This window comes from Natator depressus, chromosome 6, assembly GCF_965152275.1.
Source record: "Natator depressus isolate rNatDep1 chromosome 6, rNatDep2.hap1, whole genome shotgun sequence".
Classification (NCBI taxonomy): Eukaryota; Metazoa; Chordata; order Testudines; family Cheloniidae; genus Natator; species Natator depressus.
In genome coordinates, this window is record NC_134239.1 from 11,738,967 (window position 1) to 11,881,817 (window position 142,851).

At 50.6% G+C, this 142,851-nt stretch overlaps 1 protein-coding gene and 1 long non-coding RNA gene across 2 annotated transcripts; both read right to left on the bottom strand.

Annotated features, from left to right (window-relative positions):
* Positions 1-48,648: 48,648 nt before the first annotated feature.
* On the bottom strand, positions 48,649-54,350 carry LOC141988633 (uncharacterized). Its single transcript, XR_012639802.1, has 3 exons — positions 54,251-54,350; positions 52,103-52,155; positions 48,649-49,363 (listed from the first exon to the last, which is right to left on the bottom strand). It is a non-coding gene; the product is annotated as an uncharacterized LOC141988633 (long non-coding RNA).
* A 5,875-nt stretch (positions 54,351-60,225) lies between these two features.
* On the bottom strand, positions 60,226-117,962 carry LOC141989694 (uncharacterized). Its single transcript, XM_074956629.1, has 11 exons — positions 117,939-117,962; positions 117,303-117,429; positions 115,673-115,789; positions 110,184-111,015; positions 97,617-97,680; positions 96,723-96,849; positions 96,158-96,232; positions 94,534-94,650; positions 91,605-91,721; positions 87,924-88,862; positions 60,226-61,325 (listed from the first exon to the last, which is right to left on the bottom strand). The coding sequence occupies exons 1-11, from the start codon at positions 117,960-117,962 to the stop codon at positions 60,226-60,228; spliced, it is 3,639 nt and encodes a 1,212-aa protein (XP_074812730.1).
* Between the last annotated feature and the right edge of the window lie 24,889 nt (positions 117,963-142,851).

Consider the following 142,851-nt stretch of genomic DNA (forward strand, 5'->3'; position numbering starts at 1 on the left):
ATTTGAGGAGATCCCCCCCAGGCTGGGTCTGGGGTGTGGGTCTGAGTGGTACAGGAAGGCTGTGTGATGTGAGTGGTTTACAGATCACAACGTGACTGTGGAGTGTGTGTGTGTCACAGTAAGACAAGGGTCTGGCTGTGTGATGTTGGTGTGTGTGTTACTTCCAGGGGATCACACCCATGTCCCTTCCCAGCGCCCCGGGGAGGGCAGGTGCCCCATCAGATGCCATGTTCTGGCCTCGGTGCTGGCACTGAAGCAGCTGCCCCTGCCCCCCGTTCATTGTGCCGGGCCCTGCGCACCTCAGGTGCCCCCCCAGCCCGTCACAACAAATGGTCCAAGGTGAAGCACATCAAGGGCCTGCGGGACACCGAGTGCAGCCAGCTCTTCCAGAAGCTCGCCATGCTGCAGCGCTTTACCCGCAATGCTATCGTGGGGGGGAGGAAGGGAAGGATCTTGTGCGTGACACAGCCCCAGCCAGAGGGAGTGCTACGGAGCCCTGCCAGCTTCCCCGTGCCCCACAGGCCCCGCTGCAGCCAGAGGGGGCATTACAGAGACTTCCCAGCCTCCCAGGACTTGACAGGGCCCAGCCAGAGGCTGTGGCTACAGAGCCCTGCCAGCCCAGCCTTGACCACTAGCACTGACCCTGTTGCCCCTAACCACAGCACCCCCTAACCTCTGTTAACCCAAGGCCAGCATCCTTCTTGGCTGCTGGAGGAGAGGATGCTGGTCTGAGGGGTAGAGTCTCCCCTTCTCATCCTTTCTCCACTGGACCTTTCTTTTGTTTCACAGCACCTCCCCTACGGTGGCTGAGTCTCTCCCCATCTCTCGCAGATGTTTCGCATAAGAGGGGGCAGCCCAGTCTCTGTGGTTCAGGCGGCCTAAGATAACAGCTAACGGTGGCTGAAGAGGGGAAGGGCCCTGGAACAGGTAATTTGGGGCAGGGAGGGTCACCAGGAGCCCCAGGATGCCTGGGTCTCATCGCTACCTCTGCAATTGGATAGTGGGTTACAGCAGGGGGGTCACCTTGTTTCTATTCCTGGCTCTGGGAGGGTAGTGGATCGTGGTGGGTTAAAGCAGTGAGGGCTGGGAGTCAGGACTGCCCTCAAGTGGGGTCCCAGCTGTGCCTCCCTTGTGACGCTCCATCTCTGTCCTTTGCAGCAGGGGGACCCAACCCTGATATCAACACCAACCTGGCCAACCTCACTGAGCAGTGCCGGAGCATGGTCTTGACCAAAGCATCCACTGAGGTGGCCATCAAGGGAAGGGTACGTAGCTGCGTCCTGCCAGCTGGGCTCATGGGCTGCAGCCTTTTTGAATTCTCTGGGTCAGACCAGACCATGCCGAGGTGTTACAGGGAAAAATGAAAACCATTGTAAACCTATATGTTCCCCCTTCACAGGACGCAGGATCTTGTACCTGGTATCAGCGTCTATCGCTGTGGAAGCAGCTGGTGATGTTGGTCTCATCCTCCTTCCAGTGTAGTGCAAGGAAAGAGGACAGAGACAGATAGGTGTTCCAAAATAATATAATAACATTTAACATTCCTGTGATGGGAAGAACACGTCAACAGCCCAACACTATAGCATTTAATTTCAGAAAGGGGAACTATACAAAAATGAGGGGGTTAGTTAATTAGAAATTAAAAGGTACAGTGAATAGAGTGAAATCCCCGCAAGCTGCATGGACACTTTTCAAAGACACCATAATAGAGGCCCAACTTAAATGTATACCCCAAATTAAAAAACACAGTAAAAGAACTAAAAAAGAGCCTTAAGAAACAGTGAGAGATAAAAAGGCATCTTTTAAAAAGCGGACGTCAAATCCTTTTGTGGTAAATAGAAGGGAGCATAAATACTGCCAAATTAAGTGTAAAAATGTAATAAGAAAAGCCAAAAAGGAGTTTGAAGAAAAGCTAGCCAAAAACTCAATAGGTAATAACAAAATGTTTTGTAAGTCCATCAGAAGCAGGAAGCCTGCTAAACAACCAGTGGGGCCCCTTGGACGATCGAGATACAAAAGGAGCACTTAAAGACGATAAAGTCATTGAGGAGAAACTAAATGAATTCTTTGCTTCAGTCTTCACGGCTGAGGACGTTAGGGAGATTCCCAAACCTGAGCTGTCTTTTGTAGGTGACAAATCTGAGGAAATTGTCACAGATTGAAGTGTCACTAGAGGAGGTTTTGGAATTAATTGATAAACTGAACAGTAACAAGTCACCGGGACCAAATGGCATTCACCCAAGAGTTCTGAAAGAACTCAAATGTGAAATTGCGGAACTATTAACTATGGTTTGTAACCTGTCCTTTAAATGAGCTTCTGTACCCAATGACTGGAAGATAGCTAATGTAACACCAATATTTAAAAAGGGCTCTAGAGGTGATCCCGGCAATTACAGACCGGTAAGTCTAACGTCAGTACTGGGCAAATTAGTTGAAACAATAATAAAAAGAAAATTGTCAGACATGTAGAAGAACATAAATTGTTGGGCAAAAGTCAACATGGTTTCTGTAAAGGGAAATCAGGTCTTACTAATCTATTAGAGTTCTTGGAAGGGGTCAACAAACATGTGGACAAGGGCGATCCAGTGGACATAGTGACCTTAGATTTCCAGAAAACCTTTGACAAGGTCCCTCACCAAAGGCTCTTATGTAAATTAAGTTGCCATGGGATAAGAGGTGAAGATTCTTTCATAGACTGAGAACTGGTTAAAAGACAGGGAACAAAGGATAGGAATTAATGGTAAATTTTCAGAATGGAGAGGGGTAACTAGTGGTGTTCCCCAAGGATCAGTCCTAGGACCAATCCTATTCAACTTATTCATAAATGATCTGGAGAAAGGGGTAAACAGTGAGGGGGCAACAAAATGGCAAATGGAATTTCATGTGGATAAATGTAAAGTAACGCACACTGGAATAAATAACCCCAACTATACATATGATACAATGGGGGCTAATTTCTTTACAACTAAGCAGGAAAAAGATCTTGGAGTCATCGTGGATAGTTCTCTGAAGACGTCCATGTAGTGTGTAGCGACAGTCAAAAAAGCACACAGGATGTTAGGAATCATTACAAAAGGGATAGAGAATAAGACGGAGAATATCTTATTGCCCTTATATAAATCCATGGTACGCCCACATCTTCAATACTGCGTACAGATGTGGTCTCCTCATCTCAAAAAAGATATACTGGCATTAGAAAAGTTCAGAGAAGGTCAACTAAGACTGAGACTAAGGGGGTATATGCTCGAGGTATATAAAATTATGAATGGTGTAGAGAAAGTGAGTAAGAAAAAGCTATTTACTTCTTCCCATAATATAAAAACTAGGGGCAACCAAGTGAAATTAATGGGCAGCAAGTTTAAAACAAAGAAAAGTAAGTTTTTCACACAGCGCGCAGTCAACCTGTGGAACTCCTTGCCTGAGGAGATTATGAAGGCTAGGACTATAACAGGGTTTAAAAGAGAACTGGATACGTTCATGGAAATTAAGTCCATTAATGGCTATTAGCCAGGATGGATAAGGAATGGTCTCCCTAGCCTCTGTTTTTCAGAGGGTGGAGATGGATGGCCGGAGAGAGATCACTTGATCACCTGTTAGGTTCACTCCCTCTGGGGCACCTGGCATTGGCCACTGTCGGTAGACGGGATACTGGGCTGGATGGACCTTTGGTCTGACCCAGTATGGCCATTCTTATGTTAAAAAAAGGTAAGTGTATGAAGGTTGGTTTACAATAACTGGGGAAAAGGGGAAAAGGAAACACAACTGTCATAAAACCTAAGCAAACTGGGATCGCAATACAAGGAGCTTGAAGCAAACAAAAATGATAAAATCCCCTAAAGTCCTGCTGCTGTCAGATGCTTTCTCCGGACAGGCTGGGTGTTGGAGTGCGTCGGACCCAGGACCTACTACCCCCAGACCTGGTGATGGCCCGAAGGGAGGAACGCTGGATCGTGCTGTAGCTGGACTTGGAGCCAATGACAGGGGTACGGCCAGGAATCCTGGATGCGACAGGTACGCGGATGGGATGGATGAGGATGAGTTGTCTCTCAGGATTCGCTGATCCGTGATCTGGGGACCACGCGAACGCCACTGTGCTTGGCTGCCTCTGTGATGGACAGCATTGTGGTGACGTCACGCAGTTCCTTTTAACGGTTCTGTGACAGGAAAACCTGAGGTAGACTGAGGTAGTCAGTTACAGAACCAGTTCATTGTGGCCTGTTTGGTGCCGTTTCCCACCAAAGTTCAAAACGGCGCAAAACCACCACCCCCCAGCTGAAACAAGATGGAGTCTTGTTGTTTGTGGCAAAGAGACACCATATTAAGTGTCCGACTCCATATTGGATAATCACCATTTTAGTGATTATGAGGGAATAACATCATAAAACCTCATTAAGAACGCTATAAAATCACAAGATACAAATATATTAAAACGGGGCGTTTGGAGCCTTGAATGAGGGAGCGAGGCTGGGCTTGTAATTATGGTGCTGGGCTGGACTACAGGACTCATGGTTTCTATTCCTAGTTCTGCCACTTGGTCCCTCTCTGACCTTGGGCAAATCACTCAGTCAGTGGTTCTCAACCAGGGGTAGAGATACCCCTGGGGGTATGCTGAGGGGGTACACCAGGCAGTACACCATCTCATCTAGAGAGTGGCCTAGTTTTACAACAGGATACAAAAAAAGCACTCGCAAAGTCAGTACAAACTAAACTTTCATACTGACAATGACTTGTTTATACCACTCTATATTACTATACACTGAAATATAAGTACAATATTTATATTGCAATTGATTTATTTTATAATTATATGGAAAAAAGGAGGAAGTTAGCATTTTGTCAGTACTAGTGTGCTGGGCGACTGGTATTTTTATGTCTTATTTTGTAAGCAAGTAGTTTTTAAGTAAGGAGAAACTTTGGCGTACGCAAAAAATATCAGAGTGCTGAAAGGGGTACAGTAGTCCGGAAAGGCTGAGAGCCACTGACTTAAATCATCGGGAATAGCCAGACTGGATCAGAGGGGAGGCCTAGTTTGTTTTCACAATAATCTAATTAATATAGTTCAATTAGGCACTAGACAGCGTTTTATTTTTATTATTCTTGTAACCATTTCTCACTGTTATGCCTCATTGCTTGTACTCACTTAAAATCTCTTTGTCATTAATAAACTTGATTTGTGGTTTAAGTGTGTTTAAACCCAGTGTGTTTAAGTAACATGTCGGAGTAACTTTGTTTATGGAAATGAACTGGTGTATGTTATTCCCTTTAAAGGAATAACGAATTTAGCATTTCTCGACTGCCTGGGAGAGGGTTGGACATGACAGAACATACATTTCTGAGGGAAAATCTGGGATTGGGAGTGTGTTGGGTTCACACTGCGATAATCCAGGCTGGTGAGAACAGTGTTGGTGTGCTTGGCTGACTGCAGAAGGACGCTCGGGCAAATGTGGAGGTGGGGGGTAGACAGCAAGGCTCGGGGAGCCCGCGGGAAGCTGGACACTCCAGGGGCAATGTGGGGATGGCTGGGGAGCCTGGGGGAGGCATCGGGGCCAGAGTGGATGGCTGGGGCGACCGGAGGAAGCAGCAGGGAACCAGGATGATGGGGATGTGCATGGGGAAGACAGAAGGGGTAAGAGGGGATTGCCAGGGCCTGGGGGTGGGGAGTGGGGCCAAGGCAATGGGGAGGTGGGTGAGGAGGCAGCGGGGGCCAGGGCAATGGGAAGATGAGGGGAATACAAGTGCAGTTCCCCTGAAACTGACAACATTTTATTTCATTTTTTCTTAAGACCCTCATCCAGCAGAGTACATGAATGAACTTAAATCCAAGCACTTGAGCAGTTCCATTGATTTCAGTGGGACTACTCACATGCTTATAGTTGACCATATGCTTAAGAGCTTGCTGGATTAGGCCTTAATGCTAGAATATATTATAAGAATATATTATTAAGAACTGGAAAGTCACACAGTTCAACTTTGTAACGTTAATAGCATAAGTGGGTCAGTTGTGAAGCTTTGATCCAAATTCAAGCTCCTAATCTTCAGATCCAAACGCAAGTCACTTCACAATAGTGTTGGGATTTGAGTTCTGAAATGGGCCACCATAAAAAGAAACCTGAGCTGTGAAGTTGAAATCTGCACCTAGATCTGACTTTCCTCATGTTTCTGAGTGGTCTGGATTCTGTGTCCTAGTTTGGGGCCCATCTCTAGTTAAAAGTGAACTGTAAAGAGAAAATGGAATTGTAGGCAGGCTCAGATAGGTGACTGGAACGTCTCTGCTCACTGGGCTGGGCACAGGAGATTGAGCACAGAAATCTGTTTTAATTTACGTTCCAAAAATTCTTTCAAACCACTCCCCTCCTGCCACAATACCTGTTTTTCCAGCTTTGCTATTGATGCCCCATGTTCAGAATTCTGTGATACTCTTTACAGTGTGTATGGTAACACCCATTCATGTTCTCTATGTATATAAATCTCCCCACTGTATTTTCCACTGAATGCATCCGATGAAGTGAGCTGTAGCTCACGAAAGCTTATGCTTAAATAAATTTGTTAGTCTCTAAGGTGCCACAAGTCCTCCTTTTCTTTTTGTGATGCTATAGATACCAGAAGAGAGACATCATAGTCCTCAGGAGGGTTAGCATGAGATTTCTGATACTTATGATGCCCAAGAGTACCAAGCTTTCCTTGTAAATCCAGCAGAGAGAGCGGATTCAAATGCAGAGGGGAAATAATTGTATATGGTTAAATTAGAACTGATTCCTGACATAATGATTGGGTGCTGATATTATCACAAGAGCCCCAAAACACCATATTAAAGGTTTAGTTTGCAAATATCTCTGTTCTTCAAATCGATACAGTACATCAGTGCAACCCAGAGCTGCTTCATGTGTAGCTCTCCTTTAGAACAGTCTCCGTTCTGCTATTGCATAGCTTCGTAAAACATGACATGGGGAAGGCCAACACTCACATCCAGGTAGATCATCAACCTACTCCTCTGTGCCAGGAGCAGGAAGGCCTCTGGTTCTTGCTCTCTTGGTAGCTGGAGCTGCTAAGTTGGGGGTGCAGTGGGCCCTTGGGCCACCCGTGGTCAGGGCAGTCAGTGCAGAGCAGTGTTTAACCAGTTACCAATCCATGATGTACCCGTATGGCACAATAATTCTTCAATGAATCAGTTGATTCCAATGCTTATTCTCTGGGGTTCAGACCCTCTGTTCTCCCCCTGAGTTGAGAGAACCCTACCCTGATTGTCACATCTGTCTTTCAGGCTCTGTCCCAGTCTCTCACACAGATATATCCCTCAGCCAGCCCAGCTCAGGGAGCCGTGGGAACAGGTCATCTCATCCTGTCAAACCAAGCAACATGGGTCCCATTGAGGCTCAGATGGAAGATCCCATGCACCTCCTGGAGGTAAGAACCGTTCACTTGTCCTGCCACTTGGGGCCCTTGCAACAAACGGAGCTCCTGCTACATAACCTGGTTGGGAGCTTTCCCTGTCCCTGGATCCTGGCCCTGGTACAGAGACCTATTTCTTATCATGATATCCTCATTTGATTCTCAGAGGATGTGTCCAGGATCCTGGAGACTGTTTCCTGCTGCTGGAGGTTTGAGCAGGGAGAGATCACTCACTGTCACGACCCAGGGGCCTTCAACCCGGGTCTGCAGGGTTCATGGGAGCAGCCACACTCCAACCCTCCACCCAGAAGCCTGCTGAAAATTGCTTACCTAGGACCCATGAAGTTCAGCCCCAGTTTGAGGCTCCACTCCTGAGGTCCTATTGGGGAGTCCCAGAAAAACTAATTGGCCCCCTGGCCCTGCTTAAGACAGCAGCGGGAACAGGAAGCTGACTGAACACCAGGGCTGCTCCCTGTTCTGGACCGTGTGGTGCCTGTTTCTGCTGCCGCTCCCCTGGCTTGAGAAGAGGGGAGCCCCGGGCCCTTTAAATAGCCCCCAGAGCCCCGGGCTGCTGCTGCTACCCCGGTGGAGGGGGCACTTACCTTACAGGGTGGGCTGGGGCTGGCTCTGACCCCCTCAACCCCGCTCCTTCTGCCCTAGGCCCTGCCCCTTCTGGGGGACAGAGCTGGACCCAAAGTACCGGTAAGTCACTCAATTTACTTTCACCCCTGCTGCAAGGTCACACACAGCGTCACTGACAGAGGCAGGAAGGAGGCGTGGTACTGATACCAGTCCAGCTCCAACCACTAGACTCCTCCACCCACTTCCAAAGTCAGAGAACCCAGGAGCCCTGACTCTGACAGCTAGGCCTTAAATGACAAGACCAACCTCCCTCCCACTCAGCAAGCCGTAGAAGGGACCATCTGCTGAGCTCCCCTTTGCAATGCCACTGTGAGAGACCATTGCTAGTGGGTGCCAAGTGACTGAGCAGGGAACTCCTTGAGAGCCTCCTAGAGACTCGCAGAGGTTTCATTGGGACCCTCTGGGAGCCGTGGAAAGAGTGCTGCATTGAAGAGACTCTCCTGCTCTAACGAAGGATTTCTGTTCTCCTAGACAGTCAGCCAGTGAGGCCAGTTTGCAGAATGTGGAAGAGCCCTTTGGCGATGGGTTGGGGGATTCACCATGGAGGTGTCAGCAGCTGCAGTGCCTGGGGTCCCCATGGGCCAAGCCTCCACTCCTGACACTCCAGGCTAATCTCCCACTGCTCTCAGTGGGGCTTGGCTTTAGCTGCTGGGCCTGCGTGCCTAGACAGAGGACTCAGGTTTTTCCATCAGGCTGCTCAATGGCACTCACTCTCCTCCTGGTAATAGCTCACCTTAAGTGATCACTTTCCTTACAGTGTGTACGGTAACACCCATTGTTTCATGTTCTCTGTGTATATAAATCTCCCCACTGTATTTTCCACTGAATGTATCCGATGAAGTGAGCTGTAGCTCACGAAAGCTTATACTCAAATACATTTGTTAGTCTCTAAGGTGCCACAAGTCCTCCTTTTCTTTTCTGGACTAGCCACCAGAAAAAGGACACGGTACATGTGGCCAAGGAAATAGAGAGGCAGTGTTGCCTGTTAATATGGCTCTTGTGGGGGAGCACGGCAGGTTACTTTGGACTAGGTAGGAGCCACATGTCTCCAAACCTGCACATCTCGAGGCTCCAGAGACCTCTCTCCAGATCCCAGAGCTTCCTCAGAGTCCTAAAGAGCCAGGTGGAATCTGGCCTCTCTCCCCCCACCTTAGCAGTCCAGAAAAAATTATTTGTAGACATATTATGTGTCCTCTCCTGCCACACTCACCTGTTGGTGACTAATGCAGTCACAGAGTCCAGGATCATAGAATCATAGAATATCAGGGTTGGAAGGGACCTCAGGAGGTCATCTAGTCCAACCCCCTGCTCAAAGCAGGACCAGTCCCCAATCAAATCATCCCAGCCAAGGCTTTGTCAAGCCTGACCTTAAAAACTTCCAAGGAAGGAGATTCTACCACCTCCCTAGGTAACGCATTCCAGTGTTTCACCACCCTCCTAGTGAAAAAGTTTTTCCTAATATCCAACCTAAACCTCCCCCACTGCAACTTGAGACCATTACTCCTTGTCCTGTCCTCTTCTACCACTGAGAATAGTCTAGAACCATCCTCTCTGGAACCACCTCTCAGGTAGTTGAAAGCAGCTATCAAATCACCCCTCATTCTTCTCTTCCGCAGACTAAACAATCCCAGTTCCTTCAGCCTCTCCTCATAAGTCATGTGTTCCAGACCCCTAATCATTTTTGTTGCCCTTCGCTGGACTCTCTCCAATTTATCCACGTCCTTCTTGTAGTGTGGGGCCCAAAACTGGACACAGTACTCCAGATGAGGCCTCACCAATGTCGAATAGAGGGGAACGATCACGTCCCTCGATCTGCTGGAAATGCCCCTACTTATACATCCCAAAATGCCATTGGCCTTCTTGGCAACAAGGGCACACTGCTGACTCATATCCAGCTTCTCGTCCACTGTAACCCCTAGGTCCTTTTCCGCAGAACTGCTGCCTAGCCATTCGGTCCCTAGTCTGTAGCTGTGCATTGGGTTCTTCCGTCCTAAGTGCAGGACCCTGCACTTATCCTTATTGAACCGCATCAGGTTTCTTTTGGCCCAATCCTCCAATTTGTCTAGGTCCCTCTGTATCCTATCCCTGCCCTCCAGCGTATCTACCACTCCTCCCAGTTTAGTATCATCTGCAAATTTGCTGAGAGTGCAATCCACACCATCCTCCAGATCATTTATGAAGATATTGAACAAAACCGGCCCCAGGACCGACCCCTGGGGCACTCCACTTGACACCGGCTGCCAACTAGACATGGAGCCATTGATCACTACCCGTTGAGCCCGACAATCTAGCCAACTTTCTACCCACCTTATAGTGCATTCATCCAGCCCATACTTCTTTAACTTGCTGACAAGAATACTGTGGGAGACCGTGTCAAAAGCTTTGCTAAAGTCAAGAAACAATACATCCACTGCTTTCCCTTCATCCACAGAATCAGTAATCTCATCATAGAAGGCTATTAGATTAGTCAGGCATGACCTACCCTTGGTGAATCCATGCTGACTGTTCCTGATCACTTTCCTCTCGTGTAAGTGCTTCAAGATTGATTCCTTGAGGATCTGCTCCATGTCATGAATCGATGTCATGCATTTCTCTGGGCTGTGACAAGCCGGAGGACATGAGCTGCAATGGATCCTCCTGTGCGTGGGCTGAGTGGGCAACCTCTCTACTGCCATATCTGGTTTCCAGCCCACACGCACTAAGGAGGAGGTGATGGACTTACCCCAAAGGTGGGGATGGGAAGAAGCAGAGTGAAGAGGTGATCAGAGAGCCATCCCCTAGCATTCCTCCTGGAGTCACTCCAACAACCACCTGGCTCCTTCCTGCCGTAGGCCGCAGCCCCTAGATTCCACAGGGAATTTCTGAATTAATGCTCTAGAAAGCTGCCTCTGGCTTTCTACAAGCTCTCACGCAGCCCTGTCACGAGAGGTAAGGAATAAGGTCTTGCCTCCCCCAACTGCTCAGGGGGAATCCTCTCAGAGAATCAGTGCAGGGCTTTATGCATCTCTACAAACAGATCACTTTGCGTGGTGGCAGCGGAATTTGGGCAGTAAGGGAGAGGAGTTGGAAATTCTCCATGGGGAGGGGAAATGGGGAAACCCGGTGGGACGACGCCTCTGACTGGAATGTTCGTGTCGCTGGTTACAACCCATTGAGGTAGGGGAGAGAGGGTAAAAAAAGTGGTGGGCAGGGTGGCACTTTCCATTAGACCAGCTGTTCTCCAACTGTGGGTCAGGACCGCAAAGTGGGTTGCAACCCCATTTTAATGGGGTCACCAGGGCTGGCTTAGACTTGCTGGGGCCTAGGGCCAAAGCTGAAGCCCAGGCCCCATTGCCTGAGGCCGAAGCCAAAGCCTGAGGGCCTCAGCCCTGGGCAGTCAGGCTCAGGTTGCAGGCCCCTTGTCTGGGGCTGAAGCCCTTGGGCTTCGATTTTGGCCTCCCAGCGCAGGATGGGGGGGACTCAGGCTTTGGCTTTCCCCCAGACCCGGAGCAGTGGGGCTCGGGAGGGCTCAGGCTTCTGTTCCCCGTCCTGGGGTCATGTAGTAAGTGTTGTGAGAAGGGGGTGGGAGTGCAGTGAAGTTTGAGAACCCCTGCATTAGACACATCATTACCTGTTTTCCGTTCTTGGTTCTTGAGAACCCCAGGACCTCGAATGGATAGGGATCAATCTGCTAACTAACACAGCCCAGCAGATGAACCGTTGCGGGGCTGGCACAGTTCACTGAATCCAAACCAGAGAGCAGGAAATGTTTCTCCTTTTGCAAATGTCTGTGACTTGTGGGAAGAAATTAGGTTAGCACGGGGGACTTCCTACTGGGAGACAGACGGTGGAGGTCTCAAGTAGCCAGGAGTAAATCATCCTTGGAGATTTTGAAAAATTATAGATACTTTTCTAATACAAAGTTTTGTACCCAACTAAGGGTGACTCTTGTGGGCCTGCTTGTGGAGGATAAAGAGGAACTGATCACTGGACTGGATGTCCATGGTTGTTCTGGGGCCAGTGATCATGACTTGACTATTCAGTAAGGACCAGTAAGAAGGTTTTGAAACAAATCGTTAAATTAAACAGCAATAAGTCACCAGAATCAGATGGTATTCACCCAAGAGATCTGAAGAAACTCAAATGTGAAATTGCAGTACTAATAAATAACTGTGGTATGTAACCTGTTGTCAGGGTTCCCTCCCCACTCTGAACTCTAGGATACAGATGTGGCAACCCGCATGAAAGCCCCCCTAAGCTTATTTCTACCAGCTTAGGTTAAAAACTTCCCCAAGGCACAAATCCTTTGTCCTTGGACAGTAAGCTGCCACCACCAAGTGATTTAGACAAAGAATCAGGGAAAGGACTACTTGGAGTTCCTATTGCCCCAAAATATCCCCCCAAGCCCTTACACCCCCTTTCCTGGGGAGGCTTGAGAATAATATCCTAACCAATTGGTTACAAAGTGAGCACAGATCAACCCCCCTGGGTCTTAGAACACTAAAAATCAATTAGGTTCTTAAAAGAAAAATTTTATTTAAAAAAAAAAAAAGGTAAAAAAATCACCTGTGCAAAATCAGGATGGAAGATAACTTTACAGGGTAACAAAAGATTCAGAAACACAGCAGAACTCCCTCTAGGCTTTGTTTCAAAGTTACAAAATCCAGGAATAAACCTCCTTCTAGCAAAGGGAAAATTCACAAGCTAAAACAAAAGATAATCTAACACGCCTTGCCTTATTTACTTACTCTTTTTGCAATATTGAGACTCATTTTAGGATGGTTTATAGGAGAAGGAGTTTTCTGACTTGATGCTTCTCTGCTTCCCAAGAAAACACTCAAACAAAGCCTCCCCCTCCCACCCCCCCACGATTTGAAAGTATCTTCTTTCCCATTGGTCCTTTTGGTCAGGTGCCAACCAGGTTATCATAGAATCATAGAATATCAGGGTTGGAAGGGACCTCAGGAGGTCATCTAGTCCAACCCCCTGCTCAAAGCAGGACCAATCCCCAATCAAATCATCCCAGCCAAGGCTTTGTAAAGCCTGACCTTAAAAACTTCCAAGGACGAGATTCTACCACCTCCCTAGGTAACGCATTCCAGTGTTTCACCACCCTCCTAGTGAAAAAGTTTTTCCTAATATCCAACCTAAACCTCCCCCACTGCAACTTGAGACCATTACTGCTTGTCCTGTCCTCTTCTACCACTGAGAATAGTCTAGAACCATCCTCTCTGGAACCACCTCTCAGGTAGTTGAAAGCAGCTATCAAATCCCCCCTCATTCTTCTCTTCTGCAGACTAAACAATCCCAGTTTCCTCAGCCTCTCCTCATAAGTCATGTGTTCCAGACCCCTAATCATTTTTGTTGCCCTTCGCTGGACTCTCTCCAATTTATCCACGTCCTTCTTGTAGTGTGGGGCCCAAAACTGGACACAGTACTCCAGATGAGGCCTCACTAATGTCGAATAGGTTATTTGAGCTTCTTAACCGCTTACAGGTAAGGAGGAATTCTAGGCTACCCTTAGCTGTATGGTTAGGACACTTGTCCTTTAAATCAGCTTCTGTACCAGCTGCCTGGAGGATAGCTAATATGATACCAATGTAGAAAAAGGGCTCCAGAGACGCTCCCGGCAATTACAGGCCACTAAGGCTAATTTCAGTACCAGGCAAATTGGGTAAAATTATAGTAAAGAGCACAATTATTAGACACAAAGATAAACACAATTTGTTGTGGAAGAGTGAACATGGTTTTTGTAAAGGGAAATCATGCCTCACGAATCTACTAGAATTCTTTGAGGGAGTCAACAAGCATGTGGATAAAGGTCATCCTGTGGATATAGTGTACTTAGATTTTCAGAAAACCTTTGACAAGGTCCCTCCCCAAAGGCTCTGAAGCAAAATGGGATAAGAGGGAAGGTCCTCTCTGGGATAGGGAACTGGTTCAAAGGCAAGAAAGAAAGGGTCTGACTAAGTGCTCAGTTTTCAGAATGGAGAGAGGTAAATAGTGGTGTCCCCCTGGAGTCTGTATTGCGGGGACCAGTACTGTTCAACATACTCCTAAGTGATCTGGAAAAAGGGGTAAACAGTGAGGTGGCAACATCTGCAGATGATACAAACCAACTCAAGTTAGTTAAGTCCAAAAGAGAGTGCAAAGTGAGAGTGTAAAGGGATCTCACCAAACGGAGTGACTGGGCAACAAAAAGGCAGATGAAATTCATTGTTGATAAATGCAAAGTAATGCACATTGAAAAACATGATCCCAACTCTACATCTAAAATGATGGGGTTTAAGTGAGCTCTTACAACTTAAGAAAGGGATCTTGGTGTCATTGTGGATAGTTGTCTGAAAACGTCCACTCAATGTGCATCGGCAGTCAAAAAAGTGAACAAAATGTTGGGAAGTGATTAGGAAAGGGATAGATAGCAAGACAGAAATGTAATATTGCCTTTCTATAAATCCATGGCATGCCCACATCTTGAATACTGGAGCTGGTCCCCGCATCTCAAAAAGATATATTGGAATTGGAAAAGGTACAGAAAAGGGCATCCAAAATGATTAGGGGTATAGAACAGCTGCCGTATGAGGTGAAATTAATAAGACTGGGGGGAGTTTTCAGCTTGGAAAAGAAATGACTAAGGGGGATAGGATAGAGGTCTATAAAATGATGATGGGTATGGAGAAAGTAAATCAGTAAGTGTTATTTACTCCTTCTCATAACACAGGAACTAGGGGTCACCAAATGAAATGAATAGGCAGCAGTCTTAAAACAAACAAAAGGAAGTATTTCTTCACACAACGCACAGTCAACCTGGGGAAACTCTTTGCCAGAGGATGTTGTGAGGGCCAAGACTATAACAGAGTTCAACAAAGAACTAGATAAGTTCATGGAGAATAGGTCCATCATTGGCTATTAGCCAGGATGGGCAGGGATAAAAAACCATGCTCTTAAAGTGTCCCTAGCCTCTGTTTGCCGGAAGCTGGTAATGGGCGACAGGGGATGGATCGCTTGATTTTTACCTGTTCTGATGATTCCCTCTGGGGCACCTGGCATTGGCCACTGTGGGAGGATAGGATTCTGGGCTGGCTGGACCATTGGTCTGATCCAGTATGGCTGTTCTTATGACCAATAGAGGGCAGTTCCAACCAGCAATATTTATATTGGGTGCACTGAAAGGGCTAACTTTCCAAAGCTGACCAAAATGATTAGTGAAAGTGGAGAAAAAAATTAAACAGAACAATGTGAATTAAAATTGGGAGCTATTCTTTAAGGAGCTTGTTAGATTGGGCATAAGCCACATTGTATAATTAGCTGAGCTTGCAATGGCCTTCCACTCAACTCGCTGACGTTTCTCCGCCTGCAAATGTGGTAACCATTTTAAAATCTAGATCCAATCAATTACAAAACGTCAGGGAAGATTCTAGGCATCAATGGTCTGATCATTGTGTTGATGGCAGTAAACAAGAGATTCCCATAGGGCTCCCTCCCTCCCTCTTCCCAAGAGCCACCCTCATCCTCTCTCCCCTTTCTGCTCCCGCATCCTCTGCGAACTTTCAAAAATGGATGCCTCATCATGGCCTTCACTCATAGGGATGTTGCCTAGTGGTCAGGGTTTCGGCCCTTCAGGGGGGAAGGGCGCGGCAGATGGTGGGGGAGCCTAGGGCCTCCCACTGGGCTCTGACCTAGGCCACTCTGAGGGCAACACAAGGGGGTGACACTTCCTAACACCCCGCTATTGTCCAAGTTCACAGTTTATCACAGGAAGCTCTGAAGGGTGTCAACTCACTGCTTGGCACCTCTTCACGGCCAGGCGTGGCATGGCAGCTCTCTCCTTCTTGGGGTGACAGTTGCCTCTGTTACGCTGACAGACCCCGGTCGTCGGTGGGCGGGATCGAACCGGGGACCTCTGGAGCTTAGTGCATGGGCCTCTACAGCATGAACTAAAAGCCCCCTGGCTGTTAGCGAAGGCTGTAGAGAAGACTCGTTTTATCTCTCCCTCTAAGTGGTCTTGGTGCCACTAGCTGGGACACACCACCGCACCCAGAAGGAAGGTGTGTGGGTTACATACTTCCCCTAGCTGAGGAAGCGCGTCCTGACCTTCAGAGACTTCCCAGTTGTAATCCCGGACGACCCCTGTAACGATGCGGCCTCTGGCGGGACACTACTGAGAGTCTCAATTCAGGACAAATTGCTTGGAGCAGGGCAGGCACAGCCCAAGGCTGGGGTTTTTCTACCTCTAAGGCAAACCAAACCGGCCAAACAGAGAAGACTTCAGTTTTACCCCACTAGCCCACCACAAGTCACACAAGCAATTTCCCTTAGGCACTGCAGTTTCCCAGTATCACTGCCAGTGCCACTCGTTTTGGGGATGAATGGCTATGAAAACCAATACCCCAATAAAAGACAAAGGGTTCTCTCAAAGGACCAAGCCCCAGACCCAGGTCAATATACTGTGACGGGGCAAGGCCAGATGGCTATAGAAAAGTAGTGGGAGATAGATATATTAGCTCCAGGCTAAACAAATCCCTGGTACCAGGTTAAGTGAAATGGCAGCTACTCCAGGTCAATTAAGACACCGGGGGCCAATTAAGAACTTTCCAGAAGGCAGGGAGAATGCTAGGTTGATTGGGACACCTGAAGCCAATGTTAAAAGCCTCCCAGTTAGTCAGGTGGGTGTGCATGTCAGAAGCTGTGGGAGGAAGTTGTGCTGTTGGAGAGACTGAGTAGTACACACCATATCAGCCACAAGGAAGGAGGCCCTGAGGTGAGGGTGAAGTGGAGCTTGAGGAAGTGAGGGCTGCTGTGGGGGAAGTAGCCCAGGGAATTGTACACGTCATGTTTCTAAAAGGTCAGCTACCATAGCTGATACTATTAGGGTCCCTGGGCTGGAGCCTGGAGTAGAGGGTGGGCCCGGGCTCCCCCCCACCTTTTCCCCCTGATTAATCACTGAGACTGGGAGACAACAGAGACTGTGCAAGGAAGGATAACTTCTCCTCACCTCCCTTGCTGGCTTATGATGAAAATGGCTCAGTAGACAGTGACCCTTGTCTCTAGAGAAAGAAGGGTTATGTGGAGGGTCACAGTGGGCCTCTGAGGCTAGCGAAATCCGCCAGGAAACACAGGACCCACGGAGGCAAGGACAGAGCTTTGTCACAATACAAATCAGATCTTACCCACAAATCACGCTGTTGCCAATCCTTTAGAATCTAAAATCTAAAGGTTTAGTCATGAAGGGAAAAAGATATAGATGAGAGCTAGAACTGGTTAAATGAAATCAATTACATACAGTAATGGCAAAGTTCTTGGTTCAGGCTTGTAGCAGTGATAGAATAAACTGCAGGTTCAAATCAAGTCTCTGGAGAACATCCACAGCTAGGATGGGTCATTCAGTCCTTTTTATAGAGCTTCAGTTTGTAGTAAAGTCCCTCCAGAGGTATGAAGCAGGATTGAAGACAAGATGGAGGCGAGGCATCAGCCTTTTCTAGTCTCTTGCCATGTGGTCTTTGCTTTCTTTGTCCCAAGGACACTCTATCCAGCACGTGGCATAGAAAAATCTTAGAGTTCTGTCCAGAGGCAGATCCCTGCATACCTTGCTGAGTCACAAGGTGTATCTGCCTTCTCTCAATGGGTCGATTGTATAGCTGAGGGTCCTTAATGGGCCATCAAGCAGGCTAGGCAGACCTGACACCAAATTGTCTGGGGTGTTCCCCGGAAGCAGAGCACAAGTTTGAAATACAGACAGTATAGAGCCAATAGTCATAACTTCAACTACAAAAATGATACATATACACAGATAGCATAATGAGAATCAGCCCATCATAATCGCTCCATAGACCCCTTACACGACAACCTTTATACAATATTGCCTGCAAATGTATAACAGTGGTCGCAACAGTGATCTATAGAGTTACAGATTATGTCAATAACATCACAGGAGGTGACACGGCATCAGTGGACTGTCAACAGCGAGGATGATTCACCACAGGAACAAGCTACCAAGGAAAGTGGTGGATTCTCCATCTCTTGATGTCATTTAATGAAGACTAGATCCTTTCTGGAATGTGTTTGCCCCAAAAGTAGCTGTTGTGTCATACAGGAGGCCAGTGATACGCAGGGGGTCAGATTAGATGCTCTAATGGTCTCTTCTGGCCACAAAGTCTACCAATTTCTGAAAAACTGAGTGGAGCATTGGGAGCAGCGTCTGATGTTTTACGGTCTAGCCGGCTTGCTTCCGAGAATGAACACTCCTTGAGTGGGGTGATCCACAGGGAGTAGCTCAAACCTCCAAAGTGCCTGGCCAGCGGCAGGACATTAGCACAGCAAGAGAGGGGTGTGGCAGTGACATCACAAAGGCCTTTTGCAGGACCTCAGACAATTGGTCCAAGGTGATGGGGAGGTGGTGACCTCACAGAGAGATGCTGACATCAGCCAGGCAGGACAGGGGCGAGGGGCCAGGGAAACCTCGCAGACCCCTGTGGCTTTGCTTCAGCAAGTCTCCTTCTCCAGGTCTCTCTTTGAGAGAGTATTAGGGTTCACGTACATGAGCGCGAGGAGGAACCTCTTTCGAGTTTTCTCCTTTCCTTTTACTGATTTGAGTAGAAAACAGTCGTCCCCTGTTAAGAAGGTAAGAGCCTCCTCGAGGTTTGAAACTTGTTCAGTCTGATCCATCTGGTGACAGCTGAATTCTAGGTGTGGAAAACACGAGCTTAAGGAGGCAGAATTTTATTCCACACCTAGAATGTTGTCCCTTAGAATCACTGGGGACATTAGGGTTTGTCCTTTTTGTTTCACCTTTTCCTCCATCCCTCCCTCCTTTCTCTTCTTCTCTTGCTCCTTTTGTCCTTTTTCCTGTTCCCCTCCCAACACCAGGAGGGGTGTGTGTGAGTGAGTGAGTGAGTGTCTGTGTCACGGGGGAGAGCTCTGCAGCTCCCACTGTGAGAGGTCCCCCCAAAAATGTGGGGCTGAAATTGCGCTCGGGCAGTGATCCCCACCAGGCCATCCTTTGGGCTCTCTGGTGAGAATCCTCAGCCTCCTGTCCTCAGTCTCTACCCTGATTGCCTGAGCAGGGGGTTATTGACAGGGAGGAGACTCAGGTCCTTGTTGTTCTCTTTTAAGACCAAGTAAATAAGTCATAACCAGTCAGATGTTTGATGAATTTTGCTGCTTCTCTGCATTAATTGTCTCTGAGCAGTTCATGATTCTCTCTAACATTCCAGTTCTCCTAAAATACTTCCTGAATAATTCCTGTCTAGTGTTTCTGGTCTGGAGCTCATTTGAGAACACTTTATTCAGGTCATTCAATGTATGAAATTCAAGATCCGATGGTAAGTTTGAAAATCAGGGCTCTTGGGTCCTATTCCCAACTCTGCCGCTGACTGGCTGTGTGACCTAAGACAAGTCAATTCTCCTTTCTCAGCCTTAGCTTCTCCCTCTTTCAAGTAGGGATAATAATGATCCGCTCCTACCTACCTCTCGGTGGGTGGAGGATGGGGATCCATTGGAGAGTGTCACTAGGAGTAGTGCATAATAGGAGGTGTCCTATCACGTGTACTCAGATCAGATTATGACATCACAGAATAGCTGAAATATTCTATTTTATTGGTATGTTTTTATTTTGAAATTGTTAAGAGCAGCAACTACTTAGCTCAGACTGAAGCAGCTTATCTAATTTTCGAGATCTAAAGTGTTTCCTCTTTGCATGCGACGAGACAATTTAACACACTGTGACAAACAGGAGATGCTTTTGTTTTGCAACAAAATATTTGTGCAAAGAACTTTCATCCCACTTGTTATGATTTCAAGAAACAAACTGGTGTAGTCTGAATGGGATTTTCTGACAGAAACGGGGGTTTCAATGAAATTTCCCCACCATCTCAATTCCTGGGCTCTATCCCTGCCCCGGGGTGGGTTGTGGTCTGTTAGAACGGGAGTCAGGACTGGTGGCTTCTCTTTCTGGCTCTGCCACCGCCTTGCTGTGTAGGCCCTTGGGTAGGTCACTTCCCTTCTCTGTACCTCAGGCTGCTCCCCATCTGTCCAATGGGAACAGGGACAATTCTCGAACTCTGGGCAGTCGTGAGCCTGAGTGAGAGAAGGGGCGCTAAAGCCCTCTGTGAAGGAGACAGGGGAATTTCCCGGTGTTTAGCACCAAGGAATTTTAAAGTTTGCTAAAACGTCTAGTCTGCGGAAACAAGAAATGGTCGGGGCCAAATTTTGTAACCACTGCCTTTTTTAAAGCCCATTCAGGGATGTGAGTCCCTGTCTTTTAGGTACCTGGGGTTCTTTACCAGCAGGAGAGAAGAGGTTCCTGCCTCCATTTTTGTGGCCTTAACAAACCAGGTGCTGTGCCCCAGTTCTCGTCTGAGATCCCTGAAAAAGAACATCTTCCCATCCATTCCCAAGACAGGACCTATCTTTAAAAGGGGAACAAAGAGAACCCTGAGACTTACAGACTAGCTAGCCTCACTTCCATAGCTGGAAAGATATTGGAATATATTCTTAAACAATCAGTTTGTCAGTACCTACAGGATAATTTGGTTTTTAGGACTAGTGAGCATGGATTCGTCAAGAACAAATCATTCCAAACCAATCCTATTTCCTTCTTTGGCAGCGTTACGCAGGGCCAGTGCAAGGATGTTTTGTGCCCTAGGCGAAACTTCCACCTTGACCCCCCCATTTCCCCCCTTCTTTCCCCTCCCCTCGTATTGCTTCACTACGGTACAAAGTGGCAATGACAACATCAATATGACAAATGTCAAAAACCTACACACGCATAGTCGCACATAAACATACACACTCAAATACTGAACATACCCACACAATTGACACGAAGCATTCGCGAAATGATACAGCAGCACTTGCCAGAGTCTGAGATCTGAAACAACTCCACAAAAATAGTTAGCCTCAGTTGACAACCTCTGAAAACTAGTCAACTTAGCACGATAAACAGCCTGTCTGAACGGGGTGACGGCCGCGTGCAATGGGGAAAATGATGTCTCTCTCTCTCACACAGACACACACACACACAAAATCTGGGTACCCAGAGGGGGAGGTTTCCATGGTTGCTAACTATAATGCCTCATGGTGCCCGCTTGTCTCTGCATTGACCAGCTGTGGCTCCAGGTGAGCACTTCCCATAGAAATCCTGAGATGGTTAAACTGCCCCAAGAAATTTAAAAATGTCCTGGGCCAAATGTAGAATGAGGGGGGCAGGCAGGGGTCTCTGAGGCTGCTCGCTATGGGGAGCTGGGGCACCAGCGGGAAGGCTGCGGGGGGCACATGGGGAGGCAGCGGCAGGTACCCAGGTACCCTCAGGCTTTGGGCAAGGAGTCCCGCTCCATCCCGCTAGCGCCCGCCTGCAGCTCCCATCTGGTCTCGTTGAGGCCCTGCTCAGCGAAGGGTCCCGCCTTAGGGGGACAAGCCTGGCACACCTTGTGGGCCCACAGGGGCTGTGCTCTGCCCCAGAGCAGGCCAGGCCCTGTGCTCCCTGCCCCAGAGGGGGCTGACCTGGCTCCCCACAGGGCCAGATTAACTTTTTGTGGGCCTGGCACCAAACATATTTGTGGGCCCCCCTGCGGAATGAAGAGGCCAGGGGTAAGAGCACAGCAGGCAGGGTGGATTTGATTTAAATCATTACTTAAATCACTAGTTAGGAAGTCTTGATTTAATCATGGGTTTCTACATAAAAGTGCATTCATTCTTGTTGGTTGTTATAACCTTAATACATATTCTTCACAACTCAGAGATAGACATAGGTTTCATTTTTACAAGGTACACGCTATACATTTTTAAACCATGATTTATTTTGAAAACTTTTCGGATGAGTTTTACAGCTATATCAGAAAATGAATGATTGTTTGGTTATTTCCTTTATCAAAGATAATTGAAGCAGATATTTATGAAGTCATTGGGAGGTGAACTATCTCCAATTCAAGAGGTTAATCATTAATATTTGGAGGATTTTCTTGCCAGGCTGTATTAGGAGGAGAACACCACCTGACAGACATTTAAATTGTTTTACTTAACTAAAACAACAACGGTAAGTATTCTGGATTTTTTTCTTCAACAGCAAACATTATATTTTAACAAAAAAGCATATGTCCCTCACTTCTCACATTTATCTCCAGGCTTCTTCTCCTTGTCCAGATCTATTCGGCCCCCAACAATCTTCTATTCATTGAACTTTTTGAAACTTTTCTCTTTTAAAGAGAGGTAAGGGGTTGACCCTGTGTACACAAATTTGCAGAGGGACAATAGGGTTGAGGTCTGTTATTTCTCACCTCTATACAGTATTTATTTAAAAACATTTTTGCTGTTAACAAGCATGTGACTTCTGGAGACACAAATCCACAGTTTGAGAACTGCAAAATTAAGCATCTTGATGGGGGCATTCTAGACTGAGCACTGAATCCCATTGGGTAGATAGAAAAATTAACCTAAATAATCTATACAGAAGCCCCTGGAACCCCATAAGATTGGGTCCCTAATGCATGAACTATTGGAACTCATTTACAAAACTTTTCTTAAACATTACATGAATATGTTGTCTCATACTATAGAATTAGAATTTATAATCCCTATTCCGTGATATAATGTATCTTAATTAATTAATCTTTAAATAGTTTTTTCCCTCAAAAATCCGATTTAAATTCAATTTTTTGATTTTTTTTTGAGTCATTGATTTTTATCCACCCTGACAGCTGGGTATGGTCGGGGGGAAGGATTGGTCCTCACCTGGAACAAGGCAGGAGCCGGGGCAAGATGAACACAGTGGGTCATGGGGGGAGGATTAGTCCCTGCTGACTGGAGCAAGGCAGAGGCTGGGGACAAAAGTACAGCAGGGCAGGAGCTAGGGTTGGTCCTTGGAGCAAGGGAGCGGCCGGGAGTAAACTGCAAGCGCAGCAGGGCTGGGGAGGGGGTAAACAGGATCCCCCCCTCACCCCTGTCCACATAGAGCAGGTACCTACCTTCTCCCTGGTTCTAACCCATTCCCTTCGTCTCTCTCTGCACCGAGCTGAGGGTGGGGGTGCAGGGTCTGGGAGGGAGTTAGGGTGCAGAAGCAGGCTGGGGGTTGTGGGTGCAGGGTCTGGCCAGGAGCTAGAATGAGGGAGGGGGCTCAGGGTTGGGGCAGGGGGGTTAGATGTGGAGCGCTTATCTGGGGAAGCTCCCATTTGGTGCGAGGGGTGCAGGTGAGTATGTGTATGGGGGGGTGCAGGAGCTCCCGTTTAGTGCTCAGTGTGGGGGTGGGGATGTGCAGGAGTCAGGGCATGAGGTGGAGGGGCTGGGTACATGTGGGGGTGCAGGAGTCAGGGCAGGGTTCTGGGGGGGTGTGAGGGGGTGCAGGAGTCAGGGCTGGGATCAAGGCGGTGTGTGTGGGGGTGCAGAAGTCAGGGCTAGGAGGTGTGGGGGGTGTAGGAGTCAGGGCAGCAGGCTGGGTGTGTGTGAGGGGGGTGCAGGAGTCAGGGCAGGGGGCTGGGTGTGTGTGAGGGGGGTGCAGGAGTTAGGGCTGAGGGCTGGGGATGTGTGAGGGGGTGCAGGAGTCAGGGCTGGGGTCATGGTGTGTGGGGGGGTGTAGGAGTCAGGGCAAGGAGGTGTGGGGGGTGCAGGAGTCAGGGCAGGGGGCTGGGTGTGTGTGAGGGGGGTGCAGGAGTTAGGCCTGGGGATGTGTGAGGGGGTGCAGAAGTCAGGGCTGGGGTCATGGCGGTGTGTGTCGGGGTGCAGGAGTCAGGGCAGAGGGCTGGGGGCATGTGAGGGGGTGCAGGAGTCAGGGCTGGGGTCATGGTGTATGTGGGGGTGCAGGAGTCAGGGCTAGGAGGTCTGGGGGGGTGCAGGAGTCAGGGCAGAAGGCTGGGTGTGTGTGAAGGGGTGCAGGAGTCAGGGCAGAGGGCTGGGGGTGTGTGAGAGGGTGCAGGATTCAGGAATGGGGTCATGTGGAGGTGTTGGGGGGTGCAGGAGTCAGGGCAGGGGGCTGGGTGTGTGTGAGGGGGGTGCAGGAGTTAGGGCTGAGGGCTGGGGATGAGTGAGGGGGTGCAGGAGTCAGGGCTGGGGTCATGGCGGTGTGTGTGGGGGTGCAGGAGTCAGGGCAGAGGGCTGGGGGCATGTGAGGGGGTGCAGGAATCAGGGCTGGGGTCATGGTGTGTGAGGGGGTACAGGAGTCAGGGCTAGGAGGTGTGGGGGGTGTAGGAGTCAGGGCAGAGGGCTGGGTGTGTGTGAGGGGGGTGCAGGGGTCAGGGCAGAGGGCTGGGGGGGTGGGCTGGGGTCGTGCGGATGCTCCCAACCCCTGCCCCGAGCAGCTCACGTCAGGGGGCTGGAAGGGATATGCCCCGATTCCACCCCTTTCCCCAAGGCCCCGTTCCTGCCTCTTCTCTGCTTCCTCCCTCTCCCTCTCCTCTCCCTGGCAGCAGTTGGTCAGTGGCAGGGAGGGAGAGGGGGAGGCGGGAACCGCCTGCTGGGGGAAGAGGCGGAGGAGTGGGGAGCTTGGCGGCCGGCACAGCCTGCCCTGTTGAAGCAGGACAGAGCCCCAGGAGCCGCAGCACCAAGCTTCTGTCCCCTCAGGGGAGAGCGGGGGAGGGAGAAGAGCGGCCGCCGGGGCCCCTTCAGGGTGTGGGCCCGGTGCCATAGCTGACGCCATGGTGCATCAGCTACTGCCCGCAGTGCTGCCCCGCCCGCCGCGGTGACAGCTGGGCCCGGCCCGGGCCCCGCCCCGCCGTTCCGTCCCCCAGCTCCGTGCGCGGCGGGGCGGCCAGCCAGCGCCCCTGCTCGTCGAAGATAAGACAAGTTAAAACATAAAAAAAACGGGGATCACCGTTTTTTGGCACCTCCACATCTTGGCGCCCGAGGCAGTGGGCAGAGTCCTCGCTGTGTGCCTGTCCCGACACAATTGCAGTGGGTGGTGTAGAAGACAGAAAGAGAGAGAGAGAGACTCATCCTCCAGCCGGGGTCAGTCTGAGAGAAATTGGCTGGGGTCCCAGTCTCACTCCTCTCGGGTGCCATTTCCCAGCTGGGTTCCTTACCCCTCTGGTGAAGCAGCAGCTGGTAGAGCCGGTAAACCGCCTCCCTGGCCTGCCGGGTGATGTCCTTGGCTGGGTCACCGATGAACAGAGCCGGCTGTGCCACGTGGTGACCCATCCTGGGGAATTCGGCTGAGTTCTAATGGAAGGGAGAGGGAGAGGGGATTCCATCAGCATTTTCCTGTCAGCTCCCAGTCCCCGGCTGGGCCAGGACTCTCCTTCTTCTCAGCCCCTCTGCAGGAGATGCTAGAGGATAGGAGCTAGAGCAAGATCCTTAATTGTCTCTGCCCGCAAGGGAGCCTGGAGCACAGGGATGTGGGCAAGGCTCTCCATGAGAATTTGCTGTCCCAGCTGCTCCAGGATGACAGGAAGGCATGAATCTGGAGCATGGTCCCCTTAAAAGCGAGAGTTGCCAGGTAACCAGGACATGAAGAACTTGACTCAAGCTGGGCACATTCTCTGCTTCCACTCTGCCTCTCCAAGAGGAGCACTCCTAACCCACAGCCCCTGCAGCAGCAGATCCTACAGCCCGTTGGAGCCAGCCCACCTACGCCTGGAGTCAGGAAGCTGGGGTCAGAAGCCACTTATGTCAAAGTCAGGGAGGGTGATGGTGGATCTGAGCAGGACCGTGCTGCTCCTAATGGCCCAGGCTCTCTCTCGCGACACCCTGGACACGATCCAGTAGTTAATGTGCTGTGGGGAAAGGAGGCAGCTCAGGATCAATGGGCAGGTGCATGTGTTGTGCTAATGAGCCCCTCCCCATCCCCAGGGGGCTGAGACATTGTATGCGGGGTGGAATACCTGATTCATTGATCGCAGAGCTTTAAAAGGGGATTGTTGCCCCCAGGACGATGCTTGTAGGTCACAACTTGTCATTGTCTCCCTACACTGGGACAATGCTCAGTGTCGGGGTTGGTCCCATCCTCCCTGAACTCCTGATTCCTGAACAGCTCACCAGGAAGGAGACAGACCCCTCACCCCTCCCTTCCTCAAGTCCTTGGTTGGGTGAACGGACTGAGTATGAGCACAATCCCCCCAGGAATCTCGGGCCCATCAGACACAAGGGCTGATTCTCTGGGTCCTCCTGTTTCTCAAGGAACAAGCGTGTGACTCTTCTCTGAGGAACACCTTCTGGATCTCCCAAAAGCGGTTCAGACTCTCACTCCCCAAGCCAGCCAGGGACCCCATGGTTAGTGCTCAACAGAACCGGGCAGAACTCTGGCTTGAAGTCCCAGCTCCTTCCTCTGTCCTTCAAGGAGGAAGGGCATGACACTGCATTGTACTGACTGCCCCGACCCAAGGACGGCCCACTGGGGGCCCAGCTAGGAGGACAGACTGGAAAAGGGATCTAAGAGTTAAGGGAAAATTGCCCCCACCCCTCTCATGGGGCTCACCTCCAAGATGTAGTGGAGCCTGTTGGTGTCTGGGGACTTTGTCAGCAGGTTCCCCAGCATGGCATCCAGGAGGTCTGGCAAGACCCTATGCAGATCCTGCAAAGCAAGGGAGAGTCATGGGTCAGAGTTAGGGAAACTGGGGCTACACCTGCCACAGGATGGGAAGAGGGGGTCTCTGGGAAGCACTGGTGAGACCCCCAAACACATATCCTGGCCTCTCTCATTCACATCCCACTGCAGGCAATTCGCAAGGATTCGTGGCAGGATGACAGCTGGCTCTTCAATCTGGGATTTAGCACGATCTACCTGGACTTGAGCGATGTCCTTCTCTGTGCCCAGAGTGAAGACTGCATGCAGGGCAGCTCGAAGGAGGTGGGTCTCCAGCTCTGGCTCAAGGGCAGGTGTCATGGTGCTGGCAAGAGAGAGGAGCCGGTATTAGACTGTGCAGTGCAGGGGTGGGACTGGCACCAACACGGACGTGAAACTGCAGGGAAAGAGGCAGAGGCGGGCGAGAAGGGAAACTGAGGCACCAAGCCAGGGACTGATAAGGCCAAGGTCTCCCACACAGACAGTGGCAGGGCAGGAATGGTGCCTGTTCCCTGGACCCTGCTGCCCCTCCTGTATCTGATCCTGGGAGTCAGCCTCTCCCCAAACCCATTGCAATGTTACTGGAGGGAAAAAAACAGAGCATCCAGGAGAGAGAGTGAACCTTCCCGCCACCTCTGCCAGAGGAGACACCCTTGGGACGTGACCTGGGAGTGGGAGGGGCAGTGACTCCCAGCCATGGGCCTGAGCAGCACCAGGGTAAGGGGAACCGGGCAAGAGGGTCTTGGTACCTGAGGTTGCCCACAGCAATCAGGGAGTTGGCCAGGACGGCGCCGGGGGGAGAATCATCAGGAAGCTCCTCAATGAGCTCCTGTGAGACGCAAAGGAGCGTGTGAGCTTTGGGCCTCACTGACACTTCCCAATGAGGAGATTACACAGCCAGCACCCCACGCAGCCAGCAGGATCCCCCCACCTGCGTCCCGCTCCTCCGATTCCTGCCCACTATTTCTCCCGTCTCTTCTCCCCAATCTTCAGCCCCAGCAATCCCTGCCCTCAGCTGCCCCTCCAGCACCAGCCATCCCCCGATCATCAGCCCGGGGAGACCCCTGTCCCTCCCATGTCTCAGTCCACCCTCTAGCTGCCAGGCGCTCTGTCTCGCTCACCAGAATCCTCTCCACCACAGCCGCCTTGCAGCAGTGCGGCTCCAGTGTGTCCTGCCCTCTCTGCTGTGCAGCGAGACACGCGGGGTTGATGGTGTGCAGGAACATGAGCTGCTGGGCCTCATCCTGCACCCACCAGGAGTGGGGTTAGGGGAGATAGAGCCAGTTAGTCAGGGACCTCCCTGCCCCAGCCACACCAGCTCCAGGACTTAGGCGTGAATGGGGGATAGTGGGGACCCGCCCATTGTCCAAATCCCCCACGACTCCTACACAAGCAGGGTCAGGAACTGGGACAGTGCTTGTGGGAGAGGGGACCCCGGGTGGTGTGGGACAAACACCCCTATCTTGGGGGTCCCAGATCATGGAGAAGAAAGGTCCCCATTAGGGGTGGTGGCGCATGAGGGCCAAGACCCTCTGCAGGGGGTTGGGATGCTGGGAAGGAGCAGGACAATCTCGGTTCCAGCACTGCTGGGGAACATTTGTACCTTCTCTTGGACCTGGAGCTGCTCTAGGATGTTTTTGGGAGCAGCCTCCTCTGTGAGCACGTCCACCCTTTCCTCCTCCTCATCGTCCTCTAAGTCCCTGGTGGTCCCTGCACCAGGGAGAGAAGGGGACAGGGTGACTCCTGCTGCCACTCAGGGGAAGGACAGGGGCATGGTGGAGCAATGTGCCCCCTTCCCACCTCCGGGACCTAGGGCAGATCGGGCCCCACCCTTCCCCTCTCAGTGATGCCTTCAGCCCTCAACTCCTTCAGGAGCCCATAGCAAAGAGACACCCCCACACACACACTCTCCTGGACTCCCTGGGAGGTGCCTCTCCACCTGCCCTCCTGCCTCCCTGCCCAATGGAGCACCAAGGACCAAAGTGACAGCACCTAGTGTCAGTGGGGTTCACGTGGCTCAGGCCAGACACCTGGGCTGGGGACCCACCCCCATAGCACTGGTCGAGGGCCTGGGCCCAGGGGGTTCACAGCCCCCTCCTCATCCCTCCCTGAGCCCAGCCTGGCTCCTCACCTGGAACAAAGCAGAAGCGTCCGTCGGCCTCGCTGCTGCCCGAGTCCCACTCACTGCTGCTGTCCCATGGGGCGAGAGCCGAGCTTGCTGGTGCTGGGACAGGGATCCTCCACCTCCTGCCCTGGGAAGGCTGGAAGGTCCTCAGGGACCAGGCAGGGCGATGCCTCCTGCTGGAAATGAGGGCTGGGCTCCTGGGGCCACTGCTGCCCCAGTGCCACCCTGCCCGGTTCCGCTCCTGGGCTGGGTCCTGCCTGCCCAGCCGCATCCTGGCCCAGCTCCATTTTGGCCTGGCCACTGCCTCTCCCACCTCGGCGCCTGCGCCAGGAACGGGTTTCCTCTGCCAGAAGGCTGGGCACTTCCACCTCCTGGCCCGGCTAGGGGCTCCTTCCCCACCAGCGGGGACGGAGGGAACGCTCTGCTCCTGGGGAAGATGGCAGCTGCTTTCCTCAGGCTCGGGGGCCACCTGCAGAGCCTTCTTCCTGAACCTCCTCAGGAGCCTGGCCATCCTGGAACCGAGCGGGCAGTAGGCGTGAGTCTGGGGTCAAGGCAGCCTCTCACTAACCAGCCTTATTCGTCCCTCCCCATCCCTGCCCCAGCCAGAGCAGCTCCTACGTCCCCCCACAGGGGTGCAGGGAGTGCAAGCAGGAGTTCATTGCATGATCTGCTCCCAATGTTCCCCCTCGTCATCCCTGGTGCTGCAATAACCGGGGAGTCTCGTCCTTTTCGAGCACTGGGGTCAGTCACAAAGACCATCGGTCACTTTGGACAAGCAGCTCCCTCCTGCCATCCCAGGCCACACTTCCCCCTGCCCAGGTTAGAGAAGGAACAGAACCCAGGAGTCCGGACTTCTCCTGGGAAACCATTCCCCACTTCAAAGTCCCTAGGCTTAGCAAGGCCAGGGCCCCCTCGTTTCCCATTGATTTCCATGCTCAGCAGCTCACAGCGTCTGGCCCAGCTCAGAGACTCTCAGCCTGGGGAACTGTCTCCCACAAGGGAAGGGCTGGGAGCCCCATTGCTGGGACCTTTCCAAACACACAGGAGATGGCTCTGGAGAAGCCCCTCCCCGGTCTGAGAGTGAGGGGCTCCTGGGGCCTGTTTCTCATCAGTAGGGTTGGAGTCGCAGTCCCTACAACCCAGGGGGCTGGGAGGATCCAGGGAGGTGTGTAAAGTGCTGGGATGTCAGGATCCTGGAGGCGCTGTCACCCCCGCACTACAGCAGTGATCTGTACCCCCTGCTGCTGACCGAGTTTCTCTGTCCCTTGCCAATAAGACAGACTCTTGTTTTCACAGCCAGTCGATCGCTCAGTGTCGTCACCCTGCCTGCTGGCTGGGCTGGGTAACTCCTCAGGTCACCACCCTCTCCAGCCTGCCTTGGCTTGGAGAGTGAAGAGAAGGGCGAGGGACGACACTGAACATCCTCCATCCATCGCTCCATCACCTAGAGCAAGTGAGTGGCATTAGAGTTCCTCTGTGGCATTCCCTGCCTGTCTGGGGAGAGGCAGAAAGAGGGGGAGAGAATCTCTCCCAAAGGAGATTGGATTTACAAACAGCCCCCAGGAGCCCCTCACTCTCAGACCGGGGAGGGGCTTCTCCAGAGCCATCTCCTGTGTGTTTGGAAAGGTCCCAGCAATGGGGCTCCCAGCCCTTCCCTTGTGGGAGACAGTTCCCCAGGCTGAGAGTCTCTGAGCTGGGCCAGACGCCGTGAGCTGCTGAGCATGGAAATCAATGGGAAACGAGGGGGCCCTGGCCTTGCTAAGCCTAGGGACTTTGAAGTGGGGAATGGTTTCCCAGGAGAAGTCCGGACTCCTGGGTTCTGTTCCTTCTCTAACCTGGGCAGGGGGAAGTGTGGCCTGGGATGGCAGGAGGGAGCTGCTTGTCCAAAGTGACCGATGGTCTTTGTGACTGACCCCAGTGCTCGAAAAGGACGAGACTCCCCGGTTATTGCAGCACCAGGGATGACGAGGGGGAACATTGGGAGCAGATCATGCAATGAACTCCTGCTTGCACTCCCTGCACCCCTGTGGGGGGACGTAGGAGCTGCTCTGGCTGGGGCAGGGATGGGGAGGGACGAATAAGGCTGGTTAGTGAGAGGCTGCCTTGACCCCAGACTCACGCCTACTGCCCGCTCGGTTCCAGGATGGCCAGGCTCCTGAGGAGGTTCAGGAAGAAGGCTCTGCAGGTGGCCCCCGAGCCTGAGGAAAGCAGCTGCCATCTTCCCCAGGAGCAGAGCGTTCCCTCCGTCCCCGCTGGTGGGGAAGGAGCCCCTAGCCGGGCCAGGAGGTGGAAGTGCCCAGCCTTCTGGCAGAGGAAACCCGCTCCTGGCGCAGGCGCCGAGGTGGGAGAGGCAGTGGCCAGGCCAAAATGGAGCTGGGCCAGGATGCGGCTGGGCAGGCAGGACCCAGCCCAGGAGCGGAACCGGGCAGGGTGGCACTGGGGCAGCAGCGGCCCCAGGAGCCCAGCCCTCATTTCCAGCAGGAGGCATCGCCCTGCCTGGTCCCTGAGGACCTTCCAGCCTTCCCAGGGCAGGAGGTGGAGGATCCCTGTCCCAGCACCAGCAAGCTCGGCTCTCGCCCCATGGGACAGCAGCAGTGAGTGGGACTCGGGCAGCAGCGAGGCCGACGGACGCTTCTGCTTTGTTCCAGGTGAGGAGCCAGGCTGGGCTCAGGGAGGGATGAGGAGGGGGCTGTGAACCCCCTGGGCCCAGGCCCTCGACCAGTGCTATGGGTGTGGGTCCCCAGCCCAGGTGTCTGGCCTGAGCCACGTGAACCCCACTGACACTAGGTGCTGTCACTTTGGTCCTTGGTGCTCCATTGGGCAGGGAGGCAGGAGGGCAGGTGGAGAGGCACCTCCCAGGGAGTCCAGGAGAGTGTGTGTGTGGGGGTGTCTCTTTGCTATGGGCTCCTGAAGGAGTTGAGGGCTGAAGGCATCACTGAGAGGGGGAAGGATGGGGCCCGATCTGCCCTAGGTCCCGGAGGTGGGAAGGGGGCACATTGCTCCACCATGCCCCTGTCCTTCCCCTGAGTGGCAGCAGGAGTCACCCTGTCCCCTTCTCTCCCTGGTGCAGGGACCGCCAAGGACTCAGAGGATGAGGAGGAGGAGGAAAGGGTGGACGTGGTCACAGAGGAGGCTGCTCTCAAAAACATCCTAGAGCAGCTCCAGGGCCAAGAAAAGGTACAAATGTTCCCCAGCTGTGCTGGAACCGAGATTGTCCTGCTCCTTCCCAGCATCCCAACCCCCTGCAGAGGGTCTTGGCCCTCATGCGCCACCACCCCTAATGGGGACCTTTCTCCTCCATGATCTAGGACCCCCAAGATAGGGGTGTTTGTCCCACACCACCCGGGGTCTCCTCCCCCACAGGCACTGTCCCAGTTCCTGACCCTGCTTGTGTAGGAGTCGTGGGGGATTTGGACAATGGGCGGGTCCGCACTATCCCCCATTCATGCCTAAGTCCTGGAGCTGGTGTGGCTGGGGCAGGGAGGTCTCTGGCTAACTGGCTCCATCTCCCCTAACCCCACTCCTGGTGGGTACAGGATGAGGCCCAGCAGCTCATGTTTCTGCACACCATCCACCCCGCGTGTCTCGCTGCACAGCAGAGAGGGCAGGACACACTGGAGCCGCACTGCTGCAAGGCGGCTGTGGTGGAGAGTATTCTGGTGAGCGAGACAGAGCGCCCGGCAGCTAGAGGGTGGACAGAGCCATGGGAGGGGCAGGGGTCTCCTCGGGCCTATGGTCGGGGGATGTCTGGTGCTGGAGGGGCAGCTGAGGGCAGGGATTGCTGGGGCTGAAGATTGGGGAGAAGAGACGGGAGAAATAGTGGGCAGGAATCGGAGGAGCGGGAGGCAGGTGGGGGGATCCTGCTGGCTGCGTGGCGTGCTGGCTGTGTAATCTCCTCATTGGGAAGTGTCAGTGAGGCCCAAAGCTCACACGCTCCTTTGCGTCTCACAGGAGCTCATTGAGGAGCTTCCTGATGATTCTCCCCCCGGCGCCGTCCTGGCCAACTCCCTGATTGCTGTGGGCAACCTCAGGTACCAAGACCCTCTTGCCCGGTTCCCCTTACCCTGGTGCTGCTCAGGCCCATGGCTGGGAGTCACTGCCCCTCCCACTCCCAGGTCACGTCCCAAGGGTGTCTCCTCTGGCAGAGGTGGCGGGAAGGTTCACTCTCTCTCCTGGATGCTCTGTTTTTTTCCCTCCAGTAACATTGCAATGGGTTTGGGGAGAGGCTGACTCCCAGGATCAGATACAGGAGGGGCAGCAGGGTCCAGGGAACAGGCACCATTCCTGCCCTGCCACTGTCTGTGTGGGAGACCTTGGCCTTATCAGTCCCTGGCTTGGTGCCTCAGTTTCCCTTCTCGCCCACCTCTGCCTCTTTCCCTGCAGTTTCACATCCGTGTTGGTGCCAGTCCCACCCCTGCACTGCACAGTCTAATACCGGCTCCTCTCTCTTGCCAGCACCATGACACCTGCCCTTGAGCCAGAGCTGGAGACCCACCTCCTTCGAGCTGCCCTGCATGCAGTCTTCACTCTGGGCACAGAGAAGGACACCGCCCAAGTCCAGGTAGATCGTGCTAAATCCCATATTGAAGAGCCAGCTGTCATCCTGCCACGAATCCTTGCGAATTGCCTGCAGTGGGATGTGAATGAAAGAGGCCAGGATATGTGTTTGGGGGTCTCACCAGTGCTTCCCAGAGACCCCCTCTTCCCATCCTGTGGCAGGTGTAGCCCCAGTTTCCCTAACTCTGACCCATGACTCTCCCTTGCTTTGCAGGATCTGCATAGGGTCTTGCCAGACCTCCTGGATGCCATGCTGGGGAACCCGCTGACAGAGTCCCCAGACACCAACAGGCTCCACTACATCTTGGAGGTGAGCCCCATGAGAGGGGTGGGGGCAATTCTCCCTTAACTCTTAGATCCCTTTTCCAGTCTGTCCTCCTAGCTGGGCCCTCAGTGCGCCGTCCTTGGTCAGGGCAGTCAGTGCAATGCAGTGTCATGCCCTTCCTCCTTGAAAGACAGAGGAAGGAGCTGGGACTTCAAGCCAGAGTTCTGCCTGGTTCTGTTAAGCACTAACCATGGGGCCCCTGGCTGGCTTGGGGAGTGAGAGTCTGAACCCCTCCTGGGAGATCCAGAAGATGGTCCTCAGAGAAGAGTCACACGCTTGTTCCTCGAGAAATAGGAGGACTCCAGAGAATGAGCCCTTGTCTCTGACGGGCCCGAGATTCCTGGGGGAATTGTGCTCATACTCAGTCCGTTCACCCAACCAAGGACTTGAGGAAGGGAGGGGTGAGGGGTCTGTCTCCTTCCTGGTGAGCTGTTCAGGAATCAGGAGTTCAGGGAGGATGGGACCAGCCCCGACACCGAGCATTTTCCCAATGTAGGGAGACAATGACAAGTTGTGACCTACAAGCATCGTCCTGGGGGCAACAATCCCCTTTTAAAGCTCTGCGATCAATGAATTATCAGGTATTCCACCCCGCATACAATGTCTCAGCCCCCTGGGGATGGGGAGGGGCTCATTAGCACAACACATGCACCTGCCCATTGACCCTGAGCTGCCTCCTTTCCCCACAGCACATTAACTACTGGATCATTTCCAGGGTGTCGCGAGAGAGTGCCGGGGCCATTAGGAGCAGCACGGTCCTGCTCAGATCCACCATCACCTTCCCTGACTTTGACATAAGTGGCCTCTGACCCCAGCTTCCTGACTCCAGGCGTAGGTGGGCCAGCTCCAACGGGCTGTAGGATCTGCTGCTGCAGGGGCTTTGGGTTAGGAGTGCTCCTCCTGGGGAGGCAGAGTCGAAGCAGAGAATGAGCCTGGCTTGAGTCAAGTTCTTCGTGTCCTGGTTACCTGGCGACTCTCGCTTTTAAGGGGACCATGCTCCAGATTCATGCCTTCCTGTCATCCTGGAGCAGCTGGGGAAGCAAATCCTCATGTAGAGCCCTGCCTGCATCCTTGTGCTCCAGGCTTCCTTGCGGGCAGAGACAATTAAGGATCTCGCTCTAGCTCCTATCCTCTAGCATCTCCTGCAGAGGAGCTGAGGGGAAGGAGAGTCCTGGCCCAGGTGGGGACTGGGAGCTGACAGGAAAATGCTGATGAAGTTCCCGCTCCCTCTCCTTTCGATTAGAACTCAGTCAAATTCCCCAGGATGGGTCACTATGTGGCACAGCTGGCTCTGTTCATCGGTGACCCAGCCAAGGACATCACCTGGCAGGCCAAGGAGGCGGTTTAGCGGCTCTACCAACTGCTGCTGCAGCAGAGGGGTAAGGAACCCAGCTGGGAAATGGAAAAGGAGGACTTGTGGCACCCTAGATACTAACCAATTTATCTGAGCATAAGCTTTCGTGAGCTACAGCTCACTTCATCGGATCCATACTGTGGAAAGTGTAGAAGATCTTTTTATACACACAAAGCATGAAAAAATGGGTGTTTACCACTACAAAAGGTTTTCTCTCCCTCCACCCCACTCTCCTGCTGGTAATAGCTTATCTAAAGTGATCGCTCTCCTTACAATGTGTATGATAATCAAGTTGGGCCATTTGTAGCACAAATCCAGGTTTTCTCTCTCCCCCCCCCACACAAACCCACTCTCCTGTTGGTAATAGCTTATCTAAAGTGATCACTCTCCTTACAATGTGTATGATAATCAAGGTGGGCCATTTCCAGCACAAATCCAGGGTTTAACAAGAACGTCTGGGGGGGGGGTGTAGGAAAAAACAAGGGGAAATAGGTTACCTTGCATAATGACTTAGCTACTCCCAGTCTCTATTCAAGCCTAAGTTAATTGTATCCAATTTGCAAATGAATTCCAATTCAACAGTCTCTCGCTGGAGTCTGGTTTTGAAGTTTTTTTGTTGTAATATCGCAACTTTCATGTCTGTAATCGCGTGACCAGAGAGATTGAAGTGTTCTCCGACTGGTTTATGAATGTTATAATTCTTGACATCTGATTTGTGTCCATTTATTCTTTTACGTAGAGACTGTCCAGTTTGACCAATGCACATGGCAGAGGGGCATTGTTGTCGCATGATGGCATATATCACATTGGTGGATGTGCAGGTGAACGAGCCTCTGATAGTGTGGCTGATGTTATTAGGCCCTGTGATGGTGTCCCCTGAATGGATATGTGGGCACAATTGGCAACGGGCTTTGTTGCAAGGATAGGTTCCAGGGTTAGTGGTTCTGTTATGTGGTATGTGGTTGCTGGTGTGTATTTGCTTCAGGTTGGGGGCCTGTCTGTAGGCAAGGATTGGCCTGTCTCCCAAGATTTGTGAGAGTGTTGGGTCATCCTTCAGGATAGGTTGTAGATCCTTAATAATGCGTTGGAGGGGTTTTAGTTGGGGGCTGAAGGTGACGGCTAGTGGTGTTCTGTTATTTTCTTTGTGTAAGCAGTGTCAGGATGAGCTCCACCCTGACATCTGGTGGTGAGGTGTGGCAAGTTGTGGAAAAGAACTTCAGGGGCTGATCTCATTTGCATAGGCACACCCACGCCGCCTAGAATGAGGCCATAGCTGCTCAAATGGTCACTTTGGCTGCTGTGGGATCCCCAGTGTCTCTGTTATTGGGGCAGGAAGAATAAATTGTTATTACCCTGATTATGGGAACTGTGCTTGGAACTGTACTTGGCCTTTTGTTATGATGGAGGAATTCACCATCAACTAAGTAGCACTCGCTAGGCAAGGGTCATGGGTTCCAAAACTCTGTGAATTGAGAGAGGCTGGGGACAAGTATTAATGCCTGGTGGCATGTGCCCCTGGGTGAGGGCCTTATATGCTAATTGTACTTCCTCCTCTCTCCACTGTGGAATATTAGAGCTTATTTTGATTCCCTTAGGAGTCTAGTTACAGGCTGCTGAGCTCACTTTGGGCTAATGGTGCACCAGCCCTGAGACTCCCCTACTACAAGCTGAATTCACCTAAGAGCTGAAATCACTGAGCGTTGTGTTAAGTAGTGGGGGGAGCCTGAAGATATATTGTGGAGCAGTTTGCGGGACGGCTGGAGTGCCTTGTGGACAGGCTGGTGGAGCAGTTTGTGGGACGGCGGGAGCTGCCTGTGGGACGTGGAGTGGAGCAGTTCGTGGACCGGCTGGTGGAGCAGTTTGTGGGATGGCAGGAGCTGCTTGTGGGCAGTGGAGCGGAGCGAAGCCAGTTGAAGCAGTTCGTGGTGCGGCTGGCGGAGCGGAGTGAAGGCCTATGGAGCTGTGGGGTGGTCAGCTTCAGATCTTGTAAGGTGCCCCTTACCTCTCTTCCCCACCCCCCGCATCTCCACCCAGGTTGGGAGGTAAAGCTCTGCAGATAAACTTTCGAACTCTGGGGCTGCCCTGACCAGGGAAAGAGACTTTGGGTGATTTGGGGTTGTTGGACTCAAGAACCAAAGGGAAAGAGCATGCCCCAATTTGTTTGGGGTGGGTTTTTGCTCATGGGTTGTGTTACAAATCCCGTTGGTGGTGTTTCCCCAACATAATGCCACATTGTTTCTCTCTGTTATTAAAAGGCTTTTGCTACACTCAGACTCTGTGCTTGCGAGAGGGGAAGTATTGCCTCTTGGAGGCACCCAGTGGAAGTGGTATATATTTGTCCCAGGTCACTGGGTGGGGGCTCGAGCCGGTTTGCCTTGTGTTATTGGAATGAATCCCCTAGATATTGAACCCGGCCCTTGTTGCTGCCAACTCTGATGGGCAGAAGGGTTACATTTGTTAGGCCTGTCCTGTAGTAGGTGACTTCTATCAATCTGTTTCTTCACTTCCGCAGGTGGATATTGTAGTTGTAAGAATGCTTGATAGAGATCTTGTAGGTGTTTGTCTCTGTCTGAGGGGTTGGAGCAAATGCGGTTGTATCGCAGAGCTCGGCTGTAGACAATGGATCGTGGTCAGGGTGAAAGCTGGAGGCATGTAGGTAGGAAAAGCGGTCAGTAGGTTTCCGGTATAGGGTGGTGTTTATGTGACCATCGTTTATTAGCACTGTAGTGTCCAGGAAGTGGATCTCTTGTGTGGACTGGACCAGGCTGAGGTTGATGGTGGGATGGAAATTGTTGAAATCATGGTGGAATTCCTCAAGGGCTTCTTTTCCATGGGTCCAGATGATGAAGATGTCATCAATATAGCGCAAGTAGAGTAGGGGCGTTAGGGGACGAGAGCTGAGGAAGCGTTGTTCTAAGTCAGCCATAAAAATGTTGGCATACTGTGGGGCCATGCGGGTACCCATAGCAGGGCCGCTGATTTGAAGGTATACATTGTCCCCAAATGTAAAATAGTTATGGGTAAGGACAAAGTCACAAAGTTCAGCCACCTGGTTAGCCGTGACATTATCGGGGACAGCTGGGAAATGGCACCTGAGAGAAGAGTGTGACTGGGACCCCAGTCAATTTCTCTCAGACTGACCCCGGCTGGAGGATGAGTCTCTCTCTCTCTCTTTCTGTCTTCTACACCACCCCCTGCAATTGGGTTGGACCAGGCACACAGTGAGGACTCTGACCACTCTGCAGCCACCAATGGGATTGGAAGGACACAAGCACTGCAGCCAGAATGACAAATGTCATTCTCTCTTTCCCAGGCCTGACCGTCCATGAGGCCAAAGACCTAACCCTGCCAAAGAAGGAAATAGGATTGGTTTGGAATGATTTGTTCTTGACAAATCCATGCTCACTAGTCTTAAGAAGCAAATTATCCTGCAGGTGCTGACAAACTGATTGTTTAAGAATATATTCCAGTATCTTTCCAGCTATGGAAGTGAGGCTAGCTCGTCTGTAAGTCCCAGGGTTCTCTTTGTTCCCCTTTTAAAGATAGGTCCTGTCTTGGGAACGGATGGGAAGATGTTCTTTTTCAGGGATCTCAGACGAGAACTGGGGCACAGCACCTGGTTTGTTAAGGCCACAAAAATGGAGGCAGGAACCTCTTCTCTCCTGCTGGTAAAGAACCCCAGGTACCTAAAAGACAGGGACTCACATCCCTGAATGGGCTTTAAAAAAGGCAGTGGTTACAAAATTTGGCCCCGACCATTTCTTGTTTCCGCAGACTAGACGTTTTAGCAAACTTTAAAATTCCTTGGTGCTAAACACCGGGAAATTCCCCTGTCTCCTTCACAGAGGGCTTTAGCGCCCCTTCTCTCACTCAGGCTCACGACTGCCCAGAGTTCGAGAATTGTCCCTGTTCCCATTGGACAGATGGGGAGGAGCCTGAGGTACAGAGAAGGGAAGTGACCTACCCAAGGGCCTACACAGCAAGGTGGTGGCAGAGCCAGAAAGAGAAGCCACCAGTCCTGACTCCCGTTCTAACAGACCACAACCCCCACCCCGCCATGGCACAACTCCCCCGCTGAGGCAGGGATAGAGCCCAGGAATCGAGATGGTGGGGAAATTTCATTGAAACCCCTGTTTCTGTCAGAAAATCCCATTCAGACTACACCAGTTTGTTTCTTGAAATCATAACAAGTGGGATGAAAGTTCTTTGCACAAATATTTTGTTGCAAAACAAAAGCATCTCCTGTTTGTCACAGTGTGTTAAATTGTCTCGTCGCACACAAAGAGGAGACACTTAGATCTCGAAAATTAGATGAGATGCTTCAGTCTGAGCTAAGTAGTTGCTGCTCTTAACAATTTCAAAATAAAAAAATACCAATAAAATAGAATATTTCAGCTATTCTATGATGTCATAATCTGATCTGAGTACACGTGATAGGACACCTCCTATTATGCACTACTCCTAGTGACACTCTCCAATGGATCCCCATCCTCCACCCACCGAGAGGTAGGTAGGAGCGGATCATTATTATCCCTGCTTGAAAGAGGGAGAAGCTAAGGCTGAGAAAGGAGAATTGACTTGTCTTAGGTCACACAGCCAGTCAGCGGCAGAGTTGGGAATAGGACCCAAGAGCCCTGATTTTCAAACTTACCATCGGATCTTGAATTTCATACATTGAATGACCTGAATAAAGTGCTCTCAAATGAGCTCCAGACCAACAACAGTGCACAGGAATTATTCAGCAAGTATTTTAGGAGAACTGGAATGTTAGAGAGAATCATGAACTGCTCAGAGACAATTAATGCAGAGAAGCAGCAAAATTCATCAAACATATGACTGGTTATGACTTATTTACTTGATCTCAAAGGAGAACAACAAGGACCTGAGTCTCCTCCCTGTCAATAACCCCCTGCTCAGGCAATCAGGGTAGAGACTGAGGATGGGAGGCTGAGGGTTCTCACCAGAGAGCCCAAAGGATGTCCCAGGTCACTGGTGGGGATCACTGCCCGAGCACTATTTCAGCCCCACATTTTTGGGTGGACCTCCCACAATGGGAGCTGCAGAGCTCTCCCCTGTGACACACACACAGAAACACCTCTTGGTGTTGGGAGGGGAACAAGAGAAAGGACAAAAGAAGCAAGAGAAGAAGAGAAAGGAGGGAGGGATGGAAGAGAAGGTGAAACAAAAAGGACAAACCCTAATGTCCCCAGTGATTCAAAGGGACAAAATTCTAGGTGGAGAATAAAATTCTGCCTCCTTAAACTTGTGTCCTCCACGCCTAGAATTCAGCTGTCACCAGATGGATCAGACTGAGCAGGTTTCAAACCTCGAGGAGGCTCTTACCTTCTAAACAGGAACGTCTGTTTTCTAGTCAAATCAGTAAAAGGAAAAGAGAAAACTCGAAAGAGGTTCCTCCTGGCGCTCACGTATGTGAACCCTAATACGCTCTCAGTCCTCAAAGAGAGACCTGGAGAAGGAGACTTGCTGAAGCAAAGACACATGGGTCTGTGAGGTTTCCCTGGCCCCTCACCCCTGTCCTGCCTGGCTGATGTCAGCATCTCTCTGTGAGGTCACCACCTCCCCATCACCTTGGACCAATAGTCTGAGGTCCTGCAAAAGGCCTTTGTGATGTCACTGCCACACCCCTCCCTTGCTGTGCTAATGTCCTGCCGCTGGCCAGGCACTTTGGAGGTTTGAGCTACTCCCTGTGGATCACCCCACTCAAGGAGTGTTCGTTCTCAGAAGCAAGCCGGCTAGACCGTAAAACATCAGACGCTGCTCCCAATGCTCCACTCAGTTTTTCAGAAATTGGTAGACTTTGTGGCCAGGAGAGACCATTAGAGCATCTAATCTGACCCCCTGCATATCACAGGCCCCCTGTATGACACAACAGCTACTTTTGGGGCAAACACATTCCAGAAAGGATCTAGTCTTCATTAAATGACATCAAGAGATGGAGAATCCACCACTTTCCTTGGTAGCTTGTTCCTGTGGTGAATCATCCTCGCTGTTGAATATTTGTGCCTTATTTGTAATATGAATTTGTCTTTTTTCACTGTCCAGCCATTGGGTCTTGTTATGCCTTTCTCTGCTAGATTAAAGAGCCCTTTCATACCCAATAGCTTCTCTCCACTGAGACACTTCAACACTTCAGTGAAGTCCCCTTTCAATCTCCTTTTGATAAGCTGACCAGGTCGAGCTCTTTCAGTCGCTCCCGAGAAGGCGTTTTTCTCCAGCCCGCAGAACATTTGGTGGCTCTTTGCTGCCCCAGCTCCAATTTCACAACAGCTTTTTCAAATGAGGACACCAAAGCTGGAGGCCGTATTCCAATATCAGTCCACTGATGCCGTGTCACCTCCCGTGACATTATTGACATAATCTGTAACTCTATAGATCACTGTTGCGACCACTGTTATATATTTGCAGGCAATATTGTATAAAGGTTGTCGTGTAAGGGGTCTAGGGAGCGGTTATGATGGGCTGATTATAATTATGCTATCTGTGTATATGTATCATTTTTGTAGTTGAAGTTATGACTATTGGCTCTATACTGTCTGTATTTCAAACTTGTGCTCTGCTTCCGGGGAACACCCCAGACAATTTGGTGTCAGCTCTGCCTAGCCTGCTTGATGGCCCATTAAGGACCATCAGCTATACAATCGACCCATTGAGAGAAGGCAGATACACCTTGTGACTCAGCAAGGTATGCAGGGATCTGCCTCTGGACAGAACTCTAAGGTTTTTCTATGCCACATGCTGGATAGAGTGTCCTTGGGACAAAGAAAGCAAAAACCACATGGCAAAAGACTAGAAAAGGCTGATGCCTCGCCTCCGTCTTTTCTTCAGTCCTGCTTCAGACCTCTGGAGGGACTTTGCTAGAAACTGAAGCTCTATACAAAGGACTGAATGACCCATCCCAGCTGTGGATGTTCTCCAGAGACTTGATTTGAACCTGCAGTTTATTCTATCACTGCTACAAGCCTGAACCAAGAACTTTGCCTTTACTGTCTGTAATTGATTCCATTTAACCAATTCTAGCTCTCATCTATATCTTTTTCCCTTCATGAATAAACCTTTAGATTTTAGATTCTAAAGGATTGGCAACAGCGTGATTTGTGGGTAAGATCTGATTTGTCTATTTACCTGGGTCTGGGACTTGGTCTTTTGGGGTCCTTTGAGAGAACCTTTTTCCTTTTACGGGGGTATTGGTTTTCATAACCATTCATCCCCATAGCGAGTGGCACTGGTAGTGATACTGGGAAACGGGAGTGTCTAAGGGAATTGTTTGTGTGACTTGTGGTTAGTCAGTGGGTAAAATCAAAGTCCTCTCTGTTTGGCTGGTTTGGTTTGCCTTAGAGGTGGAAAAACCCCAGTCTTGGGCTCTAACTGCCCTCCTTGAAGCAATTTGTCCTGAATTGGCACTCTGAGTTGAGTCCTGCCAGAACCAGCATCGTTACAGTGATAGAATAAACTGCAGGTTCAAATCAAGTCTCTGGAGTGCATCCACAGCTAGGATGGGTCATTCAGTCCTTTGTGTAGAGCTTCCATTTGTAGCAAAGTCCCTCCAGAGGTAAGAAGCAGGACTGAAGACAAAATGGAGACGAGGCATCAGCGGGATCCGGAGCTCTGCCTCCCCTACCTCGATCTGGTGGATTAAGTCTGGTGTGGAACCTGAATAGTCTGTTTGGGGGGAATGAATCAGTTTTATTACTAAAGTTTTGGGGGTAGGGACTCATTTATATGTTGGTGCAGCCCAGCACAACAGGGCCCTGATCTCAGTCAGGGTGTGTCTGCGCAGCACTGGGCGCGATGAGGCCCCAGTCTCAGACACTGCTTCAGAGGAAAGCGCAAGAGATTCCCAAGCAGGAGAATAAAGAAATAAACCTTCCTTAGAGGAGATTTCTTCCCTTCTCCCACCAGGCAAGTTCAGTTCACACTCTGAAGCAGCAACGTCTGTGACCCTTCTCAATTTGGTTTGGGGGCTGAGTCACGGCACGTGTTACTGTTACACAGACCTATCAGTTCTTTTGCTTAGGATGCAGCATTGTTCAACTGTGCGCTTGTTCAATTTATGATGTTAATTCTTTCTGGGGAGCTGAGGAGGTGTTACAAGCAGAAGAGTTTTCTCTCTGCCTTATTTGCTCATGTGCTGTTTACAACCACCCCTGTGCCAGGACTGAGATATATAATCCAAGTAAACAAGTTACACTAAGATTCGCCTCAGGCTCTGTAGCCCTGACTTCTCCTTCAACAGGAAGCCAACCTGAAAGGGGCTGACATTTACCACCACTGGGCTGCTGGGTGACACATGGCAGCTGAGGCGTTGAGGGACCACATACATTTCACAGGTGTGAGTAAAAGATGGGAAGTTGGTATTTACCCAGGGAAACGAAGGCCCGGTAATTCTTCAGCATCTGGTCCCGGTACAGCTGCTTCTCTGGCTGGGATAAGAGCTCTCACTCCTCCCAGGTGAAATACAGAGCGACATCCTCAAACGCCACCTGGAGCTGCTAGCCCAGCAGCTATGACCCAGGGGGACTCCCACTCCCAGCGCTCCCAGGGACCTTGGGGCCCTACTGGCAGGGAACAGGAGTCGCCTTTGGCTTTGGGGTCGGGCTCTGGGAAGGTCCTGAATCCCAGCGCAGGGAACAGGCTCCTTCCCCACCGCCTCCCCAGCCGGAGTCCCCACCTCTGCCCCAGGCCTCTGCTCAGCACAGCTCTCGCCCCTGGCTCAGGCGCCTCGGGGGTAAAGGGGTCGCACCTGGCTCCGCATGTCCGCCTCGGCCAGGGCCTTCCCCTCCCTAGCCCCAGGGATGCTCCCGGCTTTCTGGGCGGGTCCCAGGGCCCCAAAGCTGCTCCCCGGCCCCAGCGCTCCGGCAGCTGCAGCCTCTGAGCCCCCAGGCTGCGCTGGTGCAAAGCGGGACCTGGGCCCTGCCTGGCCATGCTGCGCTGAGCTGCTCCCAGCCCCGGGGTCATTGGCGCGGGAGCGACCTGGGTCCCGGCCCCCTTGGCCCCCAGCCGGGAGCAGCCAGTGCCTGGCCAGGGAGTCCCCGCCCTGCGTCCTACCTGCGCCGGCCCCGCTGCAGCCATTGCCAGGCACGGCTCCGGCCCAGGCAGCAACTTCTCGCCCTGCGGCTGGTGCCTCCCCGGGGCCGCCTCTCGCCTGCTCCCCACCCTGGGGCTGCAGCCAGGGCCTGCCCTGCGCATTGTCCAGGCTGGCCCGGGAAGGCTCCTCCCTTGGCCCAGCTCGCTAGGTGCTCCAGCCCTGCTGCTTCCCGCCTGCCCCGGCTCAAGGGTCCCGCGCGTGCGCTGCCAGCTCCAGCAGCCAGGGAAGGCCCCAGCGCAGGGACCTTCCGGCCGAGCCCCTCCGGACGCCTGGGTCCCGAGTCTGACCGCTAGGGCGCTCGCTGCACGTGATGCCTGGGCTGCAGGAGCCCGTTACAGGCCAGCCCCCTGGGCTGGGAGTGGGGCCCCGCTGTGCCTTGGGGAGCTGGCTAAGGCTGGGGGTTGGGAGCCCAGACTCCTGGGTCCGCCCCCGGCTCTGGGATGGGAGGGGGACTAGTGGGTACCAGAGGGCCCAGGCCAGGCTGTGCAGCGTGTGTGTCACAGTAAGGGATGGGTCAGGTTGTGTTTGTTGCTCGGTTGTGTGATGTTGGTGTGTGTGTTACAGGAGATCACACCCCAGGCTGTGTATGGTGTGTAGGTATGAGTGTTGCAGGAAGGCTGTGTGATGTTGTCAAGGTTTCTTCCCCACTCTGAACTCTAGGGTACAGTTGTGGGGACTTGTATGAAAGACCCCCCTAAGCTTATTCTTACCAGCTTAGGTTAAAAACTTCCCCAAGATATAAACTTTGCCTTGTCCTCGAACCGTATGCTGCCACCACCAAGCGTTTTAAACAAAGAACAGGGAAAGAGCCCATTTGGAGACGTCTTCCCCCAAAATATCCCCCCAACCCCTACACCCCCTTTCCTGGGGAAGGCTTGATAAGAATCCTCACCAATTTGTACAGGTGAACACAGACCCAAACCCTTGGATCTTAAGAACAATGAAAAAGCAATCAGGTTCTTAAAAGAAGAATTTTAATTAAAGAAAAGGTAAAAGAATCACCTCTGTAAAATCAGGATGGTAAATACCTTACAGGGTAATCAGATTCAAAACCTAGAGAATCCCTCTAGGCAAAACCTTAAGTTACAAAAAGACACAAAAACAGGAATATACATTCCATCCAGCACAGCTTATTTTACCAGCCATTAAACAAAAGGAAATCTTACGCATTTCTAGCTAGATTACTTACTAACTTTACAGGAGTTAGGTTTCAGAGTAGCAGCCATGTTAGTCTGAATCCGCAAAAAGAAAAGGAGTATGTGTGGCACCTTAGAGACTAACAAATTTATTTGAGCATAAGCTTTCGTGAGCTACAGCAACATCCGATGAAGTGAGCTGTAGCTCACGAAAGCTTATGCTCAAATAAATTTGTTAGTCTCTAAGGTGCCACACGTCCTCCTTTTCTTTTTACAGGAGTTGTAAGTCTGCATTCCTGATCTGTTGCCAGCAAAAGCATCACACAGACAGAACAACCCTTTGTTCCCCCCTCCAGATTTGAAAGTATCTTGTCCTCTCATTGGTCATTTTGGGTCAGGTGCCACCTAGGTTACCATAGCTTCTTAATCCTTTACAGGTGAAAGGGTTTCGCCTCTGGCCAGGAGGGATTTTATAGCACTGTATACAGAAAGGTGGTTACCCTTCCCTTTATATTTATGACAGAGGTGTTTTACAGATCACACTCTGGCTGTAAGTATCAGGGGATCGCCGTGTTCTTCTTGTTTTTGTGGATACAGACTGAGTCCAGTGGCACCTTAAAGACTAACAGATTTATTTGAGCATAAGCTTTCATGGGTAAAACCCCCACTTCTTCAGATGCAAGAGCCTTCTCTGGCTGTAGTGTGCATTTGTTACAGGACCCTGTTGCCCCTAACTCCAGCACCCCCTAACCTTTGTTAACCCAAGGCCAGCACCGTCCCTCGCTGATGAAGAGGATGCTGGTCTATGGGGTAGTGTCTCCCCTTCTCATCCTTCCTCTGCGGGACCTTTCCTCTGTCCCACAGCACCTCCCCTAAGGTGGCTGGGTCTCTGATCCCCCTCCCCCATCTAGCAGCTGCTTCGCATAAGAGGGGAGCAGTCCAGTCCCTGTGATTCAGGCAGCCGGAGGTAACAGCTAACGGTGGCTGAAGAGGGGAAGGGCCTTGGGACAGGTGGTGTGGGGCAGGGAGGGTCACCAGGAGCCTCAGAACACCTGGGTCCCATCCCCAGCTCTGTAAGCGGGATAGTGGGTTAGAGCAGGGGGGTCTCAGAGTCAGGACACCTGGGTTCTATCCCTGGCTCTGGGAGAGGAGTGGAGGCTGGTGGGTTAAAGTAGTGGGGGCTGGAAGCCAGGACTACCCTGAAATGGGATCTCAGCCATGTCTTCTTGTGATGCCTCCTGCAGAGATGGGACCCACCCAACCCTGATCTCAACACCAACCTGGCCGACAACATCAAGCACTGCTGGAGCAATAGCATGCCCAAAGCACCCATTGATATGGCCATCGAGGGAGGAGTACGTAGCCGCATCCGGGCAGCCCAGCTCACAAGGCAGAGGGGCTCATGAGCAGCAGCCTCGCTGCACTGTCTGGGCCATGCCGAGGGGCAGGGCCATCCTTACCCATACGCAAAGTACGCAGCTGCGTAGGGCAAATTTCCTGGTGTCCTGCACAGCTGCATGTTGCTCCAGCCCCTGCCCTGCCTCTTCCCCATGACCCCCCCTTCCCGCCCCTGCTCTGACCCAGCCCTGCCCCCACTCCACCCCTTCGCCAAAGCCCCTGCCCTGCTCCGCCCCACCCTGCCCCTTCCCCACCCCTGCTCTGCCCCCACTGCCCTGAGGACGGCAGCAGGGTAGGGCCTGCACTCACTGGCAGCGGGAAGTGCAGCGGCCTGGCCCCAGCCACACCGCCGGTGAGTGCTGGGGGGTGGGTCCTCCCTGCCCTGCCCCAGCTAGGCTTGGGGCCAGCCCTGCCCCCTCCCACAGAGGCCTGCCCCCCCCGGGGGGGCGGCATAGGGCCCCAGAATAGCTAGGGACAGCTCTGCCAAGGGGCATTGGGAGCCTTGAATGAGGGAGCGAGGCTGGGCTTGTGGCTACAGGGCTGGGCTACAGAACTCCCGGTGTCTACTCCCAGCTCTGCCACTTGCTGCCTCTGTGACCTTTGGTCACAGGGAATTGCCAGATGGGATCAGAGCAGAGGTGTGTCCACTCCAGTGTCCTGTTTCCAGCACCAGAGGCTGCAGAGGTTGGTGTAAGAATCCTGCAGTAGCGGATGTGGGGGGATAATCATCCTGTGCTCGTGTCACTCAGTGGGTCACACCGGGAAATACCAGATTCAGGACAAACTGCTGAGAAATAGGGCAGACACATGCCAAAATTGCTGGTTATTTTTCCAGAAGATATACCAAACCAGCAACAAAAGTAAACTCCTGTCTCACCACAGTGGCTAATAGTCAGAAATGCAGCCACCTTTGTGGCGGTTCAATGATGAGACAGAACACAGGTTTATCCAAGCAAGCAAGCTGGTTAGCTGAAAAGGGCTGCTGCCTGTCAGCTTTCCACCTTCCCTTTTATTATATTTCTCCCCCCTGCGCATTACCTACTTCCACCGCAAAAAGACACAACAAAGGAATACATGACTTTGATTAATATTCTTATTTTCCAGCCTCTATCTACTACAATCCTAATTCTCAGGCCTTGAGGCCAGGCCAAGGAAGCTTCCCACGATTACTGTCCTTTAATTAACTTCCCAGGGTTCATATCTGGTCCTCGTCCTTGGATGGAGCAATGTGTTGCTCCTACACAACGGTCAGGGTGTGCCCTGACTGTTTCCAGGTGGATGGACTAAACATGAACCCTTCATTCCCCCGATTTTTGTTTAATTATACTCGGCCATCTCATGGTAGCCGTCAATTTGCTTTTGCAAGCAATTTAACTCCCAGACTGACAAGGACATAACTCGGGGAGCTTGCCAGGGCGAATCTCTACAAAGCCTTAGCAAAGAGGGAATACATTGTACACAGCAGCAGCAAAAAATAAGCCCAATGATCACAAACACAGCATAACCGAAAAGTTGTCGCAGCCATCCTAGAGATGGCAGCCAACCTGTAAGCCAATTCCAAAAGCCCTCAAACCCCACATCTTGACGTATGTGTGCCGTAAGATTGGCCAATTCGGCCAGTCTAGATTCTATGGAACGACTATTATCAGTTAAATTAAAACAACACATATGCCGAAACGTGGAACAGCCTAGGTGATGTTTTAAGAGCAGAAAATCAATGGCTGCTCTGTTATCCAAGATTGCATCCCTTAATTCATGTTGCTCTGCATTAAGTAGGGCAATTGCCTTGGATGTTGTATTAATTGCCTTCGCTGCAAAGCACGCCAGGGTATTTAAGGTTCTGGCTGTATAAGTGGCAAGCCCGGGGACCCCAACAATGGAGGCCGCTAAAGCAGTATACTCAGCGCGACTAAAAAGCTCAACATCTGCAACACAATTATCTGAAAGGGGTACACTTCTTTTACTGTGCCTTTGGCTGGCAAAAGGCAATATAAGCGTCATTCTACTAAGACAGCAAAGGGTGCCATCACTTAAATTTGCAGGAATATAACTAAAGGTGCGTGAGCCACAGGTAAAAAACCACCCTGATGGTAGGATGATATGGCCATAATTATATGAGACATTCACGGCGTGGGAACAATTTAAAAGGGGTTGAGGAATTTGCCGACAGCCCAAGGGCACCTTTGTACTAGTGCAATTAACCACACGCGCACAGGTGACATTGTTGGCCCCGGCCGGGTACGGTGTGTGGAGGGATATAGCCGTGTGAGGCAAGGTATAGTTGGCCGGGCCCCAATTAGCCATGCCAGAGTACTGGGAAGAGAGATTCGCGTAAGCAGCGAGCATTGTCTCATTCCCTATTTCCTCAGGGTGATGACATACTGGTATAAGGCATGTACCTAACAATTCTCCGGCTGCTACAGAATCAGACAAACAAAAGTGGGTAACATTTGCTATTGAAGCCAATCTTTCCCATATGTTATATGTCATTCGGGCCCGTAACGGGGGAAGCGCTCCCGAGCCAACCCCTACAGGAAATAGCAGGCACAAAAGGCATACAATCAGCACAGAATTAGCAGTGATTTGGGCGAGAATCGCCACAAACAAAGTCTCAGGAGTCTCTGGCTGTTGATTTGCTGCCAGTCTTCGTTGAGCCGCCACGACCAATGCTTTTACTGCTCCCCATGTCACGGGCTGGCTTGGGACGCTACGCCTCTTCCGTTTCCGTCCCGCCGTTGTCGACCCGGGAGGCACCACGTTCTCCTCTAGGGTCAGCTGAAACTCCGGTATGGGGTTCGACAGCCCCTGGCGCCACGCCATGCTGTTTCAGTGCTGGTCGCACACACCGGGCTGGAACCCACAACGGTCCTGCAGGGAGAGAGACAGCAGCATATCCCCGACCCCAAGTGATTAGAGGTACTGGGCCCAGCCACTGCAGATCGGGCAGCTGACGGTAAAAGACACGCGGTCTTTCCAGTACCTCAGATTTGTGAAAATGGCGATCCGCGGGGGTCTGCTGATCTGCGTTCAGTGTTAAATTATTTAAAGTAAACAAAAGGATATGCATTTGTTGTTGAATGTCTCCTAAGGTTCGGAGACGCAGCTCCCCTTGTTTTAATTGTTTATCAAGCAAGGTTTTGAGCGTGCGATTGGCACGTTCAACAATGGCTTGGCCCGTGGAATTATAAGGGATGCCGTGTTTAAGACGGACGTTCCATTGGGCGCAAAAAGTGGAGAGGGCTGTGGAGCAGTAAGCTGGGGCATTATCCGTTTTAATTTGGCTTGGGCGACCCATAACAGAAAAACAGGCTAGCAAATGGTGAATAACTTTAGCAGTGGCTTCCCCACACTGTGGGGTTGCCCACAGAAATCCCGAATAAGTATCAACAGAAACATGTAAAAAGGAATAGGGGCGGAACTGTGGCACATGAGTGACATCCATTTGCCATAGCTGATTTGCTGCGGTACCTCTGGGGTTAACGGCATAAGAAAAAGTAGGAGCAGCAGCGGCACAGTGGGGGCAGGAACGAACAATGGAACGTGCATGATCAGCAGGAATGTGAAACTGCCGGGCCAAAACAGAGGCAGACTGATGGAAAAAGGCATGGCTTTCAATGGGGTCAGAAAAGAGGGAATTTACGTGACCACGTAACGCGCGATCAGCGCGTGCATTGCCCTCAGTGAGTGACCCAGGCAGAGGGGTATGACTGCGAATATGAGCAACAAAATAAGGGAAATTACGAGTGGAAATAAGATATTGCAAAGACAAAAATAGGCGAAGGAGGTCCGCATCGACCTGAGGGGTAATGAGGGCAAGGGGTAAATGATCAATCACTTGATAAACATAATGGGTGTCCACAATTAAATTAAAGGGACAATCAGCGAAAAGTTGAAAGGCTAAAATAACAGCAGCCAGTTCTGAACGCTGCGCGGAACGCTGAGGCAGTGTAAAACGAGAACGCCAACGAGGGGGGTCACCTGATTGATAGGTGACGACACCTCGATGTGGAGAGCCATCAGTAAAAAGAGTAACAGCAGAAACAATGGGTTGAGAGCGGCTAAGACGATGAACAATTAGAGGCACCTTTTGTGTAATTACCAACCGAGGATCTTTTGGGGGATTATAAGAAATTTCTCCCACATAATCACAAAGAGCAACCTGCCAAGCCAAGGAGGTGTGGCACAAGGAATCAAATTCACTACGGGACAAGGGGAACACAATATCAACTAAATCAGTGCCAGTAAGTTGCACTGCACGGTGGCGGGCTTTACGAACAAGATCAGACAGGGCATCTAGATATGGGTAAATATTCCGAGGAGGAGTGGAGGAGAGGTACAGCCACTCTATGATAGAGACGGCTGTATTCGTACGGGGTACAAACAGAGCCGCAGTGGGCGTATGAGGGGTGGCAAGAAGAATCAGCCGTAGGGGACGGACCTCAGGGGGTCTGTCCACAAACTGCTGACTTAATGCTGCATTAATTTGTCGAATGCAGGCAATGTGCTCTTTAGTGATGGCAATAACTGCACCCGGTGCTCGGGCTCCACGTAGGAGCTCGAACAACGGCTGCAGCATTGAGGTGGGGAGACGAAAATAGGGCCGAATCCAATTTAAATGACCCAAAATTTGTTGTAATTTAACAAGGGTTAGGGGTTGAGGTAGAGTTAGTGCCGGACGAACCGGAGCAGCATAGGTTTGTAAAACCTTATGGCCGAGGTAGTGGTAGGGATAAGAGCGTTGGATTTTTTCTGGTGCCACCAACAGGCCATTTTGGCCGAGGATTTGAGACAAAGATTCAATCTGTTGTTCCGTGACCTGGGGACCACTAAGCAAAATGTCATCCATATAATGGTAGACCTTTAGCGTAGGGTACCGGGCACGAAAAGGGGTGAGGGCCCGATCCACAAAAAGCTGACACAAGGTTGGACTATTTTGCATTCCCTGGGGTAAGACCTTCCACTGATACCTTTGAGAGGGTTGCTGATTATTATATTGTGGCACCGTGAACGCGAATTTTTCGCGATCTTGTGGGCAAAGGGGGATGGTGAAAAAACAATCTTTTAAATCTAATACACAGAGCTGATCGGTTTGAGGAATTAAATTTGGATTTGGTAATCCATATTGCAAGGGGCCCATAGGTTGGATGCATTTATTTATTTCCCTTAAGTCATGCAACAGCCGCCATGCACCGGATTTTTTCTTAATAACGAACACCGGGGTGTTCCAGGGACTAGTAGAGCTTTCCAAGCGCTGTGCCAGCAAATGCTGCTGCACAAGCGATTGAAGCGCTTTTAGCTTTTCTAGAGGGAGGGGCCACTGGTCAATCCAGACGGGCTCTAAGGATTGCCATACCAAGGGCAATGCGGAGGGCAATGTGGGTGAGGGAGGATTTTGAGCCATTAGATATTAATATCGAGGGTGGTGTCCAGCTTTGCGAGTAAATCACGGCCCCAAATATTGAGGTGGACAGGGAGCACAAAAGGGCGGATAGTAGCAAGGGTACGGCCTCCCGGTTTAGAGACTGTGACCCAAGACAAACTCTGTCGCCCGGGTTTACTACCCCCGATCCCCCACAACTCTTTAGAAGGAACCGTAGGCCAACTAACCGGCCACTCTGGATCACGAATCACCGTAACGTCAGCTCCAGTGTCCACCAGCCCTGTGAAAGGAACATCATTTAAGAGAAGTGTTAACTGAGGTTTCGAGGGGCGGACTGACATTGTCAGAGCAACAAGTGGAGAGGACGTGCTGTGAGACGGCGAGTGAGACAACGTTGATCCAAAGCCGCCTCCGCCCCGAGTTCGATCCTCGGCAGCTGGCACCTGATAGGGGACTAAAATCAATTGTGCAATTGATCGTCCACGCGGGAGCGACTGTGGAAGATGAGTCCACACCTGAACCTTAATAATGCCGGTGTAATCGGCATCAATGACCCCGGGGATGACAAAAAAGCCCTGTTTCCCAGCATGAGAGCGAGGGAGAACGAGACCCACAAAGCCGGCAGGGAGAGGTCCCGTCACCTGGGTAGGTATGGCGCAGACCTCCCCTGGCAGCCGAAAATCAGTGTCCTCCTGCATGATCAAATCAAGCCCTGCACTTCCAGCAGTCGCCGCCCTCATAGAGTCTATGGATTTTAAGGCAGAGGAACGGTTGTCTGAGTGGGAAACACCCCCGTTTGGCCCTGGGTTCGGGGGGGACCCGCCGCGCGGTTTCCCGGCCCGCTACGACACTGATTAGCCCAGTGATAGCCCTTTTGACACTTGGGGCACTTTTTTGAGGGTCGGGCGGGTGCCTTTGATGAGCGGCACTCCCGCTGGAAGTGACCCTCCTTGCCACAGCGGTAACAACGCTTCCCCTCTTTTCCGGTTCTTTTTAGGGCGGCAGCCAGAACTCCAGCTTTATGGGCTTGTGTGCCGATGTTTTGGCACGCCCGTAGCATGTCTGAGAGCTCTAAAATGCCAGAGGCTTGCGCCGTCTGGAGAGCGCGGCGGCAATCCTCATTTGCATTTTCAACTGCCATTTTTAACAGGATTTCCTGAGCTGCCACAGCGTTATCCACCTGTCGGAGGATAGCCTCCTGCAATCTGTTGGTAAAATCCAGAAAGGACTCTGATGCACCCTGACGGATACTAACAAAGCTTTTAGTAGGCTTGCCTGAATCCGGGACCTTCCGGAAAGCATGCTGGGCGCAGGTGGAAATAAGGGGGAAGAGGGCCTGAGGGAGTTGAGTTTGCATCTCAACGGTAGCAAACGGTCCCTCCCCTGCCAAGTGCTCAAAAATAATACCTTCCGCTCTATGAATCTGGGCCTGGCGTTCCGCCTCCTGCCGATACTCACTAATCCAAATAACATATTGACTGGGTGACAGCATCATGCGCAACAGCGCCTTCCAATCTTCAGGGATCAGGGAGTATCCACTACCTAGCCCTTCAATGAGACCACGCACAAACGTGCTAGTCAGACCGAACTCGCGAATTGCTTTCTTTACCTCTCTAATCACCGAGTAAGGCAAACTGACCCAGGTTCCAACCGGGTTGCCCTGGCCATCGTTCTGCCAGGTCACCGGACAAACCGAGACCAGCTCAGCCAGCTCCTCTGCTGTAAGATCTGAGCGAGCCTTCGCTGCGTGAACCATTTGTTGCACCAGCGAAAGCCTCTGAGCAGATGCAGACGACCCCCTGGGGGGCCCCGAAGCATGGGGTTTCAGGGGGGGATGGTAATCACAGACCGGCTCTGGTGGGGAAGGTAAGGGAGGCGGTGGTAATAAAGGCACTGGGGGCGAAGCAGGGAGAGGGATGGCTGCAGGAGCCGACGGCGGTGGCGAAATCGGCAGCCCCTCTGTTGGTGCGGGAGAGGGTTCTTCCGAAGCGACACACTGTGTTGCATCGGTAGGAGGGGGGGTGGCTGCAGGAGCCGACGGGCGTGGTGAGATCACCAGCCTCGCGAGGGAGGGCCTGTCCGAGGCAACACGCTGTATCGCATCGCGGCAGAGGTGCCAGGCATGTAAAGCCTGCACGGGCGCCCGAGGCTCTTCATGCAATGTCTGGCCCAACCGCTCCCAGTCCGCTAGCTTAAGGGTTCCGGCTTCAGGGTACCACGGGCACTGGGCACTCACCTCCTGTAGCAGGAGAGTGAGTTCTCGAGCGGGGCAGTCATGCTGAGCCTTACGCAGCAGATACTGTAGCTCATTGCGGTGTTGCACTTGCAAAGCAGAGAGGGAGCTTCCCATACTTACCACAATGAAAAATACTCACCGGGATCCGCGAAGCGGATGAGTGACGCGTCTGAAACCCTTGCCGGGCGAGGTGAGTGCTGAGGGCCCCACGTTTGGGCGCCAGTTGTGGCGGTTCAATGATGAGACAGAACACAGGTTTATCCAAGCAAGCAAGCTGGTTAGCTGAAAAGGGCTGCTGCCTGTCAGCTTTCCACCTTCCCTTTTATTATATTTCTCCCCCCTGCGCATTACCTACTTCCACCGCAAAAAGACACAACAAAGGAATACATGACTTTGATTAATATTCTTATTTTCCAGCCTCTATCTACTACAATCCTAATTCTCAGGCCTTGAGGCCAGGCCAAGGAAGCTTCCCACGATTACTGTCCTTTAATTAACTTCCCAGGGTTCATATCTGGTCCTCGTCCTTGGATGGAGCAATGTGTTGCTCCTACACAACGGTCAGGGTGTGCCCTGACTGTTTCCAGGTGGATGGACTAAACATGAACCCTTCACACCTTAGGTATCCCAGGCCTTTGTTTCATCACCCACACACTAGACTTAATGATGAGTGGTTATTGAAAACCAACTTCATCAAACAAGGAGTTCTTCTGAGCCCAAAGGCCCAGCCACAAACCCAGGTTAATATACAGCTCAGATCTTGCCCAATAATCGCTGTTGCCAATCCTTTGGTATCTAATATCTAAAGCAGGGGTCTCAAACTCAAATGACCACGAGGGCCACATGAGGATTAGTACCTTGGCCCGAGGGCTGCATCATTGACACCCCCCCACCTGCAGCCCCGCCCCCACTCCACCCCTTCCATGAGGCTCTGCCCCTGCCCTGCCTCTTCCCTGCCCCCATTCCAACCCCTTCCCCAAAATCCCAACCCCAACTCCGCCCCCTCCCTGCCCCCAGGGGGTGCAGGTAGGGTGTGGCGGGGGCTCAGGGCAGGGAGTTGAGGTGCAGGAGGGGTGCGGGGTGCAGCAGGGGGCTCAGGGTGCAGGAGGGGTGTGGGGTGCAGCAGGGGGCTCAGGGCAGGGGGTCGGGGTGCAGGAGGGGGTTCAGGGCAGGGGGTTCGGCTGCAGGAGGGGTTTTGGGGGGCAGGCTCTGGCCTGGCACGCACCGGGGCAGGGCAGGCAGGCAGGAAGGGAGCCTGCCCTGCCCCCGCGCCGCTCCGGGAAGCGGACGGAACCTGGGGGAGGGCGGGTACAGGGGTCTGTGTGTTGCCCTGGCTGCTCCTCCAGGTACCTCCCCCGAAGCTCCCATTGGCCGGGAACAGGGAACTGCGTGTTTGAGACCCCTGAGCTAAAGGTTTATGTATAAGCGAAAGAAAGAGGTGAGGGTAAAAACTGTTAAAGGAATCAAATACATACACACATTGCAAAGTGCTTGTGTCCGGTTTGAAGCAGTGATGGAATAAACTGTTGGCTTGTTAAGTCTCTGATGGCATCCAAAAGAATGGAACGTCCCGAGTCCATTGGTTAGAACGCTCCTTTTATTATAAGTCCATAGTCCAGAGATCAGTGCAGGGAAGAGGCAAAATGCAGATGTTTCTAGGGCTTTTTATAGCTTCTGCCAGGCCTAAGTGTTTCATGAGTTTCTTATTTCTTTTTTAGTATTTTGCTAAATGTGCCAAATAAATCAATAACCAGCTCTGCATTTTGTCTCATACGTGGGTGTATTGTCCAATTTTACATTGTTAGATTTACCTGACAGGCTCTGTGTGTTTTGTATAAAATACTGCTGAAAACAAGTATGATGGTCTGTGAGACTTAACTGTCAATAAAACTAACTTGAACGTATGCTTAAAGTAGTTTATCTATAAAATAATATGCAGTTTGGTTTGAGTGTATGCTTAATTGTTTTGAGAAAGAGGAGGGAAGGGTGGATGTTAAAGTGTTATGTGTCTGTATGTGTGTAGAGAGGTCAGAAAACAACATTTATAGCTCTGGTAAAAAGTGCAATCAACTCTAACATAAAATAGTGTAAACTAGCCCTACATTTTGTCTACATGGGGTGTATTGAACAATTGAACACTGTTAGATTTCCTTTAAGCTAGGCTGTGTGCGTATTCTGTATAAAATAATGCTGAAAAACAAGTATGAATGTGTATGTGAGTGGATGACATCTATAAAACTAATTTGAATGTATGCTTATGGTGGTTCATAAGTTGGCTTGAATGAATGCTTATTCGTTTTGGGAAGTAGGGCTGGGAGGGGTTTGTGACTGGGACTGTGTGTGCAGGCTTCTGGGTTTTATTTATTTTTTTCTTTTTAATTTCTCTATCCCTTCACCCACTGCCACAATATACATAGGAAAGAACAGGTCTACCTCATATAACTGAGCAGCATGAGCTCCAAAATGAACATTTACTACGGTTCTTCTCTCCCGTGTCTTGTGGGCCACAAACAGACCGCTGAGACCGGCTAGACCCCTCCGGAGCGGAGAATTCCTGACTCGCTGTGCCACCGGATGACCCTACCACCGACTCCACAACGTTCTCCAGCTTGACCTTTGTCCAGGACTTCGTTCTTGGGCTTGAGCCCCCTGTCCACCTCCTGCAGCCCCGCCAAAGTATCCACAGGGCTCTTGGCGGTGGAGGTGAGGTCACCACCAAGGGTGGCATCCAGCTCCTGATAGAAGGGGTAGGTCTTCAGCGCGGGACCAGAGTGATGGTTTGCCTCCCTTGCCTTCTGGTACGCCTGCCTCAGCTCCTTTCTCTTCGCTCAGCACTGCTGCCTCCTCCCGCCCCGTAACCGGACTTTTGGTTCGGGCACCATTTAGGGTTGCCAGATCCCAAAAGCCAGACACCCAGAAACCCTAAATGGCACCCGGACACAAAAGCCAAAACCTGGACAGGTGGCAACCCTACCAGTCATACAATAAGTACACACTGTGGAACAGGCCCCTCCTTTCATCTCATTAAAAGCTGGGGCATTCCTGGGTGGTCAGATCACTCCTTGCCCAGTTTGGCAGTGTGAAGCCCAGTGTTTTCATTTAAAGGCACAGCAAGACATTACACACTGAAGAGCTGTTTTTAAAGGCAGTGTGGTTCAGTGGGCTGAGCTATGGGCTGGGATCCAGGAGACCAGAGTTCCATTCCCAGCTCTGCTGCTGGCCTGTTGACTGACCTTGGGTGAGGCTCTCTGTGCCTTGGTTTCCCCATTTGTATAATGGGGATTGAGGCACTAAGTGGCTTTGTGGCACTAAGTGGCTGTACATCGCAAAGCTGGCCCCCATCTTCAAGTATTTCAATAGAATAATATATTTCAAGTACAACCAAATTAAACAACCCTCCTACCCCAAGTGTTGTGAGGGATTTTTTCCTTCTCCAGCCCCAAAGCACACGTCAGAGTGGGCTGTGTCAATCCAATCAAGGTGCTATTGTGTAAGCGGTGGGACGATCAAAGCATCAGACAGACTTTCATGGAGGGGAGAAAGCAGCCACTTCCCAAAGGAAATGAAGCCCACACTATGCAGCCGGCTACTGCTGCCTTCAGCCCACCTTTGCACATCTGGTGCAATGGCTGCTGCCCTGCAAGAGGCATTGTGCTGTTTGACTCTCCTCTGAGAACATCCACAACCATTTCGCCGTGTGCATAAGCTGTTTTTACAACAGAGAATTCATCTCTTCACTGCAGTGTGAGCTGTCGGGGGGAGGGGAGGGGAGGGGAAGAGATGGCAACTTAAAGCTCTTCTTCACAGACACATGGTAAAATAAAAACACACTTCCTTCCCTACTTTTAACCATGCATGCACAATTCATAACTTCTGAAGCATCCTGGTGGATTCTTCATCTCTGGCAATTTTTAAATCAAGACTGGATTTAAAAAAAAAAAGGAAAGTTCTGCTGTAGTTCAAACAGGCATTAACTCAGGGAACTTCTTTGGCCTGTGTTATACAGGAGCTCAGGCTGAATGTGGTCTCCTGTATAGACCTGGGGAAATTGTGCACCACTGCACAGGCGCAGAATTCATGTCCCCAGCAGACTTTTTTTTTCCCTTTGGCAGAAAATACATTTTGCCAGCAAGGCGCTGCAGTTACACCTTTCTCCCACCAGGAGCTGTTATGGCGCCAGAACAGAGGGCAGCCAGCTCAGAGCTGTAGCAGAAGTGGCATTCCTCACAGCAAACTGCCCAAAAGGGCCAGGTGAGGAAGCAGGAAATATGGGGGGGGGGCAGACAGAGCAGGGCACATAGGGCTGCTGCGGGGATCACATAGGCTGGGGTTCAGAAGGGCTGGTGGGGGGGGAAGACTGGGGTGAGGGTCTAAGTGGGAGTGGGGTGCAGGACCACACAGGGACAGGGGCTACACAGCGGCAGGTGTGGCTGAGTGGGAGTGCAGGGTCACACAGGGATAGGGAAAGGAAGGTGCAGGGACACACAGGAATGGGGCAGATGTGCCTAACTGAATGGGAGAGGCTAGGGAGTCAGCCAGGGAAGTATGGGGGAGGCTCCCCAACTCTCTAACAATCCCCGCCCCCCCAAATCTGTTACATACTTCTCCCACCCACACCCAACAACCCTCCTGCTTCACTCCCAGGCTACTTCCAGCAATTACTTCCCTCTCTCTCAGCTCCTCTGTTACTCCTGACTCCCCCAAGCCTTTGTACTACTGCTGAGGGGTGCAGGAAATAGGTTTCTGTATTATAGTTTACATGAATTCTTACTCAGAGTTCTGTGTTAATATGCCTTGTAAAGAATCTATTTGTCAAAAAACACTTTCTGAATCTTTTTTTTGTTCCCTCCATTGCTACAGACATACTTGCTGACAGGAATTTTGAAATTAATTACCAAAATAACTGAAACTAGTGTTCATGCATCTGATGAAGTGAGCTGTAGCTCACGAAAGCTTATGCTCAAATAAATGTGTTAGTCTCTAAGGTGCCACAAGTCCTCCTTTTCTTTTTGCAGATACAGACTAACACGGCTGCTACTCTGAAACCAGTGTGATTATATTGTGTTATTTTGACAAATTAAATATGCAAAATTTTAAAATATTGTTTGCAGAATTTTTAGGGGCAGAATTCCCCCAGGAGTAATGGGAAACTCTCTCTGTGCACCTGCCAGTCACACAGTTCATCAGGCCTCATGGTCAGTTAGGGCCTGGAACACTTTGATTGGTTGCACTTTACATTGGCTTTTCCACCTGCCGTGTGAATGCATCAGCTTTTTTAATAGCAAAGAAACACCTGGTTAGACAGACCTTTGTTACACATTAGGGGCGTAGTTCTTCTTCATCACATTCCTATTTAAAGTAGACAGCATGTGCAGTTCCTGAATCTTCTTTCAATCACACACACTAGGCTGTCCTGCCCGGCCCCGCCCCTCAGCCCAATTCATGCTGAAGGAGGACTGCAAATCCCACCTCTAGATGTCACCCAAGAGTCACCCGCTGGCTGGAACAGAGCTAGGTGTGGGGGGGAGGAAGTTCCTGGCTGGGTCCCATCTAGACGGGAGGAGAGAGAGAGAGAGAGAAGGGGTTATCCTGGCTACACCCCAGTGAAATGAGTGAGTGAGTGTAGGACAGAAAGAGAGACATGGCTGGATCCCACCTACATGAGGGGGAGGGCTCCCTAATGCAGTAGGCTGTGATCATCTGCTCTAAACTCCCTCCACCTGTCTGCTCTTCCCCACACTTGCTCAGCCAAATCCCCTCCCCTGCCCCCCAGTCTCTCTGCTGGGCATCATGGGGACAGGACCACTCCCTGGTCTGCATCTGCTGGCGCTGTGTCAGGCCCACGGGCTGCAGAAGCCCCTCAGGCCCTGGCGGTGGCAGAGGGGCACCGGTGTGTGTGACCGGGTGCCGGGTGAGGTTGGCCAATCTAGCAAAGTGCTTGCGCCAGTCAGCACAGCTGTACTGCTGCTCTCGGCTGTGAAAGAACCAATGTGATTGCAAGGAGGCGGCCCGTGCAAAGCTCTTGCTGCAGCCAGCGTGTCGGAATGTCCCCCAGTGTGCGTGCACTGGTGCTGGGTGGGTGGATTGGTTTTTTTCACGTTCTTACCAGAATCATCACAGTGGTTCGGCTGCTCCCCGATGTGTGCGCTGGTGTGTTCTCAGGGTTGAACTCTGTGCAAAATCCTTGCCACAGTCAGTGCAGCGATATGGCCGCTCCCCGGTGTGTATGCGCTGGTGTATTCTCAGGGTTGATGTCTCCGCAAAGCTCTTCCCGCAGTCAGCACAGTGATGCGGCCGCTCCCCAGTGTGCATGCGCTGGTGTCTGCTCAGCTCTGAGCGCCGTGCAAAGCCCTTGTCGCAGTCAACACAGCAGTACGGCCACTCCCCGGTGTGTACGCGCTGGTGCAGTGTCAGTGTGGAAGCACTGCAGAATCCCTTACCACAGTGGGCACAACGGTGCGGCCGCTCCCCGGAGTGCGTGCGCTGGTGTGTTCTCAGGCTTGAGCCGTCTGCAAAGCCCTTGCCGCAGTCAGTGCAGTGGTACGGCCGCTCCCCAGTGTGCGTGCGCTGGTGTATTCTCATGGCTGAGCTCTGTGCAAAGCCCTTGCCACAGTGAGCACAGTGGTAGGGCCGCTCCCCGGTGTGCGTGCGCTGATGTATTCTCAGCTTTGAGCTCTCTGCAAAGCCCTTCCCGCAGTCAGCACAGCGATGCGGCCGCTCCCCGGTGTGCGCGCGCTGGTGACTTCTCAGGTGTGAGCTCCGTGCAAAGGCCTTGCCGCAGTCAGCACAGCGATGTGGCTGCTCCCCAGTGTGCGTGCGCTGGTGTATTCTTAGGGTTGAGCTCTGTGCAAAGCCCTTGCCGCAGTGAGCACAGTGGTAGGGCCGCTCCCCGGTGTGCGTGCGCTGATGTATTCTCAGCTTTGAGCTCTCTGCAAAGCCCTTCCCGCAGTCAGCACAGCGATGCGGCTGCTCCCCGGTGTGCGTGCGCCGGTGCAGTGTCAGTGTGGAGGCACTGCAGAATCCCTTACCACAGTGGGCACAACGGTGCGGCCGCTCCCCAGAGTGCGTGCGCTGGTGTGTTCTCAGCTTTGAGCTCTCTGCAAAGCCCTTCCCGCAGTCAGCACAGCGATGCGGCCGCTCCCCGGTGTGTGCGCGCTGGTGTCTTCTCAGGTGTGAGCGCCATGCAAAGGCCTTGCCGCAGTCAGAGCAGCGGTGCAGCCACTCCCTGGTGTGCGTGCACTGGTGCTGGTTCAGCGCGGACGGGTTGCTGAACCTCTTGGCGCAGTCGATGCAGTGGTGGGGACGCTGGCCCATGGGGAGTCTCTGGTGTGTAGCAAGGTCTGGTCTCTGGCTGAGTTTACCCCGGGGATGGACTGCGTCCTGTGCATGGATCCCTCTGTGGGATGTGGAATCCTGCTTCCCTACCGTGCTTTCTCCACATTCAGACTGTGTCCTCGTTCCCCCCAGGATCCCGAGCCCTGCTGGAGAGAGCTCACAGTTAAGGCTACAGGTTTGTCAAGGATGGAAAATGTCACAGATGGAGCGATTTCACCATTTGTCTGTGACTGTTTTTTGGATGGGTGCCTCACCCTGCAATGGCGGCTTCTGTCTCACAGAACGCCTCTCTCTGGGTACTGAGACCTGGTCTGCGGGGTTACAGCACCACTCAGATTTGCCCCCGCCCCCCAGTGATAATGGTAGGGGAGGCAAGCCAAACTACAGTGAATGGCCTTGCCACCCAGATCCTCTCTAGCCCGCACCAACCCCTCTGCACCAGGCTGCGGTCAGGTTTGCAGCACTGGGGGAGGTGCTGGGTGGGTGCCCCATGGCAAGGAGGAGGGCAGGTTTTGTTAAAAATCAAGGAGCAGTCACAGGAAATTTAGTGACTTGTGACTTTTACTAAATTTTCTGTAATTTTTTATACAAAATGCCATGACAAATCTGCAGCCTGACTCAGGGTGGTTCTACCCTATGTTGTTTGCAGCGCCTAGCGCCTGCTCCCTCGTGCGCCATGCACCTCTTGGATTTTCTTTGATGATTAAACTGTAGCTTGCCCAGGATACAGACAGTGCCTGGCACAACAGGGCCCTTATCCAGAACTAGGTGCTCTAAGTGCTAAAAAGTAGGGTCCAGGGTTTACTTCAAATTGATTTTGGTTATATTTCAATCAGAGGTTTCTATTTACATGTGGCTGGTTCTTCACATTCTCCTGTTTTATACCATGAGGCCTGTTCCACAGTGTTTGCGCTGTTTTAACCATATTGGTTCAAAACTAGCTCATGCTGATGCAGTGAGACCGGTCTAAAGCTGCTTAGAACTACGCAGTTTATTCCTGCGGGGGAGTGAGTCCTTTTCAAGGAATTCCTTCTAAAGCAGTCATTTACTCTCTGCCTGACGTTTCACTCTTTGTGCAAAACTAAAACTAAACTAAAACCCTCAAAAGGGTAGGGGGTTTTTTGGGGGTGGGAAGTGGGTTGAGGGGATGACAAGTCATTCAGGGTTTGTGTGATGCAATCAGAAAACCATGTCTTGTTTTACAACCCAATCAGTGACACTGCTGAGCTGGAAGGGGTGAATGGCTGCTACCTGGCAGGCCTTTGAGCTACAGACAGCCACAGACTGCATTCAAGCTGAGGGCTGGGCTAAGCATGGACACTGAAGCAATGTAAGTAAGAACGATTTTGTGCCACTTAGAGAACAGGAGGAGAGGGGATGTGACAATGGCCATTCCACCCCCACTCCCTCACACCCAGCCTATACACCAGGGTACTCCAAGCTGTGGCCTGAAGGACGATTTCGTCTGGCTACCAAACATGCCCAGCAGCAGCTGCCTAGAACGTGGGGCAGTTTTAGAGCGTTACAGTGAAGCGCTGGAAGTGCCGGAGACCTGCTCTACAAAATGGCGTCCTCCGTGTGGTGTTACCTCACACTCATCACACGTGACTGATCCTGCCCTGCCCTGAGTCACGCCCATCTTTCTCCTTGTTCGCTGGGGCAGGTTTCTCCAGCCTGAGAGGTCATGTGTGAAGTGAAGCAGCAGAGAGGGGGTGAGGTGGAAACCTCGAGAGGACAGCGCCTTCTCTGCCAAGGGCCAGTGACTCTGGGATGCTCTCCCAGGCTGCAAGGAGGTTTTTGTCCCCATCTGAAGTATTTCTGGATCCAGGTGCCAAGGGCCTTAGGACACCAGCACGTACAGCCTGAGTCAGGAGGGGCAGGCATGAAGCCCATTTGAAAAATCTCTTGGGCACCCCTGCTTGGTATGATTTTCTGAGATATGGGAAGCCTAGAAGGTGGTGTTGCGGTCTATGGACCGGCAGGCGTGTCTTTCTAGCCAGGTGCTTGTCTGACCCCCAGTGCCAGACCCACTGACACACACAGATGGATTTTATCCTCATCGCCCCAGTGCCCTTTCCATTACACAGCTGGGGAATCTGAGGCATGCTGGAGCTGTAGTGACTCGCTTCTAGAACTGAACCAAGATCTTCTGAATCCTACTGCAATGTCCTACCCACTAGGTAAATGCAGCTCCCATATGCTCCCCCACCACAGAGACCTCTCTCTTTCCCTCAGCATCCCTCAAATCTTCCCCCTCCACACATTGTCCCATATCACTATCCCACCCTCTTCCAACTCCCAACCTCCCCATCTCCGATCCACTTCTCTTTCACAGCTTTGAGGTCCCATCATTTTTAGGTCCCATCCTAGGTCACAGATATCCAATGAGTAGGAAAGAGAGGAAGTATGATAATAAGACTCCCTGGCTTAACCAGGAGATCTTCAATGACCTGAAACTCAAAAAAAAAGAGTTTCTACTTCTGTCATAAATATAAAGGGAGGGGTAAACACCTTTAAAATCCCTCCTGGCCAGAGGAAAAACCATTTCACCTGTAAAGGGTTAAGAAGCTAGGATAATCCCGCTGGCACCTGACCAAAATGACCAATGAGGAGACAAGATACTTTCAAAGCTGGGGGGGGGGGGGAAACAAAGGTTCTCGCGGTCTGTGTGATGCTTTTGCCCGGAACAGAACAGGAATGGAGTCTTAGAACTTAGTAAGTAATCTAGCTAGATATGCGTTAGATTCTCTTTTGTTTAAATGGCTGATAAAATAAGCTGTGCTGAATGGAATGGATATTCCTGTTTTTGTGTCTTTTTGTAACTTAAGGTTTTGCCTAGAGGGATTCTCTATGTTTGGAATCTGATTACCCTGTAAGGTATTTACTATCCTGATTTTACAGAGATGATTCTTTTATTTTTTCTTCTATTAAAATTCTTCTTTTAAGAATCTGATTGCTTTTTCATTGTTCTTAAGATCTAAGGGTTTGGGTCTGTGTTCACCTATGCAAATTGGTGAGGATTTTTATCAAGCCTTCCCCAGGAAACGGGGTGTAGGGTTTTGGGGGGAAAGACGTTTCCAGGCGGGCTCTTTCCCTATATATTTGTTAGACGCTTGGTGGTGGCAGCAATAAAGTCCAAGGGCAAAAGGTAAAATAATTGGTACCTTGGGGAAGTTTTAACCTAAGCTGGTAAAAATAAGCTTAGGGGGTTTTCATGCAGGTCCCCACATCTGTACCCTAGAGTTCAGAGTGGGCAAGGAACTTTGACAACTTCTTGTATGACTAAGTCAAGTTACAAAGGATGAATATTTAAAAACAAACAAACAAACAAAAAAGCACCACAAGCATGTAGGGACAAAATTAGAAAAGCCAAGGCAAAACAAAAAGCTAAACTAGCTAGGGATATAAAGAGGAACAAGAAAGCATTTTATAAATACAAGGGAAACAAGAGGAAGACGAAGGGCAGGCTAGGCCCATAACTAAATGAAGAAGGAGAGACAATAAGAGAAAAAGCAGCAATGGCCAAACTGTTAAATGCCTCTTTTGTTTCGTTTTCACCAAAAAAAGTTAGCAGTAATCAGTCAACTAACATAGTGAACACCAGTGTCAATGGGGTAGGATCTGAGCCTAAAATAGGAAAGGAAAATAGTTATGAATTACTTGGGCCTGGTCCACAGTACATGATTATGTTGAATTTAAACGCGTTAGGTTGAATTAAAATGAAATCTGTCCACACAACGAACCCCGTTTTGTTGACTTAAAGGGCTCTTAAAATCAATTTCTGTACTCCTCCCTGGCAAGGGGAGTAGTGGTAAAATCAACATCACTGGTTCAAATTTGGGGTACTGTGGACACAATTCCACAGTATTGGCCTCCGGGAGCTATCCCAGAATGCTCCACTGTGACCGCTCTGGACAACAGTTTCAACTCAGATGCACTAGCCAGGTAGTCAGGAAAAGCCCCGGGAACTTTTGAATTTCATTTCCTGTTTGAGCAGCATGGTGAGCTCATCAGTGACCATGCACAGTTCACCAGCACAGACAGGTGACCATGCAGTCCCAGATGCGCAAATGAGCTCCAGCTCCAGGAGGTACTGGACTGGATCTCATCGCAGTATCGGGAGAAGAGTTCTGCAGGCAGAACTCTGTTCAAAAATCAGAACGCCAACATATATGAGAAAATCTCCCAGGGCATGACGGACAGAGGCTACTCCAGGGACACACAGCACTGCCCTGTGAAAATTACAGAGCTCAGGCAAGCCTACCAAAAGACAAAAGAGGTGAACGGTCACTTGAGGTCACAGCCCCATACATGCCGCAACTATGATGAGATGCATGCAAATCTGGGGAGGGGATGCTACCATTACCCCACCACTGTCCGTGAACACCTGCAAGGGGGGTCTCACAGAGCAGGGAGGATGATTTTGTGGAGGAGGAAGAGGGCAGTGCACAGGCAGCAAGCGGTGAATCCATTCCCCCCGGCAGCCAGGAACTGTTCATCACCCTGGAGCCAATACCCTCCACCCCCCCCAAGGCCTCCCACTATGATGCCAGAGAAGGCACTTCTGGTGTACCTTTGTAAATACAAGACAGGGTTTAAAAGAAAGTGTGTTTAATGATTCCTTTGTCCTGAAGAATTGGGATGCATTCGTGGCCAGTAATGCTACTGGAAAAGTCCGCTCACGCTGGGCTGTTCGCGTTTGGCTTAAAGGGCTCAGCCCTGATCAGAGCCACGTGGTGGTGGTGGTGGTGGAGGGGGGTTGTGTTGCGCATCCGCACAGAAACCGCAGGCTCTCCTTTTAAATGTACCATGAATTGCATGGTTCACTGAGAAAGAGTCTCCCCCCTTTGGTATCTTAAAATTCTACTCTCCCTTTTTCTCCTCCCGCAGGTGCAAATGTTTCCATGCTCCCCCTATCATCTCCGTCCCAGAGGCTGTCCCAGATTAGAAGGCGAAAAAAAGACGCATTCAGGACAACATGTGTTCAGAGCTTAGGCAGTCCTCCCGCACTGACAGAGCCCAGCTGAATGCAGGGAAACAAACAATGGCAGAGTCCAGGAAAGCGTTCAATGAATGCGATGAGAGGAGGGAGGCGCGCGATGAGAGCAGGCAGGACGCCATGCTCAAGCTAATGCGGGAGCAAACTGCTCCGCTGTCTGGTGGATCTGACGTGGGAAAGGCAGCAAGAGCACGCCCAGCTGTGCTCTTCTAATCGCCCTGGTGTCTGGCTGCGTGAAACTGGCCACCAGGCGATTTGCCTCGACCTTCCACCCCACCATAAACGTCTCCCCCTTACTCTCACAGGTAATGTGGAGCACACGGCAAGAAGCAATAACAATGGGAATACTGGTTTCACCAAGGTCTAACCGAGTCAGTAAACTGCACCAGCGAGCTTTTATACATCCAAATGCACATTCTACCACCATTCTGCACTTGCTCACCCTATAGTTGAACGGCTCCTGACTACTGTCCGGGGTGCCTGTGTACGGCTTCATGAGCCATGGCATTAAGGGGTAGGCTGGGTCCCCGAGGATAACGATAGGCATTTCAACATCCCCAACAGTAATTTTCTGGGCTGGGAAGTAAGTTCCTTCCTGCAGCTGTTCAAACAGACCAGAGTTCCTGAAGACACAAACGTCATGCATCTTTCCCAGCCATCCCATGTCGATGTCGGTGAAACGTCCTTTGTGATCCACCAGTGCTTGCAGTACCATTGAGAAGTACCCCTTGCGATTTACGTAGAGGCTGCTCTGGTGGTCTGGTGCCAAGATAGTGATATGCGTTCTGTCTATTTCCCCACCATAGTTAGGGAACCCCATCGCAGCAAAGCCATCCACAATGACCTGCACGTTTCCCAGAGTCACTACCCTTGATAGCAGCAGGTCAGTGATTGCATTGGCTACTTGCATCACAGCAGCCCCCACAGTAGATTTGCCCACTCCAAATTGATTCCTGACTGACGGGTAGCTGTCAGGCGTTGCAAGCTTCCACAGGGCTATCGCCACTCGTTTCTCAACTGTGAGGGCTGCTCTCATTTTGGTATCTTTGCACTTCAGGGCAGGGGATAGCAAGTCACAAAGTTCAAGGAAAGTGGCATTACACATGCAAAAATTTCACAGCCACTGGGAATCATCCCATACCTGCAACACTATACAGTCCCACCAGACTGCTTGTTTCCCAGGCCCAGAATCAGCGTTCCACGGCATGAACCTGGCCCAACAGCACCATGATCTCCCAACTGCCACATCCTGTGCTTCCAGGAACATCTGAGTCCATGTCCTCATCACTATCATCATCGCACTGTCATTGCTTCCTCGCCCGGTTTTGCAGATTCTGCACATACTGCAGGATAATGTGCGAGTTGTTTACAATGGTCACAACTGCAGCGGTGAACTGAACAGGCTCCATGCTTGCCGTGCTATGGCGTCTGCCCAGGTAATACAGGAAAAAAGGCGCAAAACAATTGTTTGCTGTTGCTTTCACGGAGGGAGGGGAGAATGACGACATGTACCCAAAACCACCTTGCTCAGCCTATAGTTGAAATGCTCCTTACTACTGTCCAGGCTTCATGAGCCACGGGAGCAAGGGGTAGGCGCGACCGCGTTGTGCTGCCGTCTGGGAGAGCAGCCTGAGGCAGAAGCCTCCAGCTCACAGGAGAGCAGAGTTGCAGCAGAAGTGGTGGAGCCGTACACCATTTACGAGGACAGCTATCAATCCTATTGCACCGTCTGCTGCAGAAAAAAGGCGCGAAACAATTGTCTGCCATTGCTTTCACGGAGGGAGAGGCAACTGACGACATGCACCCAAAACCACCCGCAACAATGTTTTTGCCCCATCAGGCATTGGGAGCTTAACCCAGAATTCTAATGGGCGGCAGAGACTGCGGGAACTGTGGGATAGCTACCCAAAGTGCATCGCTCCAAGAGTCAATGCTAGCCATGGTACTGTGGATGCCCTCCACCAACTTAATGTGCTTAGTGGGGGCTGGCAGATGCGTGGAGTGAGCAGGCAGACACCGCTCAGCTCTGCTGCACTGCCGGGGCCCCGGGCCATTGTAAGTTGCCGGGGGCGGGGGACCACACCTGAGGGGTGGCAGGTGGGGCCAAGGGAGAGACCCGGCCCCAAAACTGCTGGAGCCCCACAGGCCACATAGTTTGAGACCTCCTGACCTAGAAGGAAATAAAGTAATAAGTAACAGTCTGCATGGATTTGTCAAGAACAAATTATGTCTAACCAACTTAATATTCTTATGAACAATTTAAAGTTGGGTGGGGTTGCAAGCGCATTAAAGGACAGGATTAGAATTTAAAGTGATCTTGACAAACTGGAGAAATGGTCAGAACTGAAATGACAGCTTAGGAAGGAGTACTGCAGAAAACCATCTGGGGTTACAGTGGATCACAAATTAAATATGAGTCAATGTAATACTGTTGAAAAGAAAAAAAGCAAATATTCTGGGATGTATTAGCAGGAGTGTTGCACTCAAGATGCGAGAAGTAATTCTTCTACTCCTCTCAGCACGGGTAAGGTCTCAACTGGACTCCTGTGTCCAGTTCTGGGCCCCGCACTTCAGAAAGGATGTAGACAAACTGGACGGGGTCAGAGGAGAGCAATGAGAATGATTAAAGATCTAGAAAACATGACCTACGAGGAAAGATTGAAAAAATTGGATTTGTTTAGCCTGGCAAAGGAAAGACTGAGGGGGGCTTAACAAGATTCTTCAAGTACATAAAAGGTTGTTACAAAGTAGAAGGTGATAAATTGTTCTCCTTATTCACTGAGGCCAGGACAAGAAGTAATGGGCTTAAATTGCAGCAGGGTAGATTTAGGGTAGATATTAGGAAAAACTTCCAAACTCTAAGTGTAGTAAAGCACTGGAACAAATTACCTGGGATGGTTGTGGAATCTCCATCATGGGAGGCTTTTAAGAACAGGTTAGACAAACACCTGGACTAGATAATACGTAGTCCTGTCTCTAGTAGAGAGGACTGGACTAGATGACCTACTGAGGTCCCTTCTAGTCCTACATTTCTATAATTTCTAGGATTCATAGATATCAATCATTGTGCCCATCCAGCCTGGCTTCCTGCCTATCCCAGCCAGGGAAACTCCCCCAGTGATTCCTGCCTCCAGCCCAGTAACTTCTTCCCTTCCAAAATAAATACTGGCCCCTAATTCCCAGCCTCCATTTGTCCCCTTCAGTTCCCAGGCAGTGGATTTCACTCTGCCTTTGCCTTCTACATTAAGGAGCCGTCCACTAGCAGGTGCGTAAATCAGAAGGGATTGGATTATTACGACTCACCTCGGAATGGGCTCTCTGGCCCGGAGCTTTCCCTGGAGTCCTCAGCATCCCGAATCCAGAGCTCTGCCTCCCCAACCTCTATCTGGTGGATTAAGTCTGGTGTGGAACCTGAATAGCCTGTTTGGGGGGAATTAATCAGTTTTATTACTAAAGTTTTGCGGGTAGGGACTCATTTATATGTCGGTGCATCCCAGCACAGTAGGGCTCCGATCTCGGTCAGTGTTTGTCTCTGCAGCACTCGGTGCGATGAGGCCCCAATCTCAGACACTGCTTGAGAGGAAAGCACAAGAGATCTCAAGCAGGAGAATAAAGAAATTAAACTTCCTTAGAGGAGATTTCGTCCCGTCTCCCGCCAGGCAAGTTGAGTTCGTACTCTGAAGCAGCAATGTCTATGATCCTTCTCAATTTGCTTTGGGACTGAGTCCTGGCAGGTGTCACTGTTATACAGACCTACCATTTTTTTGCTTAGCGTGCAAGAATTGTTCAAATGTACAGTTAAGATTATGATGTTCATTCTTTCTGGGGAGGTGGGGAGCTGTTTTCTTCCTGCCTTATTAGTCTTATTTGCTCATATGCTGTTTGCAACCAGCCCTGTGCCAGGACTGAGGTAGGTAAACAAGTTACACTAAGACTAGCCCAAGGCTCTGTAGCCCTGAGTTCTTCAACAGGAAGCCGAACTGAAAGAGGCTGTCATTTGCCACTACTCAGCCATCGGGTGGCACATGCCAGGGGTGGCATTAAGGGAACACAGACATTGGACAGCTATGAGTAGAGATAAATTGGTCCTTACCCAAGGAAACGAGGGCCCGGTAATTCCTCAGCATCTGGTCCCGGTACAGCTGCTTCTCTGGCCGGGACAAGAGCTCCCACTCCTCCCGGCTGAAATACAGAGCCACGTCCTCAAACGCCACCCGCAGCTGCTGGCACAAGCGTTACACACTCAGCACCCTCCGCTCCAGCCCCAGCCCGGGGCCTCGCCCGGAGGAAGGGGCCGCGCCCGGCTCCGCGTGTCCGCCTGGCCCGGGGCCCCCAGCGCCGCTCCCCGGCCCCAGCGCTCCGGCTGCGGCAGCCCCCAGCCCCGGGGTCACTAGCGCGGGAGGGACCCGGCCCCGGCCCTCCTCGGCCCCAGCCGGGACCAGCCAGTGCCCGGCCGGGGAGTCCCCGCCCCGCGTCCTACCTGCGCCGGCCCCGCTGCAGCCATTGCCGGGCTCGGCTCCGCCCCGGCCGCTTCCTCCGCCTGGGCAGCGACCTCCTGCCTCGGGGCTGGTGCCTCCCTCCCCGGGGCCGCCTCCCGCCCACTCCCTGCCCGGCCCCGCGCCTGCGCCGCCAGCTCCAGCAGCCGGGGGAGGCCCCAGCACAGCGACCTTCCTGCCCAGCGCCCGGACGCCTGGGTCCCAAGTCCGGCCGCTGGGGGCGCTCGCGGCACCTGGTCCCCGGGCGGCAGGAGCCTGTAAGGGGGCAGCCCGGTCCCCGCCCCTGACATGTGCGTGGGGCCCCCTTGTGCTGTGGGGAGCTGGGAGCCCGGACTCCCTCGGCTCTGGGAGGAGAGCGGGGACTAGTGGGTACAAGAGGGCCTTGGCCAGGCTGTGCAGCGTGGGAGTGTCACAGTAACACACGGTTCGGGCTGTGGTTGCTGCTTGGCTGCCTGAGGTTGGTGTGTGCATTTGAGGAGATCAATCCCCAAGCTGTGTGTGGGTCTGAGGGGTACAGGAAGGCTGTGTAACGTGAGTGTTTTACAGATCACAACGTGACTGTGGAGTGTGTGTGTGTCACAGTAAGACAAAAAGAAAAGGAGGACTTGTGGCACCTTAGAGACTAACCAATTTATTTGAGCATAAGCTTTCTTGAGCTACAGCTCACTTCATCGGATGTATACAGTGGAAAGTACAGTGATGAGATTTTATATATACACACAGACCATGAAAAAATGTACATTGTAAGGAGAGTGATCACTTAAGATGAGCTATTACCAGCAGGAGAGTGGGGTGGGGGGAGAGAAAACCTTTTGAAGTGATAATCAAGGTGGGCCATTTCCAGCACATTTCCAGGAGTTAACAAGAACGTCTGACAGGTTTCAGAGTAACAGCCGTGTTAGTCTGTATTCGCAAAAAGAAAAGGAGTACTTGTGGCACCTTAGAGACTAACCAATTTATTTGAGCAAAAGCTTTCGTGAGCTACAGCATCCGATGAAGTGAGCTGTAGCTCACGAAAGCTTATGCTCGAATAAATTGGTTAGTCTCTAAGGTGCCCCAAGCACTCCTTTTCTTTTTAAGAACGTCTGAGGAACAGTTGGGGGGCGGCGGCGGGGGGGGGGAGAATAAACAAGGGGAAATAGTTTCACTTAGTATAATGACTCAACCACTCCCAGTCTCTATTCAAGCCTAAGTTAATTGTATCCAATTTGCAAATTAATTCCAATTCAGCAGTCTCTGGTTGGAGTCAAAAAAATTTTTTTTTCCCAGGGTGCCACAAGTCCTCCTTTTCTTTTTGCGAATACAGACTAACACGGCTGCTACTCTGAAACAATAAGACAAGGCTCTGGATGTGTGGTGTGTTTGTTGTTAGGCTGTGTGATGTTGGTGTGTGTGTTACTTACAGGGGATGACAGCCTGGGGTGTGATCCCCTGTAATGTGTGTGTTAAACGACAACTGTGTGTGAGTTAGAGGAGGGCGGTGTGTTCATGAGCGTTACAGGAGCTCACAGGTGGCTGTAGTGTGTATGTGTGTTTCAGGAGTTCACACCCATATCACTGCCGAGTGCCATGGGGAGAGCAGGTGCCCCATACAGATGGTGTGTTCTGGCCTCGGTGCTGGCGCTGAAGCAGCTGCCCCTGCCCCCCGCTCATTGTGCCGGGCCCTGCACACCTCAGGTGCCACCCTTGCTGGTCACAACAAATGGTCCAAGGTGAAGCACATCAAGGGCCCGCGGGAAGCCAAGCACAACCCGCTCTTCCAGAAGCTTGTCATGCTCCTGCACTTTGCCTGCAAAGTTATGGGGAGGAAGGGATGGATCCTGTGTCTGAGTGACACAACCCCAGCCAGAGGGAGTGCTGCAGAGCCCTGCCAGCTTCCCAGATAACAGCTAACGATGGCTGAAGAGGTGAAGGGCCCTGGAACAGGTAGTTTGGGGCAGGGAGGGTCACCAGGGGCCTCAGGACTCCGGGGTCCCATCTCCGCTCTGCAAGGGGATGGTGGGTTATAGCAGAGGGCTCAGTGTCAGGACACCTTGATTCTATCCCAGGCTCTGGGAGGGGAGTAGATCGTGGTGGGTTGAAGCAGAGGGGGCTCGGAGTCAGCATTGCCCTCGAGTGGGGTCCCAGCTGTATCTTCCTTGTGACGCTCCATCTCTGTGCACTGCAGCAGGGGGACCCAACCTTGATTTCAACACCAACCTGGCAAACATCACTGAGCAGTGCCAGAGCATGGTCTTGACGAAAGCATCCACTGAGGTGGCCATCAAGGGAAGGTTCGTAGCTGCGTCCTGTCAGCCGGGCTCATGGGCTGCAGCCTTTTTGAATTCTCTGGCTCAGGCCCGACCTTGCCAAGGTGTTACAGGTGTCACCCTGGATGCGGCAGGTACGTGGATGGGATGGATGAGGATGAGCTGTCTTTCAGGATTTGCTGACTCGTGATCTGAGGACCGTGCTAACGCCACTGCGATCGGCTGCCTCTGTGACAGACAGCATTGTGGTGACGTCACGCAGTTCCTTTTAACGGTTCTGTGACGGGAAGACCTGAGGTAAACTGTCAGTTACAGAACCAGTTCAGAGTGGCCTGTTAGCTGCCCTTTCCCGCCAAAGTTCAAAAAGGGTGCAAAACCACCACCCCCCAGCTGAAACAAGATGGAGTCTTGTTGCTTGTGGCAAAGAGATGCCATATTAAATGTCTGACTCCATATTGGATAATCACGATTTTAGTGATTATGAGGGGATAACATTATAAAACCTCATTAAAAACACTATAAAATTACAAGATACAAATATATTCAAACTCTTAACAGGGGGCGTTCTCAGCCTTGAATGAAGGAGAGAGGCTCGGCTTGTAGTTATGGTGCTGGGCTGGACTACAGGACTCGTGGTTTCTATTCCTAGTTCTGCCACTTGGTCCCTCTCTGACCTTGAGCAAATCACTGAGGTCAATGGTTCTCAACCAGGGGTACAGATACCCCTGGGGGTATGCTGAGGGGGTACACCAGGCAGTACACCATCTCATCTAGAGAGTGGCCTAGTTTTACAACAGGTTACAAAAAGCACTCGCAAAGTCAGTACAAACTAAACTTTCATACTGACAATGACTTGTTTATACCACTCTATATACTATACACTGAAATACAAGTACAATATTTATATTGCAGTAGATTCATAATTACATGATAAAAATGAGGAAGTAAGCATTTTGTCAGTACTAGTGTGCTGGGAGACTTTTGTATTTTTATGTCTGATTTCGTAAGCAAGTGGTTTTTAATTGAGGTGAAACTTTGGCATACGCAAAAGAAATCACACTGCTGAAAGGGGTACAGTAGTCCGGAAAGGTTGAGAACCACTGGCTATTCCCTGTGACTTAAGTCAGACTGGATCAGAGCGGAGGCCTCATTTGTTTGGTCAGTAATCTAATCTAACATAGTTCAAGTAGGCACTAGACAGCATTTTATTTTTATTATTCTTGTAACCATTTTTGACTGTTATGCCTCATTGCTGTACTCACTTAAAATCTCTCTTTGTCATTAATAAACTTCATTCATGGTTTCATCAATTCTGAAGCACTTAAAGGAGAGGAAAGTGATCAGGAACAGTCAGCATGGATTCACCAAAGGCAAGTTATGCCTGACTAACCTAATTGCCTTCTGTGACAAGATAACTTGATACAGTCTCCCACAGTATTCTTGCCAGCAAGTTAAAGAAGTATGGGCTGGATGAATGGACTATAAGGTGGCTAGAAAGCTGACTAGATTGTCAGGCTCAACGGGTAGTGATCAATGGATCCATGTCTAGCTGGCAACCGATATCGAGCGGAGTGCCCCAAGGGTCGGTCCTGGGGCCGGTTTTGTTCAATATCTTCATTAATGATCTGGAGGAGGGCGTGGATTGCACCCTCAGCAAGTTTGCAGATGACACTAAATTGGGAGGGGTGGTGGATACCCTGGAGGGTAGGGATGGGATACAGAGGGCCCTAGACAAATTAGAGGATTGGGCCAAAAGAAATCTGATGAGGTTCAACAAGGATAAGTGCAGAGTCCTGCACTTAGGACGGAAGAATCCCATGCGCTGCTACAGACGAGGGACCGAATAGTTAGGCAGCAATTCTGCAGAAAAGGACCTAGGGGTTACAATGGACGAGAAGCTGGATACGAGTCAACAGTGTGCCCTTGTTGCTAAGAAGGCTAACGGCATTTGGGGTTGTATAAATAGGGGCATTTCCAGCAGATCGAGGGACGTGATCATTCCCCTCTATTCGGCATTGGTGAGGTCTCATCTGGAGTATTTTGTCCAGTTTTGGGCTCCGCACCGCAAGAAGGATGTGGATAAATTGGAAAGAGTCCAGCGGAGGGCAACAAAAATGATTAGGGGGCTGGAGGAGAGGCTGAGGGAACTGGGATTGTTTAGTCTGCAGAAGAGAAGAATGAGTCGGAATTTGATAGCTGCTTTTAACTAGCTGAAAGGGGGTTCCAAAGAGGATGGATCTAGACTGTTCTCAGTGGTAGCAGATGAGAGTACAAGGATTAACGGTCTCAAGTTGCAGTGCGGGAGGTTAGGTTGGATATTAGGAAAAACTTTTTCACTAGGAGGGTGGGGAAGCACTGGAATGGGTTACTTAGGGAGGTGGTGGAATCTCCTTCCTTAGAGGTTTTTAAGGTCAGGCTTGACAAAGCCCTGGCTGGGATGATTTAGTTGGGGATTGGTCCTGCTTTGAGCAGGAGGTTGGACTAGATGACCTCCTGAGGTCTCTTCCAACCCTGATATTCTATAGTTCTATGGATGGGCTCCTAGGAAAACCAATAGGTCTTTTAAGATTCTAATGTTCCCCCCCTGACTTCCAAGCCAGCTGTCCCCCCACATCATGGAGACCTGGGTCCCCACACACCCCGCCCTGTGAGCGGGCTGTGTAGGGCCCCAGAATAGCTAGGCACGGCCCTGCCAGTCGCCTCTGCGCCTCATACATTTTAGTCGCCCAGAGGATGTTAATTCACATACGAAGCAGTTAGCTTAACACAACCATGTTGCTGTGCACATTGTAAGATGAGCTATTGCCAGCAGGAGAGTGAGTTTGTGTGTGTGGTTTTTGGAGGGGGGTGTGTGTGTGGGGGGGGGTGGTGGTGGTGAGAAAACCTGGATTAGTGCTGGAAATGACCCACCTTGATTATCATGCGCATTATAAAGAGAGGTTTCAAAGAGGGATGGGCTATTACCAACAGGAGAGTGAGTTTGTATGTGTGTCTGTGGGGGGGGGGGGTGAGAAAACCTGGATTTGTGCTGGAAATGGCCCTCCTTGATGATCACTTTAGATAAGCTGTTACGAGCAGGACAGTGGGGTGGGAGGAAGTTTTGTTTCATGGTCTCTGTGTGTATATAATGTCTTCTGCAGTTTCCACAATATGCTATGCATCCGATGAAGTGAGCTGTAGCTCACGAAAGCTCATGCTCAAATAAACTGGTTAGTCTCTAAGGTGCCACAAGTACTCCTTTTCTTTTTTCTTTTTACGAATACAGACTAACACGGCTGTTACTCTGAAACAACCATGTTGTCAGTTTATTTTCCAGTATGTAAATATGGTTCATTAACCAATATGTAAATATGCAAAATGATTTTTTTCTACATATCCATTGGAGCTGGCATGGACGTGACTTCTCTAGCTCAGCTTCACCGTTGCAGTGACTGGTTCTAGAGACGGAGAGGGAGTTCATTCAAGTTTTTCACTCAAGGTGCTGTGACAGCCAGACGCCTGTTCTCTGCATGGATTTCTCAGTGGTTGCCCAAGACTGGACTAGAACAGACAGAGTTAATAGGGTGCTTGTCAGCAACCAACTCAAGTTGTTACCCAGCAGGTGGTGTTCTCCCTGATGCTGGTCCACTCACATCTCCTTCATGCAGACATTTTGACTTGAGGAAGCAACGTACTGAACAACATAGGACATTTTATACCATTTCTCTTAGATGGCGCTGCCGCTTAAATGGTTAACCGTTTAAATGACATATTTTACTTGTTTAAACGGTTAACTTTTAAAACAGTATTTACATCCCTAGCAGAAATTTCCATCTAGAAGTTCGAACAATCTGTATGGAAAGTCTCTTTCCCCTCCTGGATGGCTCCGTCCTTGGACAGTAGTTCATCCCAGAGACATATACAGGGATTTGACTCATTTGCGTACTCTGTGGGCATGGCTAACAGGAGAGAACAGTTGAGGAAAGAACACGAACAGCTCTACGCACCTCTGTGCCAGGGCTTGATTTTGCCGTACCCGTCAATGATTACATGTGTGATGTCACTTCATATGTGATACTCACGGAGGAATTCTGCACCACTGCGCAAGCACAAAATTCATGTGCTCCACATATTATTTTTCACTCCAAAATAATTGATTTTATTCTGCAATTACACCTTTTTCCTACTAGGGACTCCTGTGGCACCAGAAGAGAGGGCAGCTGGCTTATGGCTGGAGCAGCCAGCCACTGAGGGGGAGGGGGTCAGAGGATCCTTCACGGTGGGGTCAGGTGTGGAGGCAAGGAATATGGGGGAGATGGACAGAATGGAGCATACAGGGCTCCTGGGGTCTCACTGGAGCTAGTGAGGTAACAGTGATCCAGGGGTGGAATGCAAGTGGGGATGCAGGGACACATAGGAGTGGAAGGGGGGGCAGGGACACACAAGGATGGGGGGATGCAGGGACACATGGGGAGAGAGGGCAGATGTGCCTTACTCAATGGGAGAGGCCAAGGGTGAGCCAGGGTTCCATATGGGAGGCTCTGCAACTCTCTGTCAATCACTCACTCTTCCCCTCTCCCCCCAAATCCCCCTCTTCCATACTTCTCCCACCCACACCCAACAACTCTCAAAGTTCACTCCAGGCTCCTTCCCAGTAATTACTTCCCTCTCCCTCAGCTCCTTCATTACCCCTGGCTCTCCCAAGCCTTTGCACTGCTTCTGAGGGGTGCGGGAAATACATTTCTATATTGTAGTTTAAATGAATTATTACTCAAAGTTCTCTGTTAAAAGGTCTAGTAACGAATCTATTTGTGAAAAATCACTTTCTCAATCTTTTTTTGTTTGTATTGTTACGAACATAGATGCTAATAGGTGGCTTGAAATAAATTATCAAAATAATTGAAACTACTGTGATTATTGTGAGGGGTTGGTATCACAGAACCCCCTTTGGGGCTGCCACCTGATGTGCCAAGACTACTTCTGCCCCTGCTTTCTCCGCCAGCTTAGGATGTCAGCATCCTGTCTTACTGAGCCACACATGCCAGTCTGCGCCAACACAGACCCAGGGCCTGAAACACGTGCCTCAAAGCTGCAGGCTTAAATGAAAGCCAGTTGAGAAGTGTTCCTGCCTTTGATACTCAGATACCCAACTCCCAATGGGGTCCAAACCCTAAATAAATCCGTTTTACCTTGTATAAAGCTTAAACAGGGAAAACTCATAGATTGTTCGCCCTCTATAACACTGATAGAGAGATATGCACAGCTGTTTGCCTCCTGGTACTAAGATGACTCCAGGTTAATTAAGAAGTAAAAAGTGATTTTAATAAGCACAGAAAGTAGGATTTAAGTGGTTCCAAGTAGTAACCGACAGAACAAAGTGAATTACCAAATAAAATAAAACAAAACATGCAAATCTATTTCTAATACAGTGATAAAAACTGAATACAGATAAAAACCTTGCCAGTAAGCTTCCTTGTACAGACTAGACTCCTTCTAGCATGCGTCTAGCAGTCACTTACACCCCCTATAGTTATTGTCCCTTGTTCCAGTTTCTTTCAGGTATCCTTGGGGGTGGAGAGGCTATCCCTTAAGCCAGCTGAAGACAAAATGGAGGGGTCTCCCAGGGGTTTAAATAGACTTTCTCCTGTGGGTGGACACCCCTCCTTCCCCCATCATAGAATCATAGAATGTCAGGGTTGGAAGGGACCTCAGGAGGTCATCTAGTCCAACCCTCTGCTCAAAGCAGGACCGATGTAGAATCCAGTTGCAAAATGGAGTTTTGGAGTCACATGTCCCTGCAAGATTGAGTTCCTTACCAGCCAAGCCACATTCCTGGGAAAGCTCAGATGTGGATTGGTGTCTCCAAGTTCATTGTTGGCTTAATTGGTTCTTGATTGAGCACTTACTGAGAATAGTCTTTGCTTAGGCAGCTGACCAACTGCTTCACTGAGGCTATTTAAAATTAACCAAGTACATAGCCAGTATTCATAACTTTGAACACAAAAATGACACATGCATACAAATAGGATGAATATATTCAGTAGATCAAAACCTTTACAGAGATATGTTACATGGCATATGTAGCATAAAACATATTCCACTTATGTCATAAATCATTTATAATCATATCCCCTTAAAGCCTCATGGGGTGCACCCATCACAACCACATAGTTGCTGCAGTCCAAATTGATCCCACAGCTGCCGCTAGGTTTTTACCATTCTGCTTTTCATACTCGGTTTATAGGTGCAACGAATCCTGCCAAGAATGCACACTTCTCTGAAGCTCCATCATGGAACCCCAGGGATTGTATCCCACCTTGGTGAGAGCCCTCTCCAGCCGAGAGAGGTCCTCACCTCCCCTTGGAAAGAGGCAGAAGGGTCCCGTCCCTCTTTGCTGCCTCCCCCATGGCTCTGGTATTGGGGTTACTAGCCTCCCGTGATGCCAGCTGACCAGGCAGCTGGACTACTGTGTCCGTGCTTCCTAATGCCCGTACGTCTGGTCTAGAACCCACCACGGATGCCAGCGCCCATGACTGCGGGACTCCCAAGTCTGCAGCTGCACCCTTCTGTTTCCTGAATATGTTGTTACACTCCTGTACAGTCTATTAGTACAGTATGCTGAGGGGGTACACCATCTCCTCTAGATAGTGGTCTAGTTTTACAACAGGCTACATAAAAAGCACTTGCAAAGTCAGTACAAACTAAACTTTCATACTGACAATGACTAGTTTATACCGCTCTATAATACACTGAAATATAAGTACAATATATATACTGAAGTTGATTTATTTTATCATTATGTGGTAAAAATGAGAAAATAAGCATTGTTAGGATAAAGATATTCAGGCCTGTCTGCAAAGGCCTGTACTTTAAGAATTTAGGTGTATTCTTATCACTTGGCTAGTTCTAGAGGTATAAAAGAAAGAATCAAAATCACTGTCTGCTGGTGTAAGGGCCTTCTCTTACTGTGACAGTCTGAGGCCCTGTGCTTAGGCTAAGGCCTTTGGCTAAGCAGCAGAGGCAGCCATAAGCTGGGAAGTGAACAGTCACATCCTCACATTCCAAACCAGTCACACTGAAAGAAGGTGCTATTGGGCTGTTAGGCACTATCAGGACAGGATTGTATTCCTATCACCTCCAGAGAAAGGGAAGTGCCTAGAAAATGTAAAAGGAAACTTAGTTTGATAGCATCCTGTCCGGCAAGAACTCACTTATCAATAGCTGGGATGTGAAATCCTCACTTCTGTATTGTTTTGTCATTATAGTTCCTACTTTGCTATTGTTTGTCTGTATAATCTCTGTCTGGTTCTGTGATTGTTCCTGTCTGCTGTATTATTAATTTTGCTGGGTGTAAACTAATTAAGGTGGTGGGATATAATTGGTTACATAATCATGCTACAATATGTTAGGATTGGTGAGTTAAATTTCAGGAAAATGATTGGTTAAGGTATAGCTAAGCAGAACTCAAGTTTTACTATATAATCTGTAGTCAGTGAGGAAGTGAGTGAGTGGGTGGGTGTGGGTGATGAAAACAGGGAATGGGGGTAAGGAAATTGGAATCATGTTTTGCTAAAGGGGGAAATGGGAACAGGGAATGGGGATGGGGAAACTGGAATCATGTTTGGCTAAGGGCAGGAATGGGAACAAGGACACAGGTGTAAGGCTCTGTGGTGTCAGAGCTGGGAAGGAGGATACTAAGGAAGGAAACTGGAATCATGCTTGCTGGAAGTTCACCCCAATAAACATCGAATTGTTTGCACCTTTGGACTTCGGGTATTGTTGCTCTCTGTTCATGCGAGAAGGACCAGGGAAGTAAGTGGGTGAAGGAATAAGCCCCCTAACAAGCATTTTTTCAGTACTAGTGTGATGGGACACTTTTGTATTTTTATGTCTGATTTTCTAAGCGTATCGTTTTAAAGTGAGGTAAAACTTGGGCATATTAACGTTTTTAAGTGAGGTGAAACTTGTGCTATTAACGTTACACAGTTTAAGAGGGTCACTTTCTAGTGACAAATCAGACTGCTGAAAGGGGTACAGTAGTCTGGAAAGGTTGAGAACCACTGATGGGTCATTACCTGTCAAGCAGCCATTCTTTGGCAAGAAAAGGAGGGCAGGGACAAATAGATCTTCATTTTAGCAAAGAAATACCATGAAGTCTCCTTCCTTAACCAGTCCACCTGTCTCTTGGTCTTACCTGCAAATGCTTTCCAAAGAGGAACAGAAAGTATAAAAAGGAGGGGCAAACACCCCAAGACACCACTCTTCCCTCCCCCTGCCCATCTCATTCTCTGCATCTGAGAAGACAAAGGAAACAGCGATTGGACTCTAGAGGAGGGGTCCTGACCTAAATTGATTGGTCAGTAATCTAATCTAATATAGCTCAAGTAGGCACAAGATAGTGTTTTATTTTTATTATTCTTGTAACCATTTCTGACTGTTATGCCTCATTGCTTGTACTCACTTAAAATCTCTCTTTGTCGTTAATAAACTTGATTCATGGTTTCATCTAACCCAGTGTGTTTAAATAAAGTGTCAGAGTAACTTTGTTTATGGAAATAAGCTGGTGTATGTTATTCCCTTTAAAGGAATAACAAGTTTAGCGTTTCTCGACTGCCTGGGAGAGGGTTGGACATGACAGAACATACATTTCTGAGGGAAAATCTGGGATTGGGGGTGTGTTGGGGTCACACTGCGATAATCCAGGCTGGTGAGAACAGTGGTGATGTGGCTGGCTGACTGCAGAAGGAAGCTTGAGCAAATCTGGGGGTGGGGGGAGCCCGCAGGAAGCTGGACGGGCCAGGGGTAATGTGGGGATGGCTGGGGAGCCGGGGGGAGGCATCGTGGGCCAGAACGGATAGCTGGGGAGATGGGAGGACGCAGCAGGGAACCAGGATGATGGGGATGTGCATGGGGAAGACAGAAGGGGTAAGAGGGGATTGCCAGAGCCTGGGGGCGGGGGAGGGGGAGGAGTGGGACCAAGGCAATGGGGAGGTGGGTGAGGAGGCAGTGGGGGCCAGGGCAATGGGAAGATGAGGGGAATACAAGTGTAGTTCCCCTGAAACTGACAATATTTTATTTCATTTTTTCTTAAGACCCTCATCCAGCAGAGTACATGAATGAACTTAAATCCAAGCACTTGAGCAGTTCCATTGATTTCAGTGGGACTGCTCACATGCTTATAATTGACCTTATGCTTAAGAGCTTGCTGGATTAGGCCTTAATGCTAGAATATATTATAAGGAGTAATAATTAAGAACTGGAAAGTCACACAATTCAACTTTGTAACATTAATAGCACAAGTGGGTTAGTTGTGAAGCTTTGATCCAAATTCAAGCTCCTAATCTTCAGATCCAAACTCAAGTCACTTCAAAAGAGTGTTGGGATTTGAGTTCTGAAATGGGCCACCATAAAAAGAAACCTGTGCTGTGAAGTTGAAATCTGCACCTAGATCTGACTTTCCTCATGTTTCTGAGTGGCCTGGATTCTGTGTCCTAGTTTGGGGTCCATCTCTAGTTAAAAGTGAACTGTAAAGAGAAAATGGAATTGTAGGCAACCTCAGATAGGTGACTAGAACGTCCCTGCTCACTGGGCTGGGCACAGGAGATTGAGCACAGAAATCTGTTTTAATTAACGTTCCAAAAATTCTTTCAAACCCCTCCCCTGCTGCCATGATACCTGTGTTTCCAGCTTTGCTACTGACGCCCCATGTTCAGCATTCTGTGAACCTATAGATACCAGGAGAGAGACGTCATAGTCCCCAGAAGGGTTAGCATGAGATTTCTGATACTTGTGATGCCCAGGAGAGCCAAGCTTTCCTTGTAAATCCAGCAGAGAGGGTGGATTCAAATGCAGAGGGGAAATAATTGTATATGGTTAAATTAGAACTGATTCCTGACATAACGATTGGGTGCTGATATTATCACAAGAGCCCCAAAAGACCATATCAAAGGTTTAGTTTGCAAATATCTCTGTCCTTCAAATTGATACAGTACATCAGTGCAACCCAGAGCTGCTTCATGTGTAGCTCTGTTTTCGAACAGTCTCTGTCTGCTATTACATAGTTTCGTAAAACATGATGGTGACGCTATGCCCCATATTCTTCATAGCAATATTGTTATTACATGATTATAGCATAACTGAGATGTATTTTATGCAAGATGGGTTATGTGAGGTCTCACTGGAAAGGTTATGATTACTGGATATGATTATCCTATTTGTAACCATGTCTCATTTTGGTATCTGAAGTTAGGAATACTGATTATGAATCAATTACAAGTGGGTTTTCACCTGGGGAACGCCCACCAGACAATGCAATCAGTCTGGATGGGCTACGAGGAAAAACAATAGGTCTTTTAAGATTCCAATATCCCACCTTCTTGGAAAGCCTTCCAGTGGACCCAGCAAACAGACTTTGAGTTGTGGCTGCAGGGTCATGTGATCACGTCGCCAGATACTGAACTCCATGTTAAAATTAGTACTTTTCCACTGACTGGGGATGGACTCACACTGGAAATCAAGGGATTCCGGCCATATGTGAAACCTATTTAAGGCAGGGGAGCAACCTAATCAGTGTTTGTTTTTCACTGAATCCCTGCCCAAGATGCTGTGAGAAATTGATGCTGATAACTAGTTTCTTTAGCGTATTGAGTTTATTTTGCATGTTTGTTTTAGTTGATAGGTAATCTGTTTTGATCTGTTTGCTCTCTCTTATAATCACTAAAATCGATCTTTTGTCGTTAATAAACTTGGTTTTGTTTTTGCTAAAACCAGTTTCTGAAATTTATAACTGATGGGCAAAAGCTGTACGTATCTTCCTCCACACTGAGGAAGGAGGCGAATTTCATGAGCTTATGCCGTATAGTTCTCTATGCAGTGCACAACTATGTAAGTTTGGGTTTACACTCCAGAGGGGTTGTGCTCTTGAGTGCTGAGCAATTCCTTAGTTGAAGCCTTCCCATGCAGTGCTGATTTCAGTGTTGGTGTCTCTCTGCAGTTGGGTGTGGCCGTACCTGTGTGTGCTGAAGGAGGCTGGAGGGCCTGGCTCAGCAGGACAGGGTAAGGGAGCCCAGGCTGATGGAATAGGTGGGCTCATTGGTACCCCAATATATCAGGGGGCCTCCCGGGCGGTGGGGGGCAACCCGACCCAATGACATCAAAAGTAGGTCTAGAAATCAAAACTCCTTTGTCGCTTGAGTACCTGCCCTGAACCTGCAGCACACCACCAGAGCCTTTACATTGTGCCCCTCACCACTGCCAGCAGTTACCAGTCGCCTCTGCACATCAGACATTTTAGGCGCCCAGAGGGTGTTAACTCAGGTATGAAGCAGTTCGCTTAACACAACCACGCTGTCAATTCATTAACCAGTGTGTAAATATGGTTCATTAACCAATATACAGCAAAATGACTTTTTTTTTTTTTTTTTTACATATCTGTTGGAGCTGGCATGGAGGTGACTTCTCTAGCTCAGCTTCACCGTTGCAGTGGCTGGTTCTAGAGACGGAGAGGGAGTTCATTCAGGCGATTCACTCAAGGTGCTGTGACATCCATACGCCTGTTCTCTGGGTGGATTTCTCAGTGGTTGCCCAAGATCAGACTTTACAGGAGGGAGTTAGTAGGGTGCTTGTCAGCAACCAGACTAAAGTTGTTACCCAGCAGACGGTGTCCTCTATGGCCAGGCGTTGCTGGTCCCACTCACGTCTCCTTCGTACAGACATTTTGACTTGAGGAAGCGACGTGCTGAACAACATGGGACATTTTATACCATTTCTGTTGGATGGTGCAGCCTGGTCACGCTGCTGGGCAAAGCTGGCCTGGGCCAATCAGGAAATGACCCATACTCATGGCAGAATCTTGGAACATCGAACTAGGATATGAGTTGTGTCCATTCTCACTATCCAAGGAGACAATGAGGCTATCACAATCCAGGGTGTAACCCAAACTAGTGAGGAGAGGTGGGGGGGCATGTCACCGCCTGCCCTGTAACCTGGGGTGCCCAGTAATGATTTGCTGCTGTAGCTCCCAACCTGGACCACTCACAAACAGCCTCCAGCATCCGGTCTTACCCCAGGTGTCTGTGTGTAGCTGCTGCCTGCCAGCCATGTTCAGCTCACACTCTGGCTTTCACAGCCTTGGTTATTACTGCAGGGTGATCCCAATACACATGCAGTCCCAGATTTCCCCCAGAAATGTGTGGCCTGTATTGTCCAGCCTTCTCCTGGACAGTCCTGATAGAATAGGTCCATTGCCCCTCTAAGGGGGATCAATATACAGTCATTTTTCCCACCCCAAATGGAGCTGCCCACACAGTTCACTTCATTTCAATTAAAGAAGAAAACAAATTTATTTAATCACAAAGGTAGATTTCAAGTGAGTACAAGTGATGAGGCATCAAAGTCAGAAATGGTCTCAAGAAAAATAAAAATAAAAACACTTCCTAGTACTAAACTGAACAAACTAGACGTGGTGCAAAGTGAAGTCCCTTGCCACAGGTTTCCAGTAGCACTGCTGACCAAGTTTCCAGTTCAGGATCAGTTCCTGAGGTCCAAGGGCTGCTTTTTTTTTTTTTTTTTTTTTTCCTTTTTGTCCTTTTAGGTGATAAGGAGAGATGAACAGGGAGAAATAACAAGAGGTGTTTCTGCCCCTCTCTTTTATAGTTCAATCACCCTTTGAAATGCAGACTTTTCTCAAAGCAACCCCTAAATAAAGTTCTCAGCTGAGCGGGAAGACGTGAACATGGTGGGAAAGAGGTTTCATGCTCGGCTAGAGGTGTTAACTTCTCCTTTGTTTTTGAGAAACACTTTTACCCACTCCCGAGACATGTCTGGTCAACACACTTCAGTTGCAATTTCAGCTTCTGTTCCTAATTTTTTAATACAAAGTTGCTGCATACATTTCACTATGATAATACTGGCCAGTAAGTTATAAGTTTTCAAATGATACCTATCATGTAAGGCATATTTTGTACAAAGATTATTATAGCAGTGTGTAGGGTTTGAATACAGGGGTATATTCCATCCCAGAGGCCTCTTGAGACTTTGGAAAACTCCAGTATCCCCGTGTAAAACACTTTGTGCCGTCCCAGTTGGTGTCAGACCTGTGGGGTCGTGGAGTGAACCTCAGCTCCAGTCAGTAACCTACCTCCACAAGCTACTTTCCATGGGCTCCCTGCCCTGTGCTCCTTTGGCCAGCTTTGCGTGACTCCATGCTCCTTCCATCAGCACTCTGAGCTGTGTGCAGAAATTAGGGATGTAAAAGGTAAAGTGGTTAACCGGTAAGCATAGTCTTACCAGTTAGCCGCCTTAACCGTTAACCCCCGCGCCAGCTGGAGCGAGCCCAGCCGGAACAGCACCAGCCAGCCAGAGCAGGCCCATAAATGCCATATTTTACTTGTTTAAACCAGCAGTGTCCAATACGTTCACCACTAGCCGCATGTGGCAAATTAGCCACAATTCAATAGGCTATGCATGAGCAATGCGTTGGTGTATAGAAGACAGCAGCACTGGAAGACAGGTTGCGGGCTTCGATATACAGCTTAACGTGGCTAGGCTACAGTAATTTTGTGTTAGCAGTACCTGTTAATGATTTGAAAGGTCGTCTGTAATATGTTTTTAAATCCTTTTTTATAATGTGGTGAGTAAGAAACATTCAAAACCAAAAGTGTGGCTAGCATCGAATTTCAAACCACAAGTGCGGCTAGCATCAAATTGCTATTGGACACTGCTGGTTTAAACAGTTAACTTTTAAAATTGTATTTACATCCCTAGCAGAAATTTCCATCTAGAAGTTCGAACAATCTCTATGGAAAGTCTCTTTCCACTCCTGGGTGGCTCCGTCCTTGGAGAGTAGTTCATCCCAGAGACATATACAGGGATTTGACTCATTTGCGTAGTCTGTGGGCATGGCTAACAGGAGAGAACAGTTGAGGAAAGAACACGAACAGCTCTACGCACCTCTGTGCCAGGGCTTGATTTTTCTGTACCCATCAATGATTACATGTGTGATGTCACTTCATATGCGAGACTCACGGAGGAATTCTGCACCACTGCGCAAGCACAAACTTCATGTGCCCCACAAGTTATTTGTCACCCCAGAATAATTGATTTGGATGGAGCAGCGCTGCAATTACACCTTTCCCCCCTGGGGACTGTTATGGCACCAGAAGAGAGGGCAGCTGGCTTACGGCGGGAGCAGCCAGCCACAGAGAGGGAGGGGGTCAGAGGATGCATCACAGTGCTCTGCCCGTGGGGGTCAGGTGTGGAGACAAGGAGTATGGGGGAGATGGACAGAATGGGACACACAGGGTTCCTGGGAAAGGCTGTGACCACCTACTCTAAGATCGCCCCACCTGGCTGCTCTTCCCCACACTGCTCAGTTAAGTCCCATTCCCAAACTCCACACAGTCTCTGCTGGGCATCCTGGGGACAGGACCACCCGCTGGTCTGATTCTGCTGGCACTGTGCCAGGCCCGCCAGCAGCCCCTCAGGATCTGGTGGTGGCAGAGTGGTGTTAGTGAGTCAACTGGGGCCAGGTGAGGTTGCCCAAGTGAGCAAAGCATTTGCCACAGTCAGCACACCTGTACAGCCGCTCCCCGCCGTGAATGCGCTGGTGTATTCCCAGGTATTAGCTTGTTGCCACGACTGAACTTCTTACCCCAGTCAGCACAGCGGTACGGCTGCTCCCCTGTGTGTGTGCACGAAGATGTCTGGTCAGCGTACTGGCATTGCCGAAGCTTTTCTTGCAATCGTCACAGTGGTAGGGCCACTCCCCTGTGTGCGTGCGCTCGTGTGTTTTCAGGGTTGAGCTCTGGAAAAAGCCCTTGCCGCAGTCAGTGCAGCGGTGAGGCCGTTCCCCGGTGTGTGCGCGCTGGTGGGTTCTCAGCTTTGAGCTCTCCGCAAAGCTCTTGCCACAGTCAGAGCAGTGGTGCAGCTCCTGCCCGGTGTGCGCGCGCTGGTGTGTTGTCAGGGTTGAGCTCTTTGCAAAGCCCTTTCCGCAGTTGGTGCAGCGATACGGCCACTCCCCGGTGTGCATGCGCCAGTGTATTCTCAGCTTCAAGCTCGCTGCAAAGCTCTTTCCACAGTCAGTGCAGCGGTACGGCTGCTTCCCGGTGTGCGTGCGCTGGTGTATTCTCAGCTTCGAGCTCGCTGCAAAGCTCTTTCCACAGTCAGAGCAGCGGTACGGCCGCTCCCCGGTGTGTGTGTGCTGGTGTGGTCTCAGATTTGAGCTCTGGGCAAAGCTCCTGCCGCACTCAGTACAATTGTAAGGCAGTTCCCCAGTGTGAGTGCGCTGGTGTCTTTTCAGGTGGGCAAACTGTGCAAAGCCCTTTCCGCAATCAGCACAGTGGTGCGGCCGCTCCCCAGTGTGTGTGCGCTGGTGTGTTCTCAGCTTTGAGGACCATCTGAATCTTCTGCCGCAGTCAGCACAGCAATACGGCTGCTCCCCGGTGGGCACGCACTGGTGCTGGGTCAGTGCAGAGGGGTTGCTGAACCTCTTGCCGCAGTCGATACAGTGATGGGGACACCAGCCCATGGGGAGTCTCTGGTGCGTAGCCAGGTCCGGTCTCTGCCTGAGTCTACCCAGGGGATGGACTGCGTCCTGTGCATGCATCCATCTGTGGGCTGTGGGATTCTGCGTTCCTGCCGTGCTCTCTCCACATTCAGACTGTGTCCTCGTTCCTCCCAGGATCCTGAGCCCTGCTGGAGAGAGCAGAGGGAATCCCGGTGTTAGCTCACGGTTAGGGCTGCAGATATGTCAAGGACAGGAAAATGTCACGAATGGAGCAATTTCCCCTCACCCTGCAATGGCCGCTCCTTTCCCACAGGGGTGCACCCAACACCTTGCTGTGGGCATTGAGACCTGGCCTGTGGGGTTACAGTGCCACTCAGATTTGCCCCTGCATCCAGTCACGATGGTCGGGGAGGCAGGTCAAATTTCAGTGACTGGCCTTGCCACCCATATGTTCTCTACCCCACACCAACCCCTCTGCACCAGGCTGGAGTTAGGGATGCAGTGCTGGGAGAAGGGTGCTTCTCTGGGCAGCAAGTTCCCCCTGGTCAGGGCAAGGAGAAGGGCAGGTGTTGTAAATTGGGGGGGGGAGTACACCCAGCCAGTCAGTTAGCTATAAAAATCCTTAGTAGCTGTTCTCTTTGCTTTACCTATAAAGGGTTAAGGACTCTCACTGCGATGCTTAGGTAAGAGGAAGCGAGTGTGGACCTGGCCAAAAGAGCCAATGGGAAGGCTAGAACTTTTTAAAATTGAGAAAAAAATTCCCCTTTGTCTCTCTGTTGTTTTCTCAGCTGGAGAGAGAGGGCACCAGCTATGCTGTAAGAAGCTTGGGGCCCATAGTCGCCAACTTCTGCTGGCACCGGTGGGTGCTTTACCTGCTCTGGCCCCGCCCTGACTCCACCCCTGCCCCATCCTAACCCCTTTCATAGATACTAAGGTCAGAAGGGGCCATTATGATCATCTAGTCCGACCTCCTGCACAACGCAGGCCACAGAATCTCACCCACCCACTCCTGCGAAAAACCTCTCACCTATGTCTGAACTATTGAAATCATGGTTTAAAGACTTCAAGGAGCAGAGAATCCTCCAGCAAGTGACCCGTGCCCCATGCTACAGAGGAAGGCGAAAAGCCTCTAGGGCCTCTTCCAATCTGCCCTGGAGGAAAATTCCTTCCCGACCCCAAATATGGTGATCAGCTGAACCCTGAGCATATGAGCAAGATTCACCGTTCCCTGCCCTAACTCCACCCCCTCCCTACACCTATTCCAACCCCTTCCCCAAATCCCAGCCCTGACCCCGCCTCCTCCTCTGAGCACACTGCGTTCCTGCTCCTCCCCGCATTTGAAGCGACAGATATGTAGGTAGAACAGGAATGTTTAGACCAAGGGTGGGCAAACTTTTTGGCCTGAGGGCCACATTGGATTTCCGAAATTGTATGGAGGGCCGGTTGGGGAGGCTGTGCCTCCCCAAACAGCCAGGCGTGGCACTGCCCTCCCTAACCGGCCCTCCATACAATTTCGGAAACCCCATCCAAACCCCCCTCTCCTTCCTGACGGCCCCCCTGGAACCACAGCCCCATCCACTCCCTCTGCTCTCTGACCACCTCTGGACCCCCCGCCACCCCATCCAACTCCTCTCCTTCCTGACAGGCCCCCCCCCCCCGGACACCTGCCCCATCCAACCACCCCTTCTCCCTGTCCCCTGACCACCCCCGGAACCCCCACCCCTGACTGCCCCCTGCCGCCCCATCCAACCCCTCCTCTCATTCCTGACTGCCCCCCCGGGGATCCCTGCCCCCATTCAACCCCCCTGTTCCCCGCCCTCTGACTGCCCCAACCCCTATCTACACCCCCGCCCCCTGACTACCTCCCGAACTCCCCTGCCCTCGATCCAAACCTCCGACCCACCCGCTCCCTGCCCTCTTACCGCGCTGCCTGGAGCACGGGTGGCTGGCGGCCCGGCTGCACCAGGACAGGCAGCCATGCGCTGCGCAGCAGAGAGCACCGGGTCGAGCCGCAGCTCTGCAGCCCCCCCCCCCCCCCCCCCGCCCAGAGCATTGCGCCGGCAGCGCGGTGCGCTGAGGCTGCGGGGGAGGGAGAACAGCAGGGAAGGGGCTGGGGGGAGCTTCCCCGGCCGGGAGCTCAGGGGCCAGGCAGGAGGGTCCTGCAGGCCGTAGTTTGCCCACCCCTGGTTTAGACAGACGCGATCAGGTTTCTCTCTTTACTTTGGGCTTGTGGATTCGTCTGTGCTAACACAGGTGCTTTTGTTTTGTTTTTGTAACCTTTAAGCTGGACCCCAAGAAAGCCATTCCTGGTGTTTAATCCTTGCAGTTGCATTTCTGTACTATATATATCTAACAGCAGCCTAATTTTGCAGATGTGTTTTCTTGCTTTTTTGTTTGTTCAATAAAACTTACTTTTTTTTTTTTTTTTTTTTTAGAGGATTGGATTTCTCTGTCTTAAGAGGTCCGTGCACATGTTTTTCTATTAGCTGGTGGCAACAGCTGATTTCTTTTTCTTTTCCTTTTCTCAGCTCTTCCCCATAGGGGGAGCTGAAAGAGTTTGGCGGTGCCCCACAGGAAGGAATTCCCAAGTGCACCTTCCTGGGCTCTCAGAGGGGTTCTGCACTTGGGGGGGGGGCAGCATTTACCAACCCAAGACCAGGCGGATCTCTAACCTTGGGAGTTTAATACAAGCCTGGAGTGGCCAGTATTAAGTTTTAAAGTCCTTGCGGGCCCCCACTGTTGGGATATATAAGGGTTAAGTAAAGACATGGAAAACCGCTGGTGTGCTGGCATGGTATCAGGGAGTAGACACAGGCACGCACTATTCCTTCGCCTAACAGATAAAGTGTTACCCCTTTCCCCTCCCTTCTCCTTGTGAAGAATTAAGAAGTGTTGCAGCTGCATAAGAATTGTGGGGATCTAAAGAATACCTTTTGGGTAAAGAAGCGTTATCTCCTCCTCCCTTCCTTTCCCAGCTACATAAGCAAGCCCTGGGTCATGGTCGCTTTCTCCCTCCCCTGCAAACTGCTGATCCAAGGAGTTCATTACTGCAATTATAGCAAAAAAGTGTATCTTCAAAGTAAAACTTATAGGCAAATATGCTAATGAGGTAAATAGTAATCAGGGGCGGGAATAATTATATTCAGTATAGGCAAAAAGAAAAGGAGGACTTGTGGCACCTTAGAGACTAAAAAATTTATTTGAGCATAAGCTTTCGTGAGCTACAGCTCACTTCACCACTGAATGCATCCGATGAAGTGAGCTGTAGCTCACGAAAGCTTATGCTCAAATAAATTTGTTAGTCTCTTAGGTGCCACAAGTCCTCCTTTTCTTTTTAGCAGATACAGACTAACACGGCTGCTACTCTGACATCTGTCACTCAGTATAGGGTTATCAATATTCATTGTATTTCAACTACCTGAAAGGCGGTTCCAAAGAGGATGGCTCTAGACTGTTCTCAGTGGTAGCAGATGACAGAACAAGGAGTAATGGGCTCAAGTTGCAGTGGGGGAGGTTTAGGTTGGATATTAGGAAAAACTTTTTCACTAGGAGGGTGGTGAAACACTGGAATGCGTTACCTAGGGAGGTGGTGGACTCTCCTTCCTTAGAAGTTTTTAAGGTCAGGCTTGACAAAGCCCTGGCTGGGATGATTTAATTGGGGATCGGTCCTGCTTTGAGCAGGGGGTTGGACTAGATGACCTCCTGAGGTCCCTTCCAACCCTGATATTCTATGATTCTAGGATTGTGTGGGCGTTCATATTACTCCATAAGGCTTTTGGGGGTGTTGTAATAAATGTAGGAATTTACATACTAATGTAAATAAAAAGAGTATGATGTAACTAATCCAGTGCTTACTGGACAATTGGGTCCAGGGGAACAAGTACCGCAATAAAGAAGCCCATCTACTCAAATCCGCCCCTGGGTCAGCCTGTTCTTCTTCCAACACCCACCTTGTGCAGTCGAAGTGCCAGAGCAGGGAATCAACCTTGACAGCAGGGTTTATTAAAAATCCTGGAGCAGTCACAGTAAATTTACAGACCTGTGATTTTACTAAAGTTACTGTAACCGCTCCATAATTTTTGATAAAAAAAAGTGTGTGACAAATCTGCAGCCTGACTCAGGGTGGTTCTACCCTATGGTGTTTCCGCAGCACCTAGCGCCTGCTCCCACAGGGGCTATGCATGTCTTGGGTCTTGGCTTAAGCTTCAGTTGTAGCCTGCCCAGGATACAGGCAGCGCCTGGCACAACAGGACCCTGGTTTTGTTTTCAAACTGATTTTGTCTTTATTGCAATCAGAGGGGTTTATTTATGTGGTATTAGTTCTTCACTTTCTCCTGTTTTGTAGGATGAGGCCTGTTCCCCAGTTTTTTTGCTGTTATAATTATATTGGTTTGAAACTAGTTTAGTTGAGGGGCTACAATCCCTTCATGTGGACGCAGTGAGACCAGTTTAAAGCTGTTTAGAACAATCTAGCTTATTCCTGTGGGGGTGTGAGTCCTTTTCTAGGAATTCCTTTGAAGAAATCATTTACTCTCGGCCTGAGGTTTCAGTCTTTATGTGAAACGAAAACTAAACTAAAATCCTCAAGAAGATGAGGGTTTTGGGGGTGTCTGTGTGTGAAGGATTTGAGGGGATGACCAGTCACTCAGAGTTTGTGTGATGTAACCTGGAAAACATGTCTGTATTGTGTCACAACCCGCTCCCTGGCACTGCTGAGCTGGAAGGGGTGAATGGCTGCCACCCAACCTTTGGTCTACAGACAGTCACAGACACGATAGGGCTGAGGGCTGTGCTAAGCATTGACACTGAAGCAATGTAAGTGACAAAGGTTTCATGCCACAAAGAGCAGGAGGAGAGGGGATGGGACAAAGGCCATACCACCACCCTCTCTCTCACAGCCAGCCCATACACCAGGGTACTCCAAGTCATGGCCCGCAGGACAATTTAATCTGGCCCCTAAATGTGTCCACTCCCCCCACAGCAGCCGCCTGGCCCGCGGGGCAGTTTTAGAGCATTACAGCGAAGTGCTGCAGGTGCTAGAGATCTGTTCTACACAATGGCGCCTCTGCATGGCGTCACCTTACACTAGTCGTATGTGACTGACCCTGCCCGGCGTCATTCCCAGCTTTCTCCTTGCTCGCTGGGGACAGGTTTCTTCAGTCTGAGAGGTCACATGCGAAGTGAAGCAGCAGAGAGGGGGTGGGGTGGGAACCTGGGGAGAACAGCACCTTCTCTGCCAAGGGCCAGCGACTCTGGGATGCTCTTGCAGGGGGCAGAGCCATGAAAAGCCATTTGAAAAAATCTCTAGGGCGCCCCTTACCTTGGTATGATTTTCTGAGGTGTGGGAAGCCTAGCAGGTGTTGTGTTCTATGACTGGACAGGCCTGTCTTTCTACCCAGGTGCTTGTTTGGCCCCCATCAGCCAGTTCACACAGTCTCTATCTTTCTCTCCCCTCCTCCCCCACACCAGTCCATTTACCCCATCTCCTCAGAGCGAGGGCAGGGGAGACAGGGCTCAGGAGAGCTTTCAGTGAATGTCTTAGAGAGAGCACCCAGCGTCTCTCAGAAACTTCGCCAGCAGCCAGCACACAGACTGATTCTGTGTTACACACACACACAGTCTCTGGCTCTTTCACACTCACCTCTGAACACATACTTGTAATATTGTCGTTACTTCTTGGTACTTTCTGTAATGCATATATATTTTGACTGGTCTAAACACTGGCCCCTAATTCCCAGCTTCAATTTGTCTCTCTTCAGCTCCCAGCCAGTGAATCTCGCTCTGCCTTTGCCTTCTACATGAAGGAGCGCTCCGCTAGCAGGTGTGTAAATCAGAAGGGACTGGATTATTAGGACTCACCTGAGGAGGGGCTCTCAGGCCCAGAGTGTACCCTGGAGCCCTCGGCATCCCAGATCCAGAGCTCTGCCTCCCCTACCTCGATCCGGTGGATTAAGTCTGGTTTGGAACCTGAAGAGCCTGTTTTGGGGGAAAGTTTTATTCCTAAAGTTTTGGGGGCAGGGACTCGTTTGTGTGTCGGTGCAGCCCAGCACAACAGGGCCCACATCTCGGTCAGGGTGTGTCTGCACAGCACCTGGCACGATGAGGCTCCAATCTCGGACACTGCTTCAGAGGAAAGCGCAAGAGATCCCAAGCAGGAGAATAATGAAATAAACCAGGGATCTCAGACTCCAATCACCAGGAGAGCCACACGAGTACTAGTACATTGGCCCAAGGGCCGCATCACTGACACCCCCCCACTGCCCCTGCCCCCCATTCCAACCCCTTCCCCAAATCCGCGCCTCTGCCCCACCTCCTCCCCTAAGCACGCAGCTCCGGGCTCCTCCCCCCTCCCTCCTGGAAAGCGCTAAGCACCTGGAGGTAAGCAGAGGAGCAGGGATGCGGCGCGTTGGGGAGAGGGGGAGTGGGGAACCCCTGAAATAAACCTTTCTTAGAGGAGATTTCTTTCTGTCTCTCACTTGTACTCTGAATTGGCAACATCTACAACCCTTCTCACTTTGCAGTGGGAGCCAAGTTTAAAGCCTTGCTGGGGTAACTCTAAATCAGAGGTGGGCAAACTTTTTGGCCCAAAGGCTACATCGGGGTTGTAAAATTGTATGGAGGGCCGGCTAGGGAAGGCTGTGCCTCCCCAAAGAGCCTGGCCTCGCCCACTATCCGTCCCCTCCCACTTCCCACCCCCTAACTGCCCCCTCACAATCTCCGACCTATCCAAACCCCCCTGCTCCTTGTTCCCTGACCGCCCCTCCAGAGACCCCCCCATCCCTAACCACCCCTTATCTAAGCCCCCCTGCTCCTTGTCCCCTGACTGCCCCCCCAGGACCTCCCCACCCTAACTGCCCCCCCAGGACCCCAACCCCCCGTTCCCTGTCCCCTGACTGTCCCGACCCCTATCCACACCCCAGCCCCCTGACAAGCCCCCAGGACTCCCACACCCTATCCACACACCCTGTTCTCCATCCCCTGACCACTCCCCCAGAATCTCTGTCCCATCCAACCGCTCCCTGCCCCTTATCCAACCCCCTGGCCCCGGCCCCCTTACCAAGCTGCTCAGAGCAGCGTGCCGGGCGACCACGCGGAGCCAGACATGCTGCCCCGCAGGAGTGCACAGCCCTGCCCCCCAGAGCGCTGCCCACGCGGTGGCGTGGCTCCGGGGGAGGGGGAGAAGGCAGGGGAGGGGCCGGGGACTAGCTCCTTGTCCGGGAGCTCAGGGGCTGGGCAGGATGTGGCCAGCCGTAGTTTGCCCACCCCGCTCTAGATGTTCCATAGAAATATCCCATTCTGCTAACACCTTGGCCTCTACGCTATCTTGTGGCAGTACGTTCCATAGGACAACTGTGTGACATGGATTTCCTTGTCTTCCTTCCTTCCTACAGAAACACCAGTGAACACCCATTAGTTTCAGATTAAGAGACAGGGTGAATAGAAAATCCTCCACCACCTTCTTTCTGGTCATTATTTCACTTACCCAACTGTCTCCTGCAACATGGATCATGGGGAAGACTTTGGAAGAAGGGAACTTTGCTCCTTTGCCACCTTATAGCTGTTGAAAATTTTCGGGCATGTCATTAAGGCAAATCGGCCACAACGTGTCATGGCAGGTGTCACTGTTACACAGACATTCCAGTTCTTTTGCATTGTTCAACTGGACAGTTGTTAAATTTACTATGTTCATTCTTTTGGGGGAGGTGGGGAGCTGTTGCAGCAGCAGTGTTTTCCCCCTGCCTTATTTGTCTGACTAGAGTCAGCTCCTGAGGCAGAGTTGCTGCCCTCAACCTCTGGCTGGGATTCCGGGAAGAGATGGTTGCTCATGGGCTCTTTGCTACCATCAGGGATGTGCCACGACTGAGGCAGGTAATTCAAATAAACCAGTTACACCAAGATTAGCCCCAGGCTCTGTAGCCCTGAGTTCTCCTCCAACAGCGAGCTGACCTGAAAGGGGCTGGCATTTGCCACCACTCAGTGACAGGGTGCCACATAGGAAACCCAAATGTTTTACAGATGTGAATAAATGAAGGGAAATTGGTCCTTACCCAAGGAAACGAGGGCCTGGTAATTCCTCAGCATCTGGTCCCGGTACAGATGCTTCTCTGGCCGGGACAAGAGCTCCCACTCCTCCCGGCTGAAATACAGAGCCACGTCCTCAAACGCCACCCGCAGCTGCTGGCACAAGCGTTACACACTCAGCACCCTCCGCTCCAGCCCCAGCCCGGGCTCTCAGCAGGGGACGCGGGTTCTAGGGCAGCGGCCCCCGGGGAACCCCCAGCCCAGCAGCTGTGACCCAGGGAGACCCCCCCGCACAGCCCCCCGGGGACTCGGGCCCTGCTGGCCGGGGACAGGAGCCGCCCTCGGCTCCCCAGGGGGCTCTGGGGCGGGGCGCTGGGAAGGGCCCGAATCCCAGGGCAGGGACCAGGCTCCTCCCCCGGCCCGAGTCCCCGCCTCCGCCCCAGGCCTGTGCTCGGCCCCGCTCCCGCCCCCGGCTCGGCCGCCTCGGGGCTCCTCGGCCCGGCTCCGCGTGTCCGCCCGGCCCGGGGCCCCCAGCGCCGCTCCCCGGCCCCAGCGCTCCGGCTGCGGCAGCCCCCAGCCCCGGGGTCACTAGCGCGGGAGGGACCCGGCCCCGGCCCCCCTCGGCCCCAGCCGGGACCAGCCAGTGCCCGGCCGGGGAGTCCCCGCCCCGCGTCCTACCTGCGCCGGCCCCGCTGCAGCCATCGCCGGGCTCGGCCCCGGCCCCGGCCCCGGCCGCTTCCTCCGCCCGGGCAGCGACTTCCCGCCCCGCGGCTGGTGCCTCCCCGGGGCCGCCTCCCTGCGCACGAGGCGGGCTGGGATCCAGGGGGCCGGGAAGGCCCCGCCCCGCTCCAGTCCCGCTGCCCTCCCCGGCCGCCCCACCGGCTCTGTCGGGGAGCCGGGGGAGGCTCCAGCGCAGGGACCTTCTGGCCCAGCCCCCCGGACTCCCACTTCACCGCGAGGATCCCGGAGCCCTGCGGTGGGGCTCTGTCCCCAAGAGCAGCATGTGCTGGAACTCGTGTCTCTGGGGGCTCCCTCTGCCCCCCCTCCCATCCTGAGCGAACCCCTCTGGGTGTCAAGCTGAAGGCCAGCCTGGGGTGCAGATGGAGCTGCGACAAGCCAGAGAGAGAAGGTCCCCCACATGAGGCTGGGGAAGCAGGGGCATGAAATCCATGGGTGGCATAACGGGGGTGGGGGGCTGTAATACAAGGGGATGGACAGAGGGTGGGGATCGGGGCCAGGTAAGGTGACCAGACATCAAATGTGAAAAATCAGACAGGGGGTGGGAGGTAATAGGGGCCTATGTAAGAAAAAGACCCCGAAATCAGGACTGTCCCTGTAAAATTGGGACATCTGGTCGCCCTAAGGCAAGGACACATGGGACTGATGCGGTGCGATTTGAAACACACTGGGAGAGAAAAGGGGTTGCCAGTAGATTTCTTTTTCTGACACTCTTTAATTAAAGATTAATTTTTAATTCTTGGAAACTCCAGGCCCAAGGGTTGTCAGCCCTAGTGAGAAATGGGATGGGGGGACTGGGACCCAGTGGGCAGAGGGGAGGGGCTAGAAAAACGGTAGGGAAGGAGCAGATGGTGGGTGGGAATAGAACATGGGGGCAGATCGGGCAGAATGCTAGAGAAGGGGGCCCATGGGATGGGGGTCAGGACCTGGGGACAGATGAGAGCAGGCCACTGTGGGGCAGATTGCCACAGTAGGGGGCTGGACCTGGGGGCACACGGAAGGGGCAGGATGCAGATGCACTAGAATACGGGAGGCCGGGGAGATGTGGACAGGAAGGCTAGGGCAGTGGTGTTAGGATATAGGGGGCAGGAGCCATGGGGTTGGGGCAGGTAGGCTTGGGTAGGACACAAGGAGTGGAGAGGGGCAGGAGGACTAGAGCAGGTGGCAGATGAGAGGGAGGAGGAACCACTTACCTGGTTGCATACCCCTGAGCTTACCCAGGGAGAGGCTGCCAGGGGCCAGGCTGGGCTCTGGATGTCAGTTCAGAGTGACTGCACTTGTATTAGCCCTCAGTGGCCCAACCAGGGCACCCGCTGTCAGGCTTCCAGCTCCCCAGTTGTTCCCTCTCTTGGCTGAAGACACTTGCCCCTCTCCCTTCTGATAGGGGTATTTCCAGGTTGCACCGTTCTCCCTTCCCTGTGTTATCCCAGCACAGACAGGCTGCCCAAGGACTTTCTTTTCAGAAATTGTTAATAGATGCAGTGCGACAGGTATAAAGTACCACCCAGCATTTCCTAGCAAGTCTGCTTTCTTCTTAAGGCACAAAGAACTACAGAGAAAACACACAAAATAAATCAAATAAAAATAAGAAACCTACACTCATGCTAACAAGACCAGGATTCCCCAACCTGCCATGGATTCTGGCAGAAGCAGTCCTTCAAACCCCTGCCCAATTGTGTTCCTTGTGGTTACCAACTCTTCCCAGTTTCAGCTCAAAACTAGCACCCAGTCCTTCCAGCCCTCCCCTAAGGCCCGAAGTTCTGCGTGGGTCAGGAGTCCTGTCCATTTGATGGATCAGGAAGAAGGCCCTGAGCCTGTTTGAAACCAGGCTAGTTATTCACAAAACCCTTCTTTGTGGTTTGGTCCCTAGAGAATCCAGTCTGAACTAGTACATGCAGATCTCTCTGGGGTGGGATAACAGAGGAAGGATATTAGCCTCCCTACTAGAGAAGGTACGAGCAAGGTAACAATAATGCATACACAGCTGCATTTTTAGTATAATGTACCCCAAAGATATTAACCCTAATTCAATACAGTTTAACTTAATTCACTAAAGTGTATCATAATTCCATACGGTTTGTTCAGGATATTATAGGTCAGGCTGTGTTTTAGTCACAGGTATTTTTAGTAACCATGACCTGTCCATGATTTTTGTTCCAGCCCCTAACTAAAACTTGGGCCAGGGGGCCACCCCCAGGACCCCTCTTGCGCTGGGAGTGGGGGAGGGAGGCGGGCAGGCGGCAGAATGTACTATTGCCACCCTTTCTTTAGGAGAAAATACAGTGGGTGACTCTTGTCAGCATACATTTCAATAAAATCTCTTGAGAAGTTCAGAGTTTCCAAAAGGGCTCTTAAGGATGCCACATCAGTAGGGGTGGGAAGTTTTCTAATCAACTCCACCCATTGTGCAGCTGAGGCTCATCCTTCCTTTCCCAATATGACCCCTAAATATTTTACCTCTTGGTGTCCCGATTGGGCCTTGGCTCTGCTAGCCTTGAATACGGTATCTTGGATGATCTGTAACACCTCCTCAGTGATCCTACCAACCTATTGTCCCCATGCACCAATAGATCATCAACTTAAGAAATTACTCTCTTTTGCTCATCAGGTGTCAATTTTTCCCACATCTTAACCACATGGGAGTGACAAATTGTGGGTGCGTTATGAAAACCCTGAGGGAATCTTGTGCAACCGAAGTGTCGTCCCCTGTAGCAGGGCGAGCACTCACCGCTGCAGCGCCTCCTGCTGGTCAGTCCAGGAATTAGCTCATCCCGCTCAGGATCGCCCTCCTCTGTCCAGTTTCTCCCCTGCCCTTACCTGCCCCTCCACAGTCCCTTTATCTCCACCAGTTCAGGCCCTGCATCCCTCCCGGACCACAGTTCCCATGGTTTAGGGTCCTCCCCTCCCAGGGGATCCCAATCCCATAAGCCAACCTCGCCTCAGTGACCCATTGCCAGTGTTCATTCATTCGGGCAGCTAGGCCTTGCATTTCTGTTGCACTGTTTGCATTTTGCACGCATGCCTGTCCTACCCACAGGTAGAGGAACTTCATTAAAATATTCCCAAACTGGGTCTCTTTTATGGCCTGCTGCCATTATAGGTTTTCCCTTCTAGTGAGGGAATGGTATGGTAGAGCTCGAATCAATGAAGGCTACACTCAGAAAGAGCTCAAGACTTCTGGAATATGCTGCTCAAACAGTTTCACTTTTGTTTCTACTTCCTGTCCCTCCCTTCTCACATTTATCTCCAGACTTCTCCTTGTCCAGATCTATTCCGCCCCCAACAATCTTCTATTCATTGAACTTTTTGAAACTTTGCACTTTTAGAGAGAGGTAAGGGATTGACTCTGTGTACACAAACTTACAGAGGGACAATAGGGTTGAGGTCTGTTATTTCTCACCTCTATATATCATTTATTTATTTAAAACATTTTTGCTGTTAATAAGCATGTTATTTCTAGAGACACAAATCCACAGTTTGAGAACTGCAAAACTAAGCATCTCTGATGGTATCTTCTAGACTGAGCACTAAGTCCCATTGGGTAGATAGAAAGATTAACCTAAATAATCTATACAGAAGCCTCTGGAACCCAATAAGATTGGGTCCCTAATCCATGAACTATTGGAACTCATTTACAAAACTCATTTACAAAACTTTTCTTAAACATTACATGAATATATTTTCTCATACTATATTGTCTCATACTATAGAATTCTTAAACATTACATAAATATATTGTCTCATATTATAGAATTAGAATTTATAATCCCTATTCCATTATGAAATATCTTTGAGCTATAATGTATCTTAATTAAAACTTTTTTTCCTCAAAAAGCATTTTTTCAAAAAAAATCTGATTTACATCAAAAAAATCTGATTTAAATTAAAAAAAATCTGAATTTTTGTATTTTAAAAAAATCATTGATTTTTATCCACCTTGAGTAGCACTGATCCTGTTGCCCCTAACCCCAGCACCTCCTAACCTCTATTAGCCCAAGGCCCGCACCGTCCCTGGCTGCTGGAACAGAGGATGCTGGTCTGTGGGGTAGTGTCTCCCATTCTCATCCTTCTTCCACTGTACCTTTCCTCTGTCTCACAACACCTCCCCTAACGTGACTGGGTCTCTGTCCCGCTCTTGCAGCTACTTCACATAAGTGGGGGGAAGCCCAGTCCCTGTGGTTCAGGCGGCCTAAGATAACATCTAACCGTGGCTGAAGAGGGGAAGGGTTTGGGACAGGTGGTTTAGGGCAGGGAGGGTCACCAGGGGCCTCAGGACTCCTCGGTTCTATCCCTGGCTCTGGGAGGGGGATAGTTAGAGTCAAGATGCCTGGGTCCTACCCCTGGCTCTTGGAGAGGAGAGGAGTGGAGGCTGGTGGTTTAAAGTAATAGGGGCTGGGAGCCAGGACTGGCCTGGAATGGGATCCCAGCCATGTCTCCCTTGTGACACTTCCTGCAGACCCAACCCTGATCTCGACACCAACCTGGCCAACATCATCGAGCAGTGCTGGAGAAAGAGCATGCCCAAAGCATCCATTGAGGACGCCATCAAAGGAGGGGTAAGTAGCTGGGTCCTGCCAGCTCATCTCAGGGGGCAGAGGGGCCCTTGCTGCATTCTATGGGCCAGGCCAGATCCTGCCAAGGGGCATTGGGAGCCTTGAGGGAGGGAGCGAGGCTGGGGTTGTGGCTACGGTGCTGGGCTGGGCTACAGGACTCCTGGTGTCTATTCCTAGCTCTGCCACTTGCTGCCTCTGTGACCATGGGCAACTCACTTGGGTCATAGGGAATTGCCAGACGGGATCAGTGCAGAGGTGTGTCCACTCCAGTGTCCTGTTTCCAGCACCAGAGGCTGCAGAGGTTGGTGTAAGAATCCCGGAGTAGCAGATGTGGGGATAATCATCCTGTGCTCGTGTCACTGTGCTTCAGTGGGTCACACCTGAGAATACCAGAATCAGGACAAACTGCTGAGAAATAGGGCAGATACATGTCAGAACTGGTGGTTGTTCTTCCATAAGTTATGCCACACCAGCAACAGAAGTAAAACTTCTGTCTCACTACACTGGCTAACAAGAAGTCAGAATTGCAGCCTCGTTAGGTATCCCAGTCCTTGTTTCACCACCCAGACACTAGACTTAATGATGAGTGGTTATTTAAAACCAAAAAGAAAAGGAGTACTTGTGGCACCTTAGAGACTAACCAATTTATCTGAGCATAAGCTTTCGTGAGCTACAGCTCACTTCATCGGATGCATACTGTGGAAAATACAGGAGATGTTCTTATACATACAAACCATGAAAAAATGGGTGTATACCACTACAAAAGGTTTTCTCTCCCCCCACCCCACTCTCCTGCTGGTAATAGCTTATCTAAAGTGATCACTCTCCTTACAATGTGTATGATAATCAAGTTGGGCCATTTCCAGCACAAATCCAGGTTTTCTCCCCACCTCCCCTACAAACCCACTCTCCTGTTGGTAGTAGCTTATCTAAAGTGATCACTCTCCTTACAATGTGTATGATAATCAAGGTGGGCCATTTCCAGCACAAATCCAGGGTTTAACAAGAACGTCTGAGGAAGGGGGGGGGGTAGGAAAAAACAAGGGGAAATAGGTCACCTTGCATAATGACTTAGCCACTCCCAGTCTCTATTCAAGCCTAAGTTAATTGTATCCAATTTGCAAATGAATTCCAATTCAACAGTCTCTCGCTGGAGTCTGGTTTTGAAGTTTTTCTGTTGTAATATCGCAACTTTCATGTCTGTAATCGCGTGACCAGAGAGATTGAAGTGTTCTCCGACTGGTTTATGAATGTTATAATTCTTGACGTCTGATTTGTGTCCATTTATTCTTTTACGTAGAGACTGTCCAGTTTGACCAATGTACATGGCAGAGGGGCATTGCTGGCACATGATGGCATATATCACATTGGTAGATGTGCAGGTGAACGAGCCTCTGATAGTGTGGCTGATGTGATTAGGCCCTGTGATGGTGTCCCCTGAATAGATATGTGGGCACAGTTGGCAACGGGCTTTGTTGCAAGGATAGGTTCCTGGGTTAGTGGTTCTGTTGTGTGGTATGTGGTTGCTGGTGAGTATTCGCTTCAGGTTGGGGGGCTGTCTGTAGGCAAGGACTGGCCTGTCTCCCAAGATTTGTGAGAGTGTTGGGTCATCCTTCAGGATAGGTTGTAGATCCTTGATAATGCGTTGGAGGGGTTTTAGTTGGGGGCTGAAGGTGACGGCTAGTTGCGTTCTGTTATTTTCTTTGTTGGGCCTGTCCTGTAGTAGGTGACTTCTGGGAACTCTTCTGGCTCTATCAATCTGTTTCTTCACTTCCGCAGGTGGATATTGTAGTTGTAAGACTGCTTGATAGAGATCTTGTAGGTGTTTGTCTCTGTCTGAGGGGTTGGAGCAAATGTGGTTGTATCACAGAGCTTGGCTGTAGACAATGGATCGTGTGGTGTGGGCAGGGTGTAAGCTGGAGGCATGTAGGTAGGAATAGCGGTCAGTAGGTTTCCGGTATAGGGTGGTGTTTATGTGACCATCGTTTATTAGCACTGTAGTGTCCAGGAAGTGGATCTCTTGTGTGGACTGGACCAGGCTGAGGTTGATGGTGGGATGGAAATTGTTGAAATCATGGTGGAATTCCTCAAGGGCTTCTTTTCCATGGGTCCAGATGATGAAGATGTCATCAATATAGAGCAAGTAGAGTAGGGGCGTTAGGGGATGAGAGCTGAGGAAGCGTTGTTCTAAGTCAGCCATAAAAATGTTGGCATACTGTGGGGCCATGCGGGTACTCATAGCAGTGCCGCTGATTTGAAGGCATACATTGTCCCCAAATGTAAAATAGTTATGGGTAAGGACAGCTAGTCTTGTACATTTCTATCTCTTCACCCACTTCCACAATACACATAGGAAAGAACAGCTCTACCTCGTATAACCGAGCATCATGAACTTCAAAATGAACTCCATGGTTCTCTTTTCCTGTGTCACGTGGGCCACAAACAGACTTCTGAGACTGGCTAGACCCCTCTGCAGTGGAGAAGAATTCCTGACTTGCCGTGCCACCGGACAAGCCGGCCATGGGCTCCCCAACATCCTCCAACTCGACCTCCTTGTCCATGACTTTGTCCTCAGGCTCGAGCCCCCATCCACCACCTCCAGCCCCGCCAAAGTATCCATGGGGCTCTTGGTAGTGCAGGTGCGGTGGCCACCAAGGATGGCGTCCAACTCCTTACAGAAGCGTCAGGTCTTAGTTGCAACACCAGACCACATGTTTGCTTCCCTTGCCTTCTGATACTCAGCTCCTTTACGTTTGCTAAGCACTGCTGCCTTCTCCTGTCCTGTAACCAAAAGGTTCGGGCACCATTTAGGGTTACCAGGTCCCAAAAACAAGAAACCCGGCAACCCTAAATGGCACCCGGACACAGAAGCCAAAACCTGGACCGGTGGCAACCCTACCAGTCATACAATAAGCACATACTGTGGAACTGCCCCCTCCTTTCATCTCATTAAAAGCTGGGGGGTTCTGGATGGTCAGATCTCTCCTTGCCCAGTGTGGCAGTGACATTGGGGAGGTTGTGGGGGGGCTGTTACTCTTTCATGCTGTACAAAGGGGTGTGTGAAGCCCAGTGTTTTCATTTAAAAGCACAGCAAGACATTACACACTGAAGAGCTGTTTTTAAAGACAGTGTGGTTCAGTGGGCTGAGCTATGGGCTGGGAGCCAGGAGACCAGAGTTCCATTCCCAGCTCGCCACTGGCCTGTTGACTGACCTTGGGTGAGGCTCTCTGTGCCTTGGTTTCCCCATCTGTAAAATGGGGATTGAGACACTAAGCTGCTTTGTAATGCACTTTAAGATGTACAGAGGCCCCCCATCTTTAAATTATCTCAAAAGAATAATATATTTCAACTAAAACCAAGGCAAACAACTCTCCCTCCTCTAAACTCCATATGTTGTGAGGCATTTTTTTCCTTCTCCAGCCCCAAAGCACAGGTCAGAGTGGGCTGTGTCAATCCAATCAAGGAGCTACTGTGTAAGCGGTGGGGCAATCAAAGCATCAGACAGACTTTCATGGAAGGGAAAAAGCAGCTGGTGCCCTAGGGGGATGAAGCCCACACTGTGCAGCCGGCTACTGCTGCCTTCAGCCCACCTTTGCACATCTGGTGCAATGGCTGCTCCCCTGCAAGAGGCATTGTGCTGTTTGACTCTCCCTCGGAGAACATCCACAACCATTTCCCTCCCTCGTGTGCATAAGTTGTTTTTACAAAAGAGAATTCATTTGCAGTGTGAGCTGTCGGAGGGGGAAGTGGCAACTTCAGGCTCTTCTAAACAGGCAGATGGTAAAATAAAACCAAACCTCTTTCCCTACTTTTAACCATGCATGTACAATTTATCATTTCCGAAGCATCCTGGTGGATTCTCCATCTCTGGCAATTTTTAAGTCAAGTTTAGATTTTAAAAAAATCAAAGCTCTGCTCTAGTTCAAACAGGTATTAACTCAGGGAAGTTCTTTGGCCTGTGTTATACAGGCGCTCAGGCTAAATGATCACAATGGTCTCCTGTATAGGCCTGGGGAAATTGTGCACCATTGCACAGGCGCAGAATTCATGTCCCCCGCAGATTTTTTTTTCCTCTGCAGAAAATACATTTTGTCAGAGAGGCGCTGCAGTTACACCTTTTGCCCACCAGGAGCTATTGTGGTGCCAGAATAGAGGATAGCCAACTCACAGCCATAGCAGAAGTGGCATTCCTCACAGCAACCTGTGAGGAAACATGCAAGATGAGGGGGGGACACAGACAGAGCAGGGCACACAGGACTTCTGTAAGGTCACATAGACTGGGGTTCATAGAATCATAGAATATCAGGGTTGGAAGGGACCCCAGAAGGTCATCTAGTCCAACCCCCTGCTCGAAGCAGGACCAATTCCCAGTTAAATCATCCCAGCCAGGGCTTTGTCAAGCCTGACCTTAAAAACCTCTAAGGAAGGAGATTCTACCACCTCCCTAGGTAACGCATTCCAGTGTTTCACCACCCTCTTAGTGAAAAAGTTTTTCCTAATATCCAATCTAAACCTCCCCCATTGCAACTTGAGACCATTACTCCTCGTTCTGTCATCTGCTACCATTGAGAACAGTCTAGAGCCATCCTCTTTGGAACCCCCTTTCAGGTAGTTGAAAGCAGCTATCAAATCCCCCCTCATTCTTCTCTTCTGCAGACTAAACAATCCCAGCTCCCTCAGCCTCTCCTCATAAGTCATGTGCTCTAGACCCCTAATCATTTTTGTTGCCCTTCGCTGGACTCTCTCCAATTTATCCACATCCTTCTTGTAGTGTGGGGCCCAAAACTGGACACAGTACTCCAGATGAGGCCTCACCAGTGTCGAATAGAGGGGAACGATCACGTCCCTCGATCTGCTCGCTATGCCCCTACTTATACATCCCAATATGCCATTGGCCTTCTTGGCAACAAGGGCACACTGCTGACTCATATCCAGCTTCTCGTCCACTGTCACCCCTAGGTCCTTTTCCGCAGAACTGCTGCCTAGCCATTCGGTCCCTAGTCTGTAGCGGTGCATTGGATTCTTCCATCCTAAGTGCAGGACCCTGCACTTATCCTTATTGAACCTCATCAGATTTCTTTTGGCCCAATCCTCCAATTTGTCTAGGTCCTTCTGTATCCTATCCCTCCCCTCCAGCGTATCTACCACTCCTCCCAGTTTAGTATCATCCGCAAATTTGCTGAGAGTGCAATCCACACCATCCTCCAGATCATTTATGAAGATATTGAACAAAACCGGCCCCAGGACCGACCCCTGGGGCACTCCACTTGACACCGGCTGCCAACTAGACATGGAGCCATTGATCACTACCCGTTGAGCCCGACAATCTAGCCAGCTTTCTACCCACCTTATAGTGCATTCATCCAGCCCATACTTCCTTAACTTGCTGACAAGAATACTGTGGGAGACCGTGTCAAAAGCTTTGCTAAAGTCAAGAAACAATACATCCACTGCTTTCCCTTCATCCACAGAACCAGTAATCTCATCATAAAAGGCGATTAGATTAGTCAGGCATGACCTTCCCTTGGTGAATCCATGCTGACTGTTCCTGATCACTTTCCTCTCATGTAAGTGCTTCAGGATTGATTCTTTGAGGACCTGCTCCATGATTTTTCCAGGGACTGAGGTGAGGCTGACTGGCCTGTAGTTCCCAGGATCCTCCTTCTTCCCTTTTTTAAAGATTGGCACTACATTAACCTTTTTCCAGTCATCCGGGACTTCCCCCGTTCGCCACGAGTTTTCAAAGATAATGGCCAAGGGCTCTGCAATCACAGCCGCCAATTCCTTCAGCACTCTCGGATGCAACTCGTCCAGCCCCATGGACTTGTGCACGTCCAGCTTTTCTAAATAGTCCCTAACCACCTCTATCTCCACAGAGGGCTGGCCATCTCTTCCCCATTCTGTGATGCCCAGCGCAGCAGTCTGGGAGCTGACCTTGTTAGTGAAAACAGAGGCAAAAAAAGCATTGAGTACATTAGCTTTTTCCACATCCTCTGTCACTAGGTTGCCTCCCTCATTCAGTAAGGGGCCCACACTTTCCTTGGCTTTCTTCTTGTTGCCAACATACCTGAAGAAACCCTTCTTGTTACTCTTGACATCTCTTGCTAGCTGCAGCTCCAGGTGCGATTCAGAAGGGCTGGCGGGGGGGGAAGACACCCAATAACCCTCCTGCTTCACTCCCAGGCTCCTTCCTGGCAATTACTTCCCTTTCCCTGAGCTTCTCCATTACCCCTGAGTCCCTCAAGCCTTTGCACTGCTTCTGAGGGGCATGGTTCTGTATGGTAGTTTACACGACTTCTTACTCAAAGTTCTGTGTTAATATGCCTAGTAAAGAATCTATTTGTCAAAAAACACTAACGGAATCTTTTTTCAGAGTAGCAGCCGTGTTAGTCTGCAGCCGCAAAAAGAAAAGGAGGACTTGTGGCACCGTAGAGACTAACAAATTTATGAGAGCATAAGCTTTCGTGGGCTACAGCTCACTTTATGCTTATGCTCAAATAAATTTGTGGGTCTCTAAGGTGCCACAAGTACTGAATCTTTTTTGTATTGTTACAGACATACTTGCCGACATTTGAAATAAATTACCAAAATAATTGAAACCAGTGTGATTATATTGTGTTATTTGGACAAAGAGAATATGCAGAATTTTAAAATTTTGTTTGGAGAATTTTTAGGCGTTGAATTCCCCCAGGAGTAATGGGAAACTCTCTCTGTGCGCCTGCCAGTCACACAGTTCATCAGGCCTCATGGGCAGTTGGGCCCGAGAACATTTTGATTGGTTACACTGTTTACACTGGCTTCTCCACATGCTGTGTGAATGCATCAGCTTCTTTAATAGGAAAGAAACACTGGGTTAGACAGCCCTCTGTTACACATTAGGTACATAATTCTTCTTTGTTACATTTCTATTTAGAATAGACGGCATGAGCAGTTCCTGAGTCTTTTTTCAATCACACACACTCGGTCAGAGGTGGGCAAACTACAGCCTGTGAGCCACATCTGGCCAGCGGGACCGTCCTGCCCGGCCCTTGAGCCCCCGGCCCCTCCCCCGCTGTCCCCCTTCCCCCGCAGCTGCATGGGCAGCATGGCTGGCTCCGGCCGGGCGGTGCGGCTGCTAGTCCTGCAGCTCTGAGCGGCATGGTAAGGGGGCAGGGAGCAGGGGGGTTGGATGGGGCGGAGGTTCGGGGGGGCTGGAGGTCAGGGGACGGGGAACGGGGTGGGGGGGTTGGACAGGCATGGGAGTCCTGGGGAGCCTGTCAGGGGCTGGGGCTGTGGATGGGGTCAGTGCAGTCAGGGGACAGGGAGCAGCGGGGGTTGGATAGGGGGTGGAGTCCCGGGGAGGGCGGTTGGGGCGGGGGGTCCCGGGAGGAGGCGGTCAGGGGACAAGGAGCAGGGGGCATTGGATGGGTCGGGGGTTCTGAGAGGGGCCCTCAGGGGTGGGGGCCCGGCTGTTTAGGGAGGCACAGCCTTCCCTACCCAGCCCTCCATACAGCTTTGCACCCCGATGTGGCCCTCGGGCCAAAAAGTTTGCCCACCCCTGCACTAGGTTGTCCTGCCCTTCAGCCCAATCCATGCTGAGACAGGACTGCAAATCCCACCTCTAGATGTCATCCAAGAGTAATCCTCTGGCTGGAACCAAGGTAGGTGTGTGGGGGAAGTTCCTAGCTTGGTCCCATTGAGACGGGGGGAGGGGGAGAGGGGGAGTGAGTGTGGGACAGAAAGAGAGAGACCGGGTTGGATCCCATCTAATGCAGTAGGCTGTGACCATCTGCTCTAAATACACTCCACCTGTCTGCTCTTCCACACACTGCTAAGCCAAGTCCCCTTCCCTGTCCCCCTCCCCGCCATCTCTCTGCTGGGCATCCTGGGGACAGGACTATGTCCTGACCTGCATCTGCTGGAGCTGTGTCAGGCCCACTGACTGCCAGAAGCCCTTGAGGCCCTGCAGGTGGCAGAAGGGCATTGGGGTGCATGACCGGGTGCTGAGAGGTGGGCCAATCTAGCGAAGTGCTTGCCCCAGACAGCACAGCTGTTTGGCCACTCTCGGCTGTGAATGAACTAATGTGATAGCAAGGAGGAGGCCCGAGCAAAGTTCCTGCTTCAGCCAATGCATCGGAATGTCCTCCCCGGCAGTGTGCGTGCACTGGTGCTTGATCAGTGCACTGGTTCTGTTGAAGTTCTTACTAGAATTGTTACAATGATGCGGCTGCGCCCTGATGTGTGCGCTGGTGTCTTCTCAGGCTTGAGCTCCGTGCAAAGCCCTTCCCACAGTCAGCACAGCGGTGTGGTCGCTCCCCGGTGTGCGTGCTGTGGTGTCTTCTCAGGTGTGAGCTCCGTGAAAACCTCTTCCCGCAGTCAGCACAGCGGTGCGGTCGCTCCCCGGTGTGCGTGTGCTGGTGTCTTCTCAGGTGTGAGCTCCGTGAAAACCTCTTCCCGCAGTCAGCACAGCGGTGCGGTCGCTCCCCGGTGTGCGTGCTCTGGTGTCTTATCAGGAGTGAGCTCCATGAAAACCTCTTCCCGCAGTCAGCACAGCGGTGCGGTCGCTCCCCGGTGTGCGTGCGCTGGTGTCTTCTCAGGAGTGAGCTCCGTGAAAACCTCTTCCCGCAGTCAGCACAGCGATGCGGTCGCTCCCCGGTGTGCGTGCGCTGGTGTGTTCTCAGGCTTGAGCCCTCTGCAAAGCCTTTCCCGCAGTCAGCACAGTGGTACGGTCGCTCCCCGGTGTGCGTGCGCTGGTGTCTTCTCAGGTATGAGCTCTGTGCAAAGCTCTTCCCGCAGTCAGAGCAGTGGTACGGTCGCTCCCCGGTGTGCGTGCGCTGGTGTGCTCTCAGGTGTGAGCTCTGTGCAAAGCTCTTCCCGCAGTCAGCACAGCGATAGGGACACCGGCCCATGGGGAGTCTCTGGCTGAGTTTATTCGGGGGACGGACTGCGTCCTGTGCATGGATCCTTTTGTGGGCTGTGGGATCCTGCGTTCCTGCCGCGCTCTCCCCACACTCAGACGGTGTCCTCGGTCCCCCCAGTATCCCGAGCCCTGCTGGAGAGAGCAGAGGCAATCCCAGTGTTAGCTCATAGTTAAGGCTACAGGTTTGTCAAGGAAGGAAAAATTTCAAGGATGGAGCGATTTCCCCATTTGTCTGTGACTGTTTTTTGGATGGGTGCCTCACCCAGCAATGGTGGCTCCTGTCCCACAGGGCTGGACCCAAAGTCTCGCTCTGGGTACTGAGACCTGGCCTGCGGACTTACAGTGCCACTCAGATTTGCCCCCGCCCCGAGTCATGATGGTGGGGGAGGTGGGGCAAACTTCAGTGAATGGACTTGCCACTCATATCTTCTCCAGCCTGCCTCAACGCCTCTGCATCAGCCTGCGGTTAGGGTTGCAGTATTGGAGGGTTCCTGGGCAGGGCGAGGAGGAGGACAGATTTTGTGAAAAATCATGGAGCGGTCACAGTAAATTTAGTGACCTGTGACTTTTACTAAATTTACTACAACTGGTCCGTAATTTCCGATAGGAAATGCTGACACAAATCTGCAGCCTGACTCAGGGTGGTTCTACCTTATGCTGTTTGTGCAGCACCTAGCACCTGCTCCCACGTGCGCCATGCACCTCTTGGGTCTTGTTCGATGCTTAAATTGTAGCCTGCCCAGGATACAGGCAGCGTCTGGCACAACGGGGCCCTCATCCAGAACTAAGTGCTAACACACAGGATCCGGGTTTTGTTTTCACTGATTTTGGTTTTATTTCCATCAGAGGGGTTTATTTACACGTTGCTGGTTCTGTGCTGTAAAACAGGCGACAGTACGTCTCTTGTTCCCCAGTATTTGCTCTGTTTAAACTATATTAGTTTGAAACCAGTTTAGGATCTACAATCCCCTCGTGGACACATTGAGACTGGTATAAAGCTGCTCACATCAGCGTAGCTTATTCCTGTGCAGGAGTGAGTCCTTTTCAAGGAATTCCTTCTAAAGATGTCATCTACCCTGAGCCTGTTTCACTCTTTGTGCAAAACTAAACTAAAACCTCAAGAGGGTTGGGGGGAGGTTTGAGGGGATGACCAGTCACTCAGGGTTTGTGTGATGTAACCTGAAAAACAGGTCTCTATTGTGTCACAAGACAATCAGTGACACTGCTGAGCTGGAAGGGGTGAACGGCTGCCACCCAGCAGGCCTTTGATCTACAGACTGTCACAGACCATGTTAAGGCTGAGGGCTGTGCTAAGCATTGACACTGAAGCAATGTAAGTGACAATGATTTTGTGCCACTGAGAGAGCAGGAGGAAAGGGGGATGTGACAAAGGCCATCCCACCCCCTCTCCCTCACACCCAGCCCATACACCAGGATACTCCAAGTCGTGCTACACAGGATAATTTCCTCTGGCTCCCATGTGCGTTCGTGCCCCCAGCAGCAGCTGCCTGGCACGTGGGGCAGTTTTAGAGCATTACAGTGAAACGCTGCAAATACTGGAGACCTGCTCTACAAAATGGCGTCCTCCGCACTCATCGTACATGACTGATCCTGCCCTGAGTCATTCCCAGCTTTCTTCTTGCTCGCCGGGGACATGTTTCTCCAGTCTGAGAGGTCACGTGTGATGTGAAGTGGCAGAGAGGGGGTGGGGTGGGAACCTGGAGAGGACAGCGCCTTCTCTGCCAAGGGCCAGTGACTTGGGGATGTTCTCCCAGGCTGCAAGCAGGTTTTTGCCTGTCTGAGCTATGTCTGGATGCAGGTGCCCTGGGCCAGAGAACACCAGCGCACACAACTTGAGTCAGGAGGGGCAGAGGCATGAAACCCATCTGAAAAATGTCTAGGATGCCCCCGGCTCGGTATGATTTTCTGAGGTGCAGAAAGCCTAGAAGAAGGTGTTGTGGTCTATGGACCAGTAGGAGTGTCTTTCTACCCAGGTGCTTGTCTGCCCCCCAGTGCCAGATCCACTGACACACACATATTTTATCCTCACAGCCCCAGTGCCCTCTCCGTTACACAGGTGGGGTAACTGAGGCATGGGGGAGTTACAGTGACTCACTTCTAGAACCAAAATAAGATGTTTTGAATCCTGCTGCAAAGTCCTACCCACTAGGGAAATGCAGTCCTCATATGCTCCCCCACCACAGAGACCTCTCTCTTTCCCTCAGCGTCTCTCAAATCCACTGTGACATTGCACTCTATATGATTTTATAAAAATATGCTAATGAGTGTGACTATAATGTAACTGAGGCATGCTTCATGCAAAAGGTCTCATTGTAAGGTATCATTACAAAGCTTATAATCTACTGAATGTGTTTATCCTATTTGTATGACTGTCTCATTCTTGTATCTGAAACTAGAAATATAATATATAACTCTGAGGGCCTATTGTAATTATGCAAAGTGTGGACCATTAATGGTGGTATGGAATCTTGACAGGAACACTTCTTAAGCTGCTTTCAGTTTAAGCCTACAGCTGTTAGGGGGCGTGGTTCAGACCTGGGTCTGGGTTTGCAGCAGGCTAGCGGGTCTGGCTCAAACCAGGCAGGGCACTGAAGTCCCAAGCTGCCAGGGCAGGGAAAGCAGGTTCAGAAGTAGCCTTGGCACATCAGTTGGCAACCCCAAGGGGGTTTCTGTGATCCAACCCATCACATCCATCACCCCACATCTCTTCCAAGTTCATCACTGTTAGGATATAGATATTCAGACCTGTCTGTAAAGGCCTATACTCTAAGAATTTAGGTGTATTTTTACCACTTGGCTAGTTAGAGGTATAAAAGAAAGAATCAAAATCACTGTCTGCCAGTGTAAGGGCCTTCTCTTACTGTGACAGTCTGAGGCCCTGTTCTTAGGCTAAGGCCTTTGGCTTAGGGAGTTATAGACCAAGTAATCAAACATTCTATTTGTGAGCACCTAGAAGGACATAAAGTAATAACTAGCAGTCAGCATGGATTTGTCAATAACAAATTATGTCAAACTAACCTAACATCCTTCTTTGACGGGTAACAAGCTTTGGACTGGGCGGACGCAGTAGATGTCACATCTCAAATTTAGTGAGGCTTTTGATACTGTCTTACATGACCTTCCCATAAATAAACTAGAGAAATATAGCCGAGGCAAAGCTACTGTAAGGTGGGTTCGCAACTGGTTGCAAAACTGCACTGAGAGAGTGGTTCTTATCGTTCTCTAATGAGCTGAAAGGGTATCTTGAGTGGGATCCCAAAGGGATCTGTCCTGGGTCCGGTTCTATTCCGTATCTTCATTAATGATTTAGACAATGGCATGGAGAGTGCACTCATAAAGTTTATGGATGATTCAAAGCTGGGGAGGGGTTGCAAGCCCTTTAGAGGACAGGACTAGAATTTAAAATGATCTTGACAAAATGGAGAAATGGTCGGAATTGAAATGATTGCCTAGGAAGGAGTACTGCAGAAAACCATTGGAGGTTATAGTGGATCACAAACTAAGTGAGTCAACAAAGTGAATCCTCAACTGGAATACTGTGTCCAGTTCTGGGCCTCACACTTCAGAAACGATGTAGACAAGCTGGACAGGGTCAGAGGAGAGCAACAAGAATTACTAAAGGTCTAGAAAACATGACCTACGAGGTAAGATTGAAAAAAATTGGGTTTGTTTAGTCTGGAGAAGGGAAGACGGCCGGGGAGGGGGAGAAAGGGTTTGATAACAATCTTCAAGAACATAAAAGGTTGTTACAAAGAGAAGCGTGATAAATTGTTGTTCTTATCCACTGTAGCCAGGACAAGAAGTAATGGGCTTAAATTGCAGCAAGGGAGATTTAGGTTGGACATTAGGAAAAACTTCCAAACTGTAAGGGTAGTTAAGCAGTGGAACAAATTACCTGGAGAGGTTGTGAAATCTCCATCATGGGAAGTTTTTAAGACCATGTCAGGCATGGACTCCATAATACTTAGTCCTGCTTCAGTGCAGGGGACTGACTGGACTAGATGACTTACTGAGGTGCCTTCTAATTCTATGTTTCTAAGATTTCCAGGATTCAGATATCAAGGCCAGACAGGCTCATTGTGCCCATCCAGCCTGGCTTCCTGCCTATCCCAGCCAAAGAATCTCCTCCCCGTGATTCCTACCTCCTGGCTCAACAAGAACAAAGCTTTGAGAAAGTCACACCCCATTTCCACTGACAGGCTTCCAGTGAGGAGCTCTCCCAGTGGTTCATTCCCCTCCCAGATAAACACTGGCCCCTAATTCCCAGTCTCCATTTGTCCCCTTCTGCTCCCAGCCAGTGCATCTCACTTGGCCTTTGCCTTCTACATGAAGGAGCCCTCTGCTAGCAGGTATGTAAATCAGAAGGGACTGGGTGTAGGATTCATACAAGGTTCATGCGCTTGGCAACATTCAGGGCACACCCGGAGTGTTGTGCTGGACCTGTGCACACACAGCTCCTCTCAAGGGCATCAACCTTGGAATCTCGCCCAAATGACATGAACCGTGGGAAGCCTCTCAGGACTGGGCTCAAGGCCCGAGAGCAAGGAACGCGGTAGATAGAAATTGGTAAATAAGAAGGTTAAACAAAGCCAGTGTATTCCTTTTATCTGTTGGAGAATGTAATGCGCGGGGGGTGAGAGAGAGAATAAAGGGGAAGGTGGAAAGCTGACAGGCAGAAGCCTGTTAGCAGACCAGCCGCTTGCTTGCTAAAAGCTGTGTCCCGTCTTGTCATTGAACCGCCACAGACTGGGTTATGATGACTCACCTTGGGAGGGGCTCTCAGGCCCCGAGCTTTCCCTGGAGTCCTCGGCATCCCGGATCCAGAGCTCTGCCTCCTCTATCTCAATTCTGTGGATTAAATCTGGTGTGGAACCTGAATAGCCTGTTTGGGGGGAAAGAATCAGTTTTATTACTGAAGTTTTGGGGACAGGGACTCATTTATATGTTGGTGCAGACCAAACAATGGCCCTACTGGGTCAGACCAAAGCCCAGTGTCCTGGCTTCTGACAGTGGCCAGTGCCAGGTGCCCCAGAAGGAATGAACAGAACAGGTAATCATCAAGTGATCCATTTCCTGGATTCACATTCACAGCTTCTGGCAAACAGAGGCGAGGGACACCATCCCTGCCCATCCTGGCTAATAGCCATTGATGGACCTGTCCTCCATGAATGTATCTGCTTCTTTTTTGAACCCCGTTATACTCTTGGCCTCCACAACAGTCTCTGACAAGGACTTCCACAGGTTGACTGTGCATTGTGTGAAGAAATACTTCCTTTTATTTGTTTTAAACCTGCTGCCTACTCATTTGATTTCATGACCCCTAGTTCTTGTGTTATGAGAAGTAGTAAACAACACTTCCTTACCTACTTTCTCTACCAGTCATGATTTTATAGACCTCAGTCTCCCCTTAGCTGTCTCTTTTCCAAGCTGAAAAGTCCCAGTCTTATTAATCTCTGCTCATACGGAAGCCGTTCCATACCCCTAATCATTTTTGTTGCCTTTTCTTGATCCTTTTCCAATACTAATATATCTTTTTTGAGATGGGGCGACCACATCTGCATATAGTATTGAAGATATGGGCGTCCCATGGATTTATAGAGCGGTAAAATGATATTTTCTGTCTTATTATCTATCCCTTTCTTAATGATTCCCAACATTCTGTTTGCTTTTTTGACTGCCGCTGCACATTGAGTGGATGTTTTCAGAGAACTATCCACCATGACTCCGAGTTCTCTTTCTTGAGTGCTAACAGCTAAACAGCACAACAGGACCCCGATCTCAGTCAAGGTGTGTCTGCACAGCACCTGGCATGATGGGGCCCCAATCTCGGATGCTGCTTGAGAGGAAAGCGCAGGAGATCCCAAGCAGGAGAGTAATGAAATAAACCTTCCTTAGAGGAAATTTCTTCCTGTCTCCCAACAGGCAAGTTCAGTTCATACTCTGAAGCAGCAATGTCTATGACCCGTCTCAATTTGCTTTGGGGACTTAGACACGGCAGGTGTCACCAGGTGTCACCGTTACACAGACTTATCAGTTCTTTTGCTTAGGATGCAAGTATTGGTCAACTGCACGGTTGTTAAGTTTATGATGTTCATTCTTTTTGGGGAGGTGGGGAGCTGTAACAAGCAGAAGAAGAGTTTTCTTCCTCCCTTATTTGCTCATGTGCTGTTTGGAACCAGCCCTGTACCACGACTGAGGTGAGGTAGGTAATGCAAGTAAACAAGTTACAACTAAGATTAGCCCCAGGCTCTGTAGCCCTGAGTTCTTCAACAGGAAGCCGAACTGAAAGAGGCTGTCATTTGACACTACTCAGCCATGGGGTGGCACATGCCAGGGGTGGCATCAAGGGAACACAGACATTGGACAGCTATGAGTAGAGATAAATTGGTCCTTACCCAAGGAAACGAGGGCCCGGTAATTCCTCAGCATCTGGTCCCGGTACAGATGCTTCTCTGGCTGGGACAAGAGCTCCCACTCCTCCCGGCTGAAATACAGAGCCACGTCCTCAAACGCCACCCGCAGCTGCTGGCACAAGCGTTACACACTCAGCACCCTCCGCTCCAGCCCCAGCCCGGGCTCTCAGCAGGGGACGCGGGCTCTAGGGCAGCAGCCCCAGGGGAACCCCCAGCCCAGCAGCTGTGACCCAGGGAGACCCCCCCGCACAGCCCCCCGGGGACTCGGGCCCTGCTGGCCGGGGACAGGAGTCGCCCTCGGCTCCCCAGGGGGCTCTGGGGCGGGTGGCTGGGAAGGGCCCGAATCCCAGGGCAGGGACCAGGCTCCGCCCCCGGCCGGAGTCCCCGCCTCCGCCCCAGGCCTGTGCTCGGCCCCGCTCCCGGCCCCGGCTCGGCCGCCTCGGGGCTCCTCGGCCCGGCTCCGCGTGTCCGCCCGGCCCGGGGCCCCCAGCGCCGCTCCCCGGCCCCAGCGCTCCGGCTGCGGCAGCCCCCAGCCCCGGGGTCACTAGCGCGGGAGGGACCCGGCCCCAGCCGGGACCAGCCAGTGCCCGGCCGGGGAGTCCCCGCCCCGCGTCCTACCTGCGCCGGCCCCGCTGCAGCCATCGCCGTGCTCGGCTCCGGCCCCGGCCGCTTCCTCCGCCCGGGCAGCGACTTCCCGCCCCGCGGCTGGTGCCTCCCCGGGGCCGCCTCCCGCCCGCTCCCCGCCCGGCCCCAGCGCCTGCGCCGCCAGCTCCAGCAGCCGGGGGAGGCCCCAGCGCAGCGACCCTCCGGCCCAGCCCCCCGCCCCCGGACGCCTGGGTCCCGAGTCTGGCCGCTGGGGGCGCTCGCGGCACGTGTTCCCCGGGCGGCAGGAGCCCGTAACGGGGCAGCCCGGTCCCCGCCCCTGGGCTGTGCGCGGGGCCCCGCTGTGCCGTGGGGAGCTGGGAGCAGGGCAGGTGGGTGGTGGTTGTTGCTAGATTTCAGAGTAAGAGCCGTGTTAGTCTGTATTCGCAAAAAGAAAAGGAGGACGTGTGGCATCTTAGAGACTAACCGATTTATTTGAGCATAAGCTTTCGTGAGCTACAGCTCACTTCATCGGCTGCATACTGTGGAAAGTGTAGCAGATCTTTTTATACACAGAAAGCATGAAAAAATACCTCCTCCCACCCCACTCTCCTGCTGGTAATAGCTTATCTAAAGTGATCACTCTCCTGACAATGTGTATGATAATCAAGTTAGGCCATTTCCAGCACAAATCCAGGTTTTCTCTTCACCTCCCCCCCACACAAACCCACTCTCCTGTTGCTAGGCTGTGTGAGGTTGGTGTGTGTATTTGAGGAGATCCCCCCCAGGCTGGGTCTGGGGTGTGGGTCTGAGTGGTACAGGAAGGCTGTGTGATGTGAGTGGTTTACAGATCACAACGTGACTGTGGAGTGTGTGTGTGTGTCACAGTAAGACAAGGGTCTGGCTGTGTGATGTTGGTGTGTGTGTTACTTCCAGGGGATCACACCCATGTCCCTTCCCAGCGCCCCGGGGAGGGCAGGTGCCCCATCAGATGCCATGTTCTGGCCTCGGTGCTGGCACTGAAGCAGCTGCCCCTGCCGCCCGTTCATTGTGCCGGGCCCTGCGCACCTCAGGTGCCCCCCCAGCCCGTCACAACAAATGGTCCAAGGTGAAGCACATCAAGGGCCTGCGGGACACCGAGTGCAGCCGGCTCTTCCAGAAGCTCGCCATGCTGCTGCGCTTTACCCGCAATGCTATCGTGGGGGGAGGAAGGGAAGGATCTTGTGCGTGACACAGCCCCAGCCAGAGGGAGTGCTACGGAGCCCTGCCAGCTTCCCCGTGCCCCACAGGCCCCGCTGCAGCTAGAGGGGGCATTACAGAGACTTCCCAGCCTCCCAGGACTTGACAGGGCCCAGCCAGAGGCTGTGGCTACAGAGCCCTGCCAGCCCAGCCTTGCCCACTAGCACTGACCCTGTTGCCCCTAACCACAGCACCCCCTAACCTCTGTTAACCCAAGGCCAGCATCCTTCTTGGCTGCTGGAGGAGAGGATGCTGGTCTGAGGGGTAGAGTCTCCCCTTCTCATCCTTTCTCCACTGGACCTTTCTTCTGTTTCACAGCACCTCCCCTATGGTGGCTGAGTCTTTCCCCATCTCTCGCAGATGTTTCGCATAAGAGGGGGCAGCCCAGTCTCTGTGGTTCAGGTGGCCTAAGATAACAGCTAACGGTGGCTGAAGAGGGGAAGGGCCCTGGAACAGGTAATTTGGGGCAGGGAGGGTCACCAGGAGCCCCAGGACTCCTGGGTCTCATCGCTACCTCTGCAATTGGATAGTGGGTTACAGCAGGGGGGGCACCTTGTTTCTATTCCTGGCTGTAGGAGGGTAGTGGATCGTGGTGGGTTAAAGCAGTGGGGGCTGGGAGTCAGGACTGCCCTCAAGTGGGGTCCCAGCTGTGCCTCCCTTGTGACGCTCCATCTCTGTCCTTTGCAGCAGGGGGACCCAACCCTGATATCAACACCAACCTGGCCAACCTCACTGAGCAGTGCCGGAGCATGGTCTTGACCAAAGCATCCACTGAGGTGGCCATCAAGGGAAGGGTACGTAGCTGCGTCCTGCCAGCTGGGCTCATGGGCTGCAGCCTTTTTGAATTCTCTGGGTCAGACCAGACCATGCCAAGGTGTTACAGGGAAAAATGAAAACCATCGTAAACCTATATGTTCCCCCTTCACAGGACGCAGGATCTTGTACCTGGTATCAGCGTCTATTGCTGTGGAAGCAGCTGGTGATGTTGGTCCCATCCTCCTTCCAGTGTAGTGCAAGGAAAGAGGACAGAGACAGATAGGTGTTCCAAAATAATATAATAACATTTAACATTCCTGTGATGGGAGGAACACGTCAACAGCCCAACACTCTAGCATTTAATTTCAGAAAGGGGAACTATACAAAAATGAGGGGGTTAGTTAATTAGAAATTAAAAGGTAGAGTGAATAGAGTGAAATCCCTGCAAGCTGTATGGACACTTTTCAAAGACACCATAATAGAGGCCCAACTTAAATGTATACCCCAAATTAAAAAACACAGTAAAAGAACTAAAAAAGAGCCTTAAGAAACAGTGAGAGATAAAAAGGCATCTTTTAAAAAGCGGACATCAAATCCTTGTGTGGTAAATAGAAGGGAGCATAAACACTGCCAAATTAAGTGTAAAAATGTAATAAGAAAAGCCAAAAAGGAGTTTGAAGAAAAGCTAGCCAAAAACTCAATAGGTAATAACAAAATGTTTTTTAAGTCCATCAGAAGCAGGAAGCCTGCTAAACAACCAGTGGGGCCCCTTGGACGATCGAGATACAAAAGGAGCACTTAAAGACGATAAAGTCATTGAGGAGAAACTAAATGAATTCTTTGCTTCAGTCTTCACGGCTGAGGACGTTAGGGAGATTCCCAAACCTGAGCTGTCTTTTGTAGGTGACAAATCTGAGGAAATTGTCACAGATTGAAGTGTCACTAGAGGAGGTTTTGGAATTAATTGATAAACTGAACAGTAACAAGTCACCGGGACCAACTGGCATTCACCCAAGAGTTCTGAAAGAACTCAAATGTGAAATGCGGAACTATTAACTATGGTTTGTAACCTGTCCTTTAAATGAGCTTCTGTACCCAATGACTGGAAGATAGCTAATGTAACACCAATATTTAAAAAGGGCTCTAGAGGTGATCCCGGCAATTACAGACCGGTAAGTCTAACGTCAGTACTGGGCAAATTAGTTGAAACAATAATAAAAAGAAAATTGTCAGACATGTAGAAGAACATAAATTGTTGGGCAAAAGTCAACATGGTTTCTGTAAAGGGAAATCAGGTCTTACTAATCTATTAGAGTTCTTGGAAGGGGTCAACAAACATGTGGACAAGGGCGGTCCAGTGGACAGAGTGACCTTAGATTTCCAGAAAGCCTTTGACAAGGTCCCTCACCAAAGGCTCTTATGTAAATTAAGTTGCCATGGGATAAGAGGTGAAGATCCTTTCATAGATTGAGAACTGGTTAAAAGACAGGGAACAAAGGATAGGAATTAAAGGTAAATTTTCAGAATGGAGAGGGGTAACTAGTGGTGTTCCCCAAGGATCAGTCCTAGGACCAATCCTATTCAACTTATTCATAAATGATCTGGAGAAAGGGGTAAACAGTGAGGGGGCAACAAAATGGCAAATGGAATTTCATGTGGATAAATGTAAAGTAACGCACACTGGAATAAATAACCCCAACTATACATATGATACGATGGGGGCTAATTTCTTTACAACTAAGCAGGAAAAAGATCTTGGAGTCATCGTGGATAGTTCTCTGAAGACGTCCATGTAGTGTGTAGCGACAGTCAAAAAAGCACACAGGATGTTAGGAATCATTACAAAAGGGATAGAGAATAAGACAGAGAATATCTTATTGCCCTTATATAAATCCATGGTATGCCCACATCTTCAATACTGCGTACAGATGTGGTCTCCTCATCTCAAAAAAGATATACTGGCATTAGAAAAGTTCAGAGAAGGTCAACTAAGACGGAGACTAAGGGGGTATATGCTCGAGGTATATAAAATTATGAATGGTGTAGAGAAAGTGAGTAAGAAAAAGCTATTTACTTCTTCCCATAATATAAAAACTAGGGGCAACCAAGTGAAATTAATGGGCAGCAAGTTTAAAACAAAGAAAAGTAAGTTTTTCACACAGCGCGCAGTCAACCTGTGGAACTCCTTGCCTGAGGAGATTATGAAGGCTAGGACTATAACAGGGTTTAAAAGAGAACTGGATACGTTCATGGAAATTAAGTCCATTAATGGCTATTAGCCAGGAAGGATAAGGAATGGTCTCCCTAGCCTCTGTTTGTCAGAGGGTGGAGATGGATGGCCGGAGAGAGATCACTTGATCACCTGTTAGGTTCACTCCCTCTGGGGCACCTGGCATTGGCCACTGTCGGTAGACGGGATACTGGGCTGGATGGACCTTTGGTCTGACCCAGTATGGCCATTCTTATGTTAAAAAAAGGTAAGTGTATGTAGGTTGGTTTACAATAACTGGGGAAAAGGGGAAAAGGAAACACAACTGTCATAAAACCTAAGCAAACTGGGATCACAATACAAGGAGCTTGAAGCAAACGAAAATGATAAAATCCCCTAAAGTCCTGCTGCTGTCAGATGCTTTCTCCGGACAGGCTGGGTGTTGGAGTGCGTCGGACCCAGGACCTACTGCCCCCAGACCTGGTGATGGCCCGAAGGGAGGAACGCTGGATCGTGCTGTAGCTGGACTTGGAGCCAACGGCAGGGGTACGGCCAGGAACGTGGATGGGATGCAGCAGGTACATGGATGGGATGGATGAGGATGAGTTGTCTCTCAGGATTCGCTGATCCGTGGTCTGAGGACCACGTGAACGCCACTGTGCTTGGCTGCCTCTGTGATGGACAGCATTGTGGTGATGTCACGCAGTTCCTTTTAACAGTTCTGTGACAGGAAAACCTGAGGTAGACTGAGGTAGTCAGTTACAAAACCAGTTCATTGTGGCCTGTTAGCTGCCCTTTCCCACCAAAGTTCAAAACGGCGCAAAACCACCACCCCCCAGCTGAAACAAGATGGAGTCTTGTTGTTTGTGGCAAAGAGACACCATATTAAGTGTCCGACTCCCTATTGGATAATCGCCATTTTAGTGATTATGAGGGGATAACATCATAAAACCTCATTAAAAACGCTATAAAATCACAAGATACAACTATATTAAAACGGGGCGTTTGGAGCCTTGAATGAGGGAGCAAGGCTGGGCTTGTAATTATGGTGCTGGGCTGGACTACAGGACTCATGGTTTCTATTCCTAGTTCTGCCACTTGGTCCCTCTCTGACCTTGGGCAAATCACTCAGTCAGTGGTTCTCAACCAGGGGTAGAGATACCCCTGGCGGTATGCTGAGGGGGTACACCAGGCAGTACACCATCTCATCTAGACAGTGGTCTAGTTTTACAACAGGATACAAAAAAAGCACTCGCAAAGTCAGTACAAACTAAACTTTCATACTGACAATGACTTGTTTATACCACTCTATATACTATACACTGAAATATAAGTACAATATTTATATTGCAATTGATTTATTTTATAATTATGTGGAAAAAAGGAGGAAGTCAGCATTTTGTCAGTACTAGTGTGCTGGGCGACTGGTATTTTTATGTCTTATTTTGTAAGCAATGGGGAGGTGGGTGAGGAGGCAGCGGGGGCCAGGGCAATGGGAAGATGAGGGGAATACAAGTGCAGTTCCCCTGAAACTGACAATATTTTATTTCATTTTTTCTTAAGACCCTCACCCGGCAGAGTACATGAATGAACTTAAATCCAAGCACTTGAGCAGTTCCATTGATTTCAGTGGGACTACTCACATGCTTATAGTTGACCATATGCTTAAGAGCTTGCTGGATTAGGCCTTAATGCTAGAATATATTATAAGAATATATTATTAAGAACTGGAAAGTCACACAATTCAACTTTGTAACGTTAATAGCATAAGTGGGTCAGTTGTGAAGCTTTGATCCAAATTCAAGCTCCTAATCTTCAGATCCAAACCCAAGTCACTTCACAAGAGTGTTGGGATTTGAGTTCTGAAATGGGCCACCATAAAAAGAAACCTGAGCTGTGAAGTTGAAATCTGTACCTGGATCTGACTTTCCTCATGTTTCTGAGCGGTCTGGATTCTGTGTCCTAGTTTGGGGCCCATCTCTAGTTAAAAGTGAACTGTAAAGAGAAAATGGAATTGTAGGCAGGCTCAGATAGGTGACTGGAATGTCTCTGCTCACTGGGCTGGGCACAGGAGATTGAGCACAGAAATCTGTTTTAATTTACGTTCCAAAAATTCTTTCAAACCACTCCCCTCCTGCCACGATACCTGTTTTTCCAGCTTTGCTATTGATGCCCCATGTTCAGAATTCTGTGATACTCTTTACAGTGTGTATGGTAACACCCATTCATGTTCTCTATGTATATAAATCTCCCCACTGTATTTTCCACTGAATGCATCCGATGAAGTGAGCTGTAGCTCACGAAAGCTTATGCTTAAATAAATTTGTTAGTCTCTAAGGTGCCACAAGTCCTCCTTTTCTTTTTGTGATGCTATAGATACCAGAAGAGAGACATCATAGTCCTCAGGAGGGTTAGCATGAGATTTCTGATACTTATGATGCCCAAGAGTACCAAGCTTTCCTTGTAAATCCAGCAGAGAGAGCGGATTCAAATGCAGAGGGGAAATAATTGTATATGGTTAAATTAGAACTGATTCCTGACATAATGATTGGGTGCTGATATTATCACAAGAGCCCCAAAACACCATATTAAAGGTTTAGTTTGCAAATATCTCTGTTCTTCAAATCGATACAGTACATCAGTGCAACCCAGAGCTGCTTCATGTGTAGCTCTCCTTTAGAACAGTCTCCGTTCTGCTATTGCATAGCTTCGTAAAACATGACATGGGGAAGGCCAACACTCACATCCAGGTAGATCATCAACCTACTCCTCTGTGCCAGGAGCAGGAAGGCCTCTGGTTCTTGCTCTCTTGGTAGCTGGAGCTGCTAAGTTGGGGGTGCAGTGGGCCCTTGGGCCACCCGTGGTCAGGGCAGTCAGTGCAGAGCAGTGTTTAACCAGTTACCAATCCATGATGTACCCGTATGGCACAATAATTCTTCAATGAATCAGTTGATTCCAATGCTTATTCTCTGGGGTTCAGACCCTCTGTTCTCCCCCTGAGTTGAGAGAACCCTACCCTGATTGTCACATCTGTCTTTCAGGCTCTGTCCCAGTCTCTCACACAGATATATCCCTCAGCCAGCCCAGCTCAGGGAGCCGTGGGAACAGGTCATCTCATCCTGTCAAACCAAGCAACATGGGTCCCATTGAGGCTCAGATGGAAGATCCCATGCACCTCCTGGAGGTAAGAACCGTTCACTTGTCCTGCCACTTGGGGCCCTTGCAACAAACGGAGCTCCTGCTACATAACCTGGTTGGGAGCTTTCCCTGTCCCTGGATCCTGGCCCTGGTACAGAGACCTATTTCTTATCATGATATCCTCATTTGATTCTCAGAGGATGTGTCCAGGATCCTGGAGACTGTTTCCTGCTGCTGGAGGTTTGAGCAGGGAGAGATCACTCACTGTCACGACCCAGGGGCCTTCAACCCGGGTCTGCAGGGTTCATGGGAGCAGCCACACTCCAACCCTCCACCCAGAAGCCTGCTGAAAATTGCTTACCTTGGACCCATGAAGTTCAGACCCAGTTTGAGGCTCCACTCCTGAGGTCCTATTGGGGAGTCCCAGAAAAGCTAATTGGCCCCCTGGCCCTGCTTAAGACAGCAGCGGGAACAGGAAGCTGACTGAACACCAGGGCTGCTCCCTGTTCTGGACCGTGTGGTGCCTGTTTCTGCTGCCGCTCCCCTGGCTTGGTTTCATAGAAAATCAGGGTTGGAAGGGACCCCCAGAAGGTCATCCAGTCCAACCCCCTGCTCGAAGCAGGACCAATTCCCAGTTAAATCATCCCAGCCAGGGCTTTGTCAAGCCTGACCTTAAAAACCTCTAAGGAAGGAGATTCTACCACCTCCCTAGGTAACGCATTCCAGTGTTTCACCACCCTCTTAGTGAAAAAGTTTTTCCTAATATCCAATCTAAACCTCCCCCATTGCAACTTGAGACCATTACTCCTTGTTCTGTCATCTGCTACCATTGAGAACAGTCTAGAGCCATCCTCTTTGGAACCCCCTTTTAGGTAGTTGAAAGCAGCTATCAAATCCCCCCTCATTCTTCTCTTCTGCAGACTAAACAATCCCAGCTCACTCAGCCTCTCCTCATAAGTCATGTGCTCTAGACCCCTAATCATTTTTGTTGCCCTTCGCTGGACTCTCTCCAATTTATCCACATCCTTCTTGTAGTGTGGGGCCCAAAACTGGACACAGTACTCCAGATGAGGCCTCACCAATGTCGAATAGAGGGGAACGATCACGTCCCTCGATCTGCTCGCTATGCCCCTACTTATACATCCCAAAATGCCATTGGCCTTCTTGGCAACAAGGGCACACTGCTGACTCATATCCAGCTTCTCGTCCACTGTCACCCCTAGGTCCTTTTCCGCAGAACTGCTGCCTAGCCATTCGGTCCCTAGTCTGTAGCGGTGCATTGGATTCTTCCATCCTAAGTGCAGGACCCTGCACTTATCCTTATTGAACCTCATCAGATTTCTTTTGGCCCAATCCTCCAATTTGTCTAGGTCCTTCTGTATCCTATCCCTCCCCTCCAGCGTATCTACCACTCCTCCCAGTTTAGTATCATCCGCAAATTTGCTGAGAGTGCAATCCACACCATCCTCCAGATCATTTATGAAGATATTGAACAAAACCGGCCCCAGGACCGACCCCTGGGGCACTCCACTTGACACCGGCTGCCAACTAGACATGGAGCCATTGATCACTCCCCGTTGAGCCCGACAATCTAGCCAGCTTTCTACCCACCTTATAGTGCATTCATCCAGCCCATACTTCCTTAACTTGCTGACAAGAATACTGTGGGAGACCGTGTCAAAAGCTTTGCTAAAGTCAAGAAACAATACATCCACTGCTTTCCCTTCATCCACAGAACCAGTAATCTCATCATAAAAGGCGATTAGATTAGTCAGGCATGACCTTCCCTTGGTGAATCCATGCTGACTGTTCCTGATCACTTTCCTCTCATGTAAGTGCTTCAGGATTGATTCTTTGAGGACCTGCTCCATGATTTTTCCTGGCATCTGATTTGTGGTTGTGATCGCAAGTTTGTCTTTTGCTGCTGATCTTCCAGTATCCTGACCCAGCTGACTCTCGACTCCTGTCATGGGAGTTTGGACCCTGGCTCTGACCAGTAGACCTGACTGCCCTTGACCCAGCCGTGACCTTGACTTTTGTACAATTTCTCCAATGCCCTTTTCTGCTCTCCAGCAAGATACACCAGTCCCTTGGCTCCCAAAGTCCTAGTTGCCCGCTATTCAAGGGCTGAGGGGTAGTGCTTGTATTACCCCCACCCTCACCTCAGCTACTTTTCCGATGGGAATCTCCCTAGAGCAGAGGAGAAATCTGCCCTTCTCCTAGGATCAGTCCCAGCAGTAATTCCACCCACCCTGGCCTCAGCTCAGCTACTTTGTTTACCTGGGGTCAGGGACCACTTTTGAAGCCCTTAGCGTGTGGGTGGAGGTGGGAGCAGAGGTTGAAGCTCGAGCAGTTTCCACCAAAGAGCACCACCCTCTCTTTCTATGGTCTGGCTAGGGCTCACCATCCATCTTGAAGCTGAACACCAGATGGGAGCTGATAGATTGTCCTTGGCGGGCAGTGTTCTGTATGTGACGGAGCTGTGTGCCAGAGAGGGCCAGGAGCAGATGCACCACGCCTGGCCAGGACCGGGCTAAACAGCCTGTAATGCTAGGTGAGTCAAACCACGGCCACAATACAGACACCCTGGGCATCCATGGGGACTGAATCTGGGCCCTTCACTACCAAGAGCACAACTCATTCCAACTTGAGTCATGACAGTGGTGACCCCTGCCAGCCCCTCTGAGGTGGGTCAGTATTATCCCTGTTAGCTGGGGCATAGGGATAGAAAGCAACTGGCTGCAAGGCAGAGGTGAAAGTAAGCCGGTATGCCACGGTACGGCGTACCGGCAAGAGCCGGTGCACCGTAATGGGGCAGCCCGGCTTCCCCAGGGGGCAGTTTAATGGGCCTGGAGCTCCCAGCAGTGGCTGGAGCCCCAGGCCCTTTAAATTCCCTCCAGAGCCCCACTGCTGGAGCCCTGGGACAGTGGCTGCAGGGCTCCGGGAGCTATTTAAAGGCCTGGGGCTCCTCTGCTTCCACCGCCCAGGCCCTTTAAATAGCCACTGGAGCCCCGCCATCGCTACTCCAGGGCTCCGGCGGCTATTTAAAGGACTGGGGCAGTAGAAGCAGGGGAGCCGTGGGCCCTTTAAATAGCTCCCGGAGCCCTGGGGTAGCGGGGGCTCCAAGGGCTATTTAAAGGGCCGGGGCTCCAGCTGCCTCTGCCGCCCCGGTCCTTTAAATAGCCGCTGGAGCCCTGCCGCTTCCCCAGGGCTCTGGCGGCTATTTAAAGGGCCAGGGCGGTAGAAGAGGGGAGCCCCGGGCCCTTTAAATAGCCCCCGGAGCCCCGGGCTCCTGCTGCTACCCCGGTGGAGGGGGCACTTACCTTACAGGGTGGGCTGTGGCTGGCTCTGACCCCCTTAACCCCGCTCCTTCTGCCCTAGGCCCCGCCCCTTCCAGGGGACAGAGCTGGACCCAAAGTACCGGTAAGTCACTCAACTTACTTTCACCCCTGCTGCAAGGTCACACACAACATCACTGACAGAGGCAGGAAGGAAGCGTGGTACTGATACCGGTCCAGCTCCAACCACTAGACTCTTCCACCCACTTCCAAAGTCAGAGAACCCAGGAGCCCTGACTCTGACAGCTAGGCCTTAAATGACAAGACCAACCTCCCTCCCACTCAGGAAGCCGTAGAAGGGACCATCTGCTGAGCTCCCGTTTGCAATGCCACTCTGAGAGACCATTGCTAGTGGGTGCCAAGTGACTGAGCAGGGAACTCCTTGAGAGCCTCCTAGAGACTCGCAGGGGTTTCATTGGGACCCTCTGGGAGCCGTGGAAAGAGTGCTGCATTGAAGAGACTCTCCTGCTCTAACAAAGGATTTCTGTTCTGCTAGACAGTCAGCCAGTGAGGCCAGTTTGCAGAATGCGGAAGAGCCCTTTGGCGATGGGTTGGGGGATTCACCATGGAGGTGTCAGCAGCTGCAGTGCCTGGGGTCCCCATGGGCCAAGCCTCCACTCCTGACACTCCAGGCTAATCTCCCACTGCTCTCAGTGGGGCTTGGCTTTAGCTGCTGGGCCTGCGTGCCTAGACAGAGGACTCAGGTATTTCCATCAGGCTGCTCAATGGCACTCACTCTCCTCCTGGTAATAGCTCACCTTAAGTGATCACTTTCCTTACAGTGTGTACGGTAACACCCATTGTTTCATGTTCTCTGTGTATATAAATCTCCCCACTGTATTTTCCACTGAATGTATCCGATGAAGTGAGCTGTAGCTCACGAAAGCTTATACTCAAATACATTTGTTAGTCTCTAAGGTGCCACAAGTCCTCCTTTTCTTTTCTGGACTAGCCACCAGAGAAAGGACACGGTACATGTGGCCAAGGAAATAGAGAGGCAGTGTTGCCTGTTAATATGGCTCTTGTGGGGGAGCACGGCAGGTTACTTTGGACTAGGTAGGAGCCACATGTCTCCAAACCTGCACATCTCGAGGCTCCAGAGACCTCTCTCCAGATCCCAGAGCTTCCTCAGAGTCCTAAAGAGCCAGGTGGAATCTGGCCTCTCTCCCCCCACCTTAGCAGTCCAGAGAAAATTATTTGTAGACATATTATGTGTCCTCTCCTGCCACACTCACCTGTTGGTGACTAATGCAGTCACAGAGTCCAGGATCGGTGTCATGCATTTCTCTGGGCTGTGACAAGCCGGAGGACGTGAGCTGCAATGGATCCTCCTGTGCGTGGGCTGAGTGGGCAACCTCTCTACTGCCATATCTGGTTTCCAGCCCACACGCACTAAGGAGGAGGTGATGGACTTACCCCTAAGGTGGGGATGGGAAGAAGCAGAGTGAAGAGGTGATCAGAGAGCCATCCCCTAGCATTCCTCCTGGAGTCACTCCAACAACCACCTGGCTCCTTCCTGCCGTAGGCTGCAGCCCCTAGGTTCCACAGGGAATTTCTGAATTAACGCTCTAGAAAGCTGCCTCTGGCTTTCTACAAGCTCTCACGCAGCCCTGTCACGAGAGGTAAGGAATAAGGTCTTGCCTCCCCCAACTGCTCAGGAGGAATTCTCTCAGAGAATCAGTGCAGGGCTTTATGCATCTCTACAAACAGATCACTTTGCGTGGTGGCAGCGGAATCTGGGCAGTAAGGGAGAGGAGTTGGAAATTCTCCATGGGGAGGGGAAATGGGGAAACCCGGTGGGACGACGCCTCTGACTGGAATGTTCGTGTCGCTGGTTACAACCCATTGAGGTAGGGGAGAGAGGGTAAAAAAAGTGGTGGGCAGGGTGGCACTTTCCATTAGACCAGCAGTTCTCCAACTGTGGGTCAGGACCCCAAAGTGGGTTGCAACCCCATTTTAATGGGGTCCCCAGGGCTGGCTTAGACTTGCTGGGGCCTGGGGCCAAAGCTGAAGCCCAGGCCCCACTGCCTGAGGCCGAAGCCAAAGCCTGAGGGCCTCAGCCCTGGGCAGTCAGGCTCAGGTTGCAGGCCCCTTGTCTGGGGCTGAAGCCCTTGGGCTTCGATTTTGGCCTCCCCGCGCAGGGTGGGGGGGACTCAGGCTTTGGCTTTCCCCCAGACCCGGAGCAGTGGGGCTCGGGAGGGCTCAGGCTTCTGTTCCCCGTCCTGGGGTCATGTAGTAAGTGTTGTGAGAAGGGGGTGGGAGTGCAGTGAAGTTTGAGAACCCCTGCATTAGACACATCATTACCTGTTTTCCGTTCTTGGTTCTTGAGAACCCCAGGACCTCGAATGGATAGGGATCAATCTGCTAACTAACACAGCCCAGCAGATGAACCGTTGCGGGGCTGGCACAGTTCACTGAATCCAAACCAGAGAGCAGGAAATGTTTCTCCTTTTGCAACTGTCTGTGACTTGTGGGAAGAAATTAGGTTAGCACGGGGGACTTCCTAGTGGGAGACAAACGGTGGAGGTCTCAAGTAGCCAGGAGTAAATCGTCCTTGGAGATTTTGAAAAATTATAGATATTTTTCTAATACAAAGTTTTGTACCCAACTAAGGGTGACTCTTGTGGGCCTGCTTGTGGAGGATAAAGAGGAACTGATCACTGGACTGGATGTCCATGGTTGTTCTGGGGCCAGTGATCATGACTTGACTATTCAGTAAGGACCAGTAAGAAGGTTTTGGAACAAATCGTTAAATTAAACAGCAATAAGTCACCAGAATCAGATGGTATTCACCCAAGAGATCTGAAGAAACTCAAATGTGAAATTGCAGTACTAATAAATAACTGTGGTATGTAACCTGTTGTCAGGGTTCCCTCCCCACTCTGAACTCTAGGATACAGATGTGGCAACCTGCATGAAAGCCCCCCTAAGCTTATTTCTACCAGCTTAGGTTAAAAACTTCCCCAAGGCACAAATCCTTTGTCCTTGGACAGTAAGCTGCCACCACCAAGTGATTTAGACAAAGAATCAGGGAAAGGACTACTTGGAGTTCCTATTGCCCCAAAATATCCCCCCAAGCCCTTACACCCCCTTTCCTGGGGAGGCTTGAGAATAATATCCTAACCAATTGGTTACAAAGTGAGCACAGATCAACCCCCCTGGGTCTTAGAACACTAAAAATCAATTAGGTTCTTAAAAGAAAAATTTTATTTAAAAAGAAAAAAAGGTAAAAGAATCACCTGTGCAAAATCAGGATGGAAGATAACTTTACAGGGTAACAAAAGATTCAGAAACACAGCAGAACTCCCTCTAGGCTTTGTTTCAAAGTTACAAAACCCAGGAATAAACCTCCTTCTAGCAAAGGGAAAATTCACAAGCTAAAACAAAAGATAATCTAACACGCCTTGCCTTATTTACTTACTCTTTTTGCAATATTGAGACTCATTTTAGGAAGGTTTATAGGAGAAGGAGTTTTCTGACTTGATGCTTCTCTGCTTCCCAAGAAAACACTCAAACAAAGCCTCCCCCTCCCACCCCCCCACAATTTGAAAGTATCTTCTTTCCCATTGGTCCTTTTGGTCAGGTGCCAACCAGGTTATTTGAGCTTCTTAACCGCTTACAGGTAAGGAGGAATTCTAGGCTACCCTTAGCTGTATGGTTAGGACACTTGTCCTTTAAATCAGCTTCTGTACCAGCTGCCTGGAGGATAGCTAATATGATACCAATGTAGAAAAAGGGCTCCAGAGACGCTCCCGGCAATTACAGGCCACTAAGGCTAATTTCAGTACCAGGCAAATTGGGTAAAATTATAGTAAAGAGCACAATTATTAGACACAAAGATAAACACAATTTGTTGTGGAAGAGTGAACATGGTTTTTGTAAAGGGAAATCATGCCTCACGAATCTACTAGAATTCTTTGAGGGAGTCAACAAGCATGTGGATAAAGGTCATCCCGTGGATATCGTGTTCTTAGATTTTCAGAAAACCTTTGACAAGCTCCCTCCCCAAAGGCTCTGAAGCAAAATGGGATAAGAGGGAAGGTCCTCTCTGGGACAGGGAACTGGTTCAAAGGCAAGAAAGAAAGGGTCTGACTAAGTGCTCAGTTTTCAGAATGGAGAGAGGTAAATAGCGGTGTCCCCTGGGGTCTGTACTGCGGGGACCAGTTCTGTTCAACATACTCCTAAGTGATCTGGAAAAAGGGGTAAACAGTGAGGTGGCAACATCTGCAGATGATACAAACCAACTCAAGTTAGTTAAGTCCAAAAGAGAGTGCAAAGTGAGAGTGTAAAGGGATCTCACCAAACGGAGTGACTGGGCAACAAAAAGGCAGATGAAATTCATTGTTGATAAATGCAAAGTAATGCACATTGAAAAACATGATCCAAATTCTACATCTAAAATGATGGGGTCTAAGTGAGCTCTTACAACTTAAGAAAGGGATCTTGGTGTCATTGTGGATAGTTGTCTGAAAACGTCCACTCAATGTGCATCGGCAGTCAAAAAAGTGAACAAAATGTTGGGAACTGATTAGGAAAGGGATAGATAGCACGACAGAAATGTAATATTGCCTCTCTATAAATCCATGGCATGCCCACATCTTGAATACTGGAGCTGGTCCCCGCATCTCAAAAAGATATATTGGAATTGGAAAAGGTACAGAAAAGGGCAACCAAAATGATTAGGGGTATAGAACAGCTGCCGTATGAGGTGAAATTAATAAGACTGGGGGGAGTTTTCAGCTTGGAAAAGAAATGACTAAGGGGGATAGGATAGAGGTCTATAAAATGATGACGGGTATGGAGAAAGTAAATCAGGAAGTGTCATTTACTCCTTCTCATAACACAGGAACTAGGGGTCACCAAATGAAATGAATAGGCAGCAGTCTTAAAACAAACAAAAGGAAGTATTTCTTCACACAACGCACAATCAACCTGGGGAAACTCTTTGCCAGAGGATGTTGTGAGGGCCAAGACTATAACAGAGTTCAACAAAGAACTAGATAAGTTCATGGAGAATAGGTCCATCATTGGCTATTAGCCAGGATGGGCAGGGATAAAAAACCATGCTCTTAAAGTGTCCCTAGCCTCTGTTTGCCGGAAGCTGGTAATGGGCGACAGGGGATGGATCGCTTGATTTTTACCTGTTCTGACGATTCCCTCTGGGGCACCTGGCATTGGCCACTGTGGGAGGATAGGATTCTGGGCTGGCTGGACCATTGGTCTGATCCAGTATGGCTGTTCTTATGACCAATAGAGGGCAGTTCCAACCAGCAATATTTATATTGGGTGCACTGAAAGGGCTAACTTTCCAAAGCTGACCAAAATGATTAGTGAAAGTGGAGAAAAAAATTAAACAGAACAATGTGAATTAAAATTGGGAGCTATTCTTTAAGGAGCTTGTTAGATTGGGCATAAGCCACATTGTATAATTAGCTGAGCTTGCAATGGCCTTCCACTCAACTCGCTGACGTTTCTCCGTCTGCAAATGTGGTAACCATTTTAAAATATAGATCCAATCAATTACAAAACGTCAGGGAAGATTCTAGGCATCAGTGGTCTGATCATTGTGTTGATGGCAGTAAACAAGAGATTCCCATAGGGCTCCCTCCCTCCCTCCCTCTTCCCAAGAGCCACCCTCATCCTCTCTCCCCTTTCTGCTCCCGCATCCTCTGCGAACTTTCAAAGATGGATGCCTCATCATGGCCTTCGCTCATAGGGATGTTGCCTAGTGGTCAGGGTTTCGGCCCTTCAAGGGGGAAGGGCGCGGCAGATGGTGGGGGAGCCTAGGGCCTCCCACTGGGCTCTGACCTAGGCCACTCTGAGGGCAATACAAGGGGGTGACACTTCCTAACACCCCGCTATTGTCCAAGTTCGCAGTTTATCACAGGAAGCTCTGAAGGGTGTCAACTCACTGCTTGGCACCTCTTCACGGCCAGGCGTGGCATGGCAGCTCTCTCCTTCTTAGGGTGACAGTTGCCTCTGTTACGCTGACAGACCCCGGTCGTCGGTGGGCGGGATCGAACCGGGGACCTCTGGAGCTTAGTGCATGGGCCTCTACAGCATGAACTAAAAGCCCCCTGGCTGTTAGCGAAGGCTGTAGAGAAGACTCGTTTTATCTCTCCCTCTAAGTGGTCTTGGTGCCACTAGCTGGGACACACCACCACACCCAGAAGGAAGGTGTGTGGGTTACATACTTCCCCTAGCTGAGGAAGCGCGTCCTGACCTTCAGAGACTTCCCAGTTGTAATCCCGGACGACCCCTGTAACGATGCGGCCTCTGGCGGGACACTACTGAGAGTCTCAATTCAGGACAAATTGCTTGGAGCAGGGCAGGCTCAGCCCAAGGCTGGGGTTTTTCTACCTCTAAGGCAAACCAAACCGGCCAAACAGAGGAGACTTCAGTTTTACCCCACTAGCCCACCACAAGTCACACAAGCAATTTCCCTTGGGCACTGCAGTTTCCCAGAATCACTGCCAGTGCCACTCGTTTTGGGGATGAATGGCTATGAAAACCAATACCCCAATAAAAGAAAAAGGGTTCTCTCAAAGGACCAAGCCCCAGACCCAGGTCAATATACTGTGACGGGGCAAGGCCAGATGGCTATAGAAAAGTAGTGGGAGATAGATATATTAGCTCCAGGCTAAACAAATCCCTGGTACCAGGTTAAGTGAAATGGCAGCTGCTCCAGGGCAATTAAGACACCGGGGGCCAATTAAGAACTTTCCAGAAGGCAGGGAGAATGCTAGGTTGATTGGGACACCTGAAGCCAATGTTAAAAGCCTCCCAGTTAGTCAGGTGGGTGTGCCTGTCAGAAGCTGTGGGAGGAAGTTGCGCTGTTGGAGAGACTGAGTAGTACACACCATATCAGCCACAAGGAAGGAGGCCCTGAGGTGAGGGTGAAGTGGAGCTTGAGGGCTGCTGTGGGGGAAGTAGCCCAGGGAATTGTACACGTCATGTTTCTAAAAGGTCAGCTACCATAGCTGATACTATTAGGGTCCCTGGGCTGGAGCCTGGAGTAGAGGGTGGGCCCGGGCTCCCCCCCACCTTTCCCCCCTGATTAATCACTGAGACTGGGAGACAACGGAGACTGTGCAAGGAAGGATAACTTCTCCTCACCTCCCTTGCTGGCTTATGATGAAAATGGCTCAGTAGACAGTGACCCTTGTCTCTAGAGAAAGAAGGGTTATGTGGAGGGTCACAGTGGGCCTCTGAGGCTAGCGAAATCCGCCAGGAAACGCGGGACCCACGGAGGCAAGGACAGAGCTTTGTCACAATACAAATCAGATCTTACCCACAAATCACGCTGTTGCCAATCCTTTAGAATCTAAAATCTAAAGGTTTAGTCATGAAGGGAACAAGATATAGATGAGAGCTAGAATTGGTTAAATGAAATCAATTACATACAGTAATGGCAAAGTTCTTGGTTCAGGCTTGTAGCAGTGATAGAATAAACTGCAGGTTCAAATCAAGTCTCTGGAGAACATCCACAGCTGGGATGGGTCATTCAGTCCTTTGTATAGAGCTTCAGTTTGTAGTAAAGTCCCTCCGGAGGTATGAAGCAGGATTGAAGACAAGATGGAGGCGAGGCAGCAGCCTTTTCTAGTCTCTTGCCATGTGGTCTTTGCTTTCTGTGTCCCAAGGACACTCTATTCAGCACGTGGCATAGAAAAACCTTAGAGTTCTGTCCAGAGGCAGGTCCCTGCATACCTTGCTGAGTCACAAGGTGTATCTGCCTTCTCTCAATGGGTCGATTGTATAGCTGATGGTTCTTAATGGGCCATCAAGCAGGCTAGGCAGAGCTGACACCAAATTGTCTGGGGTGTTCCCCGGAAGCAGAGCACAAGTTTGAAATACAGACAGTAAAGAGCCAATAGTCATAACTTCAACTACAAAAATGATACATATACACAGATAGCATAATGAGAATCAGCCCATCATAATCGCTCCTTAGACCCCTTACACGACAACCTTTATACAATATTGCCTGCAAATGTATAACAGTGGTCGCAACAGTGATCTATAGAGTTACAGATTATGTCAATAACATCACAGGAGGTGACACGGCATCAGTGGACTGACATTGGAATACGGCCTCCAGCTTTGTGTCCTCATTTCAAAAACATGTTGTGAAATTGGAGCTGGGGCAGCAAAGAGCCACTAAATGTTCTGCGGGCTGGAGAAAAACGCCTTCTCGGGAGCGACTGAAAGAGCTCGACCTGGTCAGCTTATCAAAAGGAGATTGAAAGGGGACTTCATTGAAGTGCCTTAATGGAGAGAAGCTATTGGGTATGAAAGGGCTCTCTAATCTAGCAGAGAAAGGCATAACAAGACCCAATGGCTGGACAGTGAAAAGAGACAAATTCATATGCCAAATAAGGCACAAATATTCAACAGCGAGGATGATTCACCACAGGAACAAGCTACCAAGGAAAGTGGTGGATTCTCCATCTCTTGATGTCATTTAATGAAGACTAGATCCTTTCTGGAATGTGTTTGCCCAAAAAGTAGCTGTTGTGTCATACAGGAGGCCAGTGATACGCAGGGGGTCAGATTAGATGCTCTAATGGTCTCTTCTGGCCACAAAGTCTACCAATTTCTGAAAAACTGAGTGGAGCATTCGGAGCAGCGTCTGATGTTTTATGGTCTAGCCGGCTTGCTTCCAAGAATGAACACTCCTTGAGTGGGGTGATCCACAGGGAGTAGCTCAAACCTCCAAAGTGCCTGGCCAGCGGCAGGACATTAGCACAGCAAGGGAGGGGTGTGGCAGTGACATCACAAAGGCCTTTTGCAGGACCTCAGACTATTGGTCCAAGGTGACGGGGAGGTAGTGACCTCACAGAGAGATGCTGACATCAGCCAAGCAGGACAGGGGCGAGGGGCCAGGGAAACCTCGCAGACCCCTGTGGCTTTGCTTCAGCAAGTCTTCTTCTCGAGGTCTCTCTTTGAGAGAGTATTAGGGTTCACGTACGTGAGCGCGAGGAGGAACCTCTTTCAAGTTTTCTCCTTTCCTTTTACTGATTTGAGTAGAAAACAGTCGTCCCCTGTTAAGAAGGTAAGAGCCTCCTCAAGTTTTCAGGTTTGAAACTTGTTCAGTGTGATCCATCTGGTGACAGCTGAATTCTAGGTGTGGAAAACACAAACTTAAGGAGGCAGAATTTTATTCCGCACCTAGAATGTTGTCCCTTAGAATCACTGGGGACATTAGGGTTTGTCCTTTTTGTTTCACCTTTTCCTCCATCCCTCCCTCCTTTCTCTTCTTCTCTTGCTTCTTTTGTCCTTTTTCCTGTTCCCCTCCCAACACCAGGAGGGGTGTGTGTGTGTGAGTGTGAGTGAGTGAGTGTCTGTGTCACGGGGGAGAGCTCTGCAGCTCCCACTGTGAGAGGTTCCCCCCAAAAATGTGGGGCTGAAATTGCGCTCGGGCAGTGATCCCCACCAGGCCATCCTTTGGGCTCTCTGGTGAGAACCCTCAGCCTCCCAGCCTCAGTCTCTACCCTGATTGCCTGAGCAGGGGGTTATTGACAGGGAGGAGACTCAGGTCCTTGTTGTTCTCTTTTAAGACCAAGTAAATAAGTCATAACCAGTCAGATGTTTGACGAATTTTGCTGCTTCTCTGCATTAATTGTCTCTGAGCAGTTCATGATTCTCTCTAACATTCCAGTTCTCCTAAAATACTTCCTGAATAATTCCTGTCTAGTGTTTCTGGTCTGGAGCTCATTTGAGAACACTTTATTCAGGTCATTCAATGTATGAAATTCAAGATCCGATGGTAAGTTTGAAAATCAGGGCTCTTGGGTCCTATTCCCAACTCTGCCGCTGACTGGCTGTGTGACCTAAGACAAGTCAATTCTCCTTTCTCAGCCTTAGCTTCTCCCTCTTTCAAGCAGGGATAATAATGATCCGCTCCTACCTACCTCTCGGTGGGTGGAGGATGGGGATCCATTGGAGAGTGTCACTAGGAGTAGTGCATAATAGGAGGTGTCCTATCACGTGTACTCAGATCAGATTATGACATCATAGAATAGCTGAAATATTCTATTTTATTGGTATTTTTTTATTTTGAAATTGTTAAGAGCAGCAACTACTTAGCTCAGACTGAAGCAGCTTATCTAATTTTCGAGATCTAAAGTGTTTCCTCTTTGCATGCGACGAGACAATTTAACACACTGTGACAAACAGGAGATGCTTTTGTTTTGCAACAAAATATTTGTGCAAAGAACTTTCATCCCACTTGTTATGATTTCAAGAAACAAACTGGTGTAGTCTGAATGGGATTTTCTGACAGAAACGGGGGTTTCAATGAAATTTCCCCACCATCTCAATTCCTGGGCTCTATCCCTGCCCCGGGGGGGTTTGTGGTCTGTTAGAACGGGAGTCAGGACTGGTGGCTTCTCTTTCTGGCTCTGCCACCGCCTTGCTGTGTAGGCCCTTGGGTAGGTCACTTCCCTTCTCTGTACCTCAGGCTCCTCCCCATCTGTCCAATGGGAACAGGGACAATTCTCGAACTCTGGGCAGTCGTGAGCCTGAGTGAGAGAAGGGGCGCTAAAGCCCTCTGTGAAGGAGACAGGGGAATTTCACGGTGTTTAGCACCAAGGAATTTTAAAGTTTGCTAAAACGTCTCGTCTGCGGAAACAAGAAATGGTCGGGGCCAAATTTTGTAACCACTGCCTTTTTTAAAGCCCACTCAGGGATGTGAGTCCCTGTCTTTTAGGTACCTGGGGTTCTTTACCAGCAGGAGAGAAGAGGTTCCTGCCTCCATTTTTGTGGCCTTAACAAACCAGGTGCTGTGCCCCAGTTCTCGTCTGAGATCCCTGAAAAAGAACATCTTCCCATCCATTCCCAAGACAGGACCTATCTTTAAAAGGGGAACAAAGAGAACCCTGAGACTTACAGACTAGCTAGCCTCACTTCCATAGCTGGAAAGATATTGGAATATATTCTTAAACAATCAGTTTGTCAGTACCTACAGGATAATTTGGTTTTTAGGACTAGTGAGCATGGATTCGTCAAGAACAAATCATTCCAAACCAATCCTATTTCCTTCTTTGGCAGCGTTACGCAGGGCCAGTGCAAGGATGTTTTGTGCCCTAGACGAAACTTCCACCTTGACCCCCCCATTTCCCCACTTCTTTCCCCTCCCCTCGTATTGCTTCACTACGGTACAAAGTGGCAATGACAACATCAATATGACAAATGTCAAAAACCTACACACGCATAGTCGCACATAAACATACACACTCAAATACTGAACATACCCACACAATTGACACGAAGCATTCGCGAAATGATACAGCAGCACTTGCCAGAGTCTGAGATCTGAAACAACTCCACAAAAATAGTTAGCCTCAGTTGACAACCTCTGAAAACTAGTCAACTTAGCACGATAAACAGCCTGTCTGAACGGGGTGACGGCCGCGTGCAATGGGGAAAATGATGTCTCTCTCTCTCACACACACACACACACACACACAAAATCTGGGTACCCAGAGGGGGAGGTTTCCATGGTTGCTAACTATAATGCCTCATGGTGCTCGCTTGTCTCTGCATTGACCAGCTGTGGCTCCAGGTGAGCACTTCCCATAGAAATCCTGAGATGGTTAAACTGCCCCAAGAAATTTAAAAATGTCCTGGGCCAAATGTAGAATGAGGGGGGCAGGCAGGGGTCTCTGAGGCTGCTCGCTATGGGGAGCTGGGGCACCAGCGGGAAGGCTGCGGGGGGCACATGGGGAGGCAGCGGCAGTACCCAGGTACCCTCAGGCTTTGGGCAAGGAGTCCCGCTCCATCCCGCTAGCGCCCGCCTGCAGCTCCCATCTGGTCTCGTTGAGGCCCTGCTCAGCGAAGGGTCCCGCCTTAGGGGGACAAGCCTGGCACACCTTGTGGGCCCACAGGGGCTGTGCTCTGCCCCAGAGCAGGCCAGGCCCTGTGCTCCCTGCCCCAGAGGGGGCTGACCTGGCTCCCCACAGGGCCAGATTAACTTTTTGTGGGCCTGGCGCCAAACATATTTGTGGGCCCCCCTGCGGAATGAAGAGGCCAGGGGTAAGAGCACAGCAGGCAGGGTGGATTTGATTTAAATCATTACTTAAATCACTAGTTAGGAAGTCTTGATTTAATCATGGGTTTCTACATAAAAGTGCATTCATTCTTGTTGGTTGTTATAACCTTAATACATATTCTTCACAACTCAGAGATAGACATAGGTTTCATTTTTACAAGGTACACGCTATACATTTTTAAACCATGATTTATTTTGAAAACTTTTCGGATGAGTTTTACAGCTATATCAGAAAATGAATGATTGTTTGGTTATTTCCTTTATCAAAGATAATTGAAGCAGATATTTATGAAGTCATTGGGAGGTGAACTATCTCCAATTCAAGAGGTTAATCATTAATATTTGGAGGATTTTCTTGCCAGGCTGTATTAGGAGGAGAACACCACCTGACAGACATTTAAATTGTTTTACTTAACTAAAACAACAACGGTAAGTATTCTGGATTTTTTTCTTCAACAGCAAACATTATATTTTAACAAAAAAGCATATGTCCCTCACTTCTCACATTTATCTCCAGGCTTCTTCTCCTTGTCCAGATCTATTCGGCCCCCAACAATCTTCTATTCATTGAACTTTTTGAAACTTTTCTCTTTTAAAGAGAGGTAAGGGGTTGACCCTGTGTACACAAATTTGCAGAGGGACAATAGGGTTGAGGTCTGTTATTTCTCACCTCTATACAGTATTTATTTAAAAACATTTTTGCTGTTAACAAGCATGTGACTTCTGGAGACACAAATCCACAGTTTGAGAACTGCAAAATTAAGCATCTTGATGGGGGCATTCTAGACTGAGCACTGAATCCCATTGGGTAGATAGAAAAATTAACCTAAATAATCTATACAGAAGCCCCTGGAACCCCATAAGATTGGGTCCCTAATCCATGAACTATTGGAACTCATTTACAAAACTTTTCTTAAACATTACATGAATATGTTGTCTCATACTATAGAATTAGAATTTATAATCCCTATTCCGTGATATAATGTATCTTAATTAATTAATCTTTAAATAGTTTTTTCCCTCAAAAATCTGATTTAAATTCAATTTTTTGATTTTTTTTTTGAGTCATTGATTTTTATCCACCCTGACAGCTGGGTATGGTCGGGGGGAAGGATTGGTCCTCACCTGGAACAAGGCAGGAGCCGGGGCAAGATGAACACAGTGGGTCATGGGGGGAGGATTAGTCCCTGCTGACTGGAGCAAGGCAGAGGCTGGGGACAAAAGTACAGCAGGGCAGGAGCTAGGGTTGGTCCTTGGAGCAAGGGAGCGGCCGGGAGTAAACTGCAAGCGCAGCAGGGCTGGGGAGGGGGTAAACAGGATCCCCCCCTCACCCCTGTCCACATAGAGCAGGTACCTACCTTCTCCCTGGTTCTAACCCATTCCCTTCGTCTCTCTCTGCACCGAGCTGAGGGTGGGGGTGCAGGGTCTGGGAGGGAGTTAGGGTGCAGAAGCAGGCTGGGGGTTGTGGGTGCAGGGTCTGGCCAGGAGCTAGAATGAGGGAGGGGGCTCAGGGTTGGGGCAGGGGGGTTAGATGTGGAGCGCTTATCTGGGGAAGCTCCCATTTGGTGCGAGGGGTGCAGGTGAGTATGTGTATGGGGGGGTGCAGGAGCTCCCGTTTAGTGCTCAGTGTGGGGGTGGGGATGTGCAGGAGTCAGGGCATGAGGTGGAGGGGCTGGGTATATGTGGGGGTGCAGGAGTCAGGGCAGGGTTCTGGGGGGGTGTGAGGGGGTGCAGGAGTCAGGGCTGGGATCAAGGCGGTGTGTGTGGGGGTGCAGAAGTCAGGGCTAGGAGGTGTGGGGGGTGTAGGAGTCAGGGCAGCAGGCTGGGTGTGTGTGAGGGGGGTGCAGGAGTCAGGGCAGGGGGCTGGGTGTGTGTGAGGGGGGTGCAGGAGTTAGGGCTGAGGGCTGGGGATGTGTGAGGGGGTGCAGGAGTCAGGGCTGGGGTCATGGTGTGTGGGGGGGTGTAGGAGTCAGGGCAAGGAGGTGTGGGGGGTGCAGGAGTCAGGGCAGGGGGCTGGGTGTGTGTGAGGGGGGTGCAGGAGTTAGGGCTGGGGATGTGTGAGGGGGTGCAGAAGTCAGGGCTGGGGTCATGGCGGTGTGTGTCGGGGTGCAGGAGTCAGGGCAGAGGGCTGGGAGCATGTGAGGGGGTGCAGGAGTCAGGGCTGGGGTCATGGTGTATGTGGGGGTGCAGGAGTCAGGGCTAGGAGGTCTGGGGGGTGCA

Excerpts from the sequence above, each read along its gene's own strand:
- LOC141989694 (XM_074956629.1), bottom strand. The coding sequence starts at position 117,962 with ATGGCTGCAGCGGGGCCGGCGCAG. Across the intron at positions 111,016-115,672 it reads GCCTGAGAGCCCCTCCCAAG|GGCTCGGGATACTGGGGGGA; the intron begins GTGAGTCATCAT and ends TCTCTCCAGCAG. Across the intron at positions 91,722-94,533 it reads GCCTGAGAGCCCCTCCTCAG|TAATGAACTCCTTGGATCAG; the intron begins GTGAGTCCTAAT and ends CTATAATTGCAG.